We start from the raw sequence: 124396 nt of genomic DNA, 5'->3' as shown, positions 1-124396 counted from the left end.
GCCCCTTTTGGTGGGTTTGGAACAACAATGTAGGTATTCATGTTACCAGCCATGGTATTATTTTGAACCGTCAAAGGCTGCAAAATGCAGCTATCAGTATTACAGTTTGATGAGATACTGACTATATGCCTGGTCCCAGATATATTTGTTCTGTCTTGCCAACTCTTCTAGTCATTGTCATGCCAAAACTATCCAAACCATCCAGTGGGAGCATCATCATCTTGAGTCCTTGCCAGCACTCATCATCACATTGTCAGAATTCACTTTTAGTTTTTGCTATACATAGACTTTGACTTTATATTAACTTATGAATGATGCCTTTATAGATCTTCAAAAAGTGCTTTATTGATTTTTATTTTGATGATGATTATTATGCTGTATTTTGCAAGTTCTAACCAGTTTCCAAATGTTTTGTTAGAATTTGTCCAGTAGAGTGCAGTGTTGCTTTTGGAACATACAGGTACCTGCCAAAATAATGGAAACACTTGAGTAAATGAGGGATACAAAGTCAATTGAATGCAGGTGGTTCCACACATGTGTGGTTCCTGAGTTAATTATGCAATTACCATCCCATCGTGCTTCGGGTCATACATAAAAAGTAATGGGCAAGCCATTATTTTGGCTGCCATGGCTATGCCCCCCCCCCCTCCCATAGGATGACAATGCCCCCATCCACAGGTCACGAATTGTCATTGAATGGTTTAATGGGCATGAAAACGATGTAGGCCATATGCCGTGGCCGTCTCAGTCTCCAGATCTCAGCCAATTAAACACGGATGGGAGATTCTGGAGTGGCGCCCGAGACTAAACACAAAACACAAAATGAAATAATGATTTAGTTTAAGAATGATGTCACATCCTTCCAATAGAGTTCCAGACACTTGTAGAATATAGGCACATTGAAGCTGTTCTGGTTTGTGGTGTCCCAACGCCCTATTAAGACACTTTATGTTGTGGTTTCTTTTATTTTGGGAGTTACCTTACCGGTAGCAGCTGCCTCTTTTTTATATACATAACTAGCTGTCTCCAATACCTTCGGTAAATAGATAGGCTAAACATGTATTAATTCACCTTCATTCAGTAAACAACCATACATTTAGTGCCAATACAAGTCTGTTTTTTCCATGCCAATTTCAGCAATGGCTCGATCTATTCATCGATCCTGCCACAGATCACCTGTTGCCATCCCATAGCCAAAATAGAACATTGCCCCCCACACTCTCTCTCTCTCTCTCTCTCTCTCTCTCTCTCTCTCTCTCTCTCTCTCTCTCTCTCTCTCTCTCTCTCTCTCTCTCTCTCTCTCTCTCTCTCTCTCTCTCTCTCTCTCTCTCTCTCTCTCTCTCTCTCTCTCACACACACACACACATACACCTCTGCCATCTCAGAACTGCATTCCAAAGAGCACATGCCCAATCAGCGTATGTGTAGCCACGGTGACAACAAGCTCATTCCAGTCAACAGGCTTACCTTAGGTCATGCCTATAGAATCATTGTCATCTTAGTCTGCCCAGGGGACTGTGTCACAAACTATTATGACTCAGCAGTGATGTCACTCTATACTGATGCCTGTCATATCCTGCAGTACTCCCCTAGCCATTCCCTAGTGGCCAAAAAGTCAACAAAAAACTGCCATAGTATATTGCACATCTACCTATACCTACCATTTCTGGCCAGTATCAGTTTGGGAAGATACAAATGTAAAGTTGTCTGAAACCTATATATTGTGGACTCTGAGGACACTTGTTGAACATATAGGGTACTGTATAATTGACCATTCAGATAGTTTTTTATGTAAATGAATACAATAAAGCGGGAGCTGTTTGGTGAAGACCCATTTGTAAAGTGAATAAAGGCTATTCTGACGTTACCAACATCATGTGTTATTCAAGTCTGATGTCATCTTTTACTTTGTATACCACAAAAATATACTTTTCAATGTAAAATGGTTCAAGTATAGCAACCAAAGTCAAAACTATTGACTGACATATAACATCCGGATGTAGGCTGGATAACATTCTCTCTGCCATACCTTGGTTGTGTCCCAAATGGCATCCTAGTCACTCAGTTAATGAAGTTGTTCAAATGTAACACATTTGACCCAATGCCCCACTTATGATGTTGGTGTCAGTGTTTTATATTAATACACAGAGATGAAGCGATAAAGAGAAGACTCATTTACACCTTGCGCTTACATGTGGTTTCGTGATTGTTTCGTGATTGGATTAACATGATCCAATCACTGTCTGATCAAGGTTTGTTGCGTCTACACGTGATATTTAAATGTGTCTGGTATCAGTCCACTGTGTCTGCATTGTGACCAGATTTCCTGGTGCCCTCCTGTATGCAAATTATTTGACAGATATTCTTTCAAAATAATGTGAATGTATTTACTTGAACAGTTAGGCCTATTGATGTCATAAGTTGACGGGGCTACCTATCAATGATTTTATAGGCCGGTATAATGATGATTTAAATGTTTTTTTAATTTTTTAAATTTAACGAGGCAAGTCAGTAAAGAACAAATTCTTATTTACAATGACGGCCTACACCGGCCAATCCCGGACGACACCGGCCAATCCCGGACGACGCCGGGCCAATTGTGTGTCACCCAATCACAGCTTGTTGTGATACAGCCTGGATTCAAACCATGATGTCTGTAGTGACACCTAGCACTGATGCAGTACCTTAGACCGCTGCTCCGCGAGGGAGCCCCAAGTGAATGACAATCGAGATCTGTTGATACACTTGATTGATATGCAAATAGCAAAGGGTCCCTGGACATGTCTACACTTTACGCTTACACTACCGTTCAAAAATTTGGGGCCACTTAGAAATGTCCTTGTTTTTGAAAGAAAAGCATATATTTATGTCCATTAAAATAACATCAAATTGATCAGCAATACAGTGTAGACATTGTAAATGTTGTCAAGGACTATTGTAGCTGGAAACGGCAGATTTTTTATGGAATATATACATAGGCGCAAAGAGGCCCATTATCAGCAACCATCCCTCCTGTGTTCCAATGGCACGTTGTGTTAGCTAATCCACGTTTATCATTTTAAAAGGCTAATTGTTCATTAGAAAAAACTTTTGCATTTATGTTAGCACAGCTGAAAACTGTTGTACTGATTAAAGAAGCAATAAAACTGTCCATCTTTAGACTAGTTGAGTGTCTGGAGCATCAGCATTTGTGGGTTTGATTACAGGCTCAAAATGGCCAGGAACAGAGCACTTTCTTCTGAAACTCGTCAGTCTATTCTTGTTCTGAGAAATTAAGTATATTCCATGCTAGAAAATGAAGATCTCGTACAACGCTGTATACTACTCCCTTCACAGAACAGTGTAAATTGGCTCTAACCAGAATAGAAAGAGGAGTGGGAGGCCACGGTGCACAACTGAGCAAAAGGATAAGTACATTAGAGTGTCTAGTTTGAGAAAAGTCCTCAACTGGCAGCTTCATTAAATAGTACATGTAAAACACCAGTCTCAAAGTCAACAGTGAAGAGGCGACTCCAGGATGTTGGTCTTCCTAGAAGGCAAAGAAGAGTCGCCTCTTCTTCGCTGCACCTTCGAGAGCATCCTGACCGGTTGCATCACTGCCTGGTATGGCAACTGCTCAGCCTCTGACCGCAAGGCACTACAGTACATCACTGGGACAAAGCTTCCTGCCATCCAGGACCTCTATATCAGGTGGTATCAGAGGAAGGCCCTAAAAATTGTCAAAGACTCCCTAGTCATAGACTGTTCTCTCTGCTACCGAAGTCTAGGTCCAAGAAGCTTCTAAACAGCTTCTACCCCCAAGCCATTAGACTCCTGAACATCTAGTCAAATGGCTAACCAGACTATTTGAATTGCACCCCCCCCCCTCTTTACACCACTGCTACTCTCTGTTGTCATCTATGCGTAGTGCGTTTAATAACTTTACCTACATGTACATACTGCCTCAACTAACTGGTGCCCCCGCACATTGACACTGTATCGGTACCCCGCCCGGTATATAGTCTCGCTATTGTTATTTTACTGCTGCTTTTTAGTTACTTGTTACTTTTATCTCTTATTCTTATCTGTATTTGTTTTAAACTGCATTGTTGGTTAGGGGCTCGTAAGTAAGCATTTCACTGTTGTATTCAGCGCATGTGACTAATAACATTTATTTTATTTTATTTCTGCAGTGGAGACTGCGTGAGTCAGGCCTTCATGGTCGAATTGCTGCAACGAAACCACTACTAAAGGACACCAATAAAAATAATAGACTTTATTGGTTCAAGAACTACGAGCAATGGACATAAGACCAGTGGGAATCTGTCATTTGGTCTGATGAGTCCAAATTTGCAATTTTTGATTCTAACTACCATGTCCTTGTGAGACACAGAGTAGGTGAACGGATGATCTCTGAACGGATGATCTTTGCTAGTGACACTGTCAGTGATTTATTTAGAATTGAAGGCACACTTAACCAGCATGGCTACCACAGCATTCTGCAGCGATACGCCATCCCATCTGGTTTGGGTTTAGTGGGACGATCATTTGTTTTACAAGGGTTATTTTGTAAGGGCTATTAGACCAAGAAGAAGAGTGATGGAATGCTGCATCAGATGACCTGGCCTCCACAATCCCCGACCTCAACCAAATTGAGATGTTTGGGATGAGTTGGGCCGCGGAGTGAAGGAAAAGCAGCCAACAAGTGCTCAGCATTTGTAGGAACTCCTTCAAGACTGTTGGAAAAGCATTCCAGGTGAAGCTGGTTGAGAGAATTCCAAGATTGTGCAAAGCTGCCATCAAAGCAAAGGGTGTCTACTGAAGAATTTCAAATATAAAATAGATTTTCTGCTCCACTGCAGCCCTGTCAATGAGAATGGGGGGGTGCTCGGTCCTCTTTTTCCTGAGGTCCAAAATCATCTCCTTGGTCTTGATCACGTTGAAGGAGATGTTTTTGACCTCCTCCCTATAGACTGTCTTGTCGTTGTCGATGATCAGGCCAACCTCTGTTGTGTCATCGGAAAATGTTATGATGGTGTTGGAGTTGTGTCTGGCAGTCATGAGGGAACAGGGAGCATGCACCCCTGAGGGGCCCCTGTGTTGAGGATCAGCGTGGCAGATGTGTTGTTACCTACCCTTACCACCTGGGGGTGGCCCATCAGGAAGTCCAGGATCCAGTTGCAGAGGGGGGTGTTTAGTCCCAGGGTCCTTAGCTTATTGATGAGCTTTGAGAGCACTATGGTGTTGAACGCAGAGCTGTAGTCGATGTGTTCCTTTTGTCCAGGTGGGAAAGGGCAGTGTGGAATGCAATAGAGATAGCATTATCTGTGGATCTGTTAGGGTGGTGTACTCCTTAATGCCACCAGAAGAATCCCGGAACATATTCCAGTCTGTGCTAGCAAAAAGTCCTGTATCTTAGCATTTGCTTTATCTGACCATTTGTTATTGACTGAGTCACTGGTGCTTTAATTTTTGCTTGAAAGCAGGAATCAGGAGGATAGAATTATGGTCAGATTTAACAAATGGAGGGCGAGGGAGAGTATGGAACTCGTCTCTGTGTGTAGAGTAAAGGTGGTCTAGAGTTTCTTTCCCTCTGGTTGCACATTTTTACATGCTAGTGGAAATTTGATCAAACGGATTTAAGTTGCCCTGCATTAAAGTCACTAGGTGCGCCCATCTGGATGAGCATTTTCCTGTTTGCTTATGGCCTTGTACAGCTCATTGAGTGCGGTCTTAGCATCAGCATTGGTCTGTGGTGGTATGTAGACAGCTACGAAAAATACAGATGAAAACTCTCTAGGTATATAGTGTGGTCTACGGCTTATCATGAGATACTCTACCTCAGGCAAGCAAAACCTCGAGACTTCCTTAGATATCGTGCACCAGCTGTTGTTTACAAATATACATAGACCGCCACCCATTGTCTTACCAGAGGCTGCTGTTCTATCCTGTCGATACAGTATAAAACTCACCAGCTGTATGTTGTTCATGTCATCGTTCAGGCACGACTTGGTGAAACATAAGATATTACAGTTTTTAATGTGCCGTTGGTAGTTTAATCTTGCTCGTAGGTCATCGATTTGATTTTCAAAAGATTGCATGTTTGCCAATAGAACAGATGGCAGTGGGGGTTTACTCGCTTGCCTACGAATTCTCAGAATGCAGACCGACCTCCGCCCCCTTTTTCTCAGACTTCTCTTCACGCAAATGACGGCGATCTGGGACTGTTCCCGGGAAAGCAGTATATCCTTCACGTCGGACTCGTTAAAAGGAAAAAGCTTCTACCAGTTCATGGTGAGTAATCGCTCTTCTGATGTCCAGAAGTTATTTTCGATCATAAGAGACGGAAGCAGCAACATTATGTACAAAATAAGTTTAAAAAAAAATAAGATTCAAACACAAAAAAGCAACAAAATAACACAGTTGGTTAGGAGCACGTAATACGTCAGCCATCAGCCACGTCAGCCATCCCCTCCAGCACCATTCTACAATTCGCATTGCAGAATGATGGATGACGTTGTACACAATAGTGCACAATTTCCGGGTACCCATTTTGGCTTGTGAGAACTTTTTTCAAAACTACTGACTGAAATGACTGTAGCCTCTATAGGGCCCCTGACTACCTCTGGTGGTGATCACAATGGGTTTTTTCGTCTACACATGTCTAAAAATGTCGGCACAATCAGAAAGTGGACAACAAGACAAAGGATGCATGATTGAGTTGCCTAAAGCTTAACAATTATTATAGTCATCATTCACCAACAAGATAGTACAAATAAAAAGTTATTTTGAGCCGCAAATACTGTATGTCATCAGCTTTTTATAGCCTATTACAGGCTAAAGAAGACCCACAGGCAACCAAGTAAGCAAAATTACATTGAAAATACATATTTTCCAGACGTTGAAGTTAGGTTAATTTTAGGTTCTGCGTGAAAGGGGAAAATACGACTTTTCCGGATGTTTAAAATATGTATTTTCTGTGTGTTAAAAATAGTTTTTTTCCCGGATGTTGAAAATAGGTATTTTCCGGCTACTGAAATCAACGTAAATTCATATTCTGAATGAAAGTTGAAATTATGTATTTTCCAGACTTTGAAAATATGTATTTCCCGATGTTCAAATAAGTTATTTTTCAGTTCTGAATGAAAGTTTTTTTTACAGACGTTGAAAATACAGTGGGGAGAACAAGTATTTGATACACTGCCGATTTTGCAGGTTTCCCTACTTACAAAGCATGTAGAGGTCTGTAATTTTTTATCATAGGTACACTTCAACTGTGAGAGACGGAATCTAAAACAAAAATCCAGAAAATCACATTGTATGATTTTTAAGTAATTAATTTGCATTTTATTGCATGACATAAGTATTTGATCACCTACCAACCAGTAAGAATTCCGGCTCTCACAGACCTGTTAGTTTTTCTTTAAGAAGCCCTCCTGTTCTCCACTCATTACCTGTATTAACTGCACCTGTTTGAACTCGTTACCTGTCTAAAAGACAACTGTCCACACACTCAATCAAACAGACTCCAACCTCTCCACAATGGCCAAGACCAGAGAGCTGTGTAAGGACATCAGGGATGAAATTGTAGACCTGCACAAGGCTGGGATGGGCTACAGGACAATAGGCAAGCAGCTTGGTGAGAAGGCAACAACTGTTGGCGCAATTATTAGAAAATGGAAGAAGTTCAAAATGACGGCCAATCACCCTCGGTCTGGGGCTCCATGCAAGATCTCACCTCGTCAATGATCATGAGGAAGGTAAGGGATCAGCCCAGAACTACATGGCAGGACCTGGTCAATGACCTGAAGAGAGCTGGGACCACAGTCTCAAAGAAAACCATTAGTAACACACTACGCTGCAATGGATTAAAATCCTGCAGCGCACACAAGGTCCCCCTGCTCAAGCCAGCGCATGTCCAGGCCCGTCTGAAGTTTGCCAATGACCATCTGGATGATCCAGAGGAGGAATGGGAGAAGGTCATGTGGTCTGATGAGACAAAAAATTAGCTTTTTGGTCTAAACTCCACTCGCCGTGTTTGGAGGAAGAAGAAGGATGAGTACAACCCCAAGAACACCATCCCAACCGTGAAGCATGGAGGTGGAAACATCATTCTTTGGGGATGCTTTTCTACAAAGGGGGCAGGACGACTGCACCGTATTGAGGGGAGGATGGATGGGGCCATGTATCGCGAGATCTTGGCCAACAACCTCCTTCTCTCAGTAAGAGCATTGAAGATGGGTCGTGGCTGGGTCTTCCAGCATGACAATGACCCAAAACACACAGCCACTGCACATATTTTTTGGTTATTGATTCTAAACATGCATTCTCAATGAAGTAAGTATTATATCACAATAAAACTTTTAAATACATTTAATGTAAGAGAGCAGAGATTGCAACATATAATATAATTGTTATTGCTCCCATCTGTCACCTGCACTTATGCTATATTATTCAAACGCTTTAAAACTGAGAGCAATGTGATGATTTTCTAAGCTCCAAAGCTACAGAATAAACCAACAGACTAGTTTCACTACAATAACATTCTCAGTAACTGTTACAAAAAAATATTTCTTGCTCTGACTGTGATTTGTTGTTGTGTATCTACCTTAGTTGAATGCACTGACTGTAATAATAACTTTTTCTGAATGACCAAAATGGAAATGGAAAAACAAACACTTGCAAAGCATTCTGGGTATTATTCTAATGAGCTCCGCCCCAAAACAACTACCAAGTCTGAATGTCTAGACTTTGTTTTACAAGTTTGAACAGCCCAATACAGTATGGCACAGTTCAGTACAGTAGAGCATAGTAAAGTACAGTGGAGTACAGTACAGTATGGTACGGCACAGGACAGTAGAGTACAGCATGGTGCAGTTTAATTCAGTAGAGTAGAGTATTTTAGTTCAGCAGAGTAGATTACATCAGAGTAAAGTAGGTTACAATAGAGTACATTATACTGTATTATAAACTGGCTGGATCAAGCCCTGAATGCTGATTGGCTGACTGCCGTGGTATATCAGTCCATATACCACAGGTATGACAAAGCATGTATTTGTACTGCTCTAATTACATTGGTAACCAGTTTATAACAACAATAAGGCACCTTGGGGGTTTGTGATATATGGCAAATATAGGCTGGTGCGGACCATACCAAATCTGAACCAAACATAGACGTCTATGATTGGTTCAGACGTCGAAATCAGGACCCCCAAAAAATACATCCAAAATACATTGGGATTTGTCAGTGCTTTATGGTAGTCGACAGAGCTACACATGAGCGTTCCAAAACTATTGAAAGTTATAGCTGTGACGGTAAAATCAATCAATGAGATAAGAGGGGAGGAATTCCTGTCAATGAAGAAAGTTTGCATTTACACCAAGATAATACTTGAGTCATGCTGAGCGGAGTTCAGGAGTTCAATAAGGTTACAGCGGTCGACACTTTCATATGATAAACCACCAAATGAATGAGTGAATTCTACGCGGGGAGATTCTGTCAGGATTTGAAAACCAACTTTAATGGCGAATAATACGTTGAGTGAACACTGAAAATAAAAGATTAACCCGTTTATACCGTCAAAACAGCGCGTGTTCAGTGGAGCTGTCAGTTTTTATTGCTCATTCAACCAACCAGCAGCAAAATATTGAATTGTCTCGAGCGCTGCCCGCCCGCGTTTTAAAGGGCCACGGCAAGTATTGACAAGTTTGTTGTCCGAACATTTCAGCTTGCCATCACATACCATTGACGAACCTGGATTCACTAAACTGTTATCATGTCGTCGGGAGCGGAGAAAAGGCTTGACAGCCGAAGGAAAAAGTTGGAATTCATGATCAGAGACCCGAAGTCAGCGTTAAACTTGGAGAGTTTACTGGTAAGGTTGTATGTCAACGAGAGTAGCTTGGCTTTTTGTGTGTACATTTAGCAGACGATATTATCCTGAGCAATATACATTAGCATACATTTGAGTATTGGCCCGCCATGGGAATCAAACCCCCAACCCTGATGTTGCAAGCTCATTGATCTACAAATTTAGCCACACGGGACCCTGATCAGAGTAATCACATTGCTAACTAACTATAGAATGGACGTTTGATCAGATAACCTATGATATGGTGATATTCACTTGTCAATTTTATTTAGGATATTCAGGGGATTTAGAGATTAGGGGAGACTCGGGCTATACCGGAGATATAGGTTACTCAATATAGCCTATTCACGTCGCAGTTAGTGACTATTGCGCTGTTTGCTCCGGCATGTTGGAAGACCAAAGCGAATGTAAAATGAAGATTGGGAGATGACGCTTCATGATAATCATAAATGGATTTAACGTGAGCATTGTTGTTCAATGAACAAATTACTTGCATGGACACGTGGTTTTGTTTCGGATTTTTTAAAAGTTATTTTGACATTTCGCAATGTTAAACCAACCGAACCAAATGAAAAAAATACATTGCAAAAAATAGTCGAACTCAGATTCAAAGGCTAAAAACTATGTGTGAAAACGTCCAACGAAAGGGAAGCGCTGCATTGCATCATGTGTAGGCTACCTCTATGGGCCACATCTGAGACACAGGTAAAGGCAACTCAAAGAGTATTTGCTAAGTCACCATGTAGTAGGCGCAGGTGTTAGATAACAGCAAGAGCTGAGTAAACACTCATGTTGGTCTCCCTGACAGTTAGCTACCTTGGTCATGGCTAGAAGATATCCAGCTTTTGTCAAATTAAGTCAAAAGCTTTTTTGTTTGTTGTCGCATTTGAGCTAATCCTAACCGTAACCCTTTTCCTAACCATAACCGAATTATCCTAACCTGCTACATTAATTCTCCTAACCTGCTGTGTAAATTCTCCTAACCTGCTACAAAATGTAAAATCAGACTTTAATTTGACCAAAACTGGATCTCTGCAGCCATGACCAGCTACCTCTCCTCCGCTTGGACAAGCCCCGTGTGACCTGGCTGGCAGCCATCCAGGAATGCACTGCGGTATTATCTGAAAGCCACCTTGTGGGTGGAGCTCATTGAAACTACAGTATGTTACTAACAACAAACATGGCAGCACGTTGCTAGCTGATAAGTCAGGCGATTGGGGAGTCACTTGGTTTTTGTTCTAGCCTGTTATCAGTGCATTCCTTTGACTAAATCTCAGCACACACCCCTTAGCCCAGGGATCATCACCTAGATTTAGCCGGGACGATTTCGAGGGTCGGAACATAAATGCAAGTTATTTATATATCATTTATATACACACATACATTACCAGTAAAACGTTTGGACAGACCTACTCATTCAAGGGTTTTCTTTATTTTTACTATTTTCTAAACTCAGCAAAAAATGAGCCGTCCCTTTTTAAACCCTTTTCTTCAATGTAAAGGGTTTAAACACTGTTTCCCATGCTTGTTCAATGAACCATAAACAATTAATTAACAGGAACCCGTGGAACGGTCATTAAGACACTAACAGCTTACAGACGGTAGACAATTAAGGTCACAGTTATGAAAACTTAGGTCACTAAAGAGGCCTTTCTACTGACTCTGAAATACACCAAAAGAAAGATGCCCAGGGCCCTGCTCATCTGCGTGAAGGTGCCTTAGGGATGCTGCAAGGAGGCATGAGGACCGCAGATGTGGCCAGGGCAATAAATTGCAATGTCTGTACTGTGAGATGCCTAAGACAGCGCTACAAGGAGACTGGATGGACAGCTGATCGTCCTCGCAGTGGTAGACCACGCGTAACAACACCTGCACAGGATCGGTACATCCGAACATCACACCTGTGGGACAGGTACAGGATGGCAACAACTACAGAGTTGCACCAGGAATGCACAATCCCTCCATCAGTGCTCAGACTGTCCGCAATAGGCTGAGAGAGGCTGGACTGAGAGGTTGTAGGCCTGTTGTAAAGCAGGTCCTCACCAGACATCACTGACAACAACGTCGCCTATGGGCACAAACCCACCGTTGCTGGACTAGACAGGACTGGCAAAAAGTGCTCTTCACTGACAAGTCGCAGTTTTGTCTCACCAGGGGCGATGGTCGGATTCACATTTATCGTCGTAGGAATGAGCGTTACACCGAGGCCTGTACTCTGGAGCGGGATCGATTTGGAGGTGGAGGGTCCATCATGGTCTGGGGCGGTGTGACACAGCATCATCGGACTGAGCTTGTTGTCATTGCAGGTAATCTCAACGCTGTGCGTTACAGGGAAGACAACCTACTCCCTCATGTGGTGCCCTTCCTGTGGACTCATCCTGACATGACCCTCCAACATGACAATGCCACCAGCCATACTGCTCATTCTGTGCATGATTTCCCACAAGACAGAAATGTCAGTGTTCTGCCATGGCCAGCGGAGAGCCCGGATCTTAATCACATTGAGAACAGTCTGGGACCTGTTGGATCGGAGGATGATGGCTAGGGCCATTCCCCCCAGAAATGTCCAGGAACTTGCAGGGGCCTTGGTGGAAGAGTGGGGCAAAATCTCACAGCAAGAACTGGCAAATATGGTGCAGTCTATGAGGAGGAGATGCATTGCAGTACTTAATACAGCTGGTGTACTTTTGTTTTGCCCCCCCCCTTGTTCAGGGACACATTATTCAATTTCGGTTAGTCACATGTCTGTGAACCTTGTTCAGTTTATGTCTCAGTTGTTGACTCTCGTTATGTTCATACAAATATTTACACATGTTAAGTTTGCTGAAAATAAACACAGTTGACAGTGAGAGGAAGTTTCTTTTTTGCTGAGTTTGCATTGTGGATTAATAGTGAATACATCAAAACTATGAAATAACACATGGAATCCTGTAGTAACCAAAAAAGTGTTGAACAAATATTTGAGATTCTTCAAAGTAGCCACCATTTGCCTTTGACGGCTTTGCACACTCTTGGCATTCTCTCAACCAGCTTCATGAGGTAGTCAACTGGAATATATTTCAATTAACAGGTGTGCCTTGTTAAAAGTTACTTTGTGGAATTTCTTTCCTTCAGTTGTGTTGTGACAAGGTAGGGGTGGTATAAAGAAAATAGCCCTATTTGGTAAAACTCCAAGTCCACCAAGATTGAACTCTTTAGCCTGAATGCCAAGTGTCACATCTGGAGGAAAACTGGCACCATCCCTACGGTGAAGCATGGTGGTGGCAGCATTATGCTGTGGGGATGTTTTTCAGCGGCGGGGACTGGGAGACTAGTCAGTACCGAGGGAAAGATGAACGGAGCAATGTACAGAGAGATCCTTGATGAAGACCTGCTCCCGAGCACTCAGGACCTCAGTTTGGGGCTCACTTTCCAACAAGACAACAACCCTAAGCCGACAGAAGAGAGGCTTCGGGACAAGTCTCTGAATTTCCTTGAGTGGTCCGGTCAGAGCCTGGATTTGAACCTGATTTCTATACTTTGCTCCAGTCATCTTACCCTTGATCCTGATTAGTAGGGATGGTGCCAGGTTCCTCCAGATGTGACTTGGCATTCAGCCTCAAAAAGTCAAATTTTTGTTTCATCAGACTAGAAAATCTTTTTTTCTCATGGTTTTTGAGTCTTTAGGTGCCTTTTGGCAATCTTCGGGCATGCTATCATGTGCCTGTTACAGAGGAGTGGCTTCTGTCTGTCCACTACCATAAAGGCCTGATTGGTGGAGGGATGCCGAGATGGTTGTCCTTCTGTAAAGTTCTCTCATCTCCACAGAGGAACTCTGGAGCTCTGTCAGTGACCTTTGAGTTCTTGGTCACTTCCCTGACCAAGGCCCTTCTCTTTCGATTGCTCAGTTTGGCCGGGCGGCCAGCTCGAGGAAGACTCTTGGTGGTTCCAAACGTCTTCCATTTAAGAATAATGGGGGCCACTGTTATTTTGGAGATCTTCAATGATGCATTTTTTGGTACCCTTCCCCAGATCTGTGCCTTGACACTGTCTTGTCTCTTAGGTCTACGGACGATTCCTTCGACCTCATGGCTTGTTTTGTGGTCTGATGGAGTCATTAAACCTTGTTTTTCAACCACTCCACAAATTTCTCGTTAAAAAAATATAGTTTTGGCAAGTCAGTTAGTACATCTACTTTGTGCATGACACAAGTAATTTTTCCAACAATTGTTTACAGACAGATTATTTCACTTATAATTCACTGTATCACAATTCCAATGGGTCAGAAGTTTACATACACTGAGTTGATTGTGCCTTTAAACAGCTTGGAAAATTCCAGAAAATTATGTCATGGCTTTAGAAGTTTCTGATTGGCAAATTGACATAATGTCCTAACCGACTTGTCAAAACTATAGTTTGTTTTACAATAAATTTGTGGAGTGGTTGAAAAACGATTTTTAATGACTTCAACCTAAGTGTATGTAAACTTCCGACTTCAACTGTATATAAACAGTCATCATACTAATCATAACCTGGTATCATATCATCATTCTGAACAGTCGTAACCTCCTTGTATCTGCAAACACCCACGTCTTACTTATGATTTAGTACTACACAAATTGGTTTAATTATTTACTAGTTAATTAAATGGCAACATAGGATAAACATAGAATGCTGCACCGGTTATTGACTGGAGACGTAATACGCTGAAAACAGGTCCCTAGCGGAATGACAACAACATTGATGCTTGTGAAAGAAGAGATGGAGAGAGAGGGACAGAGACACTTAACATTGGCACATTCAAAACTACTCTCACCTACAGTAACCGTATACTTTGCACACAAACCACCGCCTGCTTTGAGTAAGAAATCACGAATGTATTTACGTGAAATACCTTGGTTCACCGGGGGTCTCTTGGTGAACAGGACAGCCTTGGAAAGGGGTTGGGCCTTTTCGCAGCATGCTTGTAAGACTCTGATTGTTCAAAATGGTTCCAACAAGTATTCTATTGTTGTCCTTCTTTGCAGTTGTCCGGTATCCAGTGACTTGTTGTCCTGAACAGAACTACAGAGTTGACTTCTCTTCCATTCGCCCTGGAAGAGGCTTTTTTGACAGTCGTATCGATAGTTTGAGCAGAGTAACAGGATGGTCGAACTTAATAACCGGATCCGGGATTGTGACTAAGCCTCAGGCTCATTAGCATAACGCAACGTTAACGATTTCTGAAAATCGCAAATAAAATTAAAATAATGCGTTTGCTCTCAAGCTTAGCCTTTTCTTAACAACACTCATCTCAGATTTTCAAAATATGCTTTTGAACCATAGAAATTGACTAATTTGTGTAAGAGTATGCAAAGCTAGCATAGCATTTTGTGTAGCATGTAGCACGCAACATTTTCACAAAAGCCAGATAACCAAATAAATAAAATCATTTACCTTTGAAGAGCTTCTGATGTTTTCAATGAGGAGACTCCCAGCCACATACCAAATGCGCAGTGTTTCCTGAAAGCGTCTGTGTGTAGGAGAAATCGTTCCGTTTTCTACATTGCGCCTGGCTACCGAAACGAACCGAAAATGCAGTCACCTACAACGTGAAACTTTTTCCGGATTAACTACATAATATCGACCGAAACATGGCAAACGTTGTTTGGAATCAATCCTCAAGGTGTTTTTTCACATATCTCTTCATTGACATGCAGTTCGTGGAAGCTTGCTTCTCTCTCTGTGCCCCATGGAAAAATACTGGCAGGTGACTTTTGCGCACCAATTTCGGCGCAGGACACCGGGCGGACACGTGGTAAATGTGGTCTCTTATGGTCAATCTTCCAACGATCTGCCTACAAATACGTCACAATGCTGCAGACACCTTGGGGAAACGACAGAAAGGGCAGACTCATTCCTCTTGCGTTCACAGCCATATAAGGAGATCATGAAAGACAGAGCCTCAAAAATCCTTGTCATTTCCTGGATGCCAAGTCATCTTGGTTTTGCCTGAAGCTCACGTTAAAGGGCACGCACAGAGAAGATATTTGTATTTCTGGACACGTCAGAGTGTTTTCTTTCGAACAATAGCAATTATATGCATAGTCGAGCATCTTTTTGTGACAAAATATCTTGTTTAAAACGGGAACGTTTTTCTTCCAAAAATGAAATAGCGCCACCATAAGTGTAAGAGGTTAAAACGCTTTCGAAGATACTTTACTTTCAGCCGTACCAGTGATTGTCCGGGGGGTGATTTTATCGTCTCCACCTCATTTTGAGATTCAAAGTTCAAACCACCTGCAGCTTTATGCGTTTCTAGTCTAATGTGTTTTTTTTTAAACCCATCATTTATACCGTTTGCTCGAAAGGGGCAGTTCCGGTAGGCTGGCATGCTTCCTGACTTCACTCCAGGCAGTAACTACTCACTGTGCAATGTTAGGTAAACTACTTATCTCTTAATGCTTCTCAAATCACATCCCTCTCTTAACAAAAACCCTTCAGTCATTTTTCATATTATATGCACAATGCAGAGTATGGAAACTTCATATATGTTGTGGGTATATTTTCCAAGTTATAGTATTTCCTTCATAACATTTTTAATGACATCACAAAGACAAAAATGACATTAGTGTGCTATAGATCGCCTCTGACCATACCTCACGTTCTATGTTAGAAATATTGTTCCAGAATTCGATTTTGAATGTGTTAGTTTCAGCATGAAAAAGTCTGTTGAAACAAAGCACATTCCTTTGGGTGAATCTTGAGTGCAGACCTGAAACCTTTCCCTTGATTTACAACAGGGCATGAGTTGTTAACCTCTTACACTTATGGTGGCGCTATTTCATTTTTGGAAGAAAAACGTTCCCGTTTTAAACAAGATATTTTGTCACAAAAAGATGCTCGACTATGCATATAATTGCTACTGTTCGAAAGAAAACACTCTGACGTGTCCAGAAATACAAATATCTTCTCTGTGCGTGCCCTTTAACGTGAGCTTCAGGCAAAACCAAGATGACTTGGCATCCAGGAAATGACAAGGATTTTTGAGGCTCTGTCTTTCATGATCTCCTTATATGGCTGTGAACGCAAGAGGAATGAGTCTGCCCTTTCTGTCGTTTCCCCAAGGTGTCTGCAGCATTGTGACGTATTTGTAGGCAGATCGTTGGAAGATTGACCATAAGAGACCACATTTACCACGTGTCCGCCCGGTGTCCTGCGCCGAAATTGGTGCGCAAAAAGTCACCTGCCAGTATTTTTCCATGGGGCACAGAGAGAGAAGCAAGCTTCCACGAACTGCATGTCAATGAAGAGATATGTGAAAAAACACCTTGAGGATTGATTCCAAACAACGTTTGCCATGTTTCGGTCGATATTATGTAGTTAATCCGGAAAAAAGTTTCACGTTGTAGGTGACTTTTTTCGGTTCGTTTGGTAGCCAGGCGCAATGTAGAAAACGGAACGATTTCTCCTACACACAGACGCTTTCAGGAAACACTGCGCATTTGGTATGTGGCTGGGAGTCTCCTCATTGAAAACATCAGAAGCTCTTCAAAGGTAAATGATTTTATTTATTTGGTTATCTGGCTTTTGTGAAAATGTTGATACATGCTACACAAAATGCTATGCTAGCTTTGCATACTCTTACACAAATTAGTCAATTTCTATGGTTCAAAAGCATATTTTGAAAATCTGAGATGACAGTGTTGTTAAGAAAAGGCTAAGCTTGAGAGCAAACGCATTATTTTAATTTTATTTGCGATTTTCAGAAATCGTTAACGTTGCGTTATGCTAATGAGCCTGAGGCTTAGTCACAATCCCGGATCCGGGATGGGGAGTTTCAAGAGGTTAAACCCCCCTAGTTCTTTCATTCCCCCTCTAAGATGAGAGGGGGTCTGATTGAAGTTATTCATTGCAAATTTGATCTGACCTATTTGTATTCTCGTGGACAATCATGACACAGCTGCCCGGGGCAGCTCTAGCAGGGAAGAAATTTAACAAACTGACTTGTTGGAAAGGTGGCATCCTATGACGGTGCCACTTTGAAAGTCACTGAGGTCTTCAGAAAGGCCATTCTACTGCCAATGTTTGTCTCTGGAGATTGCATGGTTGTGTGCTCGATTCTATACACCTGTCAGCAGTGAGTGTGGCTGAAATAGCCAAATCCACTCATTTGAAGTGGTGTCCACACACGTTTGTATATATAGTGTATCTCATAAGTATTCACACCCGTGAGAATACTTTGTAGAAGCAGTGATTACAGCCGAGAGTCTTTCTGGGTAGGTCTCTAAGTGCTTTTCACATCTGGATTGTGCAACACTTGCCCATTATTCTTTTCAAAATTCTTCAAGCTTTGTGAAGTTGGTTTCTGATCATTGCTAGACAAACATTTTCAGGTCTTGCCATAGATTTTCAAGAAGATTTAAGTCAAAACTATAACTCGGCCACCCAGGAACTTTTACTTGGTAAGCAACTGTATATTTGTGTATATTTGGCCTTGTGTTTTAGGTTATTGTTTTGCTGAAAGATGAATTCATCTCCCTGTGTCTGGTGGAAAGCAGACTGAACCAGGTTTTCCTCTAGGAGTTTGCCTGTTCTTGCATCCATTCCATTTCTCTCCAGTCCTTAATGATAGCAGGCATATCCAAACCATGATGCAGCCACCACTATTCTCAAAAATATGGAGAGTGGTACTCAGTAATGTGTTGTATTGGATTTGCCCCAAACACAACACTTTGTATTGAGGACAAAAAGTTAATTGTTCTGCAATGTTGGCAGTATTACTTTAGTGTCTTGTTGCAAACAGGATGCATGTTTTGGAATATTTTTTTTATTGTGTAAAGGCTTCCTTCTATTCACTCAGGTTACTATTGTGGACTACAATTTTGATCCATCCTCAGTTTCCTCATATCACAGCCATTAAACTGTGTAAGTGTTTTAAAGTCACCATTGGCATTGGGGTGACAGTGTAGCTAAGTGGTTGTAGCATTGGACTAGTAAACAAAAGGTTGCAAGTTCAAATCCCCAAGCTGACAAGGTACAAAATATGTCGTTCTGCCCCTCAACAGGCAGTTAACCCACTGTTCTGAGGCCGTCATTGAAAATAAGAATTTGTTCTTAACCTCTTACATCTATGGGGGCGCTATTTCATTATTGGATAAAAAAACGTGCCCGTTTTAAGCGCAATATTTTGTCACAAAAAGATGCTCGACTATGCATATAATTGGTAGCTTTCGAAAGAAAACACTCTGACGTGTCCAGAACTACCAAGATATTTTCTGTGCGTGCCCTAGAACGTGAGCTTCAGGCAAAACCAAGATGAGACGGCATCCAGGAAATGAGCAGGATTTTTGAGGCTCTGTTTTCCATTGTCTCCTTATATGGCTGTGAATGCAAGAGGAGTGAGTCAACCCTTTCTGTCGTTTCCCCAAGGTGTCTGCAGCATTGTGACGTATTTGTAGGCAGATCATTGGAAGATTGACCATAAGAGACCACATTTACCAGGTGTCCGCCCGGTGTCCCCTGCAAAAGTCAGCTGCCAGTATTTTTCCATGCGATTCAGAGAGGAAAGCAAGCTTCCACGAATGATATATCAATGAAGAGATATGTGAAAAAACACCTTGAGGATTGATTACAAACAACGTTTGCCATGTTTCGGTCGATATTATGTAGTTAATTCGGAAAAAGTTTTACATTGTAGGTGACTGAATTTTCGGTTCGTTTCGGTAGCCAGATGCAATGTAGAAAACGGAACGATTTCTCCTACACACAGACGCTTTCAGGAAAAACTGCGCATTTGGTATGTAACTGAGAGTCCGGATCCGGGATGGGGAGTTCCAAGAGGGTATTAACTGACTTGCCTAGTAAAATAAAAATAGTGAAATCCACAAGCGGTTTCCTTCCTCTCCGGCAACGGAGTTAGGAAGGACGCTTGTATATTCTTTTTAGTGACAAAATGTGTATTATTATTTTCTTTAAACAATTATGTGAGGGGTTCAGATCACAGGCAGGCAATAATAAGACAAATAATGCTAATGGTTTCTATGTCGGTCCCAGCCCCCCTCTCCCTCCCCTTCTCAGTAGGTGTGACCCATTCCTATTCCCGAGGTGTGAGGTGTGAATACTCTCTGAAGGTTTTATTTTTCTCAGAGAACTGGGGGGCAAATAAAACCACTTGGCAAGCGGACCACCAGTTGGGGAAACCTGCCTTAGCCTCAGGCAGTGGTCGTGTGCCTGAATCTCTATGACGTTCTCAGGATTTGGGGCACACCTAATGTGCTAAATGAAGCCCTTCAAAGAATACACATACAAATGTCTAGGTTGGATTGGCATGCTTTTCTAGATGAGGTTGTACTTAATGTATGTACCCACTCTGCTCATTTAATCTCTTTCAATCCCTCCCCCATAACGCCCATGAGCGTATTTAACTGGTTTAGAATAAACAGATTATCTATGTAGTTAGATTGTTGTTAGGCAGATTAGATCATTATGGGATTATAAAAGAAAGATTAGCTAGCAAACTCCATAGACAGATTCTGAATTATATATTATGGGCGTGTATTTATCAAGCAGCTCAAAGTAGGATGGCTGATTTAGGATCAAGTTTTGCCTTTTAGATCAAAATGATTAAGAATATATGGATGGGGGGACCTGATCCTAGATCAGCACTCTTACTCTGATACGCTTGATATATATGGCCTCTGACCTTACAGAGGGTCTACTCTTGGAGTCGTTGGTTGAAAAAAGTTTCAAGTTTCATTAGCCATATGTACAGGGTACACATAGTATACACCGTTCAACAAAATGCTTAATTGCAGGTTCCTTCTCAACAATGCAACAACAACAAGAAATTCTAAACGATAAGAATGAAAACATAAAGTAAATGGCTCAGTAGAATAGAATAAACATTTTTGCATAAGTAAAATATTTACGTTTTGGGGAAGGGGGGATTTGTGCAAGTGTTTAAATTGTGCAGTATTGAGCAATCATAATAAGAGTCTGGTAGCAGCAGTTTAGGTATGTGTAGCATGAATGTATATGTGTATGTTTGTAGGTGTGTATGTCTTTATGTGTGTACGTGAGTGAGTGCATGTGTGCTAAGGTGCAGAGAATCAGAGCAGGTGGTCAGTCCAGTTCAACTGTCTCTGAGCCTGTTGGTATCAGACCTCATGCTCTGATTTGGGTGGGATTCACAGTCCCAGTGATGTACTGGTCTGTGGTCATGGACAGAGCAATTCCTGTACCAGATCGTAATGCGACTGATCAGCACACTCTCGATCGTGCAGTGGTAGTATTTGGAGAAGACCCGGGGTGGCTTGTCAAATTTCTTCATCCACTTTAAGAAGTAGAGATGCTGTTGCGCCCTCTTGACAAGAGGTGGTGTTGTTGGTCCATGACAAGTCCTTTTTTTTAATGTAATTTTATTTCACCTTTATTTAACCAGGTAGGCTACTTGAGAACAAGTTCTCATTTGCAACTGCGACCTGGCCAAGATAGAGCATAACAGTTTGACCCATACAACAACACAGTTACAAATGGAATAAACAAACATCCAGTCAATAATACAGTAAAAAAAAGGGGGGGGAAAAAGTATATAGTGAGTGCAAATGAGTTAGGATACGGGAGTTAAGGCAATAAATAGGCCATGGTGGCGAAGTAATTACAATATAGCAATTAACCCGTCCAGGACTGGGGAACCCCGTTCCGTTAGCGGAACTCCTCTCCAACAGCAAATGAAATTGCAGGGCGCCAAATACAAATCAACATAAATCTCATAAATCAAATTTCTCAAACATACAAGTATTAGGCACCATTTTAAAGATGAAATTCTTCTTAAAGTTGAAACTCCCCATCCCGGATCCGGGATCGTGACTAAAGCCTCAGGCTCATTAGCATAACGCAACGTTAACGATTTCTGAAAATCACAAATAAAATGAAAATAATGCGTCTGCTCTCAAGCTTAGCCTTTTCTTAACAACAATGTCATCTCAGATTTTCAAAAAATGCTTTTGAACCATAGAAATTGACTAATTTGTGTAAGAGTATGCTAAGCTAGCTTAGCATTTTGAGTAGCATTTAGCACGCAACATTTTCACAAAAACCAGATAACCAAATAAATAAAATCATTTACCTTTGAAGAGCTTCGGATGTTTTCAATGAGGAGACTCTCAGTTACATACCAAATGCGCAGTTTTTCCTGAAAGCGTCTGTGTGTAGGAGAAATCGTTCCGTTTTGTACATCGCATTTGGCTACCGAAACGAACCGAAAATTCAGTCACCTACAACGTCAAACTTTTTCAATTAACTCCATAATATCGAAACATGGCAAACGTTGTTTGGAATCAATCCTCAAGGCGTTTTTTCACATATCTCTTCAATGATATATCGTTCGTGGAAGCTTGCATTCTTCTCTAAATTCCATGGAAAAATACTTGCAGCTGACTTTTGCGCACCAATTTCGGCGCAGGACACCGGGCGGACACCTGGTAAATGTGGTCTCTTATAGTCAATCTTCCAATGATATGCATACAAATACGTCACAATGCTGCAGACACCTTGGGGAAACGACAGAAAGGGCAGACTTACTCCTCTCGCATTCACAGCCATAAAGGAGACAATGGAAAACAGAGCCTCAAAAATCCTGCTCATTTCCTGGATGCCGTCTCATCTTGGTTTTACCTGAAGCTCACGTTCTAGGGCACGCACAGAAAATATCTTGGTAGTTCTGGACACGTCAGAGTGTTTTCTTTCGAAAGCTATCAATTATATTCATTGTCGAGCATCTTTTTGTGACAAAATATCTTGTTTAAAACGGGAACGTTTTTCATCCAAAAATGAAATAGCGCCCCCAGAGCATCAAGAGGTTAATCCAGTCACAGTGCCTGATTTCAAAAATGCTTTACAGCGAAAGCTCCGCAAACGATTATGTTACGTCACCACCAACTCACAGAAAAACCAAGCCATTTTTCCAGCCAAAGAGAGGAGTCACAAAACGAACAAATAGAGATAAAATTAATCACTAACCTTTGATGATCTTCATCAGATGACACTCATAGAACTTCATGTTACACAATACATGTATGTTTTGTTCGGTAAAGTTCATATTTATATCCAAAAATCTTATTTTACATTGGCGTGTTATGTTCAGTAGTTCCAAAACTTGCAGTGATATTGCAGAGAGCCACATGAATTCACAGAAATACTCATTATAAATGTTGATGAAAATTCAAGTGTTTTGCATGGAACTTTATATACACTTCTCCTTAATGCAACCGCTGTGTCAGATTTCAAAAAAACTTTACGGAAAATGCATAATCTGAGTACGGTGCTCAGAGTCCAATCCAGCCAAAATAAATATCTGCCATGTTGCGCAGTCAACATTATTCACAAATAGCATTACAAATATTCACTTACCTTTGATCTTCATCAGAATGCACTCCCAGGAATCGCAGTTCCACAATAAATGCACGTTTTGTTCGATAATGTCCATCATTTATGTCCATTTTTGTCCAAATAGCTTCTTTTGTTAGGGCGTTTGGTAAACAAATCCAAAATCGCATTCAGGTCCAGTCGGACAAAAAGTTCAAAAAGTTATATTACAGGTGAAGAAACTTGTCAAACTAAGTATAGAATCAATCTTTAGGATGTTTCTATCATTAATCTTCCACCAGAGAATTCCATTGTCTGTACAATGGAACGAGAGATACCGCTCATGTGAAATGCGAATGACTGACAACGAGGCTGCTGGCAGACCCCTTAGTCAAACAGCTCCCATCTGGCCCCCCTTCACAGGAGAAGCCTGAAACAACGTTCTAAACATGGTTGACATCTAGTGGAAGCCTTAGGAAGTGCAACATTACCCATTTCCCACTGTGAATTCGATAGGGGCTGAGTTACAAAACTACAAACCTCAGATTTCCCACTTCCTGTTTGGATTTTTTCTCAGATTTTTGCCTGCCATATGACTTCTGTTACACTCACAGACATCATTCAAACAGTTTGAGAAACTTCCGAGTGTGTTCTTTCCAATACAACTAATAATATGCATATATTAGCATCTGGGACTGAGTAGGAGGCAGTTTACTCTGGGCACGCTATTCATCCAAAAGTGAAAATGCTGCCCCCTATCCCAAAGAAGATTTATTAAACACTGGAATGGCATTATGCAGTGATCTTAGAGCTGCTAAGACAGCTGGTGCTTAAAGCTAGTGAGGGAGATATGAGTCTCCAGCCTCAGTGATTTTAGCAGTTCGTTCCAGTCATTGGGGAGCAGAGAACTGGAAGGAAAGGCGGCCAAAGGATGAATTGGCTTTGGGGGTCACCAGTGAGATATACCTGCTGGAGCGTGTGCTATGAGTGGGTGCTGCTATGGTGACCAGTGAGCTGATATAAGGCAGGGCTTTACCTTGCAGAGACTTGTAGATGACCTGGAGCCAGTGGGTTTGGCGACGAGAGTGAAGCGAGGGCCAGCCAACGAGAGAGTTCAGGTCGCAGTGGTGGGTAGTATATGGGGCTTTGGTGACAAAACGGATGGCACGGTGATAGACCGCATCCAATTTGTTGAGTAGAGTTTTGGCCTATTTTTTAGGCTATTTTAGGCTATTTTATAAATTACATCGCTGTAGTCGAGGATCGGTATGATGGTCAGTTTTACGGGGGTATGTTTGGCAGCATGGGTGAAGGATGCTTTGTTGCGAAATAGGAAGCCGATTCTAGATTTCATTTTGGATTAGAGATGCTTAATGTGAGTCTGGAAGGGGAGTTTACAGTCTAACCAGACACCTAGGTATTTGTAGTTATCCACATATTCTAAGTCAGAGCCGTCCAGAGTAGTGATGCTGGACCGGTGGGCAGGTGCGGGCAGTGATCGGTTGAAGAGCATGCATTTAGTTTTACCTGCATTTAAGAGCAGTTGGAGGCCACGGAAGGAGAGTTGAGTCAGTGTCAGTGTTGGCAGCAGCCACTCAATGTTAGTGGTGGCTGTTTAACAGTCTGATGGCCTTGAGATAGAAGCTGATTTTCAGTCTCTCGGTCCCAGCTTTGATGCACCTGTACTGACCTCGCCTTCTGGATGATAGCGGGGTAGTGGCTCGGGTGGTAGGTGTCCTTGATGATCTTTATGACCTTCCTGTAACATCGGGTGGTGTAGGTGTCCTGGAAGGCAGTTAGTTTGACATTGAAGCTCGTCTGGAGGTTAGGGGTGTTCCCTCTGAACAGGGAGCATGAAGTTAACAGTGTCCAACAAAGGGCCAGAAGTATACAGAATGGTGTCGTCTGCGTAGAGGTGGATCAGAGAATCACAAGCAGCAAGAGCGACATCATTGATGTATACAGAGAAAAGAGCCTGCCAGAGGTCCGAACAACAGGCTCTCCGATTTGACACACTGAACTCTATCAGAGAAGTAGTTGGTAAACCAGGCGAGGCAATCATTTGAGAAATCGAGGCTGTTGACTCTGCCAATAAGAATGGGTTGATTGACAGAGTCGAAAGCCTTGGCCAGGTCGGTGAATACGGCTGCACAGTATTGTCTCTTATCGATGGCGGTTATGATATCATTTAAGACCTTGAGCAAACTTGATGATTGAGCTGAGGTGCACCGTGGGTGAACAGGGATGACCAGCTCTGAGGAACCAGATTGCATAGCAGGAAGAAGTACCCAGTTGCACAGGGCGGGGTCGAGAGGGTCTCGAGCTTGATGACAATGGTACTATGGTGTTGAATCTGTTGAACAGCATTCTCACTTAGAGAATGCTGTTCATCGACTAGATCAGAGAATCACCAGCAGCAAGAGCGACATCATTGATGTATACAGAGAAAAGAGCCTGCCAGAGGTCCGAACAACAGGCTCTCCGATTTGGATAGAGGCTGTTGATATAGCACAGTATTGTCTCTTATCGATGGCGGTTATGATATCATTTAGCATGACCAGCTCTGTTTGTTAACTTGGCTTTCAAGGACAGAGTAGGATAGATATAGGCCTAGCAGTTTGGGTCTAGAGTATCACCCCCTTTGTCACCCCCTTTTCAATAAGAGGGGGAGGTTGAACAGGCGATAGGGGTTGCAAAAATTTTGGAAGATAATTTTCAATATTAGGGGTCCAGATTTTGAATCTTTCAGAACATACAAATGTGGATTTGGGTAGAGGTTGAACAGGCCAGTAATAGGGGTTGCAACAATTGGTAGCCAGGTGGACAGCATGGCCAGCCGTAGAAAAATGCTTATTGAAATTCTCAATTACAGTGGATTTATCAGTGGTGACAGTGTTTCCTAGCCTCAGTGCAGTGGGCTGCTGGGAGGAGGTGCTCTTATTCTCCATGGAATTTACAGTGTCACAGAACTTTTTTGAGTTTGCGCTACAGGATGCAATTTTCTGCTTGAAAAAGCTAGCCTTAGCTTTCCTACCTGCCTGTGTATATTGGTTCCTAACTTCCCTGAAAAGTTGCATAGGATGCTTTTGTGATGGTCAAGGGCAGTCAGGTCTGGAGAGAACCAAGGGCTGTATCTGTTCCTGGTTCTAATTTTTTGAAAGGGGCATACTTATTTAAAGAATGACCAGGCATCCTCTACTGACAGGATGAGGTCAATATCCTTCCAGGATACCCGGGCCAGGTCGATTAGAAAGGCCTGCACTTTGAAGTGTTTTAGGGGACGTTTGACAGTGATGAGGGGTGGTCATTTGACCGCGGACCAATTACGGATGCAGGCAATGATGCAGTGGTCGCTGAGATCTTGGTTGAAAACAGCAGATGTATATTTGGAGGGCAAGTTGGTTAGGATGATATCTATGAGGGTGCCCATGTTTACAGATTTGGGCCTGTACCTGGTGGGTTCATTGATCATTTGTGTGAGACTGAGGGCATCTAGTTTAGATTGTAGGATGGCCGGGGTGTTAAGCATGTCCCAGTTTAGGTCACCTAGCAGCAGTAGCTCTGAAGATAGATGTGGGGCAATCAGTTCACATATGGTGTCCAGGGCACAGCTGGGGGCAGAGTGTGGCCTATAGCAAGCGGCAACGGTGAGAGACTTGTTTCTGGAAAGGTGGATTTTTAAAAGTAGAAGCTCAAATTGTTTGGGTATAGACCTGGATAGTAGGACAGAACTCTTTGGCAGTTCTATCTTGTTGGAAAATATTATAGTTAGGGATGGAAATTTCAGGGTTTTTGTAGTCTTCCTGAGCCAGGATTCAGACACGGTTAGGACATCCGGGTTTGCAGAGTGTACTAGGGCAGTGAATAAAACAAACTTAGTGTCACGGTCGTCCTCCTCTTCATCTGAAGAGGAGAGGTGAGAAGGATCGGAGGACCAAAATGTGGTGTGGTAGGTGTTCATAATTAATTTTAATAAAGAAAACACTGACCACTAAAACACTGCAAAAACAATAAACGCAATAACAACCGTGAAGCTAATGCGAACTGTGCTGAAACAAGCAATCAACATAGACAATCGCCCACAAACAAACAGTGCAACCCAGGCTACCTAATTATGATTCTCAATCAGAGACAACTAATGACACCTGCCTCTGATTGAGAACCATACTAGGCCGAAACATAGAAATCCCCAAATCATAGAAAATCAAACATAGACTGCCCACACCAACTCACGCCCTGACCATACTAAATAATGAATACAAAAACAAAGGAAATAAAGGTCAGAACGTGACACTTAGGGAAGAGGCTTCTAATGTTAACATGCATGAAACCAAGGCTTTTACGGTTACAGAAGTCAACAAATGAGAGCGCCTGTGAAATAGGAGTGGAGCTAGGCACTGCAGGGCCTGGGTTAACCTCCACATCACCAGAGGAACAGAGGAGGAGTAGGATAAGGGTACGGCTAAATGGTAAAAGAACTGGTCGGCTTGTACGTTCAGAACAGAGAGTAAAAGGAACAGATTTCTGGGAGCGGTAGAATAGATTCAAGGCATAATGTACATACAAATGTATGATAGGATGTCAATTCAGTCGGGGTAAACCTGTGCATAGAGTGACGATGAAAGAGATATTGTCTCTAGGAATATCATTTAAACCAGGTGATGTCACCGAATGTGTTGGAGGTGGAATTAAAGTGTTCATTAAGGCGTATTGATGAGAGCTAGAGGCTCTACAGTGAAATAAGGCAATACATACTAACCAAAACAGCAATGGACAAGGCATATTGACGTTAGAGAGAGGCATGCGTAGCCGAGTAATCATGGGAGTCAAGTGAGTGGCTTCAGTCAGCTAGAGGCCTCGGATAGCAGTTAGAATGAGGGCCTTAGAAGGACGTTACGACTGAAAAAAGTCTGTTGTGGCCCCCTCATGCTGAATATGTCGGCAGACGGATCAGCAGGGCTCCGTGTGGTAAACCAAGCCTATTGGCAGAATAGGTAAAGTGGCCAAAGAATTTGTCCTATGGGACTCTTGAGCTAACAGTCCGGTGTGGTCTAGACAACTAATGTTAGCGGGCCAGTTTGAGTACCCCCTCGAGCAGATTTTGTTGGTAGTCCAGTCGTGAAGGATCAGCGGTGTTCCATGCCCCGTACCGGCAGTAGAAGGGATTCCGGGACAGTTGGAGAAAAGGGGTATTATAGCCCAGGAGTGGCTGTTGGTCTTCTTCTGCTAGCCGGGATATGTGCCTAGCATTGGCTAACTCCAGGCGAATTGGTGTTAGCTTCGGGACAGGGATGTTAAACCAGGAATTGTCATTCCAATTGCAGCTAGCTAGCTGTGGTGATCCAGGTGAAAAGGTTCAGAACTTGCGGTAGGACATTGGGGGTATGGAGAGAGAATAGATCCGGTATGCTTTGTTTTGAATTGCGTTGTACAGACTGGCGAGAGCTTTCCGAGCTAAAGGTTAGCTGATGACCGCTAGCAGTGGTTACCCAAAATAATAATTAAAACATAAAGCGGACAGCAGAGAACATTCCTACCGTTTACCCTCACTCCTAGTGCAGACCAAGGCTGCATTTCCCAAAAGCATCTTAGTGCTTAGCATCTTATTCCATTGACACTAAATGGACAGAAGAATATTTTAGTCCTACGATGCTTTTGGGAAACCTAGAGCCTTAGCTTTGCCGTTTTAGAAACGGGTCTTTGTTTTGTAAGCATTACATGGCAGAGTAGCCAGAAGGTTGCGGACAAGGGTAGGGGTGAAAACAGTTTGATTTTAATAAAAGCCCCGCATGAATCATTAGTTGTTTAACACAGCAGCCGTATATCATCAGGTAGGCTTATATGCACTTGAAACTTTTCTTTAATTTGGGAAACTATAATTTTCAAATGTATTCTTATTATATTCCATGATATTGTTGTTACAAAATAGCGTGGGAATATAAAGCTACATTTACAAGCTAGGCATGCATAGCTCACTGCGCGATCCTCAAACCAAAGACTGGCCAAACTTGTGTTTCTACAAGCTAATTAAAAGTCACTGTAGAACGACTGTATAGCCTAATAAGGCATTTTTCATTAAATTATTATTTAATTCTAAGTACTTAGAATGTTGTTGAAGTGCTGTTGTTGGCGTGTTGTTGAATTGCTGAGTGCTCCTGCCAGCCTGAAGCGTATCACAAATGCTTCACAATTGATTTCAAAAAATGACAGGCAGCCTTGAAATAATAGTAATATAGCCCAATAAGTTATTGTTCTTCCTTCTTAGGCTACCTGGCTTGCTCCTGACTGATTTAGAGTTAGTATGTCATTTAATAGCCTGTTGAAATGTCGAACGTCAATTGATATTGACAGAATTACACATTACTTCCCAAGCAAAGTCAATTTATTTTTGTCTCCTCAACTATAGAAGGTTGTAATGACATAGAGACAAACAACACATATCCCATATGCATCAGAGTCACGCCTTTCCCTGGCATTTTACAGCTTGTTTCTAGCATAAAGCATTGCGGACTAATGCATTGTTATAGATGGCTTTATATAATCCGCTCCCATTATCTGTTTTTCAAAGGGGTAGCCCTATGCTTTTAGCCATTTTCTATAACAAAAGTCAATATCTTCACCCCCTGAATTCCAGCCCTGGTTTGAACTTAACACACCAAGCTCTTCCCTGAGATATTTAAGGAGTTACTGTCAAATGGGTAGATCGAACTCATATTTCCTGAATAGGAAGAAACAGGCTCCAACACAAAGCACTCATGGTTTTAGTAGCCTAAAGTCAAATTCAAATGATGACTGTTTGAATTGTGCCTCCTTTCAGCGCCCATGCACACTATCTCAGGAGGCCACACAGATCAGGGTTTCCGTTAGCAGGCAATTGCCGTCGTGTAGCTAATTTTGACGTCTTTTGGCCAAAATCCATAATAATAAAACTGTTGCCGGCCAAAATGACCTGGAGCAAAAAAAATCCATTGCAAAATAATGCTTTTTATTCATTGATGGAAATACCACTCGATGTAAACACATTTGACCATCATGTTGATTCGTCGATAGGTTAAATTGCATAATTTAAATTGGCCTGTGTATTTTTGTTAGTCATCATGTACAGTTGAAGTTGGAAGTTTACATACACTTAGGTTGAATTAATAAAACTTGTTTTTCAACCACCCCACACATTTCTCGTTAACAAACTATAGTTTTGTGCATGACGCAAGTAATTTTTAGAACAATTGCTTACAGACAGATTATTTAACTTATAATACACTGTATCACAATTCCAGTGGGTCAGAAGTTTACATACACTAAGATGACTGTGCCTTTTAACAGCTTGGAAAATTCCAGAAAATGATGTCATGGCTTTAGAAGCTTCTGGCTAATTGGCTTCATTTGAGTCAATTGGAGTCAATTGGAGGTGTGCCTGTGGTTATATTTCAAGGTCTACCTTCAAATTCTTTGCTTCTTTGCTTGGCATCATGATAAAATCTAAAGAAATCAGCCAAGACCTCAGAAAAAAATTGTAGACCTCCACCAGTCTGGTTCATCCTTGGGAGCATTTCCAAACGCCTGAAGGTACCACGTTCATCTGTACAAACAATAGTACGCAAGTGTAAACAACATGGGACCACGCAGCCAGTCATACCACTCAGCAAGGAGACGCGTTCTGTGTCCTAGAGATTAATGTACTTTGGTGCAAAAAGTGCAAATCAATCCCAGAACAACAACACAGTAAAACGACCTTGTGAAGATGCTGGAGGAAACAGGTACAAAAGTATCTATATCCACAGTAAAACGAGTCCTATATCGACATAACCTGAAAAGCCGCTCAGCAAGGAAGAAGCCACTGCTCCAGAACCGCCATAAAAAAGCCAGACTACGGTTTGCAACTGCACATGGGGACAAAGATCGTAATTTGTTTTATAGAAATGTCTCTGGTCTGATGAAACAAAAATAGAACTGTTTGGGTATAATGACCATCGTTATGTTTGGAGGAAAAAGGGGGAGGCTTGCAAGCCGAAGAACATCATCCCAACCGTGAAGCACGGGAGTGGCAGCATGTTGTGGGGGTGCTTTGCTGCAGGAGGGACTGGTGCACTTCACAAAATAGATGGCTTCTTGAGGGAGGGAAATGATGTGGATATATTGAAGCAACATCTCAATACATCAGTCAGGAAGGTAAAGCTTGGTCGCAAATGGGTCTTCCAAATGGACAATGACCCCAAGCATACTTCCAAAATTGTGGCAAACTGACTTAAGAACAACAAAGTCAAGATATTGGAGTGGCCAGCACAAAACCCTGACCTCAGGCCTATAGAAGATTTGTGGGAAGAACTGAAAAAGTGTCTGTGAGCAAGGAGGCCTCCAAACCTGAATCAGTTACACCAGCTCTGTCAGGAGGAATGGGCCAAAATGCACTTATTGTGGGAAGCTTGTGGAAGGCTACCCCAAAACGTTTGACTCAAGTTAAACATTTTGAAGGCAATGCTACCAAATACTAATTGAGTGTATGTAAACTTCTGACCCACTGGGAATGTGATGAAAGAAATAAAAGCTAAAATTAATAATTCTCTCCTATTATTCTGACATTTCACATTCTAAAAATAAAGTGGTGATCCTAACTGACCTAAGATAGGGAATTTTTACTAGGAATAAATGTCAGGAATTGTAAAACTGAGTTTAAATGTATTTGGCTAAGGTGTATGAAACTTCCGACATCAACTGTATCTTATTTATACAACACAACTATCACACGTTCACAGCATGGAGAGACTATTTAGAGGGAGTTTTCCTGTAGCTCTTCATCTGGTTGTTGTTGAAGTAAATCATGTGATTTTATAAGCCCATTCATTGTGCAACACTTCTAAACTCAATTGTGTGTTAAAAATAGTTTTGGTTCATGATTAAAAAGAGCTACTATTGTTATTTCTCAACTTGTAACTGAAGCGTGCCTCCCATTCACAATTCAAATGCAGGCAACAGGCAAAATGATTGTCAATAAATAAACCAAAGCTTATTCCTCACAAGTGTAGCAGGTTGTGAACTCTGTTAACAACGTTTCCACTCCGAGAATGAGAACGGTGAATGACTGACTGTACCACTAACCAAATGACGGGGATTAACTGTACATTGGTTGGGATCCCAATGGGTGCATAACCCATTTGGGCTTCCATCCACAGTGCCCAGAATGACCCAATGCATATGGGTTCGGTACATTTCTCAAATGTCATGTACATGTAAATCTTGTCACGTTGTCGTCGCCACATTTTCCCAATGGAAACACTGGCACAGATATTGCATATTTTGGACAAACAAAACATATTTTGGGAAAAAGACAGCAGTCATTAGTTAGGCAGCACAAAAGGGTTTACATCAGCAAGAGCAGGGTTGCCCGGGGCTCATGATTGGGAATGCCTATCTATTGCAGTGTGCAATGCAGTGTAGCCTAGTTTCATATAAACCATCCCAGCAGTGCAAACACTTGGGAAGGAAGTACATTTAACTTTGCCCTGTGCTTCTCCGAGCATACTCGTAGTTTAGCCTATCCTATAGCCTTTAGTATAGGCTTTGGATCATATTATTGAGACCACACTAGGCACACTTGATATTGCGGACTCAGCAGAGAATCAGGGATGAGGGGCATCATCAGGAACTCATCAAGGAGTTGTTCCACATGCCAAGGACACCTCCCTCCCCCTAGTTAGCACCAGTTGACCCCTAGATCTGTCCTCACAGTGTGTGTTTGTGTGTGGTAGAGGTAAAGTATTTATAGATTACCCTCTCTCTATAAGCTTGGTGTGGTGGAGTGTAGACCGTTTTTAGACAGCAGAGGTCTGCCTTATATCACTGTGACTTGTTTTAGAAGGATGCTGTTGAATGACCTTGACCAGGAGGCCATCCCAGTCCCTGTACATCAGAGGCAGAGCTCTACAGTCGTGGCCAAAAGTTTTGAGAATGACACAAATATTCATTTTCACAGTCTACTGCCTCAGATTGTATGATGGCAATTTGCGTATACTCCAGAATGTTATGAAGAGTGATCAGATGAATTGCAATTAATTGCTAAGTCCCTCTTTGCCATTCAAATGAACTGAATCCCCCAAAAACATTTCCACTACATTTCAGCCCTGCCACAAAAGGACCAACTGACATCATGTCAGTGATTCTCTCAGGAACACAGGTGTGAGTGAGGAAGACAAGGCTGCAGATCACTCTGTCAAGCTGATTGAGTTCAAATAACAAACTGGAAGCTTCAAAAGGAGAGTGATGCTTGGAATCATTTTTCTTCCTCTGTCAATCATGGTTACCTAAAAGGAAACACGTGCCATCATCATTGCTTTGCACAAAAAGGGCTTCACAGGCAAGGATATTGCTGCCAGTAAGATTGCACCTAAATCAACCATTTATCGGATCATCAAGAACTTCAAGGAGAGCGGTTCAATTGTTTCGAAGAACGCTTCAGGGCGCCCAAAAAGTCCAGCAAACGCCAGGACTGTCTCCTAAAGTTGATTCAGCTTCAGGATCGGGACACCAGTACAGTGCTTGCTCAGGAAGGGCAGCAGGCAGGTGTGAGTGCATCTGCATGCACAGTGAGGCAAATGTTTTTGGAGGATGGCCTGGTGCAAGAAGGGCAGCAAAGAAGCCACTTCTCTCCAGACAAAACATCAGGAACAGACTGATATTCTGCAAAAGGTACAGGGATTGGACTGCTGAGGACTGGGGTAAAGTAATTCTCTCTGCGATTGTTTGGGGCACCTGGAAAAAAGCTTGTCCGGAGAAGACAAGGTGAGCGCTACCATCAGTCCTGTGTCATGCCAACAGTAAAGCATCCTGAGACCATTTGTGTGTGGGGTTGCTTCTCAGCCAAGGGAGTGGGCTCACTCACACATCCTCCAAGAGCAACTTCTCCCAACCATCCAGGAGCACCTTGCCATAAGGCAAAAGTGATAGCTAAGTGGCTCGGGGAACAAAACATCGATATTTTGGGTCCATGGCCAGGAACCTCCCCAGACCTTAATCCCATTGAGAACTTGTGGTCAATCTTCAAGAGGCGAGTGGACAAACAAAAACCTGCAAATTCTGACAAACTCCAAACATTGATTATGCAAGAATGGGCTTCCATCAGTCAGGATGTGTCCCAGAAGTTAATTGCCAGCGTGCCAGGGCAGATTGCAGAGGTCTTAAAAATGAAGGATCAACACTGCAAATATTGACTCTTTGCATCATCTTCATGTTATTGTCAATAAAAGCCTTTGACACTTATGAAATGCTTGTAATTATACTTTAGTATTCTATAGTAACATCTGACCAAAATATCTAAAGACACTGAAGCAGCAAACTGTGTGAAAATTAATATTTGTGTCATTCTCAAAATTTTTGGCCACGACTGTACTAGTCATTGTGTCATATTCTTCTTATGCTGTCTATTAGCAGACTCATCTTCTCTCCCAGCTGTGTTGCATTTGGGAGAACACTGCTATGGAGGGCAATAAGGGATGATGGAGGGTAAAGATATTGAGTTCATTAGCCTAGTATTTTTGATTTTTAACCATTAATATTAGTACATTTTATTGTATCGTTTTATTGTTGGGTTGTTTGATGGAGATGAGACAGTAGAATACTACTTAGAATGCATGCCCAGCCCAATACAGTACATTGCTTAATTCTTAGTGCCTGTGTGGTTAAGTTAGTGGAACATAATCAGTTTTTGTTGGTTTCCGAATAAACTCTTCAAGATCTGGTAATCGTTTATATCAATAGCAGTCAATTATTAATCGTCACTTTATTCAGTCTCATCTGAATGTCATAAAATTATTGGTTATCTTCACAAACCCTGGATAACAAGTTAAATCAGCAATACAAAATTTGGTTTAATTATTTATTTACTAAATACCTAAATAATCACACAGAATTACATATACACAGGATGGATCATACATTGATTACTAATTATGTCATAAAAGAAAACGTCCCTAGTGGATGGAACCGATATGACGGCTGGTTACACAAAGAAAGGGGGTTGGGTTTGAATGAAAGAGTGGGAAGACTGAGGAACAAAAGGATTGAGTCTCTATCGGACCTTATGAAGCTATGCTATCGTAAATACAGAATCTTATGTATTCTTAATAACCACCCATTTGGAAAAGGAAAATGCAAGATTTACTCAGAGCTGCATTTCGATAGATTGGTGGAAGATGGAAGGCTGGGTTGCACAGCAGAGATCTCCCTTGTCCTTTGAAGAATATTTCTGAGGGGATACATTGTACTCTGTCGTCGTGTGGTAGAACAGACACGTTGTAGTACCCTGTAGTCCCTGTCCTTGGCCACGCACGTTTGCAGCTGCTGCGTCTAGGATGTATCACTTCTTTAGTGAATAAGAGTTCAAAGTTCATACTTAATTGCCATACTCAGCTCGTGCAATATTCTGGCTGGTGAAGTCGAAATTCATCCTTCCAGCATGGCGATCGTCACCTTCATGTTGAAATTAGCCCTTTTATACGTATGGACATCAGTCCTCACGTCATCGGGAACACAAGTGTAAATTATGTTAGGTTGTAGTTGTTCAACCATTCGCAACCAGAGCTCACGCTGGGGTTAGCTTAGTCTGCCGTGAATTGTGTCACTGGGGCTCTTATAGCAATGTAGAAAAGGGGTTGGTTCATAATTTCCATCCAATGCCTATTCACTTGGGCATGGCCACTGAGTGAGCATATTTTACTTATGAAAACAATTCTCTCATTTTAAAAACTAAAATTACATTTCATCGATTCATAAATAATTACATATTTAAACGTTTAAATTGCACAACAATCCCATGTGAATCCAATAACTAGAATGTGTAGACTTTCCAAGATACAGTTTATGTCGTCCTATCATCAGTAATAATGTCTCAGACGACAACTGATCCGATATCATATTCTTTAAGTTCCAACAGATGCTTTCAACTGGTTGGATTACCAAAAAATTGTTCCGTTCCCAACCTTTTGATGTTACCATACTCTGTCTATGTTAACAAAGGGCTTTCCAATAGTCCGTCCCTGTAGAGTATAGAGAGAAAAGGGGGAAAGGTATTTATGGGGGGTCATAAACCTCACCAACAGGGCAACGTCATGACAACATTTAGATCATCAGCTTTCAAGGTAAGTGAACTAATATCTAAATATGTAACATCGCCGAACTATCCGTATTTTTTTTTTTTTTTTTGCAGGGGAACTGAATTCTTAGATTAATTGTATATAAGACATAAAACCATTTCAAACACAGTAAATGTATTTTTCTTTTTTCCCAGGAGTCCATGAATGCCTTGGCCCTGGATCTGGACTACCCGGCACTACGAAAAAACAAAAATATAGACGCCTTCTTAAACCGATGTAAGAGCTTTCCTAATAGAATTGCTGTTGATAATAAGATTAGACTTCTTCCATATTAGACATAATAGAAGACAGGTCCCTGGTTGTTTTACTATAGACTTCTGATATTTGCACATTTGACACTGTTGTGAGTGTGTTTGTGCTTAATTGAAGCATGGACATTAAAACATGTTTTTTTTTTCTTCAAATTAGGACAGGTAGATTGCATTGTTACAAAGTTAGTGCTCACTGTATTGCAGTGGAGGCTTGTGACTTTAACAATTGAGGAGGATGGGAGAACCACAATATAGACATGAAACGCACATAGATGACAAAGAGTGTTAATAAAATTGTCAAAGACTGAGAGCGGTTGAGGTGTTCATAGGCTTCAGTGCAGGACAGGCTCATCGTGGATGAATGGTGTAGGAGAAGAGCTCAACTCTTCCACTGAGGGCAGGACAGGATTTAACTGAGAAGACAAAAACAACAACAAAACAGTAGACTACAGAGTTAGACAAAAGAGCTAAGAATGAGTTAGTCCAAGCAAGGAGTAAAATCATTGATGTTGTTATGTACTTGAGTGAAGACCCAAAAGCGGTTTTAACAGAAAACAGAGTTCTTTAATGAAAAACAGGAATGGCATAAATCCTCTTCCAACGTAGTCAATGGAACAAAAAGAACGTTAGTATAATGCAGGATGCACCTGCCAGGCGGACTCCGACAGGATAGGACAAGGTGGAAGCAAACGGGACGACAGCTTGCTTCTGGCATCAAAAACACAAACAAGAATCAGACACTGAAAGTAGCAGGAACAGAGAGAGAAATAGAGACCTAATCAGAGGGGGAAGAGAGAACAGGTGGGAAGGAGTGAATGAGCTAGTTAGGGGAGATGTAGAACAGCTGAAGAATGAGAGACAGAGAAGGTAACCTAAAAAGACCAGCAGAGAGAGACAGAGTGAAGAGAAAGGACAGGAACAGACATAACAAGACATGACAGTACCCCCACTCACCGAGCGCCTCCTGGCGCACTCGAGGAGGAAACCTGGCGGCAACGGAGGAAATCATCGATCAGCGAACGGTCCAGCACGTCCCGAGAGGGAACCCAACTCCTCTCCTCAGGACCGTACCCCTCCCAATCCACTAGGTACTGATGACCACGACCCCGAGGGCGCATGTCCAAAATCTTACGAACCCTGTAGATGGGTGCGCCCTCGACAAGGAGGGGGGGGGGGGGGACGAGCGGGGGCGCGAAGAACGGGCTTAACACAGGAGACATGGAAGACCGGGTGAACGCGACAAAGATAGCGCGGGAGAAGAAGTCGCACTGCGACAGGATTAATGACCTGAGAAATACGGAACGGACCAATGAACCGCGGGGCCAACTTGCGAGAAGCTGTCTTAAGGGGAAGGTTCTGAGTGGAGAGCCATACTCTCTGACCGCAACAATATCTAGGACTCTTGGTCCTACGCTTATTAGCGGCCCTCACAGTCTGCGCCCTATTACGGCAAAGTGCCGACCTGACCCCCTTCCAGGTGCGCTCGCAACGCTGGACAAAAGCCTGAGCGGAGGGGACGCAGGACTCGGCGAGCTGAGATGAGAACAGCGGAGGCTGGTACCCGAGGCTACTCTGAAAAGGGGATAGACCGGTAGCAGACGAGGAAGCGAGTTGTGGGCGTACTCTGCCCAGGGGAGCTGTTCTGACCAAGACGCAGGGTTACGAAAAGAAAGACTGCGTAAAATGCGACCAACAGTCTGATTGGCCCGTTCGGCTTGACCGTTAGACTGGGGATGAAAGCCGGACGAGAGACTGACGGAAGCCCCAATCAAACGGCAAAACTCCCTCCAAAATTGAGACGTGAACTGCGGGCCTCTGTCGGAAACGACGTCAGACGGAAGGCCATGAATTCGGAAAACATTCTCGATAATGATCTGAGCCGTCTCCTTAGCAGAAGGGAGCTTATCGAGAGGAATGAAATGAGCCGCCTTAGAGAATCTATCGACAACCGTAAGAATAACTGTCTTCCCTGCTGATGAAGGCAGTCCGGTGATAAAATCTAAAGCGATGTGAGACCACGGTCGAGAGGGAATGGGAAGCGGTCTGAGACGGCCGGCAGGAGGAGAGTTCCCAGATTTAGTCTGCGCGCAGACCGAACAAGCGGCGACAAATCGACGCGCGTCACGTTCCCGAGTGGGCCACCAGAAACGCTGGCGAATGGAAGCGGCGTACCCCGAACGCCGGGGTGGCCGGCTAACTTGGCAGAGTGGGCCCACTGAAGAACGGCCGGACGAGTAGGAACGGGAACGAACAGAAGGTTCCTAGGACAAGCTCGCGGCGACGGAGTGTGAGCGAGTGCTTGCTTTACCTGCCTCTCAATTCCCCAGACAGTCAACCCGACAACACGCCCCTCAGGGAGAATCCCTCGGGGTCGGTGGAGACCTCAGAAGAACTGAAGAGACGAGATAAAGCATCAGGCTTGGTGTTTTTGAGCCCGGACGATAAGAAATAACAAACTCGAAACGAGCGAAAAACAGAGCCCAACGAGCCTGACGCGCATTAAGTCGTTTGGCTGAACGGATGTACTCAAGGTTCCTATGGTCAGTCCAAATGACAAAAGGAACGGTCGCCCCCTCCAACCACTGTCGCCATTCGCCTAGGGCTAAGCGGATGGCGAGCAGTTCGCGATTACCAACATCATAGTTACGTTCTGACGGCGATAAGCGATGAGAGAAAAACGCGCAAGGATGGACCTTGCCGTCAGAGAGAGAGCGCTGAGAAAGAATGGCTCCCACGCCCACCTCTGACGCGTCAACCTCAACAACAAACTGACTAGAGATGTCAGGTGTAACAAGAATAGGTGCGGATGTAAAACGATTCTTAAGAAGATCAAAAGCTCCCTGGGCGGAAACGGACCACTTAAAGCACGTCTTAACAGAAGTAAGGGCTGTGAGGGGAGCTGCCACCTGACCGAAATTACGGATGAAACGACGATAGAAATTAGCGAAGCCCAGAAAGCGCTGCAGCTCGACGCGTGACTTAGGAACGGGCCAATCAATGACAGCCTGGACCTTAGCGGGATCCATCTTAATGCCCTCAGCGGAAATAACGGAACCGAGAAAAGGGACAGAGGCGGCATGAAAAGTGCACTTCTCAGCCTTCACATAAAGACAGTTCTCCAAAAGGCGCTGGAGGACGCGTCGCACGTGCTGAACATGAATCGAGAGAGACGGTGAAAAAATCAGGATATCGTCCATGTAAACGAAAACAAAAATGTTCAGCATGTCTCTCAGGACGTCGTTAACTAGTGCCTGAAAGACAGCTGGAGCGTTAACGAGGCCGAAAGGAAGAACCCGGTATTCAAAGTGCCCTAACGGAGTGTTAAACGCCGTCTTCCACTCGTCCCCCTCCCTGATGCGCACGAGATGGTAGGCGTTACGAAGGTCCAATTTGGTGAAAAACCTGGCTCCCTGCAGGATCTCGAAGGCTGAAGACATAAGAGGAAGCGGATAACAATTCTTAACTGTTATGTCATTCAGCCCTCGATAATCCACGCATGGGCGCAGGGACCCGTCCTTCTTCTGAACAAAAAAAAACCCCGCTCCGGCGGGAGAGGAGGAGGAGACTATGGTACCGGCGTCGAGCGAAACCGACAAATAATCCTCGAGAGCCTTACGTTCGGGAGCCGACAGAGAGTATAATCTACCCCGGGGGAGTAGTTCCCGGAAGGAGATCAATACTACAGTCATACGACCGGTGTGGAGGAGAGAAGTGGCCTTGGAACGACTGAACACCGTGCGCAGATCGTGATACTCCTCCGGCACCCCTGTCAAATCGCCAGGCTCCTCCTGTGAAGAAGAGACAGAGGAAACAGGAGGGATAGCAGACATTAAACAGGTCACATGACAAGAAACATTCCAGGATAGGATAGTATTACTAGACCAATTAATAGAAGGGTTATGGCGCACTAGCCAGGGATGACCCAAAACAACAGGTGTAAAAGGTGAACGAAAAATTAAAAAAGAAATGGTTTCGCTATGATTACCAGAGACAGTGAGGGTTAAAGGCAGCGTCTCACGCTGAATCTTGGGGAGAGAACTACCATCTAAAGCGAACAAGGCCGTGGGCTCCCTAACTGTCTGAGAGGAATGTCATGTTCCCGAGCCCAGGTCTCGTCCATAAAACAGCCCTCCGCCCCAGAGTCTATCAAGGCACTGCAGGAAGCAGATGAACCGGGCCAGCGGAGATGGACCGGAAAAGTAGTGCGTGATCCAGAAGGAGAGGCCTGAGTAGTTGCGCTCACCAGTAGCCCTCCTCTTACTGATGAGCTCTGGCTTTTACTGGACATGAGGTGACAAAATGACCAGCGGAGCCGCAGTAGAGACAGAGGCGATTGGTGATTCTCCGTTCCTTCTCCTTGGCCGAGATGCGGATACCCCCAGCTGCATAGGCTCAGCATCCGAGCCGGCGGAGGAGGGTGGCAGTGATGCGGCAGGTGGCAGTGATGTGGAGAGGGGAGCAACGGAGAACGCGAGCTCCTTTCCACGAGCTCGGCGACGAAGATCAAACCGTCGCTCTATGCGAATAGCGAGAGCTATTAAGGAGTCCAGACTGGAAGGAACCTCCCGGGAGAGGATCTCATCCTTAACCTCGACGAGGAGACCCTCCAGAAAACGAGCGAGCAAAGCCGGCTCGTTCCAGTCACTAGAGGCAGCGAGAGTGCGAAACTCAATAGAATAATCCGTTATGGATCGATTCCCCTGACATAGGAAAGACAGGGCCCTGGAAGCCTCCTCCCCAAAAACAGAACGGTCAAAAACCCGTATCATCTCCTCCTTAAAGTCCTGATACTGGTTAATACACTCAGCCCTCGCCTCCCAGATTGCCGTGCCCCACTCACGCGCCCGTCCGGTAAGGAGAGAAATGACGTAGGCGATGCGGGCTGCGCTCCTGGAGTAAGTGTTGGGCTGGAGAGAGAACACCACATCACACTGAGTGAGGAATGAGCGGCACTCAGTGGGCTCCCCAGAGTAACACGGCGGGTTGTTGATCCTGGGCTCCGGAGACTCGGAAACCCTGGAAGTGGGCGGTGGATCGAGGTGGAGTTGGTGAACCTGTCTTGTGAGGTCAGAGACTTGGACGGCCAGGGTTTCAACGGCATGTCGAGCAGCAGACAATTCCTCCTCGTGTCTGCCTAGCATCGCTCCCTGGATCTCGACGGCGGAGTGAAAAGGGTCCGGAGCCGCTGGGTCCATTCTTGGTCTGATTCTTCTGTTATGTACTTGAGTGAAGACCCAAAAGCGGTTTTAACAGAAAACAGAGTTCTTTAATGAAAAACAGGAATGGCATAAATCCTCTTCCAACGTAGTCAATGGAACAAAAAGAACGTTAGTATAATGCAGGATGCACCTGCCAGGCGGACTCCGACAGGATAGGACAAGGTGGAAGCAAACGGGACGACAGCTTGCTTCTGGCATCAAAAACACAAACAAGAATCAGACACTGAAAGTAGCAGGACCAGAGAGAGAAATAGAGACCTAATCAGAGGGGGAAGAGAGAACAGGTGGGAAGGAGTGAATGAGCTAGTTAGGGGAGATGTAGAACAGCTGAAGAATGAGAGACAGAGAAGGTAACCTAAAAAGACCAGCAGAGAGAGACAGAGTGAAGAGAAAGGACAGGAACAGACATAACAAGACATGACAGATGTGTAATAATGTGATTGTGTTTGTATGTGTGATTGACTCTATGTACATTAATGAGAGAAAATGTATAGGGGTACTCACAGTGCTTGGAGAGGAAACATTCAACGTGCCAGTAGATGAGCGGGCACATGAGATGTGGCTTCAGTTCATGTCAGGAGAGAGATTACAATGGTAGTGGAGTGGTCATCACCTCTTAAGAAGGGAACAGGAGAGGACTTAGCTGTGAATACAAATAGCAGATACATTCCATTACAGCTGCGCCATCGTGCCATCGTAAGTTTGGGCAACAAGTTTCTCCATAAAGATGAACTCAGACATCTCAGAAATCACAAAGTCAAACACCGACTGCACATTTCGTCCATTTGACACATCAAAGTAGCCCAAAAAACATTCCTGAATGAATCCCTGATCATCCACATACCTGACGATAACTGACAACTGCAAGCAGACTGGTGGCACCATAATGTTTACACCCCCCCGGGGCCTGGAGTTTTTCCTTATATGATAACCTAACTAGGAAAACTCTGGAACCTATACGGTATGACAGTGATTAATCAGTTATGAAAATGATTTCTATGGGCTATGATGTGACCAGTTTTTCATACTCAGGTCACATGATGGTCCTGATGGGGATGAAAACCCTGTCAAACTGCAGCAACCTTATACAGGGCTTCGGAAAGTATTCAGACCCTTGAATTTTTCCATATTTTGTGACTCTAAAATTGATTAAATAAAACAAATCCTCAGCAATCTACACACAATACCCCATAATGACAAAGAGAAAACAGTTTTTTAGAATGTTTTACAAATGTATTACAAATAAAAAACAGAATACCTTATTCACATAAATTATCCTTTGCTATGAAACTCGAAATTGAGCTCAGGTGCATCCTGTTTCTTTGATCATCCTTGAGATGTGTCTACAACTTGATTGAAGTCCACCTGTGGTAAATTCAATTGATTGGACATGATTTGGAAAGGCACCCACCTGTCTATATAAGGTCTCACAGTTGACAGTGCATGTCAGACCAAAAATCAAGACATGAGGTCGAATTAATTGTTTGAAGAGATCTGGGGAAGGGTACCAAAAACTGTCTGCATCATTGAAGGTCCCCAAGAACACAATGGGCTCCATCATTCTTTAATGGAAGAATTTTGGAATCATCAATACTCTTCCTAGAGCTGGCCGCCCGGCTAAACTGAGAAATCGGGGGAGAAGGGCCTTGTTCAGGGAGGTGACCAAGAACCAGATGGACACTCTGACAGAGCACTAGAGTTCCTCTGTGGAGATGGGAGAACCTTCCAGAAGGACAACCATCTCTGCAGCACTCCACCAATCAGGCCTTTATGTTAGAATGGCCAGAGAGCTAGACGGAAGCCACTCCTCAGTAAAAGGCACATGACAGCCCGCTTTGAGTTTGCCAAAATGCACGTTAAGACTCTTAGACCACAAGAAGCAAGATTCTCTGGTCTGATGAAACTAAGATGAAACTCTTTGGCCTGAATGCCAAGTGTCATTTCTCGTGGAAATCTGGCATCATCCCTACGGTGAAGCATGGTGGTGGCAGCATCATGCTGTGGGCATGTTTTTCAGCGGCAGGGACTGGGAAACTACTCAGAATTGAGGCAAAGAGCAAAGTACAGAGAGATCCTGAGGGATCAGACTGAGATGAAAATTCATTTTCCAACAGGACAATGAACCTAAACACACAGGCAAGAGAAAGCAGGAGTGGCTTCGGTACAAGTCTCTGAATGTCCTTGAGTTGCCCAGCCAGAACCCGATCGAACATCTCTACAGTAACCTGAAAATAGCTGTGCAGCAATGCTCCCAATCAAACCTGACAGCTTGAGAGGATCTGCAGAGAAGAATGGGAGAAACTCCCCAAATTAAGGTGTGCCAAGCTTGTAGCTTCATACCCAATAAGACTCGATGCTGTAATCGCTGCCAAAGGTGCTTCAAAAATGTACTGAGTAAAGGGTCTGAATACTTATGTAAATGTCATATTTTAGTTTATTTTTTAATTAATTAGCAAACATTTCTAAAATCCTGTTTTCGATTTCTCATTGTGGCGTATTGTGTGTAGATTGATGAGGGGTAAAAAAACCTATTTTAAAACATTTTAGAATAAGGCTGTAACCTAACAAAATGTGCAAAAAGTCAAGGGGTCTGAATACTTTCTGAAGGCACTGTACTTGTTCATATTCATTATATTTAGACTAGATTAAGAGGGGGGGTTTCCTGTACTCCGACACAGAGACCACAACTGACAGTAGAACTCACAGGGCTGAGCTTGCTTCATGCATGTTTGCATCATGCAGGCCTATGCACCATTATTATGTTGATTTGATTAATTTCAGTTCGTCATTTTGGATTGAAAACGTATAGGCAGCCTAGCTAGCCCAAGTTTGAATATAAATCAAATTTGATCACATGGACTATAAATACATAACGTTACCAATTTGTTTACCCTGACCAGATTGGCAGGGTGCGTAGGCTGTATGCAGCTGCTCTTATTAGTGGCCTAAAGGTGATCAGACTGAAAAATCATCTCGTTTTCATCCCATACAGCATGTCAGATCTCTGTTTAGGTGTAGCCTCGGCAAATGCAACATTTATGTAATTAGTTTTTACTTGTGTCTGTTGGGAGTGATTATGAGTTTTCACCTTTGCTAAATAAATACAGAAGGAAAGTGGAAAGCCTACTTGAGAGCGAAAAAATGTGCCAACCTCTTTTTAGCCTCACTTGTAATGGATGATGAGATGGAAGCTATCAAATCATTCTTTGTTGATTTTGACATTCCAGAAAAGACAGTCAAAAGTTCCATGTTCAGCAAGAAAGCATCATAACGTGCCATTACCTCTACAAGCCCCTTGTAGTTGCTCATGTTAGTGGAACTTTCCCTCTCGTCGTGTCCTCTAAAAGACAATTGTTGTATGCCCAAAAATGCAGTGGTGTCGATGAATCACTTGACAACATCCCTGTTTCTTCGTTGTGTTGCACAGTTTGAATACGCAGAAGTTCGTCCACATGATCGATGCGGCTTTTTCCCAGAAGCTTGTATCTGATATAGGCATTTATATGCTCCTTGCTTTTGTTATGCCATTTAACTGAATGATCAATGTTCTTCAGATCACTGTACCCCCTTTTGCCCATATCTTTCCAAAAGGCCACCAATACAGGGTGCTTGATGAAAGACTCCCTGTTGATGAAAGGCTCCCAGCTGACTTTTGATACCAATCAATACGAACACCCTCACCTTTTCATCCTTCTACATGAAACTGATCTCAGGCAGAGGTCGACCCTCGGTTTTAATTCACACCTTTTCATCCTTCTACATGAAACTGATCTCAGGCAGAGGTCAACCCTCGGTTTTAATTCACACCTTTTCATCCTTCTACATGAAACTGATCTCAGGCAGAGGTCAACCCTCGGTTTTAATTCACACCTTTTCATCCTTCTACATGAAACTGATCTCAGGCAGAGGTCAACCCTCGGTTTTAATTCACACCTTTTCATCCTTCTACATGAAACTGATCTCAGGCAGAGGTCAACCCTCGGTTTTAATTCACACCTTTTCATCCTTCTACATGAAACTGATCTCAGGCAGAGGTCAACCCTCGGTTTTAATTCACACCTTTTCATCCTTCTACATGAAACTGATCTCAGGCAGAGGTCAACCCTCGGTTTTAATTCACACCTTTTCATCCTTCTACATGAAACTGATCTCAGGCAGAGGTCAACCCTCGGTTTTAATTCACACCTTTTCATCCTTCTACATGAAACTGATCTCAGGCAGAGGTCAACCCTCGGTTTTAATTCACACCTTTTCATCCTTCTACATGAAACTGATCTCAGGCAGAGGTCGACCCTCGGTTTTAATTCACACCTTTTCATCCTTCTACATGAAACTGATCTCAGGCAGAGGTCGACCCTCGGTTTTAATTCACACCTTTTCATCCTTCTACATGAAACTGATCTCAGGCAGAGGTCGACCCTCGGTTTTAATTCACACCTTTTCATCCTTCTACATGAAACTGATCTCAGGCAGAGGTCAACCCTCGGTTTTAATTCACACCTTTTCATCCTTCTACATGAAACTGATCTCAGGCAGAGGTCGACCCTCGGTTTTAATTCACACCTTTTCATCCTTCTACATGAAACTGATCTCAGGCAGAGGTCGACCCTCGGTTTTAATTCACACCTTTTCATCCTTCTACATGAAACTGATCTCAGGCAGAGGTCAACCCTCGGTTTTAATTCACACCTTTTCATCCTTCTACATGAAACTGATCTCAGGCAGAGGTCAACCCTCGGTTTTAATTCACACCTTTTCATCCTTCTACATGAAACTGATCTCAGGCAGAGGTCAACCCTCGGTTTTAATTCACACCTTTTCATCCTTCTACATGAAACTGATCTCAGACAGAGGTCAACCCTCGCTTTTAATTCACACCTTTTCATCCTTCTACATGAAACTGATCTCAGGCAGAGGTCAACCCTCGCTTTTAATTCACACCTTTTCATCCTTCTACATGAAACTTATCTCAGGCAGAGGTCGACCCTCGGTTTTAATTCACACCTTTTCATCCTTCTACATGAAACTGATCTCAGGCAGAGGTCGACCCTCGGTTTTAATTCACACCTTTTCATCCTTCTACATGAAACTGATCTCAGGCAGAGGTCGACCCTCGGTTTTAATTCACACCTTTTCATCCTTCTACATGAAACTGATCTCAGGCAGAGGTCAACCCTCGGTTTTAATTCACACCTTTTCATCCTTCTACATGAAACTGATCTCAGGCAGAGGTCAACCCTCGCTTTTAATTCACACCTTTTCATCCTTCTACATGAAACTGATCTCAGGCAGAGGTCAACCCTCGCTTTTAATTCACACCTTTTCATCCTTCTACATGAAACTGATCTCAGGCAGAGGTCAACCCTCGCTTTTAATTCACACCTTTTCATCCTTCTACATGAAACTGATCTCAGGCAGAGGTCAACCCTCGGTTTTAATTCACACCTTTTCATCCTTCTACATGAAACTGATCTCAGGCAGAGGTCAACCCTCGGTTTTAATTCACACCTTTTCATCCTTCTACATGAAACTGATCTCAGGCAGAGGTCAACCCTCGGTTTTAATTCACACCTTTTCATCCTTCTACATGAAACTGATCTCAGGCAGAGGTCAACCCTCGGTTTTAATTCACACCTTTTCATCCTTCTACATGAAACTGATCTCAGGCAGAGGTCAACCCTCGGTTTTAATTCACACCTTTTCATCCTTCTACATGAAACTGATCTCAGGCAGAGGTCAACCCTCGGTTTTAATTCACACCTTTTCATCCTTCTACATGAAACTGATCTCAGGCAGAGGTCAACCCTCGGTTTTAATTCACACCTTTTCATCCTTCTACATGAAACTGATCTCAGGCAGAGGTCGACCCTCGGTTTTAATTCACACCTTTTCATCCTTCTACATGAAACTGATCTCAGGCAGAGGTCAACCCTCGGTTTTAATTCACACCTTTTCATCCTTCTACATGAAACTGATCTCAGACAGAGGTCAACCCTCGGTTTTAATTCACACCTTTTCATCCTTCTACATGAAACTGATCTCAGGCAGAGGTCGACCCTCGGTTTTAATTCACACCTTTTCCATTTACTGAAAGGGGTTATTCAACAGAAAGTTCACAACATTTTCTGTAGCGTTGGCCATTCTGTCGGCGAAAACTGCATGCTTGTGCTGGTACTGAAGACACCAAGGTAAATTGAAATAAATTGCATTAACTAGACACACACAAGAATAAAGTTCTAAAACCAAGAAAACTATTTATAATCTACCACCTCTGTCTCCTGTAATTTGAAAAAACTAATTTGAATGGAATAATATCCTAAAAATGCTCAACTATCACTTTCCACTCTTCATTTCTATCCAATAAGGTCACCAACTCAGCAAGCTTCTGAACGCATAGAACTCCCCCCCTTAATGCTCTGCAGTACAACCCCGATACAACACACTAGGTTGATTCTCTAATCCTATGATTGGATGGACAACATGTCACTTTATACTACAAATGCTTTGATTGGTTGGAGATCGTCCTCCGGGAGGTGGTCATAATTACCATGTAGGTCTATGGAAGGGGGTGAGGCCAAGAGCCTCCTAGGTTTTGTATTGAAGTAAACGTAGCCAGAGGAAAACGGAAGCTAGCTGTCCTCCGGCTACACCATGGTGCTAGACCAGAGAGTGCTGCTGAAGTTACCATAGACCATTGCAAAACAGTGTATTTTAATCAATTATTTGGTGACATATGAATATATTTAGTAGTATCTGAAGAGGATAACCTTTTTAATGTTTCACTATTTTTATGAAATTTCATTGAGGATGGTCCTCCTCTGAGGAGCCTCCACTCCTATATACCATCCCAATCCCTTTATACCATCCCAATCCCTTTATACCATCCCAATCCCTATATACCATCCCAATCCCTTTATACCATCCCAATCCCTTTATACCATCCCAATCCCTTTATACCATCCCAATCCCTTTATACCATCCCAATCCCTTTATACCATCCCAATCCCTATATACCATCCCAATCCCTTTATACCATCCCAATCCCTTTATACCATCCCAATCCCTTTATACCATCCCAATCCCTTTATACCATCCCAATCCCTATATACCATCCCAATCCCTATATACCATCCCAATCCCTTTATACCATCCCAATCCCTATATACCATCCCAATCCCTTTATACCATCCCAATCCCTTTATACCATCCCAATCCCTTTATACCATCCCAATCCCTTTATACCATCCCAATCCCTATATACCATCCCAATCCCTATATACCATCCCAATCCCTTTATACCATCCCAATCCCTTTATACCATCCCAATCCCTATATACCATCCCAATCCCTTTATACCATCCCAATCCCTATATACCATCCCAATCCCTTTATACCATCCCAATCCCTATATACCATCCCAATCCCTTTATACCATCCCAATCCCTATATACCATCCCAATCCCTTTATACCATCCCAATCCCTATATACCATCCCAATCCCTTTATACCATCCCAATCCCTATATACCATCCCAATCCCTATATACCATCCCAATCCCTTTATACCATCCCAATCCCTATATACCATCCCAATCCCTTTATACCATCCCAATCCCTTTATACCATCCCAATCCCTTTATACCATCCCAATCCCTATATACCATCCCAATCCCTTTATACCATCCCAATCCCTATATACCATCCCAATCCCTTTATACCATCCCAATCCCTTTATACCATCCCAATCCCTTTATACCATCCCAATCCCTATATACCATCCCAATCCTTTATACCATCCCAATCCCTATATACCATCCCAATCCCTTTATACCATCCCAATCCCTATATACCATCCCAATCCCTTTATACCATCCCAATCCCTTTATACCATCCCAATCCCTTTATACCATCCCAATCCCTTTATACCATCCCAATCCCTTTATACCACCCCAATCCCTTTATACCATCCCAATCCCTTTATACCATCCCAATCCCTTTATACCATCCCAATCCCTTTATACCATCCCAATCCCTTTATACCATCTCAATCCCTTTATACCATCCCAATCCCTTTATACCATCCCAATCCCTTTATACCATCCCAATCCCTATATACCATCCCAATCCCTTTATACCATCCCAATCCCTTTATACCATCCCAATCCCTTTATACCATCCCAATCCCTATATACCATCCCAATCCCTTTATACCATCCCAATTCCTTTATACCATCCCAATCCCTTTATACCATCCCAATCCCTTTATACCATCCCAATCCCTTTATACCATCCCAATCCCTATATACCATCCCAATCCCTATATACCATCCCAATCCCTTTATACCATCCCAATCCCTTTATACCATCCCAATCCCTTTATACCATCCCAATCCCTATATACCATCCCAATCCCTATATACCATCCCAATCCCTTTATACCATCCCAATCCCTATATACCATCCCAATCCCTTTATACCATCCCAATCCCTGTATACCATCCCAATCCCTTTATACCATCCCAATCCCTTTATACCATCCCAATCCCTTTATACCATCCCAATCCCTATATACCATCCCAATCCCTTTATACCATCCCAATCCCTTTATACCATCCCAATCCCTTTATACCATCCCAATCCCTATATACCATCCCAATCCCTATATACCATCCCAATCCCTTTATACCATCCCAATCCCTTTATACCATCCCAATCCCTTTATACCATCCCAATCCCTTTATACCATCCCAATCCCTATATACATCCCAATCCCTTTATACCATCCCAATCCCTATATACCATCCCAATCCCTTTATACCATCCCAATCCCTTTATACCATCCCAATCCCTTTATACCATCCCAATCCCTTTATACCATCCCAATCCCTTTATACCATCCCAATCCCTTTATACCATCCCAATCCCTTTATACCATCCCAATCCCTTTATACCATCCCAATCCCTGTATACCATCCCAATCCCTTTATACCATCCCAATCCCTTTATACCATCCCAATCCCTTTATACCATCCCAATTCTAGGCTCCGTTCAATATCTCAGTCCATTGTCATCCTTAGTTACAGGTTTCGGTATTGACCCCTGCCTTGCAATATTTCACATTAGACCACTATATAATGTGAAAGGACCACCAGAGGGCAGGCTGGGCTCATGGATAGTAGCCCAACAAGGCATGGGAGACAAGGTAACCAGAGGCAATTAAGCACAGCTGACGGTACTAATGATATATTCTCCTTCCCCTATAAGAGAGAGTATGGAACCAGCAGAGAGGGGGGGGGGGGGAAACGATCTCTGGGAGATGGCCACCGAGAGAGAGGAGCTATCCAGGAAGAACCACTAAGACGGTGACAATCCTGTGACTTTTGTTGTAGTTTAAAGATAATCCTATTGTGTTCCTGTTTCATCTGGAGAAGATGTATGTTTTTCATTGATTATGTTGGAGTGTTTGTGTTGACCAAATGCCCTCAATAGAGAACTGTGTTCAATCAAGAAAACCTACTCCTGACTCTTTTATTCCACCTTCCCGCTTTAGAGTGACGCCCAATAACTTGGTCTGCTCTCAATAATGAGCATTATGAAACCAGTACCATATAATATCACCCTTACATGCTGACCAGACCTGTTGATAATGTCCACTCACACCAGACACGATCAAGACACGCGGGTTGAAATATCAGGTCGAAAACCATGAAACATTTATGACAATTTAGCTAGCTAGTTTGCTGTTGCCAGCTAATTTGTCCTGGGATATGAACATTGGGTTGTTATTTTACCTGAAATGCACAAGGTCCTCTACTCTGACAATTCATCCACAGATAAAAGGGTAAACCAAGTTTGTTTCTAGTGATCTCTCCTCCTTCAGGCTTCTTCTTCTTTGGACTTTATATGGCGGTTGACAACCAACGTTAAGATGGCATTATCAATACAAACTGGATTGGAGTGTGGACCTCAGTTTCTTTCAATAACCCACGTGGGTATACACTCCTAAAAACCAATGAGGAGATGGCCCGTGGGTATATGCTCCTAAAAACCAATGAGGAGATGGTGTCTCCGGAAGGTGGTGATTGACTCCGCTGTCCTGGCGTCGTGAGGGAGTTTGTTCCACCATTGGTCTTGTAGCGGATGCGAGCTTCAACTGGAAGCCAGTGGAGAGAGCGGAGGAGCGGGGTGACGTGAGAGAACTTGGGAAGGTTGAACACCAGACGGGCTGCGGCGTTCTACATTTACATTTACATTTAAGTCATTTAGCAGACGCTCTTATCCAGAGCGACTTACAAATTGGATGAGTTGTAGGGGTTTAATGGCACAGGCAGGGAGCCCAGCCAACAGCGAGTTGCAGTAATCCAGACGGGAGATGACAAGTGCCTGGATTAGGACCTGCGCCGCTTCCTGTGTGAGGCAGGGTCGTACTCTGCGGAAGTTGTAGAGCATGAACCTACAGGAACGGGCCACCGCCTTGATGTTAGTTGAGAACGACAGGGTGTTGTCCAGGATCACGCCAAGGTTCTTAGCGCTCTGGGAGGAGGACACAATGGAGTTGTCAACCGTGATGGCGAGATCATGGAACGGGCAGTCCTTCCCCGGGAGGAAGAGCAGCTCCGTCTTGCCGAGGTTCAGCTTGAGGTGGTGATCCGTCATCCACACTGATATGTCTGCCAGACATGCAGAGATGCGATTCGCCACCTGGTCATCAGAAGGGGAAAGGAGAAGATTAATTGTGTGTCGTCTGCATAGCAATGATAGGAGTGACCATGTGAGGTTATGACAGAGCCAAGTGACTTGGTGTATAGCGAGAATAGGAGAGGGCCTAGAACAGAGCCCTGGGGGACACCAGTGGTGAGAGCGCGTGGCGAGGAGACAGATTCTCGCCACGCCACCTGGTAGGAGCGACCTGTCAGGTAGGACACAATCCAAGCGTGGGCCGCGCCGGAGATGCCCAACTCGGAGAGGGTGGAGAGGAGGATCTGATGGTTCACAGTATCGAAGGCAGCCGATAGGTCTAGAAGGATGAGAGCAGAGGAGAGAGAGTTAGCTTTGGCAGTGCGGAGCGCCTCCGTGATACAGAGAAGAGCAGTCTCAGTTGAATGACTAGTCTTGAAACCTGACTGATTTGGATCAAGAAGGTCATTCTGAGAGAGATAGCGGGAGAGCTGGCCAAGGACGGCACGTTCAAGAGTTTTGGAGAGAAAAGAAAGGAGGGATACTGGTCTGTAGTTGTTGACATCGGAGGGATTGAGTGTAGGTTTTTTCAGAAGGGGTGCAACTCTCGCTCTATGGAAGACGGAAGGGACGTAGCCAGCGGTCAGGAATGAGTTGATGAGCGAGGTGAGGTAAGGGAGAAGGTCTCCGGAAATGGTCTGGAGAAGAGAGGAGGGGATAGGGTCAAGCGGGCAGGTTGTTGGGCGGCCGGCCGTCACAAGAAGCGAGATTTCATCTGGAGAGAGAGGGGAGAAAGAGGTCAGAGCACAGGGTAGGGCAGTGTGAGCAGAACCAGCGGTGTCGTTTGACTTAGCAAACGAGGATCGGATGTCGTCGACCTTCTTTTCAAAATGGTTGACGAAGTCATCTGCAGAGAGGGAGGAGGGGGGGGGAGGGGGAGGAGGATTCAGGAGGGAGGAGAAGGTGGCAAAGAGCTTCCTAGGGTTAGAGGCAGATGCTTGGAATTTAGAGTGGTAGAAAGTGGCTTTAGCAGCAGAGACAGAGGAGGAAAATGTAGAGAGGAGGGAGTGAAAGGATGCCAGGTCCGCAGGGAGGCGAGTTTTCCTCCATTTCCGCTCGGCTGCCCGGAGCACATCTCCTCATCTCCAATGAGGAGATGGCCCGTGGGTATACGCTCCTAAAAACCAATGAGGAGATGGCCCGTGGGTATATGCTACTGAAAACCAATGAGGAGATGGCCCGTGGGTATATGCTACTGAAAACCAATGAGGAGATGGCCCGTGGGTATACGCTCCTAAAAACCAATGAGGAGATGGCCCGTGGGTATATGCTACTGAAAACCAATGAGGAGATGGCCCGTGGGTATATGCTACTGAAAACCAATGAGGAGATGGCCCGTGGGTATATGCTACTGAAAACCAATGAGGAGATGGCCCGTGGGTATACGCTCCTAAAAACCAATGAGATGGGAGATGTGGGACTTGCAGCACGTCATGTGTCACTAATAGAGCCAAGTTCTATTTTAGCGCCTGGCTACATGCGCACGTGACGCGAGAATTGTGGTCTGCATATTACTGTAGTAATACAACGCTGTTATAAGAGCAAGTTAATTTAAAGTGTTACTGACCTTATCTGTATCTTACCTATGGAGATGTACAGTATAGAGAAATAACCAGTTTTTGCATGGACATTGCCATTAAGGGCTTCCTCCATTTCAAAGTAGTTAACTGGGTTGGGATTCCAATGGGTTGGGAGCAATCAGATAGCATTGTCTTCTTCAAATTGGTTTGCCTAGTGTGGCTTAAAGCTAATGGCTTTAAGCTCGATGGCCGCCATCTAGTGGTCGCAATAAATTAATGACACACAAGATTTTGTTCAAGACTCTAGGACTGCAGGTGGCGGGCGGTAAGTCACCAATATTAGGCTTGACAATTTTTTTTAAATGTACAACTTAAAATGCAGATAGCCTCAATGGTGCTGACCATGTTGTAACAGACAACATAATGGCACAGATGCAAAGTTGCGATCTCTGTACATCTCTATGATCTTACCTCGACATGTACAGTGCCTTCAGAAAGTATTCAGACCCCTTTACTCTTTTCACATTTTGTTATGTTACAACTCTATCCTAAAAATTATTTAAAAATCAGGGGAGAAGGTCCTTGGTCAGGGAGGTGACCAAGAACCCAATGGTCACTCTGACATAGCTTCAGAGTTCCTCTGTGGAGATGGGAGATTCTTCCACAACCATCTCTGCAGCACTCCACCAATCAGGCCATTATAGTAGAGTGGCCAGATGGAAGCTACTCTTCAGTAAAAGGCACATGACAGCTTGCTTGGAGTTTGCCAAAAGGCACCTAAATACTCTCAGACCATGAAAAACAAGATTCTCTGGTCTGATGAAACCAAGATTGAACTCTTTGACCTGAATGCCAAGCGTCAAGTATGGAGGAAACATTGCACCAACCCTACGGTGAATCGTGGTGGTGGCAGCATCATTGCTTTGAGGATCATTTTCAGCAGCAGGGAGACTAGTCAGGATCGAGGGAAAGATGACCGGAGCTAAGTACAGAGAGGTCCTTGATGAAAACCTGCTCCAGAGTGCTCAGGACCTCAGACTAGGGTGAAGTTTCACCTTCCAATGACAGGTGTAGACCTTACAGTGAAATGCTTACTTACGAGCCCTTAACTGACAGTGCAGTTTTAAAAAATACGGATAAGAATAAGAGATAAAAGTAACATGTAATTAAAGAGCAGCAGTAAAAAAATAACAATATATACAAGGGGTGCCGGTACAGAGTCAGTGTGCTGGGGCACCGGTTAGTTGAGGTAGTATGTACATGTAGGTAGAGTTAATTAAAGTGACTATGCATAGATGTCAACAGAGAGTGGCAGTGGTGTAGTGTGGAGAGGGAGGGGGCGGGGGGCAATGCGAGTAGTCTGCGTAACCATTTGATTAGATGTTCAGCAGTCTTATGGCTTGGAGGTAGAAGCTGTTTAGAAGTCTATTAGACCTAGACTTGGCGATCCCGTAGCGCTTGCCATGTGGTAGCAGAGAGAACAGTCTATGACTAGGGTGGCTGGAGTATGACAATTTTCAGCGCCTTCCTCTGACACCACCTGGTATAGAGCTCCTGGATGGCAGTAACTTGTGGTCGGAGGCCGAGCAGTTGCCATACCAGGCAGTGATGCAACCAGTCAGGCAGAATGCTCTCGATGGTGCAGCTATAAAACCTTTTGAGGATCTGAGAACCCATGCCAAATCTTTTCAGTCTCCTGAGGTGAAATAGGTTTTGTTGTGCCCACTTCACGACTGTCATGGTATGCTTGGACCATGTTAGTTTGTTGGTGATGTGGACACAAAGGAACTTGAAACTCTCAACCTGCAGCCCTGTCGATGAGATTGGGGACGTGCTCAGTCCTCTTTTTCCTGTATTCTACAATCATCTCCTTTGACCTGCCTTTGCCTTAGAACACAACCTTATGCAATTGACCTCTGTTTTTGCTATAGTATCCCGTGTGACCTCTGACGTCTGTGTCTGTCCTGCAGATGAGAAGTCCATGGTTAAGATGCGTGACCTGCAGGTAAAGCTGGAGGACTTTGACAGGGTGAAGATGATCGGCAGAGGAGCCTATGGAGAGGTGCACTGGTGAGGACCTCCCTCAGTGTGTGCACGCAGCAAAGATACATTGACATACAGTACATATTCTAAAATTGATTTTAATCTGTTTGTTTTTTTCTCCCTCATCAATCTACACACCTTCCCTCTTAATGGCAAAGCAAAACAGGTTTTCAGAAATGTTTGCTAATTTATTAAAAATGAAAAAATTAAATATCACATTTCCGTAAGTATTCAGACCCTTTACTCAGTACTTTTAAAGCACCTTTGGCAGCGATTACAGCCTTGTGTCTTCTTGGGTATGACGCTACAAGCTTGGCACAACTCTACTTGGGGAGTTTTTCGCATTCTTCGCTGCATATGCACTCGAGCTCTGTCAAGTTGGCTGGGGAGCGTTGCTGCACAGCTATTTTCAGGTCTCTCCAGAGACGTTCGATCAGGTTCAAGTGCAGGGTCTGGCTGGGCCACTGAAGGACATTCAGAGATTTGTCCCGAAGCCACTCCTGCGATGTCTTGGCTGTGTTCTTAGGGTCGTTGTCCTGTTGGAAGGTGAACCTTCGACCCAGTCTTAGAACCTACTCCAGAGTGGTCAGGATTTCACCTGTACTTTGTGTTGTTTATCTTGGCCTCGATCCTGACTAGTCTCCCATTACCTGCCGCTGAAAAACATCCCCACAGCATGATGCTGCCACCACCATGCTTCACCATAGGGATGATGCCAGGTTTCCTCCAGATATGACACTTGGCATTCAGGCCAAATAGTTCAATCTTTGTTTCATCAGACCAGAGAATCTTGTTTCTCATGGTATATGTGTTGTTTAGGCTTCCATCTGGCCACTCTACCATAATGGCCTGATTGGTGGAGTGCTGCAGAGATGGTTGTTCTTCTGGAAGGTTCTCCCATCTCCACAGAGGAACTCTGGAGCTCTGTCAGAGTGACCATCAGGTTCTTGGTCACCTCCCTGACCAATGCACTTCTCCTCCAATTGCTCAGTGTGGCTCGGCGGCCAGCTCGAGGAAGAGTCTTGGTGGTTCCAAACTTCTTCCATTAAAGATTGATGGAGGCCACTGTGTTCATTGGGGACCTTCTATGATGCAGAAATGTTTTGGTATCCTTCCCCAGATCTGTGCATCGACACAATCCTCACTCCGAGCTCTATAGACAATTCCTTCAACCTCATGACTTGGTTTTTGCTCTGACATACACTGTCAATTGTGGGACCTTTATATAGACAGGTGTGTGCCTTTCCAAATCATGTCCAATCAATTGCATTTAACCAGGGGTGGACTCCAATCAAGTTGTAGAAACATCTCAAGGATGGTCAATGGAAACAGGATGCACCTGAGGTCATTTTCGAGTCTCATAGCAAAGGGTCTGAATACTTATGTAAATAAGCAGTGGGGGAAAGAGTACTCAATTGTCATACTTGAGTAAAAGTAAAGATACCTTAATAGAAAATGACTCAAGTAAACTGCACCATTTTCTTGTTATTTTTAATGCTGGATAGCCAGGGGATAGCCAGGGGAACTCTCCAACACTCAGACATCATTTACAAATGAAGCATTTGTGTTTAGTGAGTCCGCCAGATCAGAGGTTGTAGGGATGGCCAGGGATGTTTTCTTAATAAGTGTGTCAATTGGACCCTTTTCCTGTCAAAATGTAACTATTTTTGGTTGTCAAGGAAAATGTATGGAGAAAAAATACTTTATTTTCTTTAGGAATGTAGTAGTAAAAAATATAAATTGTAAAGTACATATACGTAAACAAAAACTACTTAAGTAGTATTTTAAAGTATTTTTACTTAGGTACTTTACACCACTGTCAATACGGTATTTCTGTTTCTTATTTTAAATACATTTGCAAATATTTCTAAATACCTGTTTCCACTTTGTCATTATGGGGTATTGTATGTAGATTGCTGAGGATGATTTTTAAAATTATATATATTTTAGAATAAGGCTGTAACGTAACAAAATGTGGAAAATGTCAAGGGGTCTGAATACTTTCCGAAAATACCGTACAAACAGATTAAAATCATTTACATTTCTGCTTCTGTGTGAGTGCTTGCGTGTGTCTACCTCTGCCTGTCTATAATGTACCTCTAGCTGTGTGCATCTGGCTTTCCTCTGTGTGTTTTGCTTCTTCTGTGTGCCTTGTAATCGAGACAGGTCCGGTGAGTGTGTGTGTGTGTGTATGTCTGAGAGATATTCATTCTGTGTTTGTGTTTTGAAGTGTTGTGTGAAGAGGAGGGGGCTTGGTGGTCTGTGTGTGGTACACCACATTCATGTGCGCCAGTGGCGTGCCGTGGGCCTGGGGCCTGGGCCTTCAGTGAAGTCCTACACAGTCCCACCCAAATTAATCCACCTCTTATTACCATCATTATGATGCCATGGCTCTAGACACTATACATTTAGACAGAAACGCAGTATAACCAGGCATTGCCTCACCTTGAAATTGACATTTTTATTCAGAGAATTGCAGGGGAAGAGTACAATACCTTTTCATTGTGCAGCTTCGTTGCCCTGCGCGCTTGTTCGTTGAGCTGTAGATCCACTCGGGTGTCCCCAAAAGTTTTCAAAAGCACCATTGCTTGTAAGTGCCCAGCCGTACTTTGGTGTCTCGTTACTGCCTTGGTTAGACAACTCAGGTTTGCAAAGCCAGTGTGGCTCCAAACACCAAATCGATCACTTGCAAATAATAGGCATTCCCAGCAGTACAGTTTGCAGTGCTTCTCAGAGAGAGGGAGCCATTGATAGCGCTCATAGTTGGAACTTTGAAAGTGGCGAACGAACCCCTTTCCCGCCTGTGACAGGCTTTGTAGCGTCGGCGTCGACCTCTCTTGACAATGTCTAACTTTTCTTGAAAAGTTTGTCTTGAGAATGGCGTTATAATTATATCCTCGACCAAATCGATATCTTCTCCTTCCGCCATTGTGGGTTGAAAAAACAGCTTAGTAGTACGCAAATTAATTTGTTTATCAGTTTCCTAGTTCTGAGACCTGCCCATATAGGACCTGCTTCTCAATATTGGTAATCCAAATCAAAAGACGTGCACGCACTATGCCTGCAAGCTGGCTCCTGTGTAACACTGGGGCCAGCCAGCAGGCGTACAATAGCCAACTCTAAAGCTGATTGGTTGACACTAAATTTTCATTTCCATTCACTTTAAGCTACAAGTGCCCGCACTGTTGATTCTGAAGGCCTGGGGGCAGATTTTAGACCCCTGGCAACACATGATGGCTGAATATGATTGGATAAAAGATCTAACATAAAGACCAGCCCTCCAAATCTCAACCTGGGGCTGGAAGCAGTGCAACCAAGAGGAACGCTATGAAATGAAGAGTGTAACTCTTACTCTGGGGAATAATTTAATACATATTTGTGGGAAAATATATTTAAAAAAAAATGATATTCTGATGATGTTTAGGCCAGCAGAGAAGGCCTTGCTGGCCCTGACGGCCCACCACTGATGTGCGCACATGTCCTTCTGTGGGTATGTCTCTTATTATGGTGGTTTTCTGTGTTGTCGTGTTGGTTGCAGGACGTTATGTTATCAAGGGTCTTAAATATCTGCAACTTTTTGTCACGGTCAAAGTGACATTGTGTCATTCCAGCAATTGCAGTGCCTTCAGAAAGTATTCATTCCCTTTGACTTATTTGTCATTTTACTTTTTTTATAGCCTGAATTAAAAATGGATAAAATATATTACTGTTTCTCAAACTAGACAAACCTCCAACTCCTCTTTCTATTCTGGTTAGAGACAGTTTGCGCTGTTCTGTGAAGGGAGTAGTACACAGCATTGTACGGAATCTCCAGTTTCTTGGCAATTTCTCACATGGAATAGCCTTCATTTCTCAGAACATGAATAGACTGACGAGTTTCAGATGAAAAGTATTTGTTTCTGGCCATTTTGAGCCTGTAATCGAACCAATAAATGCTGATGCTCCAGATATTCAACTAGTCTAAAGAATGGCAGTTGTATTGCTTCTTTAATCAGTACAGCACTTTTCAGCTGTGCTAACATAATTGCAAAAGGGTTTTCTAATGATCAATTAGCCTTTTAAAATTATAAACTTGGATTAGCTAACACAATGTGCAATTGGAACACAGGCGTGATGGTTGCTGATATGGTTGCCTATGTAGATATTACATTTTAAAAAATCAGCCGTTTCCAGCTACAATAGCCATTTACAACATTAACAATGTCTACACTGTATTTCTGATCAATTTGATGATATTTTAATGGACAAAAAAAATAGCTTTTCTTTAAAAAAACAAGGACATTTCCAAGTGACCGCAAACTTTTTAATGGTAGTGTATATATTACATAATTCAAGGGTTATGTTTAAAAGGTTCATAAGTGGGGTTAATTCGTGTTTCACTGTTTTCAAAAATATATTGTTCAAAACGAGCTGTTCAGTCACCTGATGCCATCAGCAGCTCCGGGCATTTGACCTGACGCCCAGCGCTTGGATTGCATTGCAAGGCTATTACAGTGCTTGCTGTAATCACTTTTGGAAAATCAAAACAGTGGCAGCATGTGCAGCAATGGTGATTCTGTTTTTACATGCAAAAGTGAAATAGGTGTTTATGCTGTTCTTCAAAATGCACAGATCACTTATATTCCCAAAGAAACAAATAATTCTGTCATGCTGTTTTGTTGACAATATGTCAGACATAAATAAATCACGAATCGAATGAAATAAATGATGATCTTCAGAAAGCAGCAAAATAGCTAGGGCTTTACAGTGATGGTGAAATGTGGGTTAAAATCGTCCTATAGCTGACACAGGGTTGATGGAGTGACGTGTTTGTGTGTGTCATAACTCATCATGTAACTCGCCCCTCCAGGTCCGTCACAAGGCGTCTCAGAAGGTGTACGCCATGAAAAAGCTGAGCAAGTTTGAGATGATCAAGCGCTCGGACTCTGCCTTCTTCTGGGAGGAGAGAGACATCATGGCTTTCTCCAACAGCCCCTGGGTCATCCAGGTGAAAGGGAGACAGAGTCACACACACACGCACACATAGGCAAACATGTGCACACCTTCACGCATCTACAGTTCACACACAGACCTACAATCATCTCCAAAATGATTGGCACCCTTGATACATAATATAAATACCGAGCTATCCCCATAATCTCCAAAGTGTTCTCTTTCAATTGCTACCATAGTCATGCATATGCGTTTTTATATTTCTTCTGTTATAAACATTTCAATTTGTCTATCCATATAGGCCTTTTTCCACAAGTATAAAGGGTTAAGGAACTATTGTGGCCTTCCATGTAGGGCTGCATGATATGAGCCAAAAATAAAATTGTGATTTTCATACCAAATATCGCGATTGTGATTTGACTTGAGATATAGATCAACACACTTGGGTGAACTGTTGGAATCATAGAAATACAATTATGTATATTAAGAAGCTAAGTGTAAATCGGCAACGTTCCTGTTTGTAACAATCTGTTTACTGCATTTGACCTAACATTACAGCATGAAAACTTCCAGTGAATCTAGCTGAGGAGGAGGAACTGCACTGCTTAGTTGACAGGGGTGGGGCTTGGTGTGTGTTGGAAGCAGCCACAAGAGGAGAGAAGAAGAGAGACTATAAACAGAGTAAACTTTAATAACGGGCATTACACGCAGCTGAGTGGCGTTTCAAAATATTGCATGCGATATGGGTATTACACGGGTCAATATTGCGATTTCAATGTGAATTCAATTACTTGTGCAGCCCTACTTCCATGGCTTCCTGTTGCACTGGGGTATAAGAATGACTTAACAAGCATGTAAAGTCATTCTGTTATCCATCACCAGGCAAAGAAATCACAAATGAAAAGAGACAAATGTTTGTTGACTTTCATAAATCAGGCCATGGGTAGAAAAATCTACTGAAAAAACAAATATACCATTTACCAATATTACGGCAACAATTAAGAGGTTTAAAACCACTGCAACAGTGGTAAACTTGCCTGGTAGAGGACCCTGGTGAGCACGGCTGAGCACGGCAACACAGTGAGCACGGCGACATGTCATCCTGTTGACATGGACACACACAACTTTGATAAATACTGAAAATCGCCAAAATAAATGTTGCACCACAATAACCATGTTGTTTTTGCTAAGACTTATTTGATTCTGAGATTGGACATAGAAGGTTTGTATGTGAAAACTATTTATAAAAGATGCGTACCTTACCCGCACATAATAGGAGGAGGCGATAACCGGTGTTGGCACGTGTGCAGGTAAAATACACAGCTGGAATGCTGATTTAAGCTGTTTTACATGTCCTAATCATTTGAAAGATTACTCAGAAATCCAGGTGTTTTATTCGGCGTATGCTTACTTCGATTATAATCAACATTTTGCACTGGTCTGTGGACAGATCCACATTAAAAACCAATACAATTTTTTTTTTTTTTTTAAGAGGGCAGTCCGAAAGTGCAGATCGAAGGATATCAGGGATATTTACAAATGTTGTATGGAGTAATGGTCTAAGATCCCTCCCCATGTCTTCTTCAATCTAATAAAACATTATAGAAAAAGGCTAAGTGATGTTATCCTCATAAGGAGAGGGTGCACAAAATATTTAAAAGTTATTTTTTAGTATTTTTTTTTCTCTCTTTTTTCTCTCTGAACAATGGTAAAAAGTAATATAATATCCCAATAAATGTTGCTCAGTATTTCTATTTATTTTATACAGGACACACACACACACACACACTCATCTCACTTTCTCTTAATGTGAATCAATCATTGTTGTGATATAAACTCAGGACCCAAAGATAATTCGTAAAAATCCAAATAACTTCACAGATCTTCAGTGTAAAGGGTTTAAACATTGTTTCCCATGCTTGTTCAATGAACCATAAACAATTAATGAACATGCACCTGTTATGAAAACTTAGGACACTGAAGAGGCCTTTCTACTGACTCTGAAAACACCAAAAGAATGATGCCCTGCTCATCTGCGTGAAGGTGCCTTAGGGATGCTACAATGAGGCATGAGGACTGCAGATGTGGCCAGGGCAATAAATTGCAATGTCCGTACTGTGAGACGCCTAAGACAGCGCTACAGGGAGACAGGACAGACAGCTGATCGCCCTCAAAGTGGCAGACCACGTGTCACAACACCTGCACAGGATCGGTACATCCGAACATCACACCTGTGGGACAGGTACAGGATGGCAACAGCAACTACCCAAGTTACACCAGGAACGCACAATCCCTCCATCAGTGCTCAGACTGTCCGCAAGAGGCTGAACTGAGGGCTTGTAGGCCTGTTGTTAGGCAGGTCCTCACCAGACATCACCGGCAACAAAGTCGCCTATGGGCACAAACCACTGTCGCTGGTCCAGACAGGACTGGCAAAAGAAAAGTGCTCTTCACTGACGAGTCACGGTTTTGTCTCACCAGGGATGATGGTCGGATTCGCGTTTATCGGAGGGTGAGGGCTAGGGCCATTCCCCCCAGAGATGTCCGGGAACTTGCAGATGCCTTGGTGGAAGAGTGGGGTAACATCTGACAACAAGAACTGGCAAATCTGGTGCATTCCATGAGGAGGCGATGCACTGCAGTACTTAATGCAGCTGGTGGCCACACCAGATACTGACTGTTACTTTTGATTTGAACCCCCCCTCCTTTGTTCATTATTACATTTCTGTTATTCACATGTCTGTGGAACTTGTTCAGTTTGTATCAGTTGTTGAATCTTATGTTCATACAAATATTTACACATATTAAGTTTGCTGAAAATGAACACAGTTGACAGTAAGAGGACGTTTCTTTTTTGCTGAGTTTACTATCCTATCCGCATGTTTTTCAGCTGTGCTGTGCTTTCCAAGATGACCGCCACCTTTACATGGTTATGGAGTATATGCCCGGTGGAGACCTGGTCACCTTGACCATGAACTATGACATTCCAGAGAAGTGGGCCCGATTCTACACTGCCGAGGTGGTGCTGGCTCTAGATACCATACACTCTATGGGTTTCATCCACCGTGACGTGAAACCAGACAACATACTGCTGGACCAAAATGGCCACCTCAAGCTGGCTGACTTCGGCACCTGCATGAAGATGGACTCGGTGAGTTTTGGTGTTGGAGATTGGAGAATAAATCAAAAATGTGCACCCCTTTTGGCTCCCCAGGACCAGGATTGAGAAGCACTGGGGAAGTGCTAGGGAAGTGCTTCCCAATCCTGGTCCTGGGGAGCAAAACGGGTGCACACGTTTGTTTTTGCCCGAGCACTTACACACTTGACTCAACAAATCAAGTCATCATCAAACTTGAATTTGAATCAGGTGTGTTAGTGCTAGTGCAAAAACAAAAATGTGCACCCCTTTGGGTCCCCAGGACCGGTCTACGGCCTAGACTGGGCATTAAGGGTTTAAGGGTTTGCTGAGACTCCGTCCTCTCCCGTAAATTTGTCTTGTTATGGTCATTCTCTCTGAAATGGCAAACTCAAGCCCTAGACCAGAATTTTTTATGCTTTTGTCTCTTGAGCTAAAATTCAGCAAATATCTTGGCAATGAACTGTGTCTGGCTGAAATCTGCATTTGAGAGAACACCCTGTAGTCAGATTTTGAATGCAATGTCAATTTCCCCAGACAAATTGCATCAGATTTAGTTACTGAATCATGTCTTATAAGCACAGGTGCAGTGTGGCAGAAAGCTGTTGGACAAAATGTTTGGGCTAGTTTCTCAGACACTGATTATGCCTAGTCCTGGACTAAAAAGCATGCTCAATGGAGAATCACCAAAGGTGCTTTTTAGTTCAGGACTAGGCTTAACACTAGAACCGCTGGCCCTCGAGGGACCTCCCCCCCTTTCAAACTAATGAGCAGTCTGACTGCAACATTCTAACTGTCACACCCTGACCATAATTTATTTGTATGTTTCTATGTTTTGGTTGGTCAGGGTGTGATCTGGGTGGGCATTCTATGTTGATGTCTTGTTTGTCTATTTCTATTTCTATGTCTGGCCTGATATGGTTCTCAATCAGAGGCAGGTGTTAGTCATTGTCTCTGATTGGGAACCATATTTAGGTAGCCTGGGTTTCACTGTGTGTTTGTGGGTGATTGTTCCTGTCTCTGTGTTTGTTGCACCAGATAGGCTCAGTCACTTTGGTTTTTATTTTTTCCTTGTTTTGGAAGAGAAGAGAACGAGCGCCATTCTCCTTGCGGAGATGGTGCAAAATACATCAACACGGTCGGTCCCTGGGATTGGGCTGGCCAACACGATTCGGTTTGCTTGGAAGGAAAAGGAGTTGGAGCCTTTAGGACGGGAAACTTTTGGAAGGATAATATTAATGGGGATTCTAAAGCTGACGGTGAAGGACGTGTTTTGTTTCCAAGGCAACTCGTTGGAGGGAGCATACGACGTGGCACTAAGTACAGAGGAGAAACATGATGATATCCTGAGAAGAGCAAGAGCAGTGGGAGGTGAGAGGCCGATGAGCCATTATGAAATAACAAGCCTGGCGAGGAACAACTTTAGGGTTGTAACTGTCAACATGTACAACCCATACGTTAAGGACGAAGAGGTGAGGGCCTTTCTGGGGAGATACATGGATAACGTCTCCTCAGCAAGGCACCTCAAAGACTCCCTTGGGTTTTGGAATGGGAGGAGAGGCTTCCAGTCCCTCCTCAGGGAGGACCCAAAGGGACATGGTGGCTACCTCCATCCTCCTGCTATGTTCTCCCTAGGGGCTGACAGGGGGACGTTGTTTTATGCACGTCAGCCCCCATTTTGCAGGCGCTGTATGGCCTACGGCCACATCTTCGCCTCGTGCAGCACAAGAAAATGCAGATTTTGTGGATCTGGGGAGCACGAGGCGAAGGGTTGTGACGAGCCTAAGACGTGCCACGGGTGTGGCTCGTCAGCACACCTGTGGCGGGGGTGCCCGGCTCGTCAGAGGTCATACGCGTCTGCGGCTGGGGGGGAGCCAGCTTCATGAGGTAGACACATGGAATGTATTTCAATTAACAGGTGTGCCTTATAAAAGTTAATTTGTGGAATTTTTTTCCTTCTTAATGCGTTCGAGCAAATCAGTTGTGTTGTGACAAGGTAGCGGTGGTATACAGAAATAGCCCTATTTGGTAAAATACCAAGTCCATATTATGGCAAGAACAGCTCAAATAAGCAAAGAGAAATTACAGTGCATCATTACTTTAAGACATGAAGGTTAGGTCAATACGGAACATTTCAAGAGCTTTGGAAGTTTCTTCAAACCATCAAGTGCTATGATGAAACTGGCTCTCACCACAGGAAAGGAAGACCCACAGTTACCTATGCTGCAGAGGATAAGTTCATTTGAGAGTTACCATCCTCAGATTGCAGCCCAAATAAATGAGTTCAAGTAACAGGCACATCTCAACATCAACTGTTCAGAGGAGACTGAATCAGGCCGTCATGGTCGAATTGCTGCAAAGATACCACTACTAAAGGAAACCAATAAGAAGAAGTGACTTGCTTGGGCCAAGAAACACAGGTAATGGACATTAGACCAGTGGAAATCTGTCCTTTGGCCATGAGTCCAAATTTGAGATTTTTGGTTCCAAACGCCGTGTCTTTGTGAAAAGCAGAATAGGATGATCTCTGCATGTGTGGTTCCCACCGTGAAGCATGGAGGAGGTGTGATGGTGTGGGGGTGCTTTGCTGGTGACACTGTCTGTGATTTATTTAGAATTCAAGGCACACTTAACCGGAATGGCTAACACAGCATTTTGCAGTGATATGCCATCCCATCTGGTTTACGCTTAGTGGGACTCTCATTTGTTTTTTCAACAAGAGAATGACCTAAAACATGCTGTGTAAGGGCTATTTGACCAAGGATAGGGATGGAGTGCTTCATCAGATGACCTGGCATCCACAATCACCCGACCTCATCCCAATTGATATGGTTTGGAATGAGTTCAAAAGCAGCCAACAAGTGCTCAGCATATGTGGAAACACCTTCAAGACTGTTGGAAAATCATTCCTCATGAAGCTGGTTGAGAGAATGCCAAGAATATGCAAAGTTGTCATCAAGGCAGGGTGGCTATTATGAAGAATCAAAAATACATTTGTATTTGTTTAACACTTTTTTGCCTGCTACATGATTCCATGTGTGTTATTTCATAGTTTTGATGTCTTCACTATTATTCTACAATGTAGAGAATAGTAAAAATAAAGAAAAACCCTTGAATGAGTAGGTGTGTCCAAACTTTTGACTGGTACTGTATACCCATTGATTCTTGAAGAATATAACATATAAATGCCTCATGAGCTTAGTTCAACTATTGTTATAAGGGCACAGGGTGAGACCCAGATGCAGACACAGGAGGCAGATGGTTCGAGTCTCTGATATTTATTATAGGTAGGCAAGAGAATGGTTATGGATCTAATCAGTGTTAGGCACACTGTCCCAATATCTTTCACTTAAGGTTACCTACTTTAACTAGGTCTCTGTCTGTCTACCTGGCTCCCCACCTGCCTGTCTGCCTCCCCGCCTGCATCTTTGTCCGTCTGTCTATCTGATTCCAGATGGGCATGGTCCACTGTGACACGGCGGTGGGGACTCCGGACTACATCTCCCCCGAGGTGCTCAATTCTCAGGGGGGCGACGGCTACTATGGCCGCGAGTGTGACTGGTGGTCTGTGGGGGTCTTCATCTTTGAGATGCTGGTGGGTGAGTGAGTTTTTCTCTGCCCCCATTCACTGATCCTGAATCAGAAAGGGGTTGAGGGTCTGAATCATGCAGACCATTTGCTTAAAAAAATGTAATAAAAATCCCTTAAAAATCCAATTTGTAAGTCGCTCTGGATAAGAGCGTCTGCTAAATGACTTAAATGTAAATGTAATAAGCTTAGTTTTGTAATTAGATTTGGATTGACGTTAATAAGATACAATATCGAACATGATTTGGTTAACCACGCTTGGGTGATAAGTAACCTTTCCAGAGACCTCAAGACTTGGCTTTAGCTCAGTGGGCTAGACACAGGTTTGAACCCAGTTAGTCACAATACTAAGCTATTAGTGTGTATAGAAACCAGCTTAACCTCCCCCTGTAAAGCGTAAATTAAAACCCAATCATTGTTTCTTAAATTTCACCTCTCTTTTTAGGTGACACCCCATTTTATGCCGAGTCACTAGTAGGAACGTATGGGAAGATCATGGATCACAAGAATAACCTTAACTTCCCAGACGATGTGCAGATGTCCAACGATGCCAAGGACCTCATCTGTGCCTTCCTGTCTGACAGGTATATGTGTGACCTCTGACCTACGAAACACAAGCCAATGACCTCTGTGATCCCTCGGCTCCTTCAAAGTGTGACCCCTCACTTTTCACACTTTCCCGTGGAGGCCATGTTACTGCCCTTTAAAGGCAGAGTGCAAACAAAAGCTAGATTTTCCTGTGTTTTATATACTGAACAAAAATTTTGGTCTGCCTAGTGACATCACGCCTGCCTGGTGACAAATTAGCTGAAAGTAGACAGCATAGTGGGTCAATTTCCGCAAACAACTAAGAGCATTGAAGCGTAATGACCCAGGCCAGTCCCACCAGTCAGCCCCCAGGTGAAGCCCACTTCCTGTTGACATTAGCAGCCCTGCCCCCCCGGGGGCCACGTCAACAACTGGCCCTTTCTGCTGCTTTCTACTCCCCTTCCCCTCTGTTGATTCTTTTCTCTCACTTACTCCACTGTCATTCACACACACTCCCTACACACTGTCTCATGCACTCATTTATTCACGCTCAACACGTTGTGTACTGACTCACTCACCAACTCACTCACTCTCGCCCTCTCATTCATCCATGACTTAATCCAGTCCCTCCCCATCTCCCTGTTTTGTCTCTTTCTCTGAGGGACAAGCTGTGTTTTTTTCCATGGTCTCTCGTGTTTTCTAGTGGGTCAGAAACACACCCGTCCCTTCTTCCCTTGCTCCCTCCCTTCCTCATGGCTGAGGAATGTCCCACACGTGGCAGCCCAAACTGCCGCACCCCTCCGGCCTTGCACCCTGTGGCAGGGAGAGAGGGAGGGAGGGTGAGAGGAAGAGAGAGGCAGTAATGTTGTTGACTTGTCTGGCCCAATTGCCTCACTACCCTATTGCCTCATTACCTGCTTGTGCTCCTGTGTGGCTTTATCCATCTCCATATCAGCAACTTTCTGGACCTATCTTCTCTCAGTATCACTACTCCTACTGGCTGCAGTTAGACTCTGGTTCTACTGAGTGCTGCAGTGGTCATGAGGCAGTCTACCCTGGTCAGTCAGTGGACTTCGGTCAGTGGCTAGCAGTCACTCCAGCTGTGTGGAGGAAAGTGGTGCTTTGCATTGTGTTCAGGTTGCGGTTGAGTTGCACGTTTGAGAGACTGACAACTCTTTGACCGCGCCGTCCCATTGGCTATGTACAGGGAGGTGCGTCTGGGGAGGAATGGCGTGGAGGAGATCAAGAGACACCCCTTCTTCAGGAATGACCAGTGGACCTTCCACACCATCCGACAGAGTGAGTGAGTGTGTGTGTGTGTGTTCAGTCAGACATTGTGTGTGTGTGTGTGTGTGTGTTCAGTCAGACATTGTGTGTGTGGGCGTTCCAATGCGCACACTTGCATGTATCCCTGTCTGTGTGTGCCTTTGTATCTGCCTATGTAACCCAACTTTCCATTTTCCTGATTATAAAATGTAATGGAAATGTAGTGGAACAGCCGTATGGAGTGCTGATCTAGGATCAGGTATTTCCTGCTCTCCATGTGATCTTATTTATTGTGATCTAAAAGGCAAAACTGATCCTAAATCAGCACTCCTGCTCTTGATACATACAGTTATCAGAAGACAGAGCTCAAGTGTGACTGAACTATTACTAATCAGTCATTAGACCATTGCCCTGCGTAAAGATGTACAGATATTAATGCTTTGTCAGTAGTATGTACTTGTTTGCCATTTTATTCTGAGATACAAGGAGGGATCACATAACATGGGCTCCTCCATCCTTCCATTCTCACTGATTTTGATATCATGTGACAGGAATCAACTGAAAGTACTTTGGTGGGATCACTTGCACACACAGCGCAGGCACACACACAGCGCAGGCACACACACAAATGGTGGAAATGCAGTTATCCACTGCTGCCAGATCAGTAAAGTCACCAAGGAAATGAGGGAAAAGGAAGGAAGAAGTTTCACCTGGCTCTGATTAAGACCGAGACATACTGTAACTCCTGATCACAGCCCAGGCGGCCTGTAACACTAAACCGGAAAGAGTCCTTGCTGCACTACTGAAACCCCACTGTGTGTGTGCGTGCTTGTGTGCATTTGTGCGTGCGTGTGTGCGTCTTTCCTCCTTACAGAACCTCACAGTCTCAACCTTTCCGAACCCTAGTATGTGTGCGTGTCTCACCCTTCGATCTTCATTCAACCCATCGTTGCACAGTCCATAGCACATATCACAGGCAACAGTTTCCCTATTGAGCTCCCCACTCTCTCGTTTGTTGTGCATCCCCATTCTGCACCCTTGTCCAGAGGTGTGCACTTGCACACTGTTCATTATGGGTTTAAAAGCAAATGATGGGTTTAAGCATTGGCTGGTGGGAGAAGGGTAGATATTTGCAATGCTGCTCATTGGCTAGTCTGCTCATTGGCTAGCAGGTTAAAGCATCCCCATTCCTGACCATTGCGTGATATAAAGCTCTCAGGTGTGGGAGTTTGTCTATGCGTCCCAAATGGCACCCTATCCCCTACATAGTGTACTACTTTTGACCAGAGCCTTATGGGTCCAGGTCAAAAGTAGTGCACTATATAGGGAATGGGGTGCCATATGGAACACAGCCTGGGTGCTAGCAAATCAAATCAAACTTTATTTGTCACATGCGCCGAATACAACAAGGGTATACTTTATCTTGAAATGCTTACTTACAAGCCCTTAACCAACAGTGCAGTTCAAGAAGAGTTAGGTAGACTGTCACAGTGCCATCCGTTTTGTCACCAAAGTCCCTCATACCACCCACCACTGCGACCTCTAGTCGGCTGGCCCTCACTACATATTCGTCGCCAGAGCCACAGTAGTGTATAAAAGGGAGGGTCATCTATAAGTCTATACTAGGTAAAGCTCCGCCTTATCTCAGCTCACTGGTCACGATAACAACACCCACCCATAGCACGCACTCCAGCAGGTATATCTCACTGGTCATCCCCAAAGCCAACACCTCCTTTGACCACCTTTCCTTCCAATTCTCTGCTACCAATGACTGGAACGAATTGCAGAAATTTCTGAAGCTGGAGACTTATATATCCCTTACTAACTTTAAACATCAGCTGTCTGAGCAGTTAACCGATCGCTGCAGCAGTACTTGAACTTTGCGACCTTTAGCCACATATCAGGCTTCAAACATAAAGATATAAAACTGTATTTTTTGTGAAGAATCAACAACAAGTGGGACACAATCATGAAGTGGAACGACATTTATTGGATATTTCAAACTTTTTTAACAAATCAAAAACTGAAAAATTGGGCGTGCAAAATTATTTTGTGTCACACTGCTTTGCTTTATCTTGGCCAGGTCGCAGTTGTAAATGAGAACTTGTTCTCAACTAGCCTACCTGGTTAAATAAAGGTGAAATAAATGAAAAATAAAAATAAAATAAAAAGTAGTAATAAAAAGTTACACAATAAGAATAAGAATAACAAGGCTTTATACAGGGGACAATGGTACCAAGTCAGTGTGCGGGGGTACAGCTTAGTTGAGGTTATTTGTAGATAAACAGTGAGTAGCAGCAGTGTACAAAAGGGAGGGTCAAATGTAAATTGTCTGGTGGCGATTTTATTAATTGATCAGCAGTCTTATGTCTTGGTGGTAGAAGCTGTTGAGGAGCCTTTTGGTCCTAGACTTGGCTCTCCGGTACCGCTTGCCTTGCGGTAGCAGAGAAAACAGTCTATAACTTGGGTGACTGGAGTCTTTGACAATTTTATGGGCTTTCCTCTGACACCGCCTATTGTATAGGTCCTGGATGGCAGGACGCTTGGCCCCAGTGATGTACTGGGCCATTCGCACTACCCTCTGTAGCACCTGATGGTCAAATGTTCAGCAGTTGCCGTACCAGACAGTGATGCAACCGGTCAGGATGCTCTTGATGGTGCAGCTGTAGAACCTTTTGAGGACCTCAGGACCCATGCCAAATCTTTTAATCCTCACGACTGTCTTGGTATGTTTGGACCATGATAGTTTGTTGGTGATGTGGACACCAAGGAACTTGAAACTCTCGACCCGCTCCACTACAGCCCTGTCAATGTTAATGGGGGCCTGTTCGGCCCGTCTTTTCCTGTAGTCTATGATCAGCTCCTTTGTCTTGCTCACATTGAGGGAGAGGTTGTTGTCCTGGCACCACATTGCCAGTTCTCTGACCTCCTCCCTATTGGCCGTCTTATCGATGTCTGTGATCAGGCCTACCACTGTTGTGTTGTCAGCAAACTTAATGATAGTGTTGGAATTGTGTTTGGCCACACAGTTGTGGGTGAACAAGGAATACAGGAAGGAACTAAGTACACACCCCTGAGGGGCCCCAGTGTTAAGGATCAGCATGGCAGACGTGTTGTTGCCTACTCTTACCACCCGGGGGCGGCCCGTTAGGAAGTCCAGGATCCAGTTGCAGAGGGAGGTGTTTAGTCTCAGAGTCTTAAGCTTAGTGATGAGCTTCATGGGCACTATTGTGTTGAACGCTGAGCTGTAGTCAATGAACAGCATTCTCACATAGGTGTTCCTTTTGTCCAGGTGAGAAAGGAGTGTGATTTAGATTGCGTCATCTGTGTATCTGTTGGGGGGGTATGCGAATTGGAGTGGGTCTAGGGTGTCCGGGAGGATGCTGTTGATGTGAGCCATGACCAGCCTTTCAAAGCACTTCATGGCTACCGACGTGAGTGCCACGTCGGCATGTTACCTTCGCTTGATTGGGCACAGGGTGGTCTGCTTGAAACAGGTATTACAGAATCGGTCAGGGAGAGGGTAAAAATGTCAGTGAAGACACTTGACAGTTGGTCCTCGCATGCTTTGAGTACATGTCCTGGTAATCGGTCTGGCCCAGCGGCTTTGTGAATGTTGACAGTTTGACGGTCTCGTTCACATCGGCTACAGAGAGCATTATCACAGTCCTCTAGAACAGCTGGTGCTGTCGTGCATGCTTCAGTGTTGCTTGCCTCAAAACGAGCACAAAAGGCATTTAGCTCGTCTGGTAGGCTCACGTCACTGGGCAGCTCGCGTCTGGATTTCCAATCTTAATCCTGTATTGATGCTTTGCTTGTTTGATGGTTCGTCAGAGAGCATAGCGGGATTTGTTATAAGCGTCCTGATTAGTCACATGCTCCTTAAAAGCGGCAGCTCTAGCCTTTAGCTCGATGCGGATGATGCCTGTAATCCATGGCTTCTGGTTGGGATATGTATGTACAGTCACTGTGGGGACAACGTCGTGGATGCACTTATTGATGAAGCCAATGACTGAGGTGGTGTACTCCTCAATGCCTTCGGATTAATCCTGGAACATACTCCAGTCTGTGCTAGCAGTCCTGCAGTGTAGCATCCGCGTCACCTGACCACTTCCGTATTGAGTCACTGGTACTTCCTGCTTTAGTTTTTGCTTGTAAGCAGGAATCAATATAATTATGGTCAGATTTGCCAAATGGAGGGCGAGGGAGAGATTTGTATGTATCTCTGTGTGTGGCGTTATGATGGTCTAGGAATTTTTTTTTTCTGGTTGCACATGTGACAAATCTGGTAAAACTGATTTAAGTTTGCCTGCATTAAAGTCCTCGGCCACTAGGAGCGCTGCTTTTGGATGAGCATTTTCTTGTTTGCTTATGGCCTTATAGAGTTGGTTGAGTGTGGTCTTAGTGCCAGCATCGGTCTGTGGTGGTAAATAGACGGCTGCAAATAATATATATGAGAAATCTCTTGGTAGATATTGTGGTCTACAGCTTATCATAAGGTACTCTACCTCAGGCGGGCGAGACTCGAGACTTCTTTAATATTAGACATCATACACCAGCTGTTATTGACAAATAGACACACACCCCCACCCCTCGTTTTACCAGAGGTTGCATCTCTGTTCTGCCGGTGCATGGAAAATCCCGCTAGCTCTATATTGTCCGTATCGTCGTTCAGCCACGTTTCGGAGAAATATAAGATATACAGTTTTTGATGTTCCGTTGCTAGGATAATCTTAATCATAGGTCATCAATTTTAATTTTCCAATGATTGTACATTAGCAAGAAGAAAGGATGGCAATGGGAGTTTACTCGCTGGCCTACAAATTCTCAGAAGGCTACCCGATCTGCGGCCCTTTTTCCTGCGTCTTTTCTTCACTCAAAAGACGTGGAACTGGGCCTGTTCCAGCCTGTTCCAGTGAAAGCAGGATATCCTTCTCGTCAGACTCGTTAAAGAAAAAGGTTTATTCCAGTCCACGGTGAGTAATCCCTGTTCTCATGTCCAGAAGTTATTTTTGTCATAAGAGACAGTAGCAGCAACATTATGTACACAATAAGTTTTTTTTAAGTTATGCAAAAAAAACTAACAAAATGGCAGAATTGGTTGGGAGAATGTAAACGTCAGCCATGTTCTTCGGCTGATGCACCCTGTCCTATGATTGTATGATTGAGGGGAGGGAGGGAAAGGGTGGAGAGGGTGTCGGTAGCCACTCTGGGGGCGGGCTGGGTTGGATTGGGGTAATGAGAGGGGATGCCCCAGAACCGCTGCACCAGGCCCCAGATCAGATTTGAGGTACGGTCGCTCCCTCCTCTCTGCACCCTCACTGTGGCCACAGCTGCCTGTCATTAGCCTACCCGCTATCAGAGTGCATGCTGGGTAAGCAGCGCCGTAATTGGCCTCTGCAGAGCTAGAGCGGCATCTCTTTCTCCAGTCTCACCGCACAACTATTTGTTTCTCTTTCTTTCGTTCCCTCTTTTATCCCTCACTCTCTGTATCCATATCTTTCTCTCCTGTCTTTCATCCATCCATCCATCTCTTGATCTCTCCCTACTGAGGGTCTGTCTTAAACTTGGCTCTCTTTGCCTGGAGCAAGAACCGATCCTGTTGAAGAAAGAGGAAGGCCACAAGGCGGCTTAGTTTCCTGCAGAGCAGGCTTACTTTTTCAGCTTTCGCCTCCGGGCCCTTATAATTTATTTCTGTCCGGCTCTGCAGCCTTTAAAAGAGCAGCAAAAGAAGGAGAGTTAGTTATATCTCTCCTGGAGTGTGTTTAGGCTGCATGTGTGAAAGGCAACAGTGTGTGTTGGGACACAAAGCCGGTACTGTAGGGGGAGAGAGGAGTGGCGGGTCCGCACCACGCCAGCTCGGTTTTTCTACCTCCTAGTACCATTTGGTGTGCTACACACACACACACACACACACCTTCTATACACACTTAGAAAATCACAAATGATACTGTGAAAATAACCACACACTGATTGAGAATCGGAGGAGCTGACAGTTAGCTCTGTGTTAGTGTATCTTGATTGACACCAATTTTAGCACGGAGCTGAGTTGGTTGATTTTAGACATATTTGAATCAGCTATGTCTCCCTCTCTCTTCTCTACCCAAACCCACACTATTTCCACCCCTTTTCTGTCCTCTCTCGCTCACACACACACTCTGCTTCTTTATGACTCTGTATCTCTCTCTCTCTCTCACTCTGCCTCTCTCCCTCTCTGCCCCCATCACCCCCTCTCTGCTTCTCCCACTTTCTCTCTGCCTCCCTCTCGCTCTCCCTTCTTCAGCCGTGGCCCCAGTTGTACCAGAGCTGAGCAGTGACATAGACACCAGTAACTTTGACGAGATTAAGGATGACAAAGGCGACGTGGAGACCTTTCCCACACCAAGGGCCTTTGTGGGCAACCAGCTGCCATTCGTGGGCTTCACCTACTTCAAGGAAGACCAGTAAGACTAATTGGTTTCTATCTATCTATCTGTATAGACTTAAGATTAGTGTCTATACAGTGTCTGTGTACATTCATGTTAGTGTTATATTTAGCTTCAGCAAGCGCGCCAATTATCTAGGAATCTGGTTTGGTTTTCTAAATTTACATTGGAATGAGTCTGCTGTATGTTTTTAAGGGTGTTTTTGTAAGACTCTGTACTGTGCAGAAAATGTGCTTAAGGTCATGTCTGTGCCTGCAGAGAGAGGAAATGAAATGGGGAGAGAGTGAAAGAAAAAAGGTAGAGTTGTGTGTTGAAATGTACCACTATTTTAAGCTGCGTCTGTACTTTACCCTGCCTCCTTGTTCCAATAGCCCTTTTAATAAAGCCACTAGGCTCATGATACAAGTCTGTTCTTATGCTCACGATCATGATCTGATCATTGAATGTGAATTGTTGAGCTGGAGTCTGAGCTGGGTCAGTTCTTGGTTGGGCAGGATGTGTTATGGGGCGGGATACGGGCTTGGGTACTCAGAGGGCGAGGAAGGTTGGCATGGCTGGCAGGGCACCTCAAGTAAAGCCAGTTTAAAGACCTATCTCCTCCCTCTCTCTCTTGCTTCTCCTTCTCTAATAGGCTGCTGAGAGGTGGGAATACAGGGATATCTGTGGAGGACTCTGAAGACTGTAAGGATAGCTCTGAGGAAAAAGTGGACAGCATCAAAGGAGAGGTAGGTTGTTGCATTGTTGCGTACATACATGCATGCATTTGTGGGTTTGTTTGTTTTTAAAACAAAAAGGGAAAATGTGTGGTCAGAAGGGACAAGACTGACATTTGAGTACAAATTCAATATTGAAATGTTCGGTGCAACGTAGTAGCTCTCAAGACAGACCAATGGAATACAACACTCTCAGACAGACAGACATAAAAGAACACTGAGACATACTGACTTCTCGGATGACTCAAATACAACCAAGTTCACTAGCCTTTTGGGGGCCCGAAGCGAGATTTGGTTGCCCCTCCCTACACTTTTTGCCATGGGGCAGAGAGACAATGTTGCAATTTTCCAAAACATTTCATGCAATTCTACTCATTTGGCAATGGGGCAGAGATGTTTAAAAACAACAACATTTTTTACAGCCAATTCCCTGTAATTCTACTCATTTTGCCATGAGGTGGAGAGACATTTTTTCAGTTTTAAAGCTAATTACCTGCAATTCTACACATTTTGCTATGACTTATGCCATTAATGATATCTTAGTGAAAGTGTCTAACAAATCAATGGGGGACCCCTGGAGGTCAGGGCCCCTGGGCACGTGCCCTAAGTGACTTGTCGGTATTCGCCCATGATTACTACAAGCTTAAATAGCTTGCGAGACTAACTTACCAATCAGAAAATAATGTACTGACATGGCTAATTGAGTGACTGTCAATGACTGACAACAAAATAAAAATTCCTGATGCACAACTAACTTCCACCTTGTGGGGCAAGCAGCCTGGAGCCCAACGCGACCACTTATGCCGCTTATCCCTGGAGCCGTTTCTGAGTTCTATAACAGTCTCTAAAATGTGCCCTAGATGTTATGTTTTGTCATTTAGCAGATGCTCTTATCCAGAGCAACTTAAAGTAGTAAATACATTTCATTCTTTTTTTTTCTTCTGATCCCCCGTGGGAATCGAATCCACAACCCTGGCGTTGCAAGCACCATGTTCTACCGACTGAGCCACACAAGACCATGTTGACAAACTAATCTATAAAGGACTGAGAAACAAAGTGACAATGAGTCTAAGGAAAGCCAAAGCCAATTTCTTTCTCAATATCATCAATGAAGCAAAAGGGAACAGCAACAAACTCACTGGGAAAGATCATGCTGAGTCTACAATTGAAAGTCAACGGCCAAACACATTTAAACTCAGTTTTTCACAATTCCTGACATTTAATTATAGTAAAAGTCCCTGTCTTAGGTCAGTTAGGATCACCACTTTATTTTAAGAATGTGAAATGCCAGAATAATAGTAGAGAGAATTATTTATTTCAGCTTTTATTTCTTTCATCAGATTCCCAGTGGGTCAGAAGTTTACATACACTCCATTAGTATTTTTAGCATTGCCTTTAAATTTGTTAACTTGGGTCAAACGTTTTGGGTAGCCTTCCACAAGCTTCCAACAATAATTTGGGTGAATTTTTGCCTATTCCTCCTGACAGAGCTGGTGTAACTGAGTCAGATTTGTAGGCCTCCTTGCTTGCACATGCTTTTTTCAGTTCTGCCCACAAATTTTCTATAGGATTGAGGTCAGGGCTTTGTGATTGCCACTCCAATACCTTGACTTTGTTGTCCTTAAGCCATTTTGCAACAACTTTGGAAGTATGCTTGGTGTCATTGTACATTTGGAAGACCCATTTGCGACCGAGCTTTAACTTCCTGACTGATGTCTTGAGATGTTGCTTCAATGCATCCACATAATTTTCCATTCCTCATGAAGCCATCTATTTTGTTAAGTGCACCAGTCCCTCCTGTATCAAAGCACCCCCACAACATGATGCTGCCACCCCCGTGCTTCACGGTTGTGGTGGTGTTCTTCAGCTCGCAAGCCTCCCCTTTTTTCCTCCAAACATAACGATGGTCATTATGGCCAAACAGTTCTATTTTTTTCAGCATCTATACAAGTTCCTTTGCTGTTGTTCTGGAATTGATTTGGACTTTCTGCATCAAAGTACGTTCATCTCTAGGAGACAGAATGCGTCTCTTTCCTGAGCAGTATGACGGCTGAGTGGTCCCATGTTGTTTATACTTGCATACTATTGTTTGTAGAGATGAACGTGGTACCTTCAGGCATTTGGAAATTGCTTCCAGGGATGAACCAGACTTGTGGAGGTCTACAATTGTTTTATGAGGTCTTGGCTGATTTCTCTTGATTTTTCCATGATGTCAAGCAAAGAGGCACTGAGTTTCAATGTAGGCCTTGAAATACATTGTCACGCCTTGGTCTTAGTATTTTGTGTTTTAGTTTATTAGTTAGTCAGACCAGGGTGTGACATGGGGTTATTATGTATTGTGTTTTCGTATTGGGGTTTGTAGTGTCTGGGATTGTAGCTGATTAGGGGTGTGTGTGTGTGTGTTAAATAGGTTGGCTGCCTGAGGCGGTTCTCAATCAGAGTCAGGTGATTCTCGTTGTCGCTGATTGGGAACCGTATTTAGGTAGCCTGTTTTTTGCTTTGTATTTCGTGGGTGATTGTTCCTGTCTCTGTGTAGTGTGCACCAGTCAGGCTGTAATTGGTTTCACGTTCTGTTTGTTGTTTTGTATTTATTAGTTGTTCATGTATAGTTCGTTCGTTTGTCTTCACTATTAAACATGAGTAACTTACACGCTGCATTTCGGTCCGACTCTCTTTCAACAAAAGAAGAACGCCGTTACATACATCCACAGGTACACCTCCAATTGACTCAAATGTTGTCAATTAGCCTATCAGAAGCTTCTAAAGCCATGACGTAATTTTCTGGAATTTTCCAAGCTGTTTAAAGGTACAGTCAACTTCGTGTATGTAATCTTCGGACCCACTGGAATTGTGACACAGTGAATTATAAGTGAAATAATCTGTTCGTAAACTATTTTTGGAAAAAATCCTTTGGCATGTGTAGCCGATGTGAAATGACTAGCATGTTAGCGGTGGTGCGCGCTAGTGGCGTTTCAATCGGTGACGTCACTTACTCTGAGACTTTGAAGTAGTGGTTCCCCATGCTCAGCAAGGGCCGCGGCTTTTGTGGAGCGATGGGTAACGATGCTTCGAGGGTGACTGTTTCGCATTTAGTTCGGGGTGAGGGGATGGATGTATAGTCTATACTGTGCACACAGTAGATGTCTTAACCGACTTGCCAAAACTATAGTTTGTTAAAAATACATTTGTGGAGTGGTTGAAAAATGAGTTTTAATGACTCCAACCTAAGTGTATGTAAACTTCCGACTTCCGACTGTAAATCTGGAGACCAGCAGGAAGTAGGAAGCAACAACTGGCCTATAATCAGTATAATCCCGTCATATCTAAGGTTGCTTAAAAAGTTACAGGAACAGCTCACAGCACACCTGAATACAGGGTCGGTCCCTCTTGCAGTTTGGGTTTAAGGTGAACCACTCAGCATGTTGTTAACGTCAACCGTAAAGTCCTTCTCTCAAAACTCTCCAGTTTCAACCTCTCCCAAAATGCTATTGATTCATTGGTTCAGCCTACATATCAATGATCTTCCTTCTGTATGCCAGGGAGTCGAGATCCAAATGTACATTGACGACACGGTCATCTACATCCATGGAGAGGGTGCTGAACAAGTGGCTGCCAAGTTAGCATCAGTTATGGAGAATGTTTCACAATGGCTCAATGCCTCCTGTCTCACCCTAAATGTGGGGAAAACATTTATCTGTCAATCAAAAGCAGCAGGTCTACCCCGACATCCTCATACATGTCCAACAAATCTAAACTGTTTCAGAATGCAATACCTTGGTATAATCCTAGAGCCCTCAACCCTCAACTTAAAAAAACATTGAAAATATTGGACAAAGAAAGACGTCACTACTACCACTGCAATATAATCACCAAGTTCAACTTGTTTTGTTTTAGAACTTAATTCTGTTCTCAGATATCAGCCTGGTTTACAAGATCACTCACAATCTAACACTTCCACCCCTGAGGGTCTTTGTAAACCTCTGCTCCGATCAAAATAGCAGGGTAACGATAACCTCCACCAGGGGGCACTGTAGCCTCCCCAAACGGTCCACCACCTTTCCACAATCAACCTTCTCATTCAAAGCAGCTAAGAAATGCTTTGAAAACATGTAGCAGCATCCAAGCGTTCTTGACTGAGATAGTTTTTTGTTTGTTTATAAAGTCCAATCAGTCATGAACTTATTGATTTGAACTGAAAATACCATACTGACTTTTATTGCAACAGAAGTAAATATTAGTGAATTAGTAAATATGCAGGTTTAATTTAATTATGTGCAATAACTGGGCTATGTACAATACTTCCTTTTTATTAATAGGTATATTACCATTTCTCTCCAATAGCAATGTGTTTCTCTGTGCAATGTTTTGACTTCTGTGTTAAAACACCTCTATGTCCTGATTTCTGTGGGTTTTGTTTACTGTATGATGTAGAATTCACCTATGTCTAGATGTTTTAGGGACTACGGATAGAAATGAGCTATTAGCTAAATCTGGTGCGACATGTTTTCTCCGTACTGAGTTTTATTTTTTTGGTGTGCATTGTCCCTGCCAAATAAAAACATTATACATTTTTTTATTAAAATAATAAACATAACTCTCAGATAAACAAAATAGAACTTTCAGACAGAAGAAATAGAACTGTCATACAAAATACAACTATCTGAAGTAACAAATGGAACTCTCAGACAAAATTAAACTCCTACAGATAAACAAAATAGAACTCTCAGGCAGACAGACACACTAGAACTCTCAGGGTTCTCTCAGGGCTCACCCACAACCCTAACGCAATGGTAAATAATAGCAATGGTGGTAGCACTATAGGTCCAGGGGTGTGTCAGAAATATTTTCGCAATTTTCACTGTGGGAATTATGGGCGCGAAAGGGCTGGGCTTTGATGAATAAATCAATTGGAGGCTTGACCCCTCACAGGCCCATCAGAACGTGTTCCATGGCTAAATATGTGGTTTCTCCAAGTTGTGTATTTGCGATCTTTTATGTATTATGTTGTCATCAACTCCCATTTGAATGTTAGTCCGTTATAGCCTAGTTTGTTACATAGTCTACAGCAGTAATGGGCAACATTGATGTGGGTGGGGGCCACAAACCAGCCTTAGTTTTTAAACCAGCCTTAGTTATAACCTATAGTCCTAGAATACGGGGACACTATGGAGGGCTTGGTTTTTAGTCGTATGAAACAGAAAAGCAATTGTTACAGGAAAATAAGTTCTAAATACAAGGGTCACCAGCATCATCTGATCTCTCGTTTCACGATGGGCATATGGACATGGGTGGAAGGGTTGTTACACACGTCCACAACAGGAGCTGGCTAAAATAATGTCTTCACAATGCAAAGGAAAAAAAGGGGATGTCTGGCTCACTGTTTTGCTGCTCCCAAACTTGAGCTTTTAATAAAGCTTTGGTGATTTAAGATTTATTTCAAAGCAGTCTCACAGGTCAAATCCTTTATTGACTTGGCTACTTGGTGAATGCATTGGGCAGGACAAAAGGGAGGCTATTTGCTTGGTTTTGAAACCAAATTAAACCAAATGGAAAAAAACACAAGTTTTTTAAATGTTTATTAATACGTGTTACCAGCACAAAAATCACATCTCCTCTCTTGTTCCATGGGCATTAGGGCATTGTGCATCACAGGATAGGCTGCGCTTCGTCTCACAAAATCCATGCCGTTACCAACCTCGTTACCAACCTCGTTACCAACCTCGTTACCGCCAAGACCTTCTTTTCATTGTTCTGAAATGGTCCAGTTTTTTTTCTTCAGAAAGACAGACACAATAGAACTATCTGACAGACAGACCAGAACTCTAATACAGACTAAATATAATTCTATCTGACAGACGTATTGACACTTGAGTGTGCATCTGGTGAGCTTCATGTTAGTGTGTACTTGTTAACTCTCCTCCTCTCCTCTTTTATTCCCGATCAGCTACAAAATAAACTCCATTGTCTGGAGGAGCAGCTCAACCATGAGATGCAGGCCAAAGACGACCTCGAGCACAAGTGCAAGTATGGCTCACCTCAGAACACACACAAGCACACACGCCACACACACACACACTCACACATGCTCTTCTCTCTCCAGGACTACCACTAGCCGTCTAGAGAAGCTGGTCAAAGAGATCGACGAGGAGGTGAGACTAGCGATGTTCAATAGAGTTAATGGTCAGTAATGTTTTGACTATGCACATCACGCATGAACCCTGCCCTGTCCCTGTAGATGAACAGCAGGCAGAGAGTGGAGTCATCGCTGAGGCAGCTGGAGAGAGAGAGGGCCCTGCTGCAGCACCAGAGTGCTGAGAACCTCCGCAAGGTGGAGATGGAGGCAGGCAGGAAACGCAGCCTCGAGAATGAGCGTAAGCTAAGCCCAGTATACTGATTATAATGAGTTTGTAATTAGCTTATAATGCATTGAAAGACTTGTCATAAGCACTGGCTCTTGTTTTATTATCACTTTACAGTGATCCTGACTGTTACTTGCATTTGTATAATTTTAACATTCCTTCACAGATACTATAACAAGGGCTTGTGCATGCTTATAACAAATCAATACATTTTATCTGTTGGCTTTAATGCCAGGCACCACACCCTAATTTTTTTTTTTTTTATCATATCACAATACATTTTTACCAGTTAAATGTAATACTTTTTATGTACAATATGCAAATTATGTGATATCTTATTAAATATGTACATATTTGCATATCACACAAATTCATTTTTCTGGACACTGGATGAAGTCAGCCTAAATATGTTGGTTTCATTTTGTTTAGACACTCCAGGACTAGATTCATTCAGAAAAGATTATGGATAAATACTTTTTTTCATCTTTCCATCTGTAAAATTCTAAAGCCATTTTTGGCAAATTGTTCCAAGGAAATGTTATCAAGAATAAAAATGTGGCAACATATCAACAATTCCCTCTGAGTAAATCTGGAGAAAATATCGAAGGATAACTACATAAACTGTGGTGACTGTAGATCTGAAACGGAGAGAAATGTGTTGGTGGGAAGTCTGATTTGCGAGAAATCGAATTTAGCCTATCAATCGCCAAATGCCTATTTTGACCATCTCTTCAAAGTAAGTTACTTCATAGTCCAGTTTCTAACATTCTCTATGAAATGGGCTTGACAATAATGTGTGATTAAATGTACTGAGCTTTTAAATGATAGATGTATGTACAGGTAAAGTTGTTACAATTCATGAAATGTTGATTACGGTGGTATGATAAATTAATATGCATTTATATTATGTTTGTTTACTTTTTGAAGGTACTCATTAAAGGACCAAAATACCAAAAACATCTCAAAATTCATTAGTAACATTAGATGCAAAACTAAAATTTTAGCCTGTGGTGCCTGGCCATTAAAGATATGTTTTTTGTTTTGTTTCATTCCACTGCTCTGACCAGCAAAATAAAGTTTTGAACCGATTCGAACCCTAAAAAAGTACCGGTTTATATTGTTCTTTTCTGATAGGTTTTGAAATCAACCTCTCTTTTATTACATTTAACATACATTTACATAGCAGGCAAGCTAGTTGTTTACATGTGTGACGGACAGACGAGTGGGGCCTATGGCACAAGATGTGACTGAAATGCTGCAGGAGAGGATTGAGGCGCTTGATGCGCTGGGCATCTTGTTATGACATGCATTATATGACTTAGGTTCACATAACTTAGGAGAGGCTTCTATGGAGGAACTTTGAATTTCCTTTGTGATAGCTAGCTAACAAGCTTGTGTGTGAATTAAAAACACATCAAATCAGAGTTTATTTGTCACGTGCGCCGAATTCAACAGGTGTTGTAACTATGCTTATAGTAACCTTAACTAGCATTAAAAAGTGAATCCCGCCGGTGCACGTTTTGTTTTCTGCCCTAGCACTACACAGCTGATTCAAATAACCAACTCATCACCAAGCTTTAATGCTTTTAATCCATTCCATCACCATGTCTAGTAAATGGCCTGCGGGACCAGCTTGAAGAGCTGAAGAAGAGGAACCAGAACTCTCAGCTCTCCAACGAGAAGAACATCCACCTGCAGAGACAGGTGAGGGAGAGCAAGCTTGTATGCATGTGTTCCTTTGAATAAGTATGCTTCACTATCTTGTGATTTTCAGATCACAGAAATGTGTTTTTTGCTTTCTTAACCCAACCTCTTGAGAAACACACACACAAACTCCATGAGGGGATGTAAGCGTGGGTGCCTTGCTCAAGGGCACAACTGACAAGAGATGGCTTCTAAAATACCAAGAATATATGATAGCCAACCAGGAATGGACTGACTACGTTCACTTTATTGAATAAAAAAATGAAGAAATTAAACATCATACAAATTGCATTGAAAATAGCATAAGGAAACACCAGCTTTTTCTTATTTATTTCTCGATTGGGAAACTATTGATAAAAATGTATTGTTATAAATGATACTTTAAAAGCATTTAAGAACTACAGTTATTGTACAGTCGGACAGCAGCGGTAGAGTGGCATTTCTCAGACGGTTCCTTCTCTCCCTCTATATCTCTCAGCTGGAGGAGGCGACAGCGGTGCTGGCTGAGGAGCAGGAGGCGGCGGGGCGGCTGCGGAGGAGCCAGTCAGAGGCCCAGAAGCAGGCCCAGGCCTTGGAGTTCAACCTCAGGGAGCTGGTGGACAACTGCACCCAGCTGGAGAACGCCAAGATGGGCCTGGAGCAGCAGCTTATGGGTCTGCAGGCCGACCTGGAGGCCGAGAGGCGGGACCGCAGCCTCGGGACAGAGATTATACTGGACCTGCAGGGTGAGACTGGGGATGAGGTTGGGGATGGGGCTGGAGCACCACCATGGGGTTGTCAGATCGGTAGAGTTTGAAGTAAAGTAAAGTAAAAGTTCAAACTCTTTACTGACTCTATTGTCTATTGTCTATTGGGGAATTTTGTTTCAGTGTCATGTACACGTTTAAATAGAAAACAAATTGACAATACAACTTTCATAACAGTTACATAGCAATAAAAAGAGACGAGCCTGCTGGCCTTACTGGGTCAATAGGAACATTAGCCTGAGCTATTTAGGTAGGATATCACACCTGGGACAAATTATTGTCTAGTTCTGTTTTTCCTGCTGAGGGGTGCCCAGAGGGGAGTAGTTCAAGTCCGGGTACAGGGGGTGACTTGGGTCTAAAATGATTTTGTGAGCCTTGCGGTGGGCCCTGACCTTAAAGATCTCATCCAGGCCTGTCTGTTTGACCCCAAGTACCTGCTTGCTGTGGTGATAATCCTTCTCAGCATGTTTCTCTGGCTGACAGTGGCATTGCCAAACCAATAAACAACAAGTTAAAATGCTCTCAATGAAAGGTTTGTAAAAACAGGGTCAGTATAGTACAGTCTATATTAAAAGATACCAGCTTTTTTGAGAAAGTACAGTCTCGGTTGGCTCTTTTTGTAGATCAGGTCTGTACATTTACGCCACTGAAGCTTATTGTCCAAGAGGACACCCAGATATTTGTATTCCTCTACAATTTAAATGTTCTGACCTCTGATAGATGTTACAGAGGTACAGTTGAAGTCGGAAGTTTACATACACTTAGGTTGTAGTCATCAAAACTCGTTTTTCAACCACTCCACAAATTTCTTGTTAACAAACTGTAGTTTTGGCAAGTTGGTTAGGACATCTACTTTGTGCATGACACAAGTCATTTTTCCAACAATTGTTTACACATAGATTATTTCACTTATAATTCACTGTATCACAATTACAATGGGTCAGAACTTTACATACACTAAGTTGACTGTGCCTTTAAACAGCTTGGAAAATTCCAGAAAATGATGTCATGGCTTTAGAAGGGTCTAATAGGCAAATTGATATCATTTGAGTCAATTCGAGGTGTACCTGTGGATGTATTTCAAGGCCTACTTTCAAACTCGGTGCCTCTTTGCTTGGCATCATGGGAAAATCAAAAGAAATCAGTTAAGATCTCAGAAAATAAATTGTAGACCTCCACAAGTCTGGTTCATCCTTGGGAGCAATTTTCAAATGCATGAAGGTACCACGTTCATCTGTACAAACAATAATACGCAAGTATAAACACCATGGGACCACGTAGCCGTCATTCCGCTCAGGAAGGAGACACGTTCTGTCTCCTAGAGATGAAAGTATTTTGGTGTGAAAGGTGCAAATCTAAGAACAACAGCAAAGGACCTTGTGAAGATGCTGGAGGAAACAGGTACAAAAGTATCTATATCCACAGTAAAACGAGTCCTACAGTGCCTTGCGAAAGTATTCGGCCCCCTTGAACTTTGCGACCTTTTGCCACATTTCAGGCTTCAAACATAAAGATATAAAACTGTATTTTTGTGTGAAGAATCAACAACAAGTGGGACAAATCAAAAACAAATCAAAAACTGAAAAATTGGGCGTGCAAAATTATTCAGCCCCCTTAAGTTAATACTTTGTAGCACCACCTTTTGCTGCGATTACAGCTGTAAGTCGCTTGGGGTATGTCTCTATCAGTTTTGCACATCGAGAGACTGAAATTTTTCCCATTCCTCCTTGCAAAACAGCAAAGTTCAAGGGGGCCGAATACTTTCGCAAGGCACTGTATATCGACATATCCTGAAAGGCCGCTCAGCAAGAAAGAAGACACTGCTCCAAAACCGCCATAAAAATGCCAGACTACGGTTTGCAACTGCACATGCTGTCCTCTGGTCTGATGGAAAAAAAAATAGAACTGTTTGATAATAATGACCATCGTTATGTTTGGAGGAAAAGGGGGATGCTTGCAAGCCGAAGAATCCCATCCCAACCGTGAAGCACGGGGGTGGCAGCATCATGTTGTGGAGGTGCTTTGCTGCAGGAGGGACTGATGCACTTCACAAAATGGATGGCATAATGGGGAAGGGGAATTATGTGGATATATTGAAGCAACATCTCAAGACATCAGTCAGGAAGTTAAAGCTTGGTCGCAAATGGGTCTACTAAATGAACATTGAATCCAAACATAATTCCAAAGTTGGGGCAAAATGGCTTAAGGACAACAAAGTCATGGTATTGAAATGTCCATCAAAGCCCCAACCTCAATCCTATAGAAAAGTGTGTGTGATTAAGGAGGCCTACAAACCTGACTCAGTTACACCAGCTCTATCAGGAGGAATGGGCCAAAATTCACAAACTTATTGTGGGAAGTTTGTGGAAAGCTACCCCTAAACAATTGACCCAAGTTAAACAATTTAAAGGCAATGTTACCAAATACTAATTGAGTGTATGTAAACGTCTGATCCACTGGGAATGTGATGAAAGAAATAAAAGCTGAAATCACTCTATTATTCTGACATTTCATATTCTTAAAATAAAGTGGTGCTCTAACTGACCTAAGACAGGGATCTTTATTAGGATTAAATGTCAGGAATTGTGAAAAACTGAGTTTAAATGTATTTGGCTAAGGTGTATGTAAACTTCCGACTTCAACTGTGGGTGTTGTATACTTCCTGAAGTATATGCACCTTCTCTTTAGTCTTGTTGGTATTGAAGACCAAGTGTGATTCGTCACACCACTCTACAAAGTCATTTAGGACCAGGCCATGGTGTTCCTTGTCATCATGCAAGAGGATGATCAAGGCAGTGTCATCAGCGAACTTAATGTGGTGCCTGTCAGGATGGGAACTATTAGTGTACACGATATACAGGAGTGGGGACGAAGCACATCCCTGGTGAGAGCCTGTGTTGGTGGTGTGTATGTCTGACATGTGGGGCCTATTTTGACTCACTGTGACCTCTGGCTCAGGAAGTCCAACAGCCGCAAAACCATACCCCCATCTAAGGAGAAGTCCCGAATGAGTCTCTGGCAGAATGTAGGACTGGATTGTGTTGAAGGCAGAAGAAAAGTCAAACAAAATCCTGACATGGGATTTAGCACCTTCTAGATGTCTATAGAATCAACTTGATTTCAAATCAAATTGATTTATGTAGCCCTTCTTACATCAGCTGATATATCAAAGTGCTGTACAGAAACCCAGCCTAAAACCCCAAACAGCAGGCAATGCAGGTGTAGAAGCACGGTGGCTAGGAACTACTCCCTAGAAAGGCCAAAACCTAGGACCATGTTGAGAAGAGTTATCATCCACTCCTCTGCTGGGCTGAAACGGGAGCTTCTGGGTGGCACTGAGAACATGACTTTTCTCATCTCATGACTAAGGATGTCAAGGCGGCAGGGATTCAGCACAGAGGGATTTGATGCTTTAGGAATGGGTATAATTATTGAGTTTTTCCACAATACTGGTACGTGTTGCTGGTCGAGCGAAGATTGGAACATGTCTGTAAAAACACACCAATTGTTCAGCACAGTGCTTTAACACATGTCCACTTATTTTGTCTGGGCCTGGGCTTTGTGTGTGTTACATCCCCTGAACAACTTCAAAACATCAGCCTGTTTGACAACCCTCATGTCTCCCAAGGGCAGCACTGGGTTTTTCCCCTGTCTTTGTGGGGGGTGTTAGACATGGATTTAATCCCTTGCCAGGCCACCGTTGAGTTTGCTGAGAAGGTCCTCTGCATGCCTCCTTGTCCACTGGTATCTGTCTTTTGATCTCACGTTACACATCTCTTAAAGCCTGTCTATCACCCTCAGCATAAACCGCCTTCTTCCTATTAAGTAGTGATTTTTGATTTTTTTTGGATACCCAAGGCTTTTTGTTAGGGAGGATTTTACAGGTTTTAGTAGGCACAACTGACTCAACACAGAAGTTTACATAGTCTGAAAAGACATCAACAACTCATACCTCCCACATAGGACAGTCAAAACACCCCTGGAGACAAGTGATACGGTTGTCGTTTCAGATTTGGACAGGTTGAACTGTGGGTTTATCTGTGGGCACTTTGGAACCATTCCGTTGGTTCCATTGTGACATGAGGGGCAGAGTTTTGCACTTGTGGAACCATTCCATTGGTTATATTACATTAGGCATGTTTAACCAAGCATAAATAGGACCCAGGTCTGCCTGGGAGCATGTCACCCTTATAGATGGACTCTGTTTTGGAAAATTTGGTAACATTGGTCTTTGCATTCATTCAGGGGAGGCCGCTCCATGATTTCCGAAAGGACCATTTGAAACAGGCCTATGTCGGCCTTCCTCATCTGCGATGGTTAGATTACAAGATCAGAAAAAAACGATGTGCCCTAGAATTGTTTTTCCGCCACACCATTCTGGGACCTGTGGTGCCACCTCTGCCTCAAAACGATACTAATCTCTGTCTCTCACTCCCTTTCTCCCTATTTCTGTACCTGTGTTTCTCCATGTCATTTTCTCTCTCACTTTCTCCACCTTTACTCTCGTCCCTCCTTCCCTCACTCTCTTGCTGTTCTTTATCATCCCTCTCTCTCAGGGCATATCCAAGTTCTGGAGGCAGAGGTGAAGCATGTGAAGGGTTCTCTCTCCAATTCACAGATGGAGAAGAGGCAGCTACAGCATAGGCTCACTGACATGGAAAAGGTAAGAGGGCTGGGTCGTGAAACATTAGGCACCAAATGGAAGACAATTGACTGAAACAAAGGCCTACCTGGACCTGTCCAATAGTAAACTTGTTTTCTGTTGCAAAATATGCCAAGATGGACACACCCCTGCACTTCACTGGGAAGACTTACTCTACATAACACTCAATATGTTCCTATCAAAGGGCAAGATACAGTGCATTCAGAAAGTTACTTTTTCCACATGTTACGAATCCCTTTTGGCCCAACAGTCTAGGGGGGGATGGTAATGAGACCCGTAACATAACTCATGCAAATTATAATTGTGACAAAGTAAAAGTGAGAACGAAATAACCAGGACAACTGAAATCTACCGTCAAACTCAAGGTTTATTTGAAAACACACGGTAATGAGGGGAGCAGGAAAAGGGGCTGAGCTAGACCCAAGGAAAGAAACTAAGTGTTCAAAAAAAACCTAAGCTAGACTAGCCTACTTTAACAACAGCTAACTAACCAAAAATACAGTGGGTGGTCCGCCCAGTTCTAACTAGTGTATTTAACAAAGTTTACCTACGGGTAGTGTATGCCCATGGGCGACTTGTCTTGGTTCACCCTTTTCCCACCAGCAATCAAACACCATAACAATACTCACAGGTGATGACAAAGTGCTATGGAGGTGCTCAAACAAAAGAGAGGTTAATACACAACGAGAGCGTGAAACACAGAGACCTACAGACATGGCATTAACAGAGAGATTGAGCTCTAGAGCAAACAACTGACAGGGTTTTTAAACCAAGGGAAAGGAACTGTGATTGGGTAGGAAAACAGGAGGAGGTGTGTCTTCTGATTGATGATTGATTGTTGACTGATTGGGGAGTGATAATTTTCACCTGTGAGGGGAGAAGGAGAGAAAACACACACACAGGATACACACACAGGATACTTGTATCCGTAACACACATTTAGTTTTGTTACAAAGTGGGGTTAAAATGTTGTTAATTCATTTTTTGGGGGGAAATTATCTCAGGAACATCCAATGTCGTATTGGTAAGCAACTCCCGTGTATATTTGGCCTTGGGTTTTAGTTTATTGTCCTGCTGAAAGGTGAATTTGTCTCCCAGTGACTGTCGGAAACCAGACTGATCTAGGTTTTCCTCTAGGATTTTTCTTGTGCTTAGCTCTATTCCGTTTATTTTTATCCTAAAAAAAACTCCCTAGTCCTTGTCGATGACAAGCATACACATAACATGATGCAGCCACCACCATGCTTGAAAACATGAAGAGTGGTACTCAGTGATGTTGTGTTGGATTTTCCCCAAACAACCCTTTGTATTCAGGACAAAAAGTTTATTTCTTTGCCACATATTTTACCGTATTACTTTAGTGCCTTATTACAAACAGAATGCATACTTTGGATTTTTTTTCATTCTGTACAGGCTTGCTTATTTTCACTCTGTCAATTAGGTTAGTATTATGGAGTAACTGCAATGTTGTTGATCCATCCTCATTTTTCTCATATCAAAGCCATTAAACTTACTTTTTTTAAATCACCATTGGCCTGAGTGGTTTCCTTCCCCTCCGGCAACTGTTAGGAAGGACGCCTGTACCTATGGACATTCCCTCGGGGACATTCTACCCCCCCCCCCCTCATTTATGATTGTTACAGTTGTAAATATGTATTTATTATTATTGGTATTATTGTCACTTCTCTTTTTGACCTGCACTGTTGGAGTTTGGAGCTTAAGCATTTCACTGTACCCTGCAATTACATCTGCAACCCTGTGCATGTGACTAATAAACTAATCTAGTCTAATCTCACTGGGTGCATTGATACACCATCCAAAGTGTAATTAATAACTTCACCATGCTCAAAGGGATATTAAATGTCTGCTTTTGTATTTACCAATTGGTGCCCTTCTTTGCAAGGTATTGGAAAACCTCCCTGGTCTTTGTGGTTGAATCTGTGCTTGGAATTCACTGTTTGACTGAGGGACCTTACAGATAATTGTATGTGTGGGTGGGGTGCAGAGATGAAAATCATGTTAAACACTATTATTTCATAGAGCGTCAATTCATCTTATAATGTGACTTGTTAAGCCAAATTTTACTCCCGAACTTATTTAGGCTTGTATAACAAAGGGGTTGAATAATTACAGACTCAAGACATTTCAGTTTTTTATTGTTAACTAGTTTCCCAAAAAAATCTAAAAATATAACTACACTTTCACATTGTGGGGTATTGCAGGGTCCCCCAACTGGTAGCCCGTGAGCCGAATTTGGTCCGCGGGTTGTTTTTTTTGGCACCCCAAGTTTTCTGAGCAAAATCAAAAAAATATGTAAGTTTTTTGGGGGGGGATTTTGATTGCTGGACATAAAAGACTGTAAAAACTCCAGGAAATCAGCTCCAAGTGATTTAAAGAAATCTGTTCCCAGGCATTACCATGCATAATAGAGAGACACGTGATTGTATACAAATGTGTGCAAGGTTTGAAATGATTATGTTTTAGTCAAACATTCTATCTGTTTGGGCTTCTTGCAGTCAATTTGCAGTCAACAAATGATTTGTAATTATGTTCCGGCCCCCTGACCATCTGCTCCAGAAAAATATTGACCCACGGCTGAATCTAGTTGATGATCCCTGGGGTATTGGATGTAGATCAGTGACACAATTTAATATTTTAAATATTCAAGCTGTAACACAACAAAATGTGGAAAAGTCAAGGAGTGTGAATACTTTCTGAAGGCTCTGTAGATCTTCTATTGATATATTAGATCTAATTATCTCAAGTCCTCTTAGATCTCTCACAGTGGCAATCAATTTGGTGTTGGGCAACTGTCCCCTCTTTATCCTGAGACACACATACACAGCTGACCTTTGACCTCTGGTTGGGTCCATTAGGAGAAGAGCAACCAGGAGATTGACCTGGCGTTCAAGCTCAAGTCACTGCAGCAGAGCTTTGACGCGGAGCGGGCAGAGCACAAGGTCACCAAGACACGCCTGGCTGACAAGAACCAGATCTACGAGTCCATTGAAGAAGCCAAGTCTGAGGCCCTGAAAGGTGAGGGGGAGAAAGGATAGAGGTGTTTGGGAATTGATAGATTAGTGATATGGAGCATAAGAGAAAAATATATGTTACAACAAGAAGCAGGGGGAAAATGTGCCCCACCTAGTGAGTATGTGTCACTGCCAATAATGACAATCTGGATAAACGTGTGGTGCAACCAGGACTTTTCAAACCTCTCCTCTGGGACCCCCAGCTGTCCCATCTATCCTAGCACTTCTGAATCAACTTGTCAACTAATCACCAAGTCCTTGAATAGGCGAATAAGATCAGCTAGTTCAGGTCTGCAACAAAATTGGGAAACATCTGGCGTCCATATTATACAATTGTCTATTATTATCATAACATCTCCTTCTTACGTTTGTGAGGGATGGAGCGGACGCTGCAGGAGGAGCGGAGACACAAGCTGCAGTTGGAGTCCAGGCTGCTGCACCTGGAGAAGGAGCACTCCATGCTGAACTGTGACTACAAGCAGTCTGAGCACAAACTGGATGAGCTGCGCACGCACAAGGACAAACTCGCTGAGGAGGTGTGTGTGTGTGGGGGGGTTCAGGGTTGTATGTGTGTGTGGGGAGGGGGACAAGTCTCTGATTGTCTCTACATTCATTATGCGTCTTTGTGTGAGAGAGTGTGTCTCATTTCTCCTCACTCACTCACTCTCACACTGTCTCATTTCTCCTCACTCACTCACTCTCACACTGTCTCATTTCTCCACACTCACTCACTCTCACACTGTCTCATTTCTCCTCACTCACTCTCACACTGTCTAATTTCTCCTCACTCACTCACTCTCACACTGTCTCATTTCTCCTCACTCAAGGTGAAGAACCTGAGCCTGTGTATGGAACAGGAGGAGAAAAAGCGCATGCTGAGCCAGAATGACCTGAAAGTCCAGATCCAGCAGGTGACTGCTCTGTGCTCCTCGGAGAAGCAGCTGAAGCAGGAGCTCAACCACCTGCTAGACATGAAGCACAGCCTGGAGAAACAGAACCAGGAGCTACGCAGGTAGAGGTTATAACGCACACATGCTTTATAAACACATATGCACAGTCGAGCTGGCTTTAGAAAGGATTCAGACCCCTTGACTTTTTCCACATTTTATTAGGTTACAGCCTTAGTCAAACGTTTATTAAATATTTTTTTTCTTCATTAATCTACACACAATAACTTATTTACATAATGTTCAGACCCTTTGCTATGAGACTTGACATTGAGCTCAGGTGATCAACCTTGAGATGTTTCTACAACTTGAGTAGAGTCCACCTGTGGTAAATTCAATGGATTGGACATGATTTGGAAAGGCACCCACCGGTCTATATACGATCCCACAGTTGATAGTGCATGTCAGAGGAAAAACCAAGCCATTAAGTTGAAGGAATTTTCCGTCGAGCTCCAAGACAGGATTGACAGGAGGCACAGATCTGGGGAAACAAACATTTCTGCAGCATTGAACGTCCCAAAAACAACACGGTGGCCTCCATCATTCTTAAATAGAAGAAGTTTGGAACCACCAAGACAAGGAGGTGACAAAGAACTCGAAGGTCACTCTGACAGAGCTCTAGAGTTCCACTGTGGAGATGGGAGAACCTCCCAGAAGGACAACCATCTCTGCAGCACCCTACCAATCAGGCCTTTATGGTAGAGTTAGACAGAAGACAGACAGAAGCCACTCCTCAGTAAAAGGCACATGACAGCCCGCTTGGAGTTTGCCAAAAGGCACCTAAAGACTCTGACCATGAGAAGCAAGATTCTCTGGTCTGATGTAACCAAGATTGAACTCTTCGGCCTGAATGCCAAGCATCACGTCTGGAGGAAACCTGGTGGCCTCCCAACGGTGAAGCATGATGGTGGCAGCATCATGCTGTGGGGTGCTTTTCAGCGGCAGGGACTGGGAGACTAGTCAGGATTCGGGCAAAGATGAACGGAGCAAAGTACGGAGAGATCCTTAATGAAAACCTGCTCCAGAGTGCTCAGGACCTCAGACTGGGGTGAAGGTTCACCTTCCATCAGGACAACAACCCTAAGCACACATGCAAGACAAAGCAGGAGTGGCTTCAGGACAAGTCTCTGAATGTCTTTGAGTGGCCCAGCCAGAGCCCGGACTTGAACTTGATTGAACATCTCTGGAGAAAACTGTAAATAGCTGTGCAGCAACACTCCCCATCCAACCTGACAGAGCTTGAGAGGATCTGCAGAGAAGAATAGGAGAAACTCCCCAAATACAGGTGTGCCAAGCTTGTAGTGTCATACCCAAGAAGACTCGAGGCTGTAATTACTGCCAAAGGTGCTTCAACAAAGTATTGAGTAAAGTGTTTTAATACTTATTGAAATGTCATATTTCCTTTTTTTTCAAATAAATTTGCAAACAATTACAAAAAAATGTTTTTGCTTTGTCATTATGGGGTATTGTGTGTAGGTTGCTGAGGAGTTTTATATATTTAATCCATTTTAGAATAAGGCTGTAACGTAACTAAATGACTGAATACTTTCCAAAGGCACTGTATGTGTGTGTGAGAGAGAGGATGTGATGGCCAATGTTACTCATCATTAGGTATCATTTCTGTCTTCCCCAGGCACTACATGTTGTGTGTTGTTTGTTTTAGATTGATTTGACATGGCAGTGATTGACAGTCCTTTTCCCCAATCACAGGGAGAGACAGGAGACTGACGGACAGCTGAAGGAGATGAAGGACCAGCTGGAGGCTGAACAGTATTTCACGGTACTGTTGACTTCTCGTCACTCTCCCAATGTGTGGAAAGATTTTCCCAAAAGTCCCAGGTTTACCAGAAATCCTGCTTAGAATACTGCTGGGAATTTTTGTAAAGTTACCAGAGTTTTTGCAACCCTAAGAAAGACTATATTTAGTAGTTTCTCGGTCTAGAAATTCTGCTTTACAGTGTTTTCTATGTCCCAAATGGCACCCTATCCTTATTGACCCTGGTCAAAAGTAGTGCACTACATAGGGAATAGCGTGCCATTTGGGACATACAGTGGGGCAAAAAAGTATTTAGTTAGCCACCAATTGTGCAAGTTCTACCACTTAAAAAGATGAGAGAGGCCTGTAATTTTCATCATAGGTACACTTCAACTATGACAGACAAAATGAGAAAAGAAATCCAGAAAATCACATTGTAGGATTTGTAATGAATTTATTTGCAAATTATGGTGGAAAATAAGTATTTGGTCACCTACAAACAAGCAAGATGTCTGGCTCTCAAAGATTTCTGGCTGTCAAAGGACACCAGAAACAAAATTGTAGACCTGCACCAGGCTGGGAAGACTGAATCTGCAATAGGTAAGCCACTTGGTTTTAAGAAATCAACTGTGGGAGCAATTGTTAGGAAATGGAAGACATACAAGACCACTGATAATCTCCCTCGATCTGGGGCTCCACGCAAGATTTCACCCCGTGGGGTCAAAATGATCACAAGAACGGTGAGCAAAAATCCCAGAACCACACGGTGGGCCTAGTGAATGACCTGCAGAGAGCTGGGACCAAAGTAACAAAGACTACCATAAGTAACACACTACGCCGCCAGGGACTCAAATCCTGCAGTGCCAGACGTGTCCCCCTGCTTAAGCCAGTACATGTCCAGGCCCGTCTGAAGTTTGCTAGAGAGCATTTGGATGATCCAGAAGAAGATTGGGAGAATGTCATATGGTCAGATGAAACCAAAATATAACTTTTTGGTAAAAACTCAACTCGTCTTGTTTGGAGGACAAAGAATGCTGAGTTGCATCCAGAGAACACCATACCTACTGTGAAGCATGGGGGTGGAAACATCATGCTTTTGGGCTGTTTTTCTGCAAAGGGACCAGGACGACTGATCCGTGTAAAGGAAAGAATGAATGGGGCCATGTATCATGAGATTTTGAGTGAAAACCTCCTTCCATCAGCAAGGGCGTTGAAGATGAAACGTGGCTGGGTCTTTCAGTCTGACAATGATCCCAAACACACCACCCGGGCAACGAAGGAGTGGCTTCATAAGAAGCATTTCAAGGTCCTGGAGTGGCCAAGCCAGTCTCCAGATCTCAACCCCATAGAAAATCTTTGGAGGGAGTTGAAAGTTCGTGTTGCCCAGCAACAGCCACAAAAGATCACTGCTCTAGAGGAGATCTGCATGGAGGAATGGGACAAAATACCAGCAACAGTGTGTGAAAACCTTGTGAAGACTTACAGAAAACGTTTGACCTCTGTCATTGCCAACAAAGGCTATATAACAAAGTATTGAGATAAACTTTTGTTATTGACCAAATACTTATTTTCCACCATAATTTGCAAATACATTTATAAAAAAATCCTACAATGTGATTTTCTGGATTTCTTTTCTCATTTTGTCTGTCATAGTTGAAGTGTACCTATGATGAAAATTACAGGCCTCTCTCATCTTTTTAAGTGGGAGAACTTGCACAATTGGTGGCTGACTAAATACTTTTTTGCCCCACTGTATGATAGTTGGTGTGTGTTGATGTCCTCTGTGCCAGACCCTGTACAAGACCCAGATCCGGGAGCTGAAGGAGGAGTGTGATGAGAGGAACAAGCTGTATAAGGACATTCTGCAGAGACTGGAGGAGTACCAGGAGGAAAGGTACTGGAACAGGATCCGACCATAAACTGTGCCTTGACACTAGGGTTGCGAAATTCCTGTAAGTTTTCCCAAAACCGTGATTTCTGGAAACCCTGGGAAAGTTATCGGAATTTTACAACCCTACCTGAAACTCAATTATATCTTTGTTCACACCACTGAGCCCAGCTGGACCCATGCTGGACCCATGCTGGAAAGAAGCACTTCTAACAAGCTCTTGGAGATTAGTGACATTAGCACAAAGTTAATCTCTCATGGACAGACCACGTAAACATACATGGTACCACTTGTGTTTAAGTAGTCTGTCCACAAGTGATTTGCCGTAGCCTCATGTAATAATGTGTTTCATCCTTATCATGGCGAAATGATAGCCTGACAATACTGCAGGTAATGTGATCAGAGCGTAACCTAACCTCTTGTGATGCCTAGTCTACAGGTGATGTGCCATCAATCACAAACACAATGATCTTCGAGAATCTTACCAAATTACACAAGATGTTTGATTATTAGCACACACTGTAAAGTCACACAGACAGACTTTAAGCTCTAAACTCCTGTTACAGCCAGCCCGGAGATCTCATTTTATGTCAATATCAAATCATTTCTGGGTAATAATAACGGGGCAGCAGCGTAGCCTAGTGGTTAGAGCATTGGACTAGTAACCGAAAGGGTGCAAGATCAAAGCCCCACTCTGTCATTCTGCCCCTGAACAAGGCAGTTAACCCACTGTTCCTAGGCTGTCATTGAAAATAAGAATTTGTTCTTAAAACTGACATGCCTAGTTTAATAAAGGTGTGTGTATATATATATATTTTTTTAAGTACCTTACTGTCATTGTTTTTAATTAAAATGGTGGGAGGGGAAAACTGAAAACTAGCTGTTATTGGCAGAGAACTCTCTTATTCGTCTATTAACTAATTTACCACCTGGTGATGTCACCAGGCAGGCCAAAACACCATCCCACCAAAACAGGCTGACACTAAACAGCTCTTAGACTATTATACTAAAAGGGCATTATCATAATTTTCACAATTTGACAATATTATTCTAACCTCATTGTGTGGAAATATACTGTATATAAAACACAGTAATATCACGTTTATGACTTGACTGCACCTAAAATAGAAGTGAAAATGGAACTTATTGATATATGCTACCGTTCAAAAGTTTGGGGTCACAATGTCCTTGTTTTTGAAGAAAAGCACATGTTTTTTTTGTCCATTACAATAACATGAAATTGATGTTAGAAATATAGTGTAGACATTGTTTAGAAATATAGTGTAGACACTGTTTAGAAATATAGTGTAGACATTGTTATTGTTGTAAATGACTATTGTAGCTGGAAACAGCAGATTTTTTTTTAATGGAATATCTATATAGGCCCATTATCAGCAACCATCACTCCTGTGTTCCAATGGCATGTTGTGTTAGCAACAGCCATGTTAGCACAGCTGAAAACTGTTGTACTGATATAAAAGAGGCAATTAAACTGGACTTCTTTCGACTAGTTGAGTGTCTGGAGCATCAGCATTTGTGGGTTTGGTTACAGGCTCAAAATGGCCAGAAACAAAGACTTTCTTCTGAAACTCGTCAGTCTATTCTTGTTCTGAGAAATTAAGGCTATTCCATGCAAGAAATTGCCAAGGAACTGAAGATCTCGTACAACGCTGTGTACTACTCTGTTCACAGAACAGCACAAACTGGCCTTAACCAGAATAGAAAAAGGAGAAGAAAATTAAATAAAGAATTTAAAAATACATATTTAAAAAATCTGCCGTTTCCAGCTACAATTGTCATTTACAACATTTACAGTGTCTACACTGTATTTCTAATCAATTGTATGTTATTTTAATGGACAAAAAATTGCTTACCTTTCAAAAACAAGGAGATTTCTAAGTGACAGCAAACTTTTGACCTGTAGTGTACTAAGGCCTAACCTTCTCCTAGGCCAGCCTTCTCCTATTACGTTTGGCAATGCAAGATTAATGTATTCCTAGGTCAAGTGACCATCCCGACATACAGTACAGGACACTCATGTCATTAGCTTAATTTCCCCATATATACTGCACAGATTGCACCAAAGCAGCATTTTCCTGGTATTCCGGGATTTCCTTTTTGGCCTTCCAGCGACTGCTCTTACATAAAGCACGGGACTAGATTCAGTCATTTTCCCATACAGTAGTGTCAGTATTTTTCCAAATCCCCACATTCCCTGGTATTCCGGTTCTTCCTTCCCACAGAGATTCCCTGGCAGCACAGCTGGGGGCGAGCCTAACCAAGGTGGACTCTGAACAGCTGGCGCGCTCCATCGCCGAGGAGCAGTACTCCGATCTGGAGAAGGAGAAGATCATGAAGGAGCTGGAGATCAAGGACATGATGGCCCGACACAGGCAGGAGCTAGGGGACAAGGAGGCCACCATCGGCTCGGTGAGGGGGGGATGGGTTGGAGCGAGAGACAGAGAGAGGGAGAGAGACTGAGGCTTGAGTTTAGTCAGTCAAATGAGAATGTTGTCAAAGAGAGAGTGTCACTGAATACTTTTGAGACCTGTACTTGGTGTCTGTAATGCTCACCTGTGTAATGCTCACCTGTGTAATGCTCATCTGTGTAATGCTCACCTGTGTAATGCTCACCTGTGTAATGCTCACCTGTGTAATGCTCACCTGTGTAATGCTCACCTGTGTAATGCTCACCTATCACCTGTGGCCCCCTACAGTTGGAGGAGTCCAACCGCACCCTGACCGTGGATGTGGCCAACCTGGCCAATGAGAAAGAGGAGCTCAATAACCAACTGAAGGAGATGCAGCAACGTGAGTATCCCCCCCCCCTCCCCCCACTCGCCCTTCCTACTTTGAGCCCAGGTCCACAGTGTACAGAATGTTCCAGAAATGTTGTGGGAATGCTTGTTCTTGGTTTGGTGATGGAGGAGTCCATGTGCTCTCAAGGTCCTCACAGTATCCAGAATGTTACCGGATGTGGTGATGGGAAAGTTTGTCCAGAATGTTACAGGGATGTTATCAGAAGGTTTGGTATTGGTTTTGTTCACAGAGCTCCAGAAGGCCAGGGAGGAGGAGAGACATATGAACAGTGTGAAGATGTCCTTCGAGAAGAGTCTGCAGACGGAGAGAACACTTAAGATACAGGTGAGGGACTGTTTGGATGTGTATTACATATGAGCTATCTGGCTAGAAAGCACTGGTTAGCTACAAATAGTGTCGCTGTAAAATTCGTGTCGCCCTTTCCCAACCAAGACCACGTTATTGGTATGGGTAATGGTTAGCATAACACGTTAGCTCCTGGAGTACAAAGTATCGGAGGTTCATGTTTCTGAGTTCAGCAGAACAGATACAAAACTAAAATGTTTCATATTATGCAATATATAAAATCAGTTTCCTAGAATCTCCATCAAAAGCGCCTTTTGTTCCAGGACTTGCCTGAATCGTGTGTCCGGGAAACCAGCCCATAAAGTCTTTTTCATTGAGAATATACACTGAGTTTACAAAACACTGCTCTTTCCATGAATCCAGGTGAAAGCTATGATCCCTTATTGATGTAGATGAAGGGAAGGAGGCAGGTTTAATAAGGATGTTTAAGACAATTGAGACATGGATTGTGTGTGCCATTCAGAGGGTGATGGGCAAGACAAAAGATTTAAGTGCCTTTGAACGGGTTATGGTAGAAGGTGCCAGGTGTACCGGTTTGAGTGTGTCAGGAACTGTAACGCTGCTGGGTGTGTATCACGCTCTAATGTTTTCCCGTGTATCAAGAACTGTCCACCACCCAAAGAACTTCCAGACAACTTGACACAACTGTGGGACTTATTGTGTGGGGACGCATCCCTGTGGAACGATTTTGACACCTTGTGGAGTCCGTGTCCCAACAAATTGAGGCTGTTCTAAGTGCAAATATTAGGAAGGTGTTCCTAATGTTTTGTACACTCAGTGTATATTGCGGTGTGCTGTCCATTCCATATATTGTGTATATGTATGGCTGTATCCACCAGGCGGTCAACAAGCTGTCTGAAATCATGAACCGGAGGGAGACGATGCGTGCGGGTCACCGCCACGATGACACCCTGGACATGCGCAGGAAGGAGAAGGAGAACAGGAAGCTACAGCTGGAGCTGAGATCGGAGAAGGCGAAACTCAACAGCACCATCATAAAGTACCAAAGAGAGATAAACGATATGCAGGCGGTCAGTCTATAACATAACCACAACCTTACACTAAACATCACGCAACCACTTAAACAGGTAGCCAGTCCAACCAAGCACAACCACAACCTTACACTAACCATCACGCAACCACTTAAACAGGTAGCCAGTCCAACCAAAGCACAACCACAACCTTACACTAACGATCACACAACCACAACCTTCTACTAGGTTGGGCTCCCGAGTGGCGCAGTGGTCTAAGGCACTGCATCTCAGTGCTAGAGGCGTCACAACAGACCCTGGTTAGATTCCAGGCTGTATCACAACTGGCCGTGATTGAGAGTCCCATAGGGCGGGGCACAATGGGCCCAGCGTCGTAAGGGTTTGGCCGGGGTAGGCCATCATTGTAAATAAGAAATTGTTCTTAACTGACTTGCCTAGTTAAATAAAGGTTAAATAAATCAAATACTAACTATCACACAACCACTCGTTGCTGTGAACATTTTACTATGAGAGCATTTCATTTTCTTATTACTAGGCAGTGCTGTGGGAACAAAGTGATGCCGGTTGGCTGGAATGGCCTCCCAAAGTCACATCGATATAAAGACACCAGTAAATACTACCAACTTGATGCTTCAGCTAAAAGTGTGTGTTTCCATCAGTGGAGGCTGCTGAGGGGAGGGCAGACTCGTGGTCATGGAATGGCATCAAACACATGGAAACCACTTATCCACTTATTCCGCTCCAGCCTGTCCTCCCCATTTAAGGTGCCAGCAACCTCCTTTGATTTCCATCTGTACTGTAGGTGTTATCTGACGAGAGCCAGGTGCGCATGGAGCTCCAGATGGCCTTGGACAGTAAGGACAGTGACATTGAGCAGCTGCGCTGTCAGCTGACCTCTCTTAGCATCCACTCTATGGACTCCACCAGCATCAGCAGTAGTAACGACATGGACGACAGCGGTTACCCAGGTAAGACCGACCTCTCACCCCTTACTTTACCACTGGCCTCTTAACTCTTCAAATGGAAACTCTATGGACTCCACCAGCATCAGCAGTAGTAACGACATGGACGACAGCGGTTACCCAGGTAAGACCGACCTCTCACCCCTTACTTTACCACTGGCCTCTTAACTCTTCAAATGGAAACCCTTAATAGTGTTACCTTCATGTACTCAAATGTTCAGTGTTTTAACTTGAGCTTTAAATCATTCATATTTAACATTCAAGTCAAAGCACTGAACACTCCTCTCTATCAAGCCCTCTATCCTTCCCTCTCTTCCCTCCCTCTCTCTCTGTCGCAACACAGTTTTCCTTATATTTTCCCACCTGTCAGTCCCTTATTGACTTTCCAACCCCTTCTTTCACTATGCCTAAACATCTGCCTTGAATACACCTTTAATTCCTTATTCCTTTCTTTCCCTTCGATATCCACTCCCACGCTCCCTCTCTCTGTCTGTTGTGATGGTGTAGTGTTCATCGGTCACTCCCAGACCTCCGAATATATGCCTTCCACTACCAGCGCAGTCAGAAATCTGTCAGCATTGCCACCCAGCCCTCCTTTAGAGTGGCTCACCTTCTCTTTGGCTCCAACTCTGAGATTAAGGAGTAGGAGGAAGAGAGAGGATGACGTAAATGACGGGCGGTTAGAACATGGCCGCAGACCGTTGGCCCTCACCACTGAGCAGCCGTCCCCAGAGCCTGACCGCAGCGGTGCAGGCGACCCCTCATGGTCTACAAAATACGTTCCCTCTCTATCCTGCCTCAGCAGTTTGTCAGTCTGTAACATTCCCGGGAGTGACTCTGCAACTACAGTAATAGTGGTTGGTGTTTTCACAGCTGTGTGCGGAAAGTCGCAGCCTAACTTTGTGTGGCCCCGGTTAACCTTGAGTTGAGTCAACTCAAACTATGTGGACTTTCACAACCTTTTCCCGATTTGGAATAGCTCCAGTGTAGGGATCCTGAGCTGCATCTAAAAAGGCCCCCTATTCCTTGTATAGTGCACTACTTTGACCAGAAATGGTACCATTTTGGATAAGATATAGGGTGCCATTTTTCTTTCAAGCATCATTAGTAGATTAATTTAGAAATAAAAACCTTTGTTGGGAAGGCATGTAAATAGCGTATAGAGACAATAATTAGCTACAGAGCATTACATGATGCACGCAACACGTTTCGACAACAATGGTTTAACTGGTTGAAACAATGAAGTGGGCCGTGTGGATTGGCTCCTGACCTATTTAACAGAGCTGTCATGAAGCTCCTATGAAGCAATATTAATGTACTTCCTGTTTCCTGTATGCAAAACAGATACCAGGCTGGAGGGCTGGCTATCACTTCCTGTGAAGAACACCAAGAGATTTGGATGGGATAGAAGGGTATGGTGCCCCTTCTGCCTCTTTGACTATTCTGTACATGATTATTGGCCTTTATTGATTATTCCACTGACACGTGAGTCCAACTGTGTGATTTTGTCTTTTTCCCTGCTCTCTCTCTCTCTCTCTCTCTCTCTCTCTCTCTCTCTCTCTCTCTCTCTCTCTCTCTCAGTACGTGGTGGTAAGCAGTAAGAAGATTTTGTTCTACAATAGTGATATGGACCGAGAGCAGTCCAACCCCTACATGATCCTAGACATTGAGTGAGTCACAAAGCTTGTTTGTCCTCATTTGACCTTTTTTTTCCTCACTGCTTCTATTGAGATGCCTATCATTGTTCCATTCTTTCCTCCATGCAGTAAGCTGTTCCACGTCCGACCAGTCACTCAAACAGACGTGTACCGTGCTGACACCAAAGAAATCCCCAGGATATTCCAGGTGACAACTCACATTGACATCAATATCTTGTCTTCAAGACTTTCAACCGACTCCTCATTTACAGAAACGTAACATATCATCTGCTCCTTATTCCTTTTCCATCTCTCCACCTCACAGATCCTTTACGCCAATGAGGGCGAGAGCAAGCGGGAGCAGGAGTTTGCGGTGGAGCCGCTGGCGCTGGCGGGCGAGCGCTCGTCCTACGTTAAGCACAAGGGTCATGAGTTTATCCCCACTCTCTACCACCTGCCGTCGAGCTGTGAGGCATGCACGCGGCCCCTGTGGAACGTGTTCAAGCCGCCGCCCGCGATGGAGTGCCGCCGCTGCCACACCAAGTGCCACAAGGACCACTTAGACCGGAATGAGGAGGCCATTGCCCCCTGCAGGGGTCAGTAAGAGGGGAATGGTCACCCTCCCTTGCCTCCCACTTTCCATAAAACTCTATAAACCCAGTAGAGTTCTAAAACCCAGAGGGCTCACTTGCCACAAAATGTGCCACTTTCCCGTCTAGGTTTTATATTTCTGTGGGTGAATGCCACTGAATTCATAGGGTTTTATGGGCATGTGGGCAAGCGAGGGTTTTCGAACAATGGGAATTACTGTTTAGAATGTTAGTCCCCCTTGAACATTGCCACTTCAGCGATTGTATTATTAGGACAGTGAAGTTAAAGCACATTTTGGTAGGCATACATATTAGTCAGTTTTCTTTAAATTAATTGTTTTCCTGTATTAGTGTATTCACTAACTTCAAACCTCCTCCCTTAGTGAACTACGACATTTCCACGGCCAAAGACCTACTCCTATTGGCCGGCTCTCAGGAGGAGCAGCAGCGATGGGTCAGCCGGCTAATCAGACGCATCCCGAGGAAACCCGCCTCCGTGGCCCAAGCCCCCGAGCCACCCTCCCACTCCTCCCCCGACTCTCCCCTGGCGCCTCCCCCCGCAACTCTCCAAGCCTGTCCCCCCACCGCGGAGCCATCAAGGTCCAGCCCAGTCGCCAGCAGACTCAGCCTGCAGGGAGGCCCAGGTCAGACTATTGATGGGTAAAGAGGGTGGCATTCAGACCTGGGTTCAAATTGTTTTGGAAATCTTTCAAATACTTTCAGCATTTGCTTGAGCCTGCCTGGAATGCCAGATCGGCGTTGTTTGCGCTTTTGGGGCTATGAACATACAAGTGTCATACATCATTCTTTAGCTTAGAACCTTGGTAATCGAACCGCTTTGTCTGATTCACAATAGGCTTTACAGCATTTGATTGTCTGAGGACAGTGCCCCGCATACACCACCATTAAAAACATGTTTCAAACCAGCAGAGGCGTCACAAATATCTGAAATAGCGCTAAAATAAATTACTTCCCTTTAAAAATCTTCCTCTGTTTGCAATCCCAAGGGTCCCATCTACACAACAAATGGTCGTTTTGTTCGCTGAAGTCCTTCTTTATATTCCCCAAAAAGTCAGTTTTGATGGTGCGTTTGATTCAGTAATCCACCCATTCCACTCGTTCAACATGCAGACAAAGGAATCGTAAAAGTTATCGGTAAACTTCGTCCAAACAAGTCAAACAACGTTTCTAATCAATCCTCAGGTACCCTAATATGTAAATAAACGATAAAATTGAAGACTGAATGTAGTATGTTCAATACCGGAGATAAATAACGAAGTGCGCGCCCTCATTCATGCGCTCCACAAGACTAGAGTCCTAATGAGGGACAACTTGAAAAACTACAACTTCAACAACTTCAACTTCAAAAAGTCTGGAACCTTTTCTAAAGACTGTTGACATCCAGTGGAAGGCATAGGTACTGCAATCTGGGCGCTTTTTGGTTGGAAATCCAATATACCAACATATGAATGGCCTGGGAGCTCAAACACATTTTCCGGATGGATTTTCCTCGGGTGTTTGCCTGCCATATCAGTTCTGTTATACTCACAGACATTATTTGTTGTTGAAACTTCAGAGTGTTTTCTATCCAATGCATATCCTAGCTTCTGGGCCTGATTAACAGGCAGTTTACTTTGGGCACGTCAGTAATCCAAACTTCCGAATACCTCCCCTAGCCTTAAGAAGTGTTTCCCATCTCTAGAACTAAGTGGCCTAGCCCAAACCATGAAACACAGCCCCAGACCATTATTCCTCCTCTACCAAACTTTACAGTTGGCACTATGCATTGGGGCAGGTAGCGTTCTCCTGGCATCCGCCAAACCCAGATTCGTCCTTCGGACTGCCAGATGGTGAAATGTGATTCATCACTCCAGAGAACGCATTTCTACTGCTCCAGAGTCCATTGGCGGCAAGGTTTACACCACTCCAGCTGATGCTTGGCATTGCTCATGGTGATCTTAGTCTTGTGTGCGGCTGATCGGCCATGGAAACCCATTTCATGAAGCTCCCGACGAACAGTTCTTATGCTGACATTGCTTCCATGGGCAGTTTGGAACTCGTAGTGAGTGTTGCATCTAAGGACAGATTATTTTCACAGGCTACGCAGTGGTCCCATGCTGTGAGCTTGTGTGGCCTACTACTTCATGGCTGAGCCGCTGTTGCTTCGAGACGTTTCCACTTCACAATAACAGCACTTACAGTTGACCGGGGCCACTCTAGAAGGGCAGAAATGTATTGACTTGGCCAATGCTTTGATATGGTAGACCATTCCATTCTTGTGGGCTGGCTAAGGAGTATTGGTGTCTCTGAGGGGGCTTTGGCCTGGTTTGCTAACTACCTCTCTCAAAGAGTGCAGTGTATAAAGTCAAAACATCTTCTGTCTCAGCCACTGCCTGTCACCAAGGGAGTACCCCAAGGCTCGATCCTAAGCCCCACGCTCTTCTCAATTTACATCAACAGCATAGCTCAAGCAGTAGGAAGCTCTCTCTCATCCATTTATATGCAGATGATACAGTCTTATACTCAGCTGGCCCCTCCTCAGATTTTGTGTTAAACGCTCTACAACAAATATTTCTTATTGTCCAACAAGCTATCTCTGCCCTTAACCGTGTTCTGGGCACCTCCAAAACAAAGATCATGTGGTTTGGTAAGAAGAATGCCCCTCTCCCCACTGCTGTGATTACTACCTCTGAGGGTTTAGAGCTTTAGGTAGTCACCCCATACAAGTACTTGGGAGTATGGACCTTCCTTCTGTCAGCACATATCAAAGCTGCAGGCCAAAGTTAAATCTAGACTTGGTTTCCTCTATTGTAATCGCTCCTCTTTCACCCCTGCTGCCAAACTAACCCTGATTCAGATGACCATCCTACCCATGCGAGATTACGGAGACTAATTTATAGATTGGCAGGCAAGGGTGCTCTACAGCGGCTAGTTGTTCTTTACCATTCGGCCATCAGATTTGCCACAAATGCTCCTTTATAGGACACATCACTGCACTCTATACTCCTCTGGAAACTGGTCATCTCTATATACCCGTCGCAATGCTTATTTGTAAAACCCTCTAAAGCCTCACTCCCCATTATCTGACATAACTACTGCAGCCCTCCTCCTCCACATACAACACCCATTCTGCCAGTCACATTCTGTTAATGGACCCCAAAGCACACACATCCCTGGGTTGCTCCTCTTTTCAGTTCGCTGCAGCTAGCGACTAGAACAAGCTGCAAAAACACTCAACCTGGACAGTGGTATCTCCATCTCTTCATTCAAGGACTCAATCATGGACAATCTTACTGACAGTTGTGGCTGCTTCGCATGATATATTGTTGTCTCTACCTTCTTGCCTTTTGTGCTGTTGTCTGTGCCTATTAATGTTTGTACCATGTTTTGTGCTTCTACCATGTTGTGTTGCTACAATGTTGCTGCCATGCTATGTTGTTGTCTTAGGTCTCTCTTTTTAGTGTTGTAGTGTTGTGATGTTTTTTGTCATATATATATATGTATCATAGATGTGTGTATATTTTTTATATATATATATATATATATATATATATATATATATATATATATATATATATATATATATATATATACCTGTAAATATGGTGTGCCTAGAGTGTCACGAGTATTTGATAGATTTTCATTACTATTTGAACCCTTGATTTGCTAGGTTTGTGTGTAAACCTGGGTTGTGTTCAATAATCCACAAAATGTTTTGCAGCGCGAAGCAAAAACAAGTGTTCTTTTTGGATATGTTCAGGTTGTACCTTCCCATTTTAAAATGTTTTCTTCCTACTGAACATGGCCCTGGTTAAAATAAACAAGATGGATATACAGCTAATGTATTCATAAATCAGATGTGTGTTACTGATATTGGATTTGCTTTTCATTGCAAATATAATATCTGTCCGTTTGGTCAACACAGCATACTCTTACTTACTTACTTACTGACTTTATTGTCCCTTGGGGAAATTTTGTTGCAGTGTCATTTACACATTTAAAGTGGCGTTTAAATACAAAACAAAATTGACAATGCAACTTTCATAACAGTTACATAGCAATAAAAATAATAATAGTAAGAAATAAGAAATAAAACATTAAATAAAAAAGAAGAAAAGACTGGCCTGCTGGCCTTACGGAGTCAATGGGAACATTCGCCCGAGCTATTTAGGAGGGATATCACACCTGGCATTTTTCCTGCTGATGGGTGCCCTATTCCTGCACCCAGAGGGGAGTAATTCAAAGTTCAGGTACAGGGGGTGACTTGGGTCTTAAATGACTTTGTGAGCCTTACAGAGGGCCCTGACCTTAAAGATCTCATTCAGGCCTGTCTGTTTGACCCCAAGTCTCTCTTTATCTCACCTAGGTGTATCGTTAAGATTTGAACGGTATTGCTACTCTTATCGATACTGCTTATCGATCTTACTTTACTTTACTTTAACCATATTCTTATTGGTTCTTTTTGTAATTTTTACGAAAAAAAACTAACCAAATTATGAACTGAATTAACATTGCTTTATTTTCTGAAATGTAAAATAAACAATTATTTCCAGCAAAATAAACAGCATTGTTTTGAACAAATCACTATTAAAGACTAATGTTGTGATGATAGAAATGTAAAACAAATTAAATAAACAATATTTTCCTGCAAAAGATAATACAGTGGTGTAGAACAACACGGATGGGGCGTGCAGGTAGGCTGCAAAAGGACTAACAGTTCTTCTGGAGAAAAATCAACATTTCTGTTATACACTGTCCTGGTGTGGAGTACCTTCTGTTGTACACTGTCCTGGTGTGGAGGACCTTCTGTTGTACACTGTCCTGGTGTGGAGTACCTTCTGTTGTACACTGTCCTGGTGTGGAGGACCTTCTGTTGTACACTGTCCTGGTGTGGAGGACCTTCTGTTTTACACTGTCCTGGTGTGGAGGACCTTCTGTTTTACACTGTCCTGGTGTGGAGGACCTTCTGTTTTACACTGTCCTGGTGTGGAGGACCTTCTGTTGTACACTGTCCTGGTGTGGAGGACCTTCTGTTGTACACTGTACTGGTGTGGAGGACCTTCTGTTGTACACTGTCCTGGTGTGGAGGACCTTCTGTTGTACACTGTCCTGGTGTGGAGGACCTTCTGTTTTACACTGTCCTGGTGTGGAGGACCTTCTGTTGTACACTGTCCTGGTGTGGAGGACCTTCTGTTTTACACTGTCCTGGTGTGGAGGACCTTCTGTTGTACACTGTCCTGGTGTGGAGTACCTTCTGTTTTACACTGTCCTGGTGTGGAGTACCTTCTGTTTTACACTGTCCTGGTGTGGAGGACCTTCTGTTTTACACTGTCCTGGTGTGGAGGACCTTCTGTTGTACACTGTCCTGGTGTGGAGGACCTTCTGTTTTACACTGTCCTGGTGTGGAGGACCTTCTGTTGTACACTGTCCTGGTGTGGAGTACCTTCTGTTTTACACTGTCCTGGTGTGGAGGACCTTCTGTTGTACACTGTCCTGGTGTGGAGGACCTTCTGTTTTACACTGTCCTGGTGTGGAGTACCTTCTGTTGTACACTGTCCTGGTGTGGAGTACCTTCTGTTTTACACTGTCCTGGTGTGGAGGACCTTCTGTTTTACACTGTCCTGGTGTGGAGGACCTTCTGTTGTACACTGTCCTGGTGTGGAGGACCTTCTGTTGTACACTGTACTGGTGTGGAGGACCTTCTGTTGTACACTGTCCTGGTGTGGAGTACCTTCTGTTTTACACTGTCCTGGTGTGGAGGACCTTCTGTTTTACACTGTCCTGGTGTGGAGGACCTTCTGTTTTACACTGTCCTGGTGTGGAGGACCTTCTGTTTTACACTGTCCTGGTGTGGAGGACCTTCTGTTTTACACTGTCCTGGTGTGGAGGACCTTCTGTTTTACACTGTCCTGGTGTGGAGGACCTTCTGTTTTACACTGCCCTGGTGTGGAGGACCTTCTGTTTTACACTGTCCTGGTGTGGAGGACCTTCTGTTTTACACTGTCCTGGTGTGGAGGACCTTCTGTTTTACACTGTCCTGGTGTGGAGGACCTTCTGTTTTACACTGTCCTGGTGTGGAGGACCTTCTGTTTTACACTGTCCTGTTCCGCCCTTACAAGCAAAAGTCTTGTTGCACTTGTGGCAACGAGCACTGTCAGCATTGACTCTGGTGAAGTGTAACCAAACTTTTGAACGTTTAGTTCTCTCAGCCATGGTCACTAATTAAGAGCAGGGTGCTGTGTGTGCTGTAGCGCCAGAGACATCTCTTCTGGATTGGGAATAGCCTAAATGCATCATAGACAAATGTCTTCATTTTATTGCAAATTGGAAACGGTTGGTGAGATCAAATGTGCAAGATAACGTTTATGTAGCAATAATAAATAGGACATGTATTTTCTTAATTTCTCCAGTACCGAAAGCAGAACCGTTTAATATCGAGTTTTGGTACCCATCCCTAATCTCACCCATGTTCATTGTTCATCTATCTCATCTTTATCTTGTTTATTTGTAATGTGTAGTGTAGGAGTTGTCAGCATATTCATGCTGGGAACTCTCCACAGTAGTCACATGATGATTATACTTGTCTTTCAGACCAGAGCTATTTCGCTCAGCTCCATATCAGTTCATGAGTTAATAAGTAACTTAGCTAACTTATTTTAGGAACTAATCTGCAATCTTGGCATAATGTTCTTGGTGCTACTTAAGTTTAATATGGACAATACTTATCCCAAACTAGGTCACATAACCCTATGGCGTGGTTTCCCGGAAACAGGTTAAGCCTAGTCCTGGATTTAAACACACTTTCATTGGAGATTCTCCTTTGAGTTGACTTAGTTGGCAGATATTTTCTCAGTTCTGCTTTCAGCTCAACACTATTCAGGGCTTGACATGAACTTTTTTAGCCACTGCCCCTTTAAGGCTCTCCTGGAGGAAGGTTGGCCACTCTTAGTAGCCTGTAAAACATTGCAATATTAGAATTACAACAAAATACTTTTCATGTCTTTTAATAAAATAATTCCCTCCAGGGCTCGACGTAAAGGGCATCCCGTCAGCCAAAGGGATAATAGAAAAACAGGTATACTGTTCAAAACAGACTCTTGTCATCATATTTTGGCTAGGTTAGGCTACTTTGAAACAAGGTACGGCAGTCTTCAAAACAGACTCTTGTCATCATATTTTGGCTAGGTTAGGCTACTTTGAAACAAGGTACGGCAGTCTTCATAACAGACTCTTGTCATCATATTTTGGCTAGGTTAGGCTACTTTGAAACAAGGTAAGGCAGTCTTCAAAACAGACTCTTGTCATCATATTTTGGCTAGGTTAGGCTACTTTGAAACAAGGTACGGCAGTTCAAAACAGATTTGTCATCATATTTTGGCTAGGTTAGGCTACTTTGAAACAAGGTACGGCAGTCTTCAAAACAGACTCTTGTCATCATATTTTGGCTAGGTTAGGCTACTTTGAAACAAGATTACGGCAGTCTTTCAAAACAGACTCTTGTCATCATATTTTGGCTAGGTTAGGCTACTTTGAAACAAGGTACGGCAGTCTTCAAAACAGACTCTTGTCATCATATTTTGGCTACTTAGTTTTATGGACTACTTATCCCAAACAGGTCATCATATTTTGGCGTGGTTAGGCTACTTTGAAACAGGTCTTTAACAGACTCTTGTCATCATATTTTGGCTAGGTTAGGCTACTTTGAAACAAGGTAAGGCAGTCTTCAAAACAGACTCTTGTCATCATATTTTGGCTAGGTTAGGCTACTTTGAAACAAGGTCCTGGAGCAGTCTTCAAAACAGACTCTTGTCATCATATTTTGGCTAGGTTAGGCTACTTTGAAACAAAATACGGCAGTCTTCAAAACAGACTCTTGTCATCATATTTTGGCTAGGTTAGGCTACTTTGAAACAAGGTACGGCAGTCTTCAAAACAGACTCTTGTCATCATATTTTGGCTAGGTTAGGCTACTTTGAAACAAGGAAACAACGGCAGTCTTCAAAACAGACTCTTGTCATCATATTTTGGCTAGGTTAGGCTACTTTGAAACAAGGTACGGCAGTCTTCAAAACAGACTCTTGTCATCATATTTTGGCTAGGTTAGGCTACTTTGAAACAAGGTAAGGCAGTCTTCAAAACAGACTCTTGTCATCATATTTTGGCTAGGTTAGGCTACTTTGAAACAAGGTACGGCAGTCTTCAAAACAGACTCTTGTCATCATATTTTGGCTAGGTTAGGCTACTTTGAAACAAGGTACGGCAGTCTTCAAAACAGACTCTTGTCATCATATTTTGGCTAGGTTAGGCTACTTTGAAATAAGGTACTGCAGTCTTCAAAACAGACTCTTGTCATCATATTTTGGCTAGGTTAGGCTACTTTGAAACAAGGTAAGGCAGTCTTCAAAACAGACTCTTGTCATCATATTTTGGCTAGGTTAGGCTACTTTGAAACAAGGTACGGCAGTCTTCAAAACAGACTCTTGTCATCATATTTTGGCTAGGTTAGGCTACTTTGAAACAAGGTACGGCAGTCTTCAAAACAGACTCTTGTCATCATATTTTGGCTAGGTTAGGCTACTTTGAAACTTCAAAACAGACTCTTGTCATCATATTTTGGCAGTCTTCAAAACAGACTCTTGTCATCATATTTTGGCTAGGTTAGGCTACTTTGAAACAAGGTACGGCAGTCTTCAAAACAGACTCTTGTCATCATATTTTGGCTAGGTTAGGCTACTTTGAAACAAGGTACGGCAGTCTTCAAAACAGACTCTTGTCATCATATTTTGGCTAGGTTAGGCTACTTTGAAACAAGGTACGGCAGTCTTCATAAAATGACCATGTCCAGGTTTTAAACAATTAAATTCATGGTTAAACAGTTTCAAAATGCTGACCGCATCCTCTCAGATTCAAGCTAGGTGCGGTGCGCAACAGGCACTGCCCTTCACTCTCTCAGATCTTGTGACCATTTGATCTGAACAAATTGTGCCTTGAGAAGGTATGTTGACAGAATCAAGCCTTTAGACATTAATGGTAATTATCCGTCATTATATCTGTCAAACATGACTGGTGTTTAGCCTATAGTTATGTAATGAAAAGTGTCATTAAAGTTTGGCTACATTTTCTGGTGCCTCCCTCATGTCAGCATCGGTTTGGACATGAGGCTGTAGACAATATGATGAGGGAATTCACCATATTTCTTACACCAGTCTTTTCTTTCAAATTGATGAATGTTACAGAAAGGTAGAGAATTGGGACACAGGCACCTTTGGAAAATGTATTGTCCATTTACACAGAATGGAAAATTGTCTTTGGCGCTCTTGCTTGCGTTTAAAATGATAAAATCAGACGTAAAACATGCACATTTACATGTCAGTTCATCCGTCTCATTTAGGACAAAGTGTGAAGTGGATAAAGGATTTCTTGAGTCCGTTACTGTAGTTTGACTAAAACTGGATGCCTCAGTGATGCTCCCTGTTGGACACTGCATGTACTGCACAGACCTTGTAACTCTATTGCAAGTTCCTTCTGGGCTGTAGGTTGACAACTGGGCGACTCCCCCAACTGTTTCAGATTGATTGTTGACTTTGAAGGACTGAAGTTGGTTATTGGCGGGTGTCGATGATGATGATGATGATATATTTGGCTTCTGAGGAAGTGGTTGTGCCAGTAACCGAAATGTTGCTGGGATCGAATCCCCGAGCTGACATGGTAAAAGTCTGTCGTTCTGCCCCTGAACAAGGCATTTAATCCACTGTTCCCCGGTAAGCCATTCCCCGGGGGGACCCTGACTTAGACACAAAATGTATGCATTCACTATACTGTAAGACACTGTAAGTGTAAGTGTCTACTCATAATATGCTGCATGTTTTGTGTGATTTCAATAGGGGCGTACATAATTGATTGCCATTAGTGGTTTTGTTGTTTAGAGCTTTGACCTTTCTGATGGCAGTCCCTTGTTGTGGAAATTCTACACAGGGACACAGTCAATCTTAAATAAATCATAGTTCCTTATCAGCACGCTGGAGAGGTTCCAACCAACTCAATGCACCAAGTACACATGTCGATCAGGAGCTTCACCGGGGCAGTCCCGTTAGTTCCCTTATATACAGACAAGTTATATTTGCATGATTTAGCTTATTCATCATTCATAATTCATTCATAATTAACGTTTGCTTAATTCATGTGACTGACCAACTGACCTTAAAACTGAGATATCTTTCTCAAAACAAGGTTCTGGGCATACTGCTAAATTGCAGATACTGATTGTGAGGATTCATTCAATCAGTCACACAAATTGGTTATTAGAACAAACTTAATCATTTCCATCCCACATCCGGGCTGTTCTTGTGTGTGTTTGTGCACGCGCACAATTACGTATCTGAATAAATTGACTTAATCTAACAAAATGCCATTATTCATTTGTACTTATTTTTCTCCTCTCTCTTCACAGCTTACCTCTATAATACAATGGTTTGGTGTATCCTCTCACATCATGTGGACTTTGACTGGAGCCTGGACACACAGTGGAACACACATCTACTTGACTTGTTCACAAATGGCACCCTATGGCTCTGGTCAAAAGTTGTGCACTCTATAGGGAGTAGGGTGCCATTTGAGACACACCCAAAGACTGCAAAACGCCAAGCATTTACAAATCTTTTATGGGAAGAGGGTAAAGGGTAATGTTGCATTTACAGTGTCTTCGGAAAATACTCAGACCCTTGACTTTTTCCATATTTACGTTACAGCCTTATTCTAAAATGGATTAAATAAATAAATCCTCAGCAATTTACACACAATACCCCAGAATGATGAAGCAAAAACAGGTTTTTATACATTTCTGCAAATGTATTAAAGATTAAAAACAGAAACCTTAATTACATAAATATTTAGACCCTTTGCAATGAGATTTGAAATTGAGCTCAGGTGCATCCTGTTTCCATTAATCATCTTTGATGTTTCTACAACTTGATTGGAATCCACCTGTGGTAAATTCAATTGATTGGACATGATTTGGTAAGGCACACACCTGTCTATATAAGGTCCCACAGTTGACAGTGCATGTCAGAGTAAAATTCAAGCCGTGAGGTCAAAGGAATTGTCTGTAGATCTCTGAGACAGGATTGAGTCGAGGCATAGATCTGGGGAAGGGTACGAACACATTTCTACAGCATCGAAGGTCCCCAAGAACACAGTGGCCTCCCTTCTTAAATAGAAGAAGTTTGGAACCAGCAAGACTCTTCCTAGACCTAGCAGCCCAGCCAAACTGAACAATCGGGGGAGAAGGGCCTTGGTCAGGTAGGTGAACAAGAAACCGATGGTCACTCTGACAGAGCTCCAGAGTTCCTCTGTGGAGATGGGAGAAACTTCCAGAAGGACAACCATCTCTGCAGCACTCCACCAATTTGTCCTTCATGGTAGAGTGGCCAGATGGAAGTCACTCCTCAGTAAAAAGTTCATGATAGCCTGCTAGGAGTTTGCCAAAAAGCACACAAAGAACTCTCAGACCATGAGAAACAAGATTTTCTTGTCTGATGAAACCAAGATTGAACTTTTTGGCCTGAATGCCAAGCGTCATGTCTGGAGGAAACCTGGCACCATCCCTACGGTGAAGCATGGTGGTGGCAGCATCATGCTGTGGGGATGTTTTTCAGCGACAGGGAATTAGAGACTAGTCAGGATCGTGGAAAAGATTAACAGATCAAAGTACAGAGATCCTTGATGAAAACCTGTTCCAGATTGCTTAGGACCTCAGACTGGGGCGAAGGTTCACCTTCCAACTGGACAATGATCCTAAGCACTCAGCCAAGACAACGCAGGAGTGGTTTCGAGGCAAGTTTATGAATATCCTTGAGTGGCCCAACCAGAGCCTGGACTTGAACACGATAGAACATCTCTGGAGAGACTTGAAAATACCTGACAGAGTTTGAGAGGATCTGCAGAGAAGAATGGAAGAAATTCCCCAAATACAGGTGTGCCAAGCTTGTAGCGTCATACACAAGATGACTCAATGCTGTAATCCCTGCCAAAGGTGCTTCAACAAAGTACTGACTAAAGGGTCTGAATTCTTATGTAAATGTGATTTATTTTTTACAAATTAGCAAGCATTTCTATACCTGTTTTTGCTTTGTCATTATGGGGTATTGTGTGTTGATGAGGGAAAAAAACAATTTAGTCCATTTTAGAATGAGGCTGTATCGTAACAAAATGTGGAAAAAGTCAAGGGGTCTGAATACTTTCCGAAAGCACTGTATGTAAGCACTGCAGTCTGACTCACATCTGTCTCAGTAAACCAAATTGTTTCACATTTTGCCTTATACAGTGTTCTGGCCCCAGATCTCATTGTGCTGTCCATTGCTGTGTCATTGTTACACCAATGGCACAAACAGATCTGTGACCAGCCTTTATACCGTATTCATGTCACAGCAAATGTCTATTTCATCACTTCATGGAATCAAATACTTTGCTCTACAACTGCCTTATTTTATGAATGATTCCTGCCATGATTAAATACATAGACATACACTGAGTGTACAAAACATTAAGGACACCTTCCTAATATTGAGTTGCGCCCCCTTTTGCCATCAGAACAGCTTCAATTCGATGAGGCATGCTCTCTACAAAGTGTCAAGCGTTCCACATGGATGCTGTCCATGTTGACTCCAATGCTTCCCACAGTTGTGTCAAGTTGGCTGGTAGTGGATCTCTACTCTGAATAGCTTGATTCATCTCATTCCACAGATGCTCAGTTGGATTGAGATCTGGTGACTGGGCAGGCCACTGCAGTAAGCTGAATTTGTGTATGCCTATTTTGTCCTCTTTCAGTTCTTGACACACTCAAACTGTGCACCTAGCACCTACTACCATACCCTGTCCAAAGGCACTGAAATCTTTTGTCTTTCTCATTCACCTTCTGAATAGCACACGTCTCGATTGTCTCAATGCTCAGAAATCCTTCTTTAACCTGTCTCTTCCCTTTCATCTCCACTGATTGAAGTGGATTTAACAGGTGACATCAATAAGGGATCATAGATTTCACCTGGTCAGTCTATGTCATGGAAAGAGGTGGTCCTTATGTTTTGTACATTCAGTGTATATCTACCCGTATTTAACATAGAAATAGAATGAATGGCCGCATAACGTTATTGCTTAATAGACCTGAATGGGGGAATCCGTTCTATTCATTCTGATTCTATGGTCTTTACATGCCTGGATGATCCTCAGCAACTATTTGATTGTAGATGGTGTTGTATTAAGTATGTTTGTGAGAGTGTATTGCCACATAAAGATATGTGACAATTGTATTTCCCTGTAATTTTACAAGATGGGCTATGTATGAAGAAAAAACTGGGCAAGATTGAAATCTGGGGTCAGTCCACAATTGATATTCAGATGGGTGCATTGCTTCATTCAAATCAGTATGTGTGTTGTAGCCTGATCCCAGGTCTGTTTGTGCTGTCTTGCCAACAACAACGACAATAGGAGCAAGACCGCGCAAACATCTGGGTCCAGGCTAAAGTGTTTGTCTTTATGACAAAATAAGGTAAGCCATGATGTACAATATGGGAATATTATTTCGCAGTCGCCCCAATCATATAGAGTAAAGTTGTCCCTAGATGCATTTCCCCCAATAAAGGATTATGGGAGGGAGGGAAAGCTGATCCTAGATCTGTCACTAGCAGAAACTTCACCCCGGAGGTTCTCACTCCTCAGTTCACAGGCTTCTGTAAACTATGGTGACCCTCAGACAGAACTGTATCAATATAATTTTGTATTGTACCATATGGCTGCCTGTCCACTACATAGCTTTAAAAAAAAATCAACTGTACTCTTTAAGACATCAACAGAGAATATGTATTTATTGTGCATTTACTTGTATTGCTTATCATTTTGCTTTGGAAAAGACTTTTCCGTTAAGACAATCTATCCTTTTTCCAAACACTATGTTCTGGGACCAGAATGTGTTATTAAGACAAAGACCAGTGGATAAGACTCTGTTTGTGGTTTCACAAGTCAGGGACATACTCATCAGGGCAGGCAACAAAAAACATTTTATTTTTTTTCCAAATTCAGATGAGCGTTTCTTATTGGACAAGTACAGTTAGTCCCTCCGTTTCAGTCCGTTTTCTGTCATTTGGTGCCTAAAGAACATGACCCAGGTGACTGACTCTCCTCTCCAAAGCTCATTCCACCTTTTTGACACCTCTTCTGTAGTGGAATATCATGGCCAGCACAAATCCATTGAGCGATGACAAGACAGCAAACCGAGTAAGAACTGAACGAATTAAAGAACCAAGCGTTACAAACTGATCACAGTATGAGCTCATTTCCTAATGTTTATAACCACTGAAACTTATCTTCTATGTCTATTGCATAGATCAGACAAAGACATAGAGTTCGTTAGAGGATGCACTTGGTCCAAAGCATGCTTGAACAAAGGTATGAGATAGGCTCTCTAATTAATAGTCTAGCACATCTTTATGAACTAAGATCACGTTTCTACAAAGCAGGCAGTAGATACTGATCTTATGTCTGTCATCATGATTGTATTGAACATCTTCTCTGAAACATGATTTGAGTGTGAAAACTAACCTTCCTAACAGTCAGTCATCACGTTTCCTTAATAACTGCCAATCTCCTCATGTAGACTAGCCTAACAGCACAGCCTAACCCCACTGTATCTGCCAGCTGTTGGCTAGAGAGCACGTACCAAGACCAGAGTAGGCACATTTACAGTCTTTGTGACAAAATTATCAGTAGAGTTGAAAATGCAATGGAAACACATTGAACTTGAGATTTACATTCGGTACATGTAAACAAAAAAGTCAATTTTATGTGCACTATGTCATCATGCAATGATTTGCATCTGCAATTTGTTGGTGGGAAAATGTGCATATTTTCTTTATGCAGATTCTAGAATATTTGCATGAAAATCTGTCACCAATTGGATGGAAACCTAGCTAGTGTAATGGTTTTCCTCCTCTTCGTCTGAAGAGGAGAGGCGAGAAGGATCGGAGGACCAATATGCAGCGTGGTAAGTGTCCATGGTTGTTTATTTAAACACATAAACTGAACACTCCATACAAAAACAATAAACGTAACGTGAATAACCGAAACCAAAAACAGTACCATGTGGTGTAAAACACAGACACGGAAACAAACACCCACAAACAAACAGTGAAACCCGGGCTACCTAAATATGATTCTCAATCAGAGACAACTAACGACACCTGCCTCTGATTGAGAACCATACTAGGCCGAACACAGAAAACCAACCTAGAAACACAAAACATAGAATGCCCACCCAACTCACATCCTGACCAAAACAAACAAACAAATAACACAAATACTAGGGTCAGAACGTGACAGCTAGTCATACCTCCATTACTGTAATAAATTACGAAAGGGTGAACTATTCCTTTAAAGCTGAAGTCCGTAGCAGTGAAACTCCCACTTCTGTTTACAAACCATAACTTAAAGAAGCAAACACATTTTTTTCCCCCTCTGACATCATTGCATACGCGATGGTACATACCATGCTGTTCTATGATAAAAAATAAATAAATAAAAACACAATACAGGATGCTCCTCTGCCCCGTTTCAAAAACAATAACAAATGTACCTGGGGCGACCAGTGTCGCTGTTTCACTTTATGCGAATCTCCGCTTTAAGTATTCAGACCCCACAATACCGAAGAACCAATGGAAGAGGCACACTGTTCTAGTGCCAGACATGTGGTCAGATTAAAAAGCAGCATTCCCCAAGAGAGGATGGCTTTCAATTCAGTTCTTCTTTGACAAAAAGATTGATCATTAGAAAGCAAATTACGGACTCCTCTTTGTATCTGCTTATTTCTCCAAAGCTCAGTTGTCCTAAGTGCACAGAACTGCCAGGACATAGGATCAATGGAGACACTCAAGTTTTTTAACCATGTCTCTCGACACATTCATGAAAATAGTCATGGTCTCTGAAACTTCAAGCTGCATACTGGACCCTAGTCCAACTAAACTACTGACATAGCTCATTCCTGTGCTTGGCCCTCCTACAGTGCCTTGCGAAAGTATTCGACCCCCTTGAACGTTGCGAGGTTGGATGGAGAGCATGTTCACAAATGCTCTCCATCCAACCTCACTGAGCTCGAGCTGTTTTGCATGGAGGAATGGGAAAAAAATTCAGTCTCTCAATGTGGAAAACTGATAGAGACATACCCCAAGCGACTTACAGCTGTAATCGCAGCAAAAGGTGGCACTACAAAGTATTAACTTAAGGGGGCGGAATAATTTTGCACGCCCAATGTTTCAGTTTTTGATTTGTTAAAAAAGTTTGAAATATCCAATAAATGTCGTTCCACTTCATGATTGTGTCCCACTTGTTGTTGATTCTTCACAAAAAAATACAGTTTTATATCTTTATGTTTGAAGCCTGAAATGTGGCAAAAGGTCGCAAAGTTCAAGGGGGCCGAATACTTTCGCAAGGCACTGTATGTTCAACATATTAAATATCTCCCTATCCCCAGGATGTGTACCAAACTCACTAAAAGTGACAGTAATAAAGCCTCTCTTGAAAAAGGTCAAACCTTGACCCGGGAAAAATTAAATAATATTTGCCTATATCGCATCTCCCAAATCTGCTGCACAGCAACTCACTGCCTTCCTGAAGACAAATAATGTATACAAAATACTATAGCACATCATTGCACTAAGACTGCACTCGTGAAGGTGGTAAATTACATTTGTATAGCATCAGACCAAGGCTCTGCATCTGTCCTCCTGCTCATAGACCTTAGTACTGCTTTTGATACCATCAATCCCCCATATTCTTTTGGAGAGATTTTATACCCTAATTGGTCTACACATGCAAGTTCCTGCTTGGTTTAGATTTTATCTGTCTGAAAGATATCAGTTTGTCTCTGTGGTTGGTTTGTCCACTGACAAATCAATTGTAAGTTTCGGTGTTCCTCAAGGTTCTGTTTTAGAACCACTATTGTTTTCACTATATATTCTACCTCTTGGTGATGTCTTTCGGAAACATAATGTCAACTTTCACTGCTATGCGGACAACACACTGCTGTACATTTCGATAAAACATGGTGAAGCCTGTGTTTCAGACATAAGGAAAAGGATGGTTGCAAATGTTTTACTTTTTTAATTACTTTTTTTTTTACCCCTTTTTTCTCCCCAATTTCGTGGTATCCAATTGGTAGTAGTTACAGTCTTGTCTCATCGCTGCAACTCCCACACGGACTCAGGAGAGGCAAAGGTCAAGAGCCATGCGTCCTCCGAAACACAACCCAACCAAGCCGCACTGCACATCCAGCCCAGAAGCCAGCCGCACCAATGTGTTGGAGGAAACACCGTACACATGGCGACCTGGTCAGCGTGCACTGTGCCCAGCCCACCACAGGGGTCACTATTGCACGATGAGACAAGGATATCCCTGCCTGCCATCATACATTGATTACTAATTACAGTATGTCATACAAGAACCAATATGACGGCTGGTTACACAAAGAAAGGGGGTTGGGTTTGAATGAAAGTGCGGGAAGACTGAGGAACAAAAGGATTGAGTCTCTATCGGACCTTAAGGAGCCATGCTATCATAAATACAGAATCTTGTGCATTCTAAATAACTACCCATTTGGAAATGGAAAATGCAAAAAAATATTTACTCTGAGCTGCACTTCGATAGATTTGTCATAGATGGAAGGCTGGATTGCCCAGCACAGATCTCCCTTGTCCTTAGAAGAATATGTCTTATGGTAGAACAGGTACATTGTAGTACCGTCGTCGTGTGGTAGAACGGATACGTTGTAGTACCCTGTCTTTCAGAAGAGATTGTCCGTCCTTTCCTAGCCCACGTTTACAGCTCCTGCTGCTAACTCGACATCTTGGATGTATCACTTCTTTAGTGAATAAGAGTTCAAAGTTCATACCAGGTTGCCATACTATACACTCATGCAATATTCTGGCTGGTATAGTCGAAATTCATCCTTCCAGTGTATCGATCGTCACCTCCACGTTGAAATTTGCCCTTCTAAGCAAATGGACATCAGTCCTCACATCACCGGGAACACAATGTTAATTTCGTTAGGTTGTAGTCATTCAACCATTCGCAACCAGAGCTCACGCTGAGGTTGGCTTAGTTCTGTAGTTGATGTTATCCCTTCTAAACGTATGAACAGCAGTCCTCATGTCATCGGGAACACAAGGTTGACTTTCGTCAATGGGCTTTTGTAGTGGTGGAGAGAAGGACATGTTTCATAGTTCACAACCAATGTCTGTTCACTTGGGCGGGACCACTGAGTGAGCATAGTTCACTTGTGAAAACAATTCTCTAATTTAGAAGCTAAAATTACATTTAATATTTTCACAAATAGTTTCATATTTAAACATTTAAATTGCACAACAATTCCATGTGAATCTGATAGCTAGAATGTGTAGACTTTCCAAGATACAGTTTATGTCATCATCAGTAATAATGTCTCAGACGACAACTGACGTGACATCATATTCTTTAAGTTCCAACAGATATGTTCAACTGGTTGGATTACCGAAATATGGTTCCCTTTCCCAACCTTTTGATGTTACCAGACTCTCTCTATGTTAATAACAAAGGGCTTTCTAAGAGTCCAATCTGTAGAGTAGAGAGAGAAAAGAGGGAAAGGTATTAATGGGGGTCATAAACCTCACCAACAGGGCAACATCATGACAGCAGGACAAGAACATTTTACACAGCAGTGTATGGCCTCCGTTCGATCAATAGTGGTTCAGAGACAACCTTTTAATAGATGCCTGTGATCAAATATTGCAGATTCCACAGGAAAATGTATTTTGGGTTTAAGAATCTAGGCAACATGCCAGGGGAAAGGATTCTAAAGAGGTAACATTAAAATGATCTGACCAAACACTCTGGTAACTCAGAAAACCTTGGGGGGGGGGGGGGTAATCTCATGGGACATTTTATTATGAAATAGATTTACATTTTATTTTGTCTTATTCTGAAATGGATTTCTAGAATGAATGAAAGGGTGGAGGGGTCACGAGGATTAGCATAGGGGTTACCAAACTTAAAATTAACTTTAAAAAAATGTTTAGTTCATGGGATTTATTTTGTGGGGGGTCATTTTAATTTAGTTTTAAATTGGGTATGGGGAAGGATGGAAATGTTTGAAATGTTCTAATGTGTTTCTGAAGAACAGTGAAAGAAAAGGGGGAGGAAATATTTAAAGGTGTCGAATGCCATGCATCCTGACTTTCTTTTGAGGCCTGATCAATCT

General features: G+C 43.1%; 1 protein-coding gene across 1 annotated transcript; it reads left to right on the top strand.

Annotated features, from left to right (window-relative positions):
• The first annotated feature begins 9675 nt into the window (after window positions 1–9675).
• LOC135557144 (rho-associated protein kinase 2-like) lies at window positions 9676–119533 on the top strand. The gene is made up of 32 exons (XM_064990357.1): window positions 9676–9854; window positions 36457–36538; window positions 56019–56110; window positions 60941–61078; window positions 63914–64174; window positions 67614–67758; window positions 68193–68331; window positions 69483–69574; window positions 75825–75984; window positions 76598–76691; window positions 82624–82703; window positions 82780–82828; window positions 82915–83050; window positions 84651–84742; window positions 85221–85467; window positions 90045–90151; window positions 93028–93187; window positions 93559–93719; window positions 94011–94195; window positions 95841–95910; window positions 97677–97780; window positions 100018–100204; window positions 100492–100585; window positions 100824–100918; window positions 101779–101970; window positions 102734–102899; window positions 104238–104305; window positions 104475–104563; window positions 104660–104738; window positions 104856–105126; window positions 105504–105764; window positions 115571–119533. Exons 1-32 carry the CDS (start codon window positions 9756–9758, stop codon window positions 115801–115803), a joined length of 4428 nt encoding a protein of 1475 aa, XP_064846429.1. The 5' UTR covers window positions 9676–9755; the 3' UTR covers window positions 115804–119533.
• The last annotated feature ends 4863 nt before the right edge of the window (window positions 119534–124396 follow it).

Source organism: Oncorhynchus masou, chromosome 16, assembly GCF_036934945.1.
Source record: "Oncorhynchus masou masou isolate Uvic2021 chromosome 16, UVic_Omas_1.1, whole genome shotgun sequence".
In the NCBI taxonomy this organism is placed as follows: domain Eukaryota; kingdom Metazoa; phylum Chordata; class Actinopteri; order Salmoniformes; family Salmonidae; genus Oncorhynchus; species Oncorhynchus masou.
Note: the sequence above shows the minus strand (reverse complement) of the source record. Positions and strands in the feature narration are given on the sequence as shown.

Bases quoted from the DNA above. Each gene is read 5' to 3' on its own strand.
- LOC135557144 (XM_064990357.1), top strand. From the start codon at position 9,756: ATGTCGTCGGGAGCGGAGAAAAGGCTTGACAGCCGAAGGAAAAAGTTG. The intron at 69,575-75,824 runs GTGAGTGAGTGT...TCCCTTCTTCAG, and splicing joins CTTCCACACCATCCGACAGA to CCGTGGCCCCAGTTGTACCA. The intron at 85,468-90,044 runs GTGAGACTGGGG...CCTCTCTCTCAG, and splicing joins GATTATACTGGACCTGCAGG to GGCATATCCAAGTTCTGGAG.